This window comes from Mesoplodon bidens (genome assembly GCF_964165515.1).
Source record: "Mesoplodon bidens genome assembly, chromosome: 1".
Taxonomy (NCBI): Eukaryota; Metazoa; Chordata; class Mammalia; order Artiodactyla; family Ziphiidae; genus Mesoplodon; species Mesoplodon bidens.
In genome coordinates this window covers 122,208,551-122,352,269 of record NC_138176.1, presented here as the reverse complement: position 1 = coordinate 122,352,269, position 143,719 = coordinate 122,208,551, and the positions used below count along the sequence as shown (strand labels likewise).

Genomic DNA, 143,719 nt, shown 5'->3' with positions numbered 1-143,719 from the left:
TCTTAATGTTGAGTCATATGAGTTCTTTGTATATTTTGGATATTAACCCCTTATCAGATATATCATTTGCAAATATCTTCTGCCATTTAGTAGACTGCCTTTTTGTTTTGTTGATAGATTCTTTCACTGTGCAGAAGCCTTTTAGTTTGATGTAGTTCCATTTGTTTATTTTTGCTTTTGTTTCCTAGGCCTGAAGAGACATATCCAAAAAATTATTGTAAGACCAGTGTCAAAGAACATACTGCCTCTGTTTCCTTCTAAAAGTTTTATGGTTTAATGTCTTACATTTAAGTCTTTAATCCATTTTTTTTTTTTTTTTTTTTTTGCGGTACGCGGGCCTCTCACTGTTGTGGCCTCTCCCGTTGCGGAGCACAGGCTCCGGATGCGCAGGCTCAGCGGCCATGGCTCACGGGCCCAGCCGCTCCGTGGCATGTGGGATCTTCCCAGACTGGGGCACGAACCCATGTCCCCTGCATCGACAGGCGGACTCTCAACCACTGCGCCACCAGGGAAGCCCCTTTAATCCATTTTGAGTTAATTTTTGTATATGGTGTGAAAAAGTATTCCAGTTTGATACCTCTGCATGTAACTGTCCCATTTTCCCAATTCCATTTATTGAAGAGGTTTTCTTTTCCCCATTGTATATTTTTATCTCCTTTGTCATAGATTAACTGATCACATAAGTGCAAGTATGTTTCTGGGCTCTCTATTCTGTTCCATTGACCTATGTGTCTGTTTTTGTGGCAGTACAATACTGTTTTGATTATTGTAGCTTTGTAGTATAGTTTGAAATCAGGGAGCATGATACTTCCAACTTTGTTCTTTCTTGGGATTGTTTTGGCTATTCAGGGTCTTTTGTGTTTCCACACAAATTTTAGAATTATTTGTTCTAGTTCTTTGAAAAATACCATTGGTATTTTTATAGAAATTATATTGAATATATAGATTGCTTTGGGCAGTATGGTCGTTTTAACATTAATTCTTCCAATCCATGAGCACAGTATATCTTTCCATTTGTCTGTGTCATCTTCAATTTATTTCATCAATATCTTATGGTTTTCTGAGTACAAATGTTTTACCTCCTTGGTTGGGTTATTTCCTAGGTATTTTATTCTTTTTGATACGCTTGTAAATGAGATTGTTTACTTAATTTCTCTTTCTGGTAGTTTGTTATTAATGTATAGAAACAGAACAGATTTCTGTATATTAATTTTGTATCCTGTAACTTCACTGAATTCATTTATTAGTTCTAATACTTTTTGGTGGCACCTTTAGGATTTTCTACATATAGTATTATGTCATCTGCAAACTGTGACAGTTTTACTTCTTCCTTTCCAGTTAGAATGTCTTTTATTTCTTTGTCTTGTTGATTGCTATGGCTAGGACTTCCAATACTATGTTGAGTAAAAGTGGCAAGAGCATGCATTCTTGTCTTGTTCCTGATCTTTGAGGAAATGCTGTCAGCTCTTCATCATAGAGTATGATCTTGGCTGTTGGTTTGTCATATATGACTTTTATTATGTTGTGTTATTTCTCTCTGTACCCACTTTCTGGGGAGTTTTTATCATAAGTGGGTTTTGAATTTTGTCAAAAGCTTTTTCTGCATGTATTGAGATGATCATTCTTTAATTCATTAATGTGATATATCACATCGATTTGCAGATATGAACCATCCTTGCATCCATGGATTAAATCCCACTTAATCATGTTGAATTCGGTTTGCTAATATTTTGGTGAGGAGTTTTGCATCTATGTTCTTCAGTGATATTGGCCTATAATTTTCTTTTTTGGGGGGGGCGGAGTTTGTCTGGTTTAGTATCAGGGTGATGCTGGCCTCATAGAATGAGTTCAGAAGCGTTTTTCCTCTTCAAATTTTTTGGACTAACTTGAGAAGGATAGGTGTTAACTCTTCTTCAAATGTTTGGTAGAATTCATCTGTGAAGCCATCTGATCCTGGAATTTCATTTGTTGGGAGTTTTTAAATTACTGATTCAATTTCACTCCTAGTAATCAATCTGTTCATATTTTCTATTTCTTCCTCATTCAGTCTTGAGAGAGTGCATGTTTCTAAAGATGTATCCCTTTCTTCTGTGTTGTCCATTTTATTGGCATATAAGTGCTCGTAGTAAACTCTTATGATCTTTGTATTTCTGTGGTGTCAGTTGTAACTTCTCCTCTTTCATTTCTAATTTTATTTATTTGGGCCCTCTCTCTTTTTTTCTTGATGAGCCTGACTAAAGGTTTATCCATTGTTTTTTATCTTTTCAGAGAACCAGCTCTTGGTTTCATTGATTTTTCTTATTGTTTATTTAGTCTCTATTTCATTTATTTCTGCTCTGATCTTTATTATATTCTTTCTGCTATTAACTTTGAGTTTTGTTTGTTCTTCTTTTTCTAGTTCCTTTAGGTGTGAGTTTAGATTGTTTATTTGAAATTTTTCTTGTTTCCTGAGGTAGGCTTGTATTGCTATAAACTTCCCTCTTATAACCACTTTTGCTGCATTCTATAGATTTTGGATTGTTGTGTTTTCATTTTCATTTGTCTGTAGGTATTTTTTTGTTTCCCCTTTGATTTCTTCACTAACTATTGGTTGTTTAATAGGACATTGTTTAGCCTCCACGTGTTTGTGGTTTTTGAAGTTTATTTCTATTCTCATAGCTTTGTAGTTTATAATAAGTCTGTCTGGTCTAATGTGTCATTTAAGGCCAGTGTTTCCTTCTTGATTTTCTGTCTGGATGTCCTGTCCATTGATGTCAGTGGGGTATTAACGTCTCCAACTATGATTGTGTTACTGTCAATTTCTCCCTTTATGTTTATTTGCTCTATGTATTTTGGTGCTCCTATGGTGGGTACATATATATTTATAATTGTATCTTCTTATTGGATTGATCCCTTTACCATTATGTAATGCCCTTCTTTGTCTCTTGTTACAGTCATTGTTTTAAAGGCTATTTTTTCTGATATAAGTATTGCTACCCCAGCTTTCTTTTTGTTTCTATTTTCATGGAATACCTTTTCCATCCCCTCCATTTCAGTTTGTGTGTGTCTTTAGCTCTGAAGTGAGTTTCTTGTAGGCAGCGTATATATAGGTCTTTTAAAAAAATCCATTCATCCACCTATGTCTTTTAATTAGAGCATTTAGTCCATTTACATTTAAAGTAATTATTGATAGATATGTACTTATTGCTATTTTATTAATTGGTTTCTTGTTGTTTTTGTAGTGCTTTTTTCCCCTTTTGCTTTCTTCCCTGTGATTTGATGACTGACTATTTTTAGTGTTATGTTTAAATTTCTCTTTTATTTTTTCTATTTTGCGCCTGTATCTATTATAGATTTTTGGTTTGTGGCTACCACGAGGTTCATTTATAACAACCTATATAAATACATGCTTATTTTAAGTTGATGATCTCTTAAATTCAAATGCATTCTAACAATCCTGCATTTTTAGCACCCCCCCCAGATGCTTACTGTTTCTGACATCATAATTTACATATTTTTGTTTTGTATATCCTGTAACAGTCTATTGTGGATATAGATGATTTGACTACTTTTGCCTTTTAGCCTTCCCACTAGCTTTATAATTGGTTGATCTACTACCTTTACTGAATATTTGCCTTTACCAATGAGATTCTTCCTTTTGTAATTTTCATATTTCTAGTTGTGGTCTTTTCTTTTCCACTTAGAGAAGTCCTTTTAACATTTCTTATAAACCTGTTTTAGTGGTCCTGGTCTCTTTTAGCTTTTAATTGTCTGTAAAACTCCTTATCTCTCCTTCAAATCTGAATGCTAGCCTTGCCAGGTAGAGTATTCTTGGTTGTAGTTTTTTCTTTTCAGCACTTTGAATATATCTTGCCACTCCCCTCTGGCCTGCAGGATTTCTACTGAAAAGTCAGCTGAAAATCTTATGGGAGTTTCCTTCTATTTAACTAGTTGCTTTCCTCTTGCTGCTTTTAAGATTTGCTCTTTATCTTTATTTTTTGCCATTTTAATTACAGTGTGTCTTGGTATGGACCTCTTTAAGTTCATCTTGTTTGAGACTCTGCACTTCCTGGACCTGGATGTCCATTTCCATTTCCAGGTTAGGGAAGTTTTTGGCTATTATTTCATCAAAAAAGTTCTCTGCCCCTTTCTCTCTCTTTTCTCCTTCTGGGACCCCTATGATGTGAATGTTAGTATGACTGTTGTTGTCCCAGAGCTCTCTTAAACTCCTCATTTAAATTTTTTTTTCTTTTTTCTGTTCAGCTTGAGTGATTTCTACTACTCTGTCTTCCAGTTTGCTGATCTGTTCCTCTAATCTACCCTTGATTCCTTCTAGTGTATTTTTTATTTCAATTACTGTATTCTTCAGCTCCATTTGGTTCTTCTTTGTATTTTCTGACTCTGTTAAAATTCTCCCTGTGTTCATCCATTCTTCTGAGTTTGTTGAGCATTTTTACAATCATTATCTTAAACTGTTTATCAGGTTGATTGCTTATCTCCACTTCGTTTAGTTCTTTTTCTGAGGTTTTGCCTTGTTCCTTCATTTAGAACTTATTTCTCTGTCTCCTTATTTTGCCTAATTCTATGTTTTTTTCTGTGTATTAGGTAAGTTGGTTATGTTTCCTGATCTAGGAGAAGTGGCCTCATGTGGGAGACATCCTATGAAACACAGCAACATACTCCTCTATAGTAACCAGAGTTATATGCTCTAAGGGTGCCCCCTATGTGGGCTGCTTGGGCCCTCTGTTATGGTGGGACCAGCTACTGACCTGCTAGTGTGCAGGACTGGATCCTGGAATTTTGCTGCATAGCCTGGGATGTCCTGGGCTGGTTCTGGCCCACTGGTACACAGGTGCAGTCCCTGGCATGGCTGTCTTTGCAGCTCAAGAGGACCCAGGGCTGGTTCTGCCCACTGGTGAGAGGGCCAGGTCCCAGGGTGGCTGGCTGAAGGGCCCTTGGGGACTACTCAATTTTTTCTTAATGAGACTCAAGGAGAGTTTAATTTTATTATCTTTTGATTTTTTTTTGCTTTATATTTATTAATTTTTTTGTTTCCTATCTTTAAATTCCATCTTTCTAGTTCTTTTGGTATATTTTGTTGATCTTTTTCAATGTTCTTAAGATGTATACTAAGAATCCATCCTTTTTTTTCATTTCTTCTTTAGTGATGAAAGCATTTAAGGCTAACACTTTGTCTTTAGTATAGCTTTTGCAGCATAGGTTTCAATGTGAAGTGTATTTTTCCGCAATAAAAAAATTAAGTAAAAAATTAGTGTCTGGGTTCATTTTAGGTCATGGTTTCTTCATATAAAGTTTTAAATGGAGAATATCCTATCAATATCTTTGACATCTCCACATTACTGGATCTTTCAATCTTTTAATATAGTGTAAATCTCTAATTTGTCTTTACACCTTTTATTTAGTTTAAGTTTTTTCTCCTTAAAAGAGTTGCTTTTGGGGGGGTTAGTTTTCTGCCTAGGAACCTTATATTTTAGAATAATTTTTTGGTAAATTTTCATACATGTACAGAAAGGGTATATCATAAATTTATGGCTTGATGAATTTACACAAAGTGAATATACTCATGTAAATACTAACCAAATCAAGACTAGAACATTACCAGTCCCACCTCTTAAGAAGTTTCCTTTGCATTCCTTCTAAGTCACTAACTCTACCCTCTTCCCAAAAGAAACTACTCATTTAATTTGTCATTTTAATGTAGTTCAGTTTTACAATGCTTCCCTTATAATTAGTGCTTTTTGTTTCCAGTTTAAGAAATCTCCTTCCTAAGTTTATTAAGGTATTCTCCCTTGTTATACTCCAGATGCTTCCACTGTGACATCTTTGGCTCAGAAGTTATGTAACTGTATGTGATTGATCTCCGGCAGTTGAGGTTATTTTCTAATTTTCTTTTTATTATTGATTTCTAGTTTAATCCCAACACAATCAAAGAGCATATTTTGTATGTTTTCAGTCTTGTCAAATTTGTAGAGGCTTGCTTTATTGCCCAGCATGGGATTAATTAAGGTTTGTTCCATGTACACCTGGAAGAATGTGAATTCTTTCACTGTTGGGTAGAGCGTTCTACATATGTCATTTATGTCAAGTCTGTTAATCCTCTTATTCAAATCTTCTTTACCTTTAATGATATTTTCACTGTAAAAAAAATTTTTTTTTTTTGGTGAGAATGCTGAAGATCTACACTCTTAGCAAATTTCAAGTATATAGTACAGTGTTGTTAACTATAGTCACTATGCTGTGTATTAGATCCTCAGAAATTATTTATCTTATAACTGAACATTTGTACCCTTTGATTAACATCTCCTCATTTCCCCCACCCCCAGCTCCTGGCGACCACCATTCTACTCTCTGTCTCTGTAAGTTTGATTTTTTTAGATTCCACATATAAAGTGATACCATATATTATTTGTCTTCCTCTGTCTGGCTTATTTCACTTAGCAAAATGCTGTCCAGACTCATCCAGGTTGTCACAAATGGTAGGATTTCCTCCTTTCTCATGGATGAGTAATATTCTGTTGTATATATATATATATATATACATCTTCTTTATCCATTCATTTACTGATGGACACTTAGGTTGTTTTCATATCTTGGCTATTGTGAGAAATGCTGCAATGAACATGGAAGTGCAGGTATCTCTTGTGATTTCATTTCTTTTGAATATATACTCAAGAGTGGAATTGCTGGATCATTTGGTAGTTCTATTATTAATTCTTTGAGGAACTATTTTCCATCATGGCTGTAGAAATTTTTATTCCCACCAACAGTATCAAGGATGAATTTTTGACTGCTTGTTTTATCACCTAGTGAAAAAGTATGTAAATTCTCCCACTACTCTTATAGACTTGGATATTCCTATTTTTAGGTCTGTAAGTTTTGCTTTATATATTTAAGAGACTTAACTTATAGCCAAATATAATATGCAGAACTTGTTTGTAATGTGATTGAAAAATGTATTTTAAGACACCAGGGACATTTGAACATAGGCTGTGCATTGGATGATATTTAGGAATCATTGCTAAATTTGTTAGATGTGTTGATATCTACTAGAGATAGAGACTAAAAGGTTTATGGGTTAAATTTTACAACATTTTATAGAATTTGCTCACAGAGTAAATTGAAAAGATTAAGAAATATATTTCCTTTAATATTTTTATACCAAATGCCTCTTCCTACACACAAAGATATTATAGAGAAATGATTGATAAAGATATGATTTATCACATGCTAAATAAATAAAGCTGCCTCATTTCCCATGGAAAGCTGGCTTGGAATTTTGTCAGAGGCCTTGGTCAAACATAGACAAATGCTCCATTTTTTAAAACCACTAATAGATGATTCTTCTTTCTTTTTCTAAATGTGAACAAAAAATATTTTGGGAAAAAAATAATATAGTATATGCAATTGTGGATGGGTGGGAATATTTTCAGAGTGAAATCAGAAAACTCATGTGATTGTTAATTTTATATGTCAACCTGACTGGGCTAAGAGATGCCCACATAGCTGGTAAAACATTATCCTTGAGTGTGTCTGTGAAGGTGTTTCTGGAAGAGATTAGCATTTGATTCAGTAGACTGAGTAGAGAAGATCTACCCTCACCAACTGTGAATGAGCATCATCCAATCCATTGAGAGCATGACTAGAACAAAATGGAGGAGGATAAGTGAATTCCCTCTTTGTCTTCTTGAGCTTGGACATCCATATATCCTGCTCTTGCACATCAGAGCTCCTGGTTCTCTGGCCTTTGGAGTCTGGGACTTATACCAGTGGCCCTCTGGTTTTCAGGCCTTCAGCTTTGGACTGGGAGTTATACCATGGGCTCCCCTGGTTCTCAGGTTTTCTGACCTGGACTGAATTATACCTCCAACTTTTCTGGTTCTCCAGCTTGCAGGTGGCAGACTGTGGGGTGTCTTGGCCTCCATAACTGCATAAGCCAATTCCTATTACAAATTTCCTCATATATATCCATATGTATCCTATTGGCTCTGTTTCTCTAGAGGATCCTGACTAATAAAACCCATAAGAAAAAATTGTATTTAAAAAATTATCTCTTAAACATGATCTAAGGGGAGATTTTGAACTAAGATAAGTTAGCTAAGATGTACACTGTCATTAGTACCCAGATATGTGAGCCAGCAGTCTTCAACACAGGAATCAACTCACAAGGCTGTGAGCAACAAAATAAGGGAATACCATTGGGAAGGTATTCAACTAGAATGGTCTTTTGTAGGCTGATTATGAAGTGGATTTAATGGAAACTAATATTTTTTTCCTTTATTCTATGAGTTGGAAATCACCTGTAAGTAGCTCTTAGGAAATTTGTGCAGAGATATTAAAAATACAATTTGCTGATTGCCTGAGCTCATCCCTCTGTAGCCCATATAATGGGTACTAATTTTTCTTGTTTTCAGATGTAGAAACTGAAGTTGAGGCTTAGATCCAGACAGCTTGCATATAGTGTAACAACAGCAGCAACCCTTATTGAGCAAATACTATGGCACAGGCAGTATGCCATGTATTTTACCAACATAATTTTCCTTGTCAGGAAGGTATGATTATATTCATTTGATGAATGTGAAAACTGAGTTTCTAAAAGTGAAAGTCACCTTCCCAAAGCTCTACTCTAAGTACTGGGTAGCTGGAATTTAATCGTGGATCCGTCTGGCTCCAAACCCTATATTCTTTCTTGTGTATCATAAAAGTAGTGACCACCATGTGCTTCAGATTAAAATGATCATTTAACTACATTATATGGGATTGTTTTAGAACACATTACTTAAAATTTTTCTTTTTCCTTTTCCTTGCCAGTTATTTTATTTCTTCACCATTTAATTCGTTTTTAAAAGTTAGGAAAGTATGCTCGCTTGTGTTTTTTTTAAAGATCAAATAATAAGAAGGTATAGTTAATCCCCTATTTACATCCCATGCCCTTCCTATAGTTGACCAGTGTTAAATTACTTACATAGTCCTTTTCAGAAATTTTCTGTCTATTCAAACACATACACACACATTTTTTTACTTAGATGAATGTATATTTTATTTTGCATATTGTTCTGTACCTTTCTTTTTTCATATCTTGCACAGCTTTCCACAGAAATATATATAGAGAGTTCTACATTTTCATTTTAATGACTATGTATATTGGCATTCCATTGTATGGATGTACATCATCCAGGTAACCAGTTCCTATTAGGATTGCTTCCCTTTTTTTAATTGCAAACCATACTGCAATGATCAGTCCTATATGGATATCTTTGCATACTTATGTGAGTATCTGTCAGATTGAATTAGGTGCTTGAAAACCAAGGATTACCTTGTAAGCAAGTTCTAATTTTGGTTCTAATAAGTAATGGGGCGTAAATTTCAAGGGACCCAAGAGACCCAGAAGCCAGCTAAAAAGAGTTATTATATAGCACCTTTATTCTCTACTCAAAGCAACTTTATTCAATATTCAGATATTACCACATTGGCTTCATTCTGCTGCTAGTGAGCAGAATTCTTTCAAATATCTGAGCTGTCTGCACTCACTGTGTTTTACCAGGATGATCATGGAAGGTTCTGCCTACAGGTGAATGACATCTTCAAAGGGCAATTAAGTTTTGATTCTTTCAATTACCCTCCTTGAGGTAGAAATCCATTGGGACGTGCCAAGTCTCTCATCCTAATTGTTAAAGTAATATTACACAACATTCTGGATCAGTTTATTGAACAGACATTTTCCATAAACTCTGCAGTCTTTACACATCCAATTTGTGGCAATAATGTGAAGCTGTTTTAACTAAGAAAAGAGCATTCCCATCCTGATACATCTTACTTGTGAACAATTGTTATCTCTCAATTTGATATTTCTTTTTCTTCAAAAGACAAAAAGGTCATTAAATATATGGAGTGTGTTAAGAGAGGGATTTGACTAAGGACTTATTGGAATGAGGATAAATTCCTGTAAGTAGAAATGCTGACTTAAATGGCATGGTTTTTAAATTTTGATAAATATAGTTAAAATGCCATTCAAAATTGTTTAAATGTATATTCTCACAAGCTTACAGTACTCTGAACCCCTACCCATCTCCACACACACATTTTCATCCTGGAAATTACTAATGTTCTAATTATGGAAAATATTATTTGTAAAACATGTTATCTTGTTTTTCAATTGCATCTTTAAATTATGAATGCATTTTAGCATCACATATTTCTTTTACTTATGGCTGAACTGCCCAGCTAGAATTTATTTTAAGCATCTCAAAGAAAAGTGGGGAAATCATCTCATGATGGGTAAATATGAAGGGAGACACGTCCAAATTCCCTTGGGAAAACTGCTTGTCTTCTGCAGGCTTGCTGAGATTCTTTAGTACAGTCATGGACACTGTGATTCTCTAAGAGAAAGTGTGGAAGAGGGGTTTGAAGGAGAATCATTGCACACTCCTCCCCACCCCCAGCCTTTCTTACCACAGCAGTTCTGATGACGCCACCTCTGGCTCCTAAATGCTGTGGAAATTTTATGTACGAGTATATATTTCTGCATGTAAAAACTGTAAAGTAAAAGTTTATTTGTTGTTATTCATTATTCAGTTCTGTTATATACTTATCTTCAAGAATGTCTTATGTAATGATCAAAAAGGGGGTTACATAGTATAATAGATCGTCTGCAAAGATAACTGTGCCTCCCATCAAGCAGTGAAAACTGTTTCCCCTCCCTTTGACTCCAGTTGGTCTTGTGACTTGCTATGACCTATAGAACGTGATAGAAGCATTGTTGGGCAAGTTCTAGGCCCTACCCTTCAGAGGTCTGGCAGCTTCTGCTTTCACCTTAGAGTAAAACAAGAGTTGAACCATAATTGTAAGAGAGAGAATAAGAGACCAGCCAGCTCCCAGCCATTCCAGTCACCCTTGCAGAGATGCCTGGCATGTAGATGAAATCATCTTTGACATTCCAGGTTCATGTGAAGTTTCCAGCTGACTGCAGTCATGCAAGAGATTCTAGTGAAGAGAAAGAACCATGTGAAGAGGAAGAACCACCAGCTGAGCCTGGCTAACTCTCAGAATCATGAAAATAAAATAAATAACTGAAACACTAAGGTAGGTACTAAAATAGTACCTAGGGAGAAAATCTTGTGAAATATAAAATAAAAACCAATTGTCAAGACAAAGGAGCTCAGTGTAGATGGATAGAGAAGGCCTCAGACAAACAGGAGAGTACAAAATTCTTGTCTTGAGTTAGGGTTCAATGGCTGGGACAAGTATTCTAGACCTGTTTCCAGTATAACTTTTTTTGATGATGGAAATATTCACCTGTGACTATTGAGAACTTGAAATGTGACTAGTGCATATGTGGAGCTGAGTTTTAATTTTTATTGAATTTTAATTAATTATATTTAAATTTAAATAGCTCCATGTGGCTAGTGACCACCATATTGGACAGTGTAGCCACTATATCACATGTCAGACCTCATCCTGATGAAGGGATAAAAATCAACAACTCAACCCAAAATTGTGTCTTTTCACCTGTACTCCTCCTCAGAATTCTGAGAGGAACCTCATTATACTCAGACCTTCATCTGCTTTAGAGCCTCAGCTGAGAATGACCATATAATCCGTCAACTTCTGCATTTGGAGAACCAAGAATTAGAAGTGGGTTCCCCCTTGTTATGGTCTCTGAGTGAATAGAGAATAAATAGGGGCTGAGAATAACTTAAAAAAAAATCTGTCTTTGCCTTTTATTCTATATCTATAAATAGTCTTGAAGTAAAAGCACCTGTTATAAAGGAAATTGTTAGGAGCTTTAATTAGGGTATTGAAATGCAATAGGTATGTGGTGTTTCCCAAACTTCTTTCAATATAGAAATATTTTGTGTGTGACCTCTATTAATCTCTTACAGCAGCAATAGGACACATTTGGGGAATGCTCTCCTAGAAAACTGCAGAATTTTTATTAAACTGGGTTAAATGTCATAATGAAATATTGAACACTTCAACCATGAATACTACATGGTAACTTTCCAAAATCAATTCCATTTCCTTAATTAGAAAGTTAATCATTTGAGATTATTAAACAAATATGAGGCAAGATTAAAATGATGATTTTCATTTCCTTATGGGTTAATTTTTAAATATTTAACAAAAATAGGATAATACTTTTCTCAGAGAGGGCAAGATTATAGCTGAGATTTCATTATATGGTAACTAGACTCCAAAATTTTCAAACACTATTTTTAACATTCCTACCTCCTAAAGGCAATATTGACGTTCACATGAATAAAATCATTCCTCTTCTATACCCATCTGGCAGTAAACCATGATTTTCCAAAGAGCCAAGGAGAAATAATTATTCCAAGGACTCTTTTTTGCTGGAAAGACATTCTTACTTTCTTAGGAGAATATAATTCGTTCTGCTTCATTGTTGGATTTAACCCCAGTGAAATTGAAAATATATTATTCCTACTGCCTATGAGTCCTCAAAAGACTCTCCTACCCTCCAGAGTTTGTTCCAACTGGTTCGTCAAATTAAGGTAAACAAGCAAATTATTCCAGTCACTTAAAGATCTGGTTAAAATGTGAGAAAATATCTCTTCTCCCCAAATTCCTATTCATGGAATTTTATGGTTGATAGCAATCCTCAAAGGTCATCTTCCTCCACCTTCTCGTGTCGGTTGCATATTAGGATGAGGTAGGGGTGCTTTTAACACTGCAGATCCCTGGGCCCCACTCCAGACTATCTCAGCAGGGGAACGGGAAGCAGGCACAGACATCCTTAAAGCCACTTTGGAGATTCTAATGACAGTTACGTCTTTGAGCCAGTCCATCATGCTCACTTTACAGACGTGTAGACTGAGAATCAGCCGGCTAAGTGCGTCACCATTTTGTTTCTTATTTATGAGGCCATCAAAACTAGAACAGTCTGAACAAGTGGTGGTTTTCCAGCTTGTACACAAGTCACTAGGATTACAAGTTGTGTGTGTGTGTGTGTGTGTGTGTGTGTGTGTGGAGGGGGGTGTCTCTAGGACCACCTCAGGGTGAAAGGGGACAGTGAGGAAGGGAGAGACTCTAATCTCCCATCAGAACACCCCACCTAGCTGTTTGTATATCGAGGTACTTCATATTTCATTTGAAGAGAGGGTTCCACTGCTAAAAGTATGCCAAGTTTGAAGAATAACTCCTCTAAAAAGGTGAACATCACGTGTCGATTTCTGAGACGTTTATCAAAGTATCTCAGGAGCCAGACACTGGTTCAACTATTCATGAAATGTAAAAACATTCAAAAGAACAGAGGAGTGTTTATTCTTAAATCACATTTTTTTTCCAGGTGTTTGATGAGCTCCAAGGGACTATCTAAGCTCAAATATTTGCACCTATGAAAAGTATGTGTAGCAGGTAAGAATCTCAGGCCACAAGTGCAAGCTTTTAAAATGTATTTCATTTTTCTTCAACTGACTTAATTTCTATTTTTATGTTCTATTACCCCGATATCTGATGTACTTTGACCCTGCTCAGGGTAAGTAGGTAATTACAAGGCATCAGGGTGGGTCTCTGGTCCCTGATCCTGTCTGCCCTCAATGGCATCCTCTGAAATATCCTCTTTCCCACCTGGCCTCAGGTCATGGGTACATATGGATCCTGTTTACTCCTGACCACAAAGTCTCTTAAGTCCTATCTATTGGAGGTTTGTGCCCATCGCTTGGTCTCTGAGGAAAGCATTCAGCTGCTTCCAGCCCACCTGGGTTTGGGGGACCATGTGAGGGTGTCTCAGGCTCCCCTGGGCAGACAGTCCTCCACCATATCTATTGCTTCCCCACCATGCTGCTGAGGGGAGACCCATAAAGCTTGCTGTCTCTCCCAGTTCCACTCAGGAAGTGAAGCACAGCTCTTCTTTGTCACGGGAGCCCCAAAACTTTTCAAGGGCATGCCCCAGCAGTGGGCACCAAGGCAGAGGACCCTCTTCAGATAACAACAGTATCTAAGTGTGCTCTGATTCTTCTCTCTTATGGATATCATAGTTGAGAGGATGGGAAAACTGTCTTGAACTGAGAATATTTTCTTCGAAAACCATTATTCTGTTCTAAAGCCTTCAGAATCCAGGCTCTTGCAACTCAGAACACCTTTTATCTCAAGACAGTTGTTTCTGCTATCATTCCAAAGGCCTATTTTAATACTCAGAGAATTGCCTACTTGTCTTCCCAGAAGCCGCCCCAGTGGAGGTAAGGAGATGGATAAGAGACAAACGTGAACAGGGGGAAAAATGCGTCAGTTAATACATCAGTATCATATCTTTCTACACAAGCATAAGGGGGAAATACCGATCAGGTTCTGATCAATTTCTTGACATCTCTTCAATGCTCATCACTGTTTCATCCCTTTCTCCTTGTTATATATATTCTCTAACCAGGACCATCTACATAATTTGAGGAGCCCAGCACAAAATAAAAATGCAAGACCCATTGTTCAGAAATTACTGCTAATTTCAAGACAGCTATAGCAGAACATTAAATCAAGCACAGGGCTCTTTTGAACACAATGGCCTGGGTCACACCCATGAAGCCAGCCCTGTTTCTAACCCTTAAAGCACCTCTTTCCTTGATTTTTAGTGGAGTGTTGTTTGTATTGTCAAAAGAAAAGTCAGAGAACTTTACTTGATATGAATAATTTATTGAAAGAGAAACAAGAATGGGGAGATTTCAAACCCAAAACTGGTGTAAAGTTCAGAGGCATGGCATTACAGAATAGCTTCTAAAGTGAAAAGGAGGATGTTGTTTAGCCTTTACAATGATTAGTTATTACATTGGGGGTTTCCAGACTGCAGGAGGTTGGTGAAAAGTGATTATCTTATACCATTTGGGGAAGATGACTTAAGTTTTATGATTATCAAAGACATTGACAAGAAATAACCTAAATTACATTTCACTTATGTTCATGAAATGAACCACTTAGTTTTGCATAAGTGGCTTAAATGGTTTTTGTCAGCTTGAGGGATTTTTAAACCTGGCTTCATTTCATTTTATTTTAAAAGAATTATCAAAATAGCTTAAGACAATCTAAATGTCCAGTAATAGGAATTCATAATATAAATTACAGAATTTCCATATGATAGATGACTATGAAGTTATTTATAATCATGTGGGGATATTAAACAACATGGAAAAATGTTACCATGATTCTATATATTGGAAATGTTAACACACCTGCCCTGACCACACCCCATTGTGAGGGAAACAGCCCCACCCATTCCTCTTGCAACCAGGCAGGAGGGCCTTGCTTTACCATGTTTCCTCCTTCCCCTATTGTTGATTGGCTCAGGAGAGTAACAGATCCAAGGGCAGCCAATTAGTAGACTTGCCAGCAACCTATTGTGTGTATGCGCTGGATGAAACACAGCAGGGCAAAGTTTGAAATTTGTACTAAAAACCCAGAAATCATGAGACAATAAGAGTGAGAGTTCAGTTAAAAGGGAATAAGGTAGATTAAAGATTGAGAAACTGCTGTAAGAAGTAGTAAACTGAAACTATGAGGGAACAAAAATTAAGAATAGTAGACAGAGCAATTGAAGGCAGGGCAAACAGGCAGATGGAGGACAGCTAACCATGCTGTCAATGCAGCTCTGCAGCAGGGACTCCAGCTCCTGCTGTGGGGTTCTTGGCAGATGCCTGGGCTCCAGATCCAGACTCCAGCCCTTTGCACAGGAACCTGCCCTAACCTGGCCCCTGTTCTTAGATTTCCAAGACAATTTCCTTGTCATTCTTTGTAAATCCTTTCAGGACTGGCCTCAGTCTTGCAACTGTTACAAGGGTGTGTAGACAGCCCAATTTTATTTTTAATGTTTGCTTACATGTATCTATGGATATGAGGTAGAGTCGCCAACTTACTAACAAAGTTCTTAAATGTACCAAGATTACGTTGCTTCTTTACTTCTCCATTAACTAATCTGATCCCCTAAAAGATACTTCTCACTGGGTGCCTGGGACAATCAGACTTGGCAATGTTCCAATCTTCTGTGGCATAAATGTTTCCATCCACTTAACACATTTATTTAAATTTCAACTCGCTAGGCTTTTATTAAAGATATACCTGCATGTAGACAAAATAACATATTTGTAAAGCGATTCATTGCAGCATTGCTTATAATAGCAAAATTTTATCTATGTTCATCAATAAGGAAAGAGTTGAATAAATTATGAAGTATCCTTACACTACTCTCCAAAAAGCAAACAAAAGAATGGGTACACTATATACTGTCCTGATACAGAAATCCCAGTGATACTTTTTTTTTTTTGCGGTACGCGGGCCTCTCACCATTGTGGCCTCTCCCGTTGCGGAGCACAGGCTCCAGAAGCACAGGCTCAGCGGCCATGGCTCACAGGCCCAGCCGCTCCGCGGCATGTGGGATCTTCCCGGACCGGGGCACGAACCCGTGTCCCCTGCATCAGCAGGCGGACTCTCAACCACTGTGCCACCAGGGAAGCCCCCAGTGATACATTTTAAATGGGAAAAAGGGGCAAAAATTGTTATGCTACCTTTGCTTTAAGAAAATGAAAAAATAAGATTAAAAATGTTTATTAACATTTCTAGTAATAGCATAAAGAAACTCTGGAAAGATACACAAGAAGCCAATTAAAATTGTGTTCTTTGAGAGGAATGCTATTGGGGGATTAGGAAAGGGGTGGATGGGAAAGCAAGAGTTTTTTCTGTACATTGTATAAATCTATGGACCATGTCAATACTTTACTATAAAAATGAAGCATATTTTTAAAGCAATAACATTTAATCCATAGTTTCAAATAGTATCTTTTGTGCGACTGAGTAAAATGATCCATCCCTCAGACTTACCCTAATGCTCTACGAATAGCATCTGATTAGGGTAGATTAAGCCACCTAATGGTGGTAGAATGCAGTGGGAGGGACTTGGACCCTTGCTGGCCATCTCTCTTTTTTCCTGGTCATGCCTTCCCTCTGGCACTGCAGCTGAAGTTGGCAACTGGTGTCCTTTACCGTCTGGTCTTAATGTGGTCTGGCCCAGTGGTGCTACCAGGCTGACTTGGTCTTATCTTAGCACTTGATGGTGCTCAGGACCTCCCGGGTCTCTCCCGTAGCCCCCAGCCGCCTCTGCTTTGAGTCTGATCCCACAGCCTCTACTATAAGATCATCCTTCCCAGGCCTGCTGACTTCCACAGGGTAATCTTCTGATTTGATCCCCAGCCCCCCACCCCATTCCCCACCTCCTCTATCAGGAAACCCTGGACCCAATCAGTGGCATGCAGAAATTAGAAGAGCACTGGAAAGCTAAACCTTCTTCCTGCATATATCTCCCAGAGAGAGAACTTCCCAGTTCACACTGATATGGCCAACTTCCATGTTGGTGATGTGGGAAACTTACAAGGCTATCTTCCCAAGAGACCCAGGAAGAGATCCTGGGCAAAGGCCCCTGCCCTTAGCATCCTGTCCACTTTTCTCACACACTTGGCTTTGGTCTAGATGGGGATTTTGTTTTATAAGTTTTACTTTTAAATGGAGCAAGTATTTTTTAAATGTTAATTTTCTGTTGTAACTGGTGAGGACATGAGAGTTTGATGTATTGTCCTTTGTACTTTTCTGATTTTTTCTCAATTATTATTTTTTTAAATTTAAAGACAAAAATTCAATCAAGCTATTTTTGATTGGGCCATTTTTAGAACTATTTTGGGGGAACTATTTTGGGGGGCCTATTTTGATAGGGCCATTTTTAGAACTATTTTGGGGGAATGAGCTGGGATTTGATTCAGTATCATGATTGGTTTGTGAGCTGCACAAAAAGTGAGGTGGGGAGGGGTTTAGAAAATTAAAAATGGAAGACACCCCCCCACACACACATATACAAACACACAATACCCCAGTCAATGTTTATTTCTCTTACACTATCCAGATAGTTGTTGCAGATGACTAGTTTATTTGGCTAGTTCAGACTCAGACTAAGAAACAGATAAAGGGAGATAACTTATGTGGTTCTTCCATAACTCTCTTTTCTCAAGTGAGAAAATTTGGTCTTTGATGTCCATCCTATTTGATCAAGAGAATGCTGACCTTCTTCCTTAGTTATAGCAGATTTTATTCAAGGTAAAAATGTACTCAGAAAAATACTACCTCTTTGGAAATCTGCTTCCAGATTTCTCTTACGTAAAAAATAACTCTTGTATTTTTAAGCTACTGTAGTTGGGTTTCTTTTAATATCAACCTGACTTAATTCCTAACTGATGTAATCATGGGTGGGGAATTTATTCATTCATTCAACAGATGATTATTGAAAATCCAGGTCCCAGACACTGTGCTAAGTGTTGAGGATTCTGGTACTAGATATTGGAATAATGGGGAAAAAATAGTTATAATTATGGTTATGCTGAGTCCCTTTTCCATTTGCCCCTCCAAGCCCACTCTCCATGCACCCTGCTTTGTACCCCTGGGAGGCTGACCCATATGGATGTCATCAGTGAGCTCCCTTACTCTTTGGCTCCAGTTGGATTATTTATTCCCCCGGCTCCCTCCTGTGGGATTGCTACACACTGGCTTCATCCGTCTACTGAAAGTCCCAGCTCCTCTTGGGCATCCCTTTCCAACTGTTCTCTGTCTCCAGGTTCTGGTAAATACCCCCTTTTCTTATTTATTAAGGCCTCAGGTGAATAGTACAGCTGTACTAAGCTTGGGCTTTCACCACATCCTTCCCAGGCCTTTATAAAGAGTTCCTTTACAAAATGCTCCTCAGATTGGTCAGCTGGATGGGCTATCTGTTTCTAATGACACAACTATCATTTTATCAAGAACTCCTTTTGTATTAAGACACTGCCAGGTGTGTCATTTCATTGAATCTTTACAAGCTTGTTAACACTTTACCCAGTAAGGCTGAAGAATAGAGATTAAGTTAACCATAACCAAGTTGTTAACTAGGTTATTTTATATTCCTAACGAGGAAACTTACAGAGATAGGCACACCCTTATAAAAAACAGCACGATCAGCATTTTTCATGGATATACCTCTCCACCTTGCTCCTCACCCCAGCTTTCCTTTCTGTGCCTCTGGCTCACAGCATCCCAGTGCTGCCTCCAGAGGTGCAGCGTTCCCTTCCTGATGCCTCTCTCTGGTCAGCCATCCCAGCAGTTCTCCTGGCTGTAGCCACAGTTACTTTCTCCGTGCCTCAAGCTTTCAGAACACTGCCCTCCCTTCCCTTCAGTAATGGCAAGTTATCTAAATAATAATACTGCAGCACCTGCCAATAATTATTATTACCTCTCTGAGGGATAGCAAGAACTCTAGTTGACCCATTACCTTCATTTAAACAAAGGGCTTGACCTGTACTGTTAATTTTAGAGACAACTGTGATGATTAGGAGAGACATTTTGGTATTTATGTCCTTATCGACTGCAGATCCACTTGGTATAAAGCGGTCTTGTGCAAGACACTAAGAAAATCTCTCATATTTCTTGGTTCTTAAAACTAACTCTCTCATTAGTTTTGTGAAACAATTCTGTGGCAATTTTCCACCAATGTAATTTGACTCCTGAAATTATTTTCCATTATGTGTCTTTAAAAATTTTGAGTTATATATTCCACGTTAGGAGAAGAATTCTCCAGGCAACGTGTAGAGTTAACAGAGGTTAAAAAAAAAGATCATTTTTGATAGTGAAACAGTACTCCCTGTTACTTTTCATTTGTGTAGAAAAAGTCCAGCCAAGTCCATTTATCAGTATAAAGGAAAATAAGAAATTTAGCCTCCTAAACACTTTCACATTCTCTTTCCACGCTATAAGACATTTTTAAGAAAAGAGTTGTGTCCAAAGTGCATTCAGTATGTTTCCCCAGACAACATACATTCTATAGCTTCAACTTATTTGTTTCTAATATTACTGGGAGGCAGGAAAAAAATATCCAAGTGGTTCTAGTTGCATAACAAAACCTACATGCCAGGAACTCTTAGAATCACAATTCTAGAAGCAGCCCTCCAAATGTGCATGTCCTGTTTCCATTATCCAAACAATGGTTGAGTGGTTTAGTATGTCCTAACTAGAGAAGCCTTGTTTATAGTGAATGATACCAATGGCAAAGAATTCTGCCAAAACATTCTGTTGCACAGGTCTGAGGCTTGCCTGAAGCATGGAACTCAAGAAACCCAGTAGTCACTTGGCTTGGGTGGTACATTTAATTCCAACATGGAATTTTCAAGAAAGTATGGAATCCCTTGTAATATTCTTCTCCTAAGACTGTGGAGAGAAATATATTACTCACACCTACCAATTTTCCTTTACTTCTGCAGTAATAAGACAGAGACTGAAGAGTAGAATAACTCTGGTAGTTTTAAAACATGGCTGCAAACTCTTTGACACTCCTCCCACTGAGAGGTGGGGTCTTAGCCCCTCCCCTAGAATCTGACAAGCTTGTGACAGCTTTCAGACGTACAGTATTGGCACAGGGATGCTATGTGATTTCCAAAGCTGGGTCATAAAAAGCCACATAGCTTATGCCTTGTTTGCTGGCACATTCTTCTTAGAGCCTTGAGCATGTAAAAATCTGACTGCCTTGAATCTGCCATGCTGGGAAGGCCTGGAGTAGGCACTCTACTTGACAGTCCCAGCTGAGTCCAGGCTCCCAGCAATCCATTCCTGTCAAGGAAATAGAAATGTGAATGAAACTGACTTGGACCCTCCAGACCAGCCCAAATTTTCCAGCTGAATACCATCAAGCAAACAAAATTTGGGGAAGTTTGTTTTGTAGCAGTAGGTAACCAGAACAATTACCTCCTAGGTTTAACTGGTCATTGATCAGCACACCACCACTAAGCAGCATAGTCTGCTTGATAGAAAAGAAAATGAACCACGAAGTTACACAGTAATGCAGGGCTAGAGCTTGGTTTCAGCTATTACTGAAAACTGTGTGTTCTTTGTTCACTATGACATCTTTTCACGCTGGTCATAAAATTTTCAAACTAGAATATTAAAAATAACTAAGTCATTGGCTATTGGTTATTGAAATTCATTGATCAGACTGTATTCTCTGGAGCCTTAGGGTTCCAAAAAAGATGACTCAAGGCTCATCCTGGGAGAGGAAGCAATAGGGGTAGAATGGCCAAGCAGGGGAGGTTCTGGCCCTGTTTCAAACCAAATTTGTTCTGCATTTAGTAGCTGTATAAAGTGTGTTGATATTCTATTTACGTTATGTTTTTAAAAATATGTTTCATCACCAAAACAAAACTAACAAAAAAGTTTTCAGAGTAGTGATGTCGTCCAAAATCCTCATTTTAAAATTAAAAATCCATGTCCTGACAAACAAAGCATTGTTTCTTGCCCAGAGTTATATCTAGTTATTGGCCAATCAAGTTCCATGATTCCTATTACAGTGATTTTATCATGATTATACAATTAGCCTGTGTCATGCATATTAGCAACACCCAAGACAGAGATGAGTTTATTTATCCAATTAGTTTATTTATCCAATTAGTATCTACTGAACCTCTCTCAGGTACCAGCTCCCATACCAGGTCCTGGAGATGTGGTGTTGAACATGATGGGCAAGGTCATCACTCTTATCAGGGTCACGACTCAACAGGAAATCATTATCAACCAGTCATCCATGAGCTTCGTTTCCATAAATGGCTTTGTCTTCTGTCTCCATCTTATTCATAACGAGAGCTATCTATAAAGAAAATGTTAAAAAGTCATATCATTTAGTTTCTTGCTGAGGACAAAAGGGGAAAAGGAAGGAAGCAGGGAACTATAATGACCTAGAAACAGGAATAATTAGGTTCCAATTAAGCAGAGTAGGGCCATTATATAAAAAACAAGGCAGTCTAGAGTTTTAAAATTCCTATGAAGTTGCCAAAATGAATTTTCAAGAAGTCTTATCCACTTCTTTGTGTTGTTTATTCAGTTTTGTTGAGAACATCTCAATTATTCCAGGAAGGTTTTAAGTGCTACATGTTTCAGGTAGCATTTATATAACATATTTTATAAAGATCAAACTAAACACAGGTAGGAATGTGAGATACTTTTCAAAAAGAAGTAGGCTACTTAAGAGGGAATGTGGACGTGGGTGATTTCTGAGCCTCCTTCTGAGGACGTGGGTATAGAGCTAACAAATAAAGTATCTCATCAGTCCAGTCTTAAAATTCAATCTCTTCAGGTCAACCAGTTGTAGAACCTGCAAACCAAATATCTCTTAATGACTGAGTTAACACCCCGGACTCTTTATTTTTGAAGATTCAAAAGGGATAGTTAACACTTTCTATTTTAATTTAAAGTTAAATAGATAAGGCTCTGCTTGAACTCTTGAGAAAGTTTAGCTGTAGGAACAATCTTTCTAACTCATTCTCTCTTTAAAAGACTTCAGTTTTGGCACGATCATTTTCAATTCATCCACAAATCCTTTACTTTGCACAGTCCGTAATTTCAAGCCAAAAGCCTTTTTCTTTAATAGCGAAAGCTCATTTATCTGGCACTGTCATCATGAAGTAGTGTGTTATGGCAAGCTAAAATTCCAGAGAGAGACCATTTTTACGAATTACTAATTTTCACATCTATAAAAACAAACCAGAATATCACACACAACTCTGTACTGATGATTTAACTTTTGGTGGTTCAAATGGCACAACAAAGATTGAGCCTCAGCATCACATCTTAAACATTTAGTCCCACTGACTACAATAATAGATATAAATGATGACAAATATTTGGCTGTGTCTCCACTAATATGAGAACAAAACTTTGAAGTCTTTTAAAATGAAACTTTTATATGAGCTTTTACTTCCATTTGTCTAGAAAGCATCCTTAAAAAGAAAAAAAATGAACTTCATACACACACACAAATACACACATATAGTTACATATATTTATCTATCTCCCCACATTAGAGATGAAACCTGTGATTACAGCCTGTATCTTGAAGCTCTATATATCAAGCTCCTAGCACAGAAGCACAACCCAAAGGTGGTACTCAATGAATGTTTGTCAAGAGAATAGAAAATAAATAATATTTTATCACATTTCACTTACATCGATTAATTTTGTTTTGTTTTACAACAATCTTATGACTGAAAAAGGTTGACTACAAAAATGAGGCTTAGAATATTTGTCACTATTACAGCTATAGTATTATTATGTAGTGGGCCCAGAACTGGATTTCTCTGACCAAATCCTGAATGACACACTGGTCTAGAGTCTCATGATTCACCCTTAGGCCCGAAGTAGAAACCTATCTTTCCTAAGTCCAGGGATCTCCCCTCTTTAACTGAGCAAGTCTGTCCCCTAGCAAGGTGGAAAAGGCTGCTGAGTAGGTAACAGGGAGTATCTGCCACAATGTTCTTACGTAGGAAATTGAAAACCTTCTGTTGCTTCCACCCAGTTAAAAAAAAAAATTATAGTATCTAGAACCCTTCCTGGCCACCAGTATTATTACATTCCTACCTTTTCATCTTTGTCCCATCCATTCCACGGAGCTAATGAATTCAGTCCTCTCCCCTTCTGAGTTGGACAGCCCTTCTGGGTGCACCATCACTTCTTAGCTGTCCATCTTCTCTGCATTGACCCCTGACAGCTTCCACTTCCCAGGGCCGCCCTATGGGCAGCTCCTTTTTCACACTCCAGGCCCCCCTACTGTGGAAAATAGGACCCAAACAAATTAAACACTCTTCTATGTGTCTTAAATGTGAATTCCTAAGAAAAAAATCATCAGTAAGTCCTAATGACTACGTCAGTCAAAACTGAAACAAAATATATTAGATCCATTGAAACCAAGTATATTAGAAGGCACAATTTAGTAGTGAAATAATTTCAGAATTATTTAAGTAGAATTCCTAAGAGATAAATTCTCACTCTACTGACATGAATCAAGATTTCAATCCTTGGTCAGCAGTCACCACTGGACATGTAATTAGATTCAAAATAACACATTCTGGGCTTCCCTGGTGGCGCAGTGGTTAAGAATCTGCCTGCCAATGCAGCGGACGAGGATTCGTGCCCTGGTCCGGGAAGATCCCACATGCAGTGGAGTGGCTGGGCCCGTGAGCCATGGCCGCTGGACCTGCACGCCCGGAGCCTGTGCTCCGCAACGGGAGAGGCCACAATAGTGAGAGGCCCGCGTACCGCCAAAAAAAAAAAAAAACACACATTCTAAATTGGTCTCTTAACTCTCGCAAATTATTTTCTGCCCCTCAGCTTTACCCCTCAGCCTTACCCCTCAGCCTCTACTTCTCCCTGGATTGTTCCAGACTTGTATCAGGATTTCACCTCTATTATTAGCCTAAACTTGTTTTTTAGCAAAATGATGATCAAGTGTCAGGAAATTGGTAGAATGCTGCCTGATTCTGTGTTACGCAGTTTGGAGAGTGGGTGTGGCCACAGTGTGGAGAGCAGTCAGTGGGGCTGTAGGAGGGAGACAAGAGAAAGCAGGACAGATTCCCCTGTCCCTGGCGTGCATGGAACATCTGTTCCTGTATATTAAATGGAGAATCAGACTCACCACAGCGCTATAAACCAACTTCTGAGGCATAATTGGGTAGTTAACATTCAAAAGAAATTGTAGGCTCTGTAAAAACAAACAATTTTCTCTTGGCAAGTGGGAAATTACTATTGACATTTTGTATAACATTAAATAATCTCTTATCACCATTTCAACAGTGGATTTCAAAACAAACCTAAAAGTGTTCTGTCTTATTTCATTTGGTCTTACAATGATAAACAGATTGGTGGTCCTCTCCTCTCCACCTCCCTGCATGTAGGGACATGTGTGGTGTACATACATTCATTAAACAGACAGAAACTGACCGTCTATTATGGGCTGGACACTGTAGGTAGAGATGACAGTGTTCAAGACCAACAAAATGCCTGCTTTCAGGGAGGTTACATTCTGGTGGGATGTGACTATAAATAACCATCATACAATAAATGAATAAGCTATATATGTATACATATGTAGAGCATTCATACATATATATGAATGCTGTGTACTGTATTATATATGAAAACATATGATGGATGAAATGAAAAATATATACACATTAAAAATATATATATTATATATCTAATTAAAGCAGATTTGAGAGCTACTTTCTTTTTATTTATTTATTTATTTATTTATTTATTTATTTATTTATTTATTTATTTATTTTTTTGGTACGCGGGCCTCTCACTGTTGTGGCCTCGCCCGTTGCGGAGCACAGGCTCCGGGCACGCAGGCCCAGCGGCATGGCTCACGGGTCCAGCCGCTCCACAGCATGTGGGATCTTCCCGGACCGGGGCACGAACCCATGTTCCCTGCATCGGCAGGTGGACTCTCAACCACTGCACCACCAGGGAAGCCCCTGAGAGCTACTTTAGATTGGGTGGTAAGAAGCCATCTCTAAAGAGGTGTCATTTAAGATGAAATCTAAGAAGCAGCCAGCCAAAGAAAGGTCCGGAGATCTTCATTCCAGGAAGAGGGAACACCTAGGCCAAAGGCTCTAAGGGAGAATAAGTGACACACTTGAAGAACAGGAAGGTCAATGGCTAAAGCAAAAAGGAAGAGGGAGATGAAGGTGGTGAGGTGGGCAGGGCCAGGACCTTGTAAGCTGAGGTAAGGTGTCTAGGCTTTATTCTACTCCTTGCCATACAGGATTCATTTTATTTATCCATTTGATTGTTGATAAGCATTGAGGTGTTTCCAATGGTATGATAAAGGACTTTATAATGAAAGGGTATATCTACACCTTCCTATCTCCTTTGGAAACCCATACCCTGCTAACACCTAACACACGCTTTGTTTAGATAATAAGAAAGTATATCTAGGGCTTAATAGCACGTTTTTACATTTTAAAAGTAATATATGTTATTTCTTGAAATGTAGAGGAAAAAACTACAAAAAAAGAAAATCACCATCTCTAGTATCCTATCACCCTGATGTCCTAGATACCCTCCATTTGTCTCTGAAAATCCATTCTCCACCCTACTTTGAGCTCTGGAAGCCTGATCTGCATAGGCTGCATTAACCAGCCCCCTTTGGCTTCTGGACTTCTATTAGACTTGGCTAATGGGAAGCACCAGCCAGAGACTGGAAGAATGGAAAACAGAGAAACTGAGGTATTTATTCTCCTTTTTCACTTCCTGCTAGATCTCCATGGATTGACTGTATCTTTCTATAAAAGGCCTCAGCTTCTGTTAGATGTCACTCTCCACATAGCCACTCTCTGGGTTCTAACAAATATTCTCTTTAAATCCTTTCTACATCTTTGTAAACAGTCCCTTTATTAAATTCTCCTCAAAATACCTGGTCTGAGTGTGCCAATCGTAACTGTCAGGAACCTGACTGATAGACCAGAGACAATACTTTCTGTATTTCTTCCAATATATTTCCAATAACTAACACATAATTTGGATCATTCTTTTGTCTCTTAATATTTTCCCATATTATTAACTATTATTTGAAAATATTACTTGCATGGTAATATTTTTCCATTTATGATTTAAGCATTCAGTAATTATTGAACACTTAAATTATTTCCAATTTCTTGCTACCATGATATGATGAAAAATATCAGTATTCCCACCTTTCTGATTAAAAAGCTCTTTCCTGGGCTTCCCTGATGGTGCAGTGGTTAAGAATCTGCCTGCCAATGCAGGGGACATGAGTCCAGGAAGATCCCACATGCCTCGGAGCAAATAAACCCATGCACTACAACTACTGAGCCTGCGCTCTAGAGCCCACGAGCCACAACTACTGAGCCCACATGGCACAACTACTAAAGCCCGCATGCCTAGAGCCTGTGCTCTGCAACAAGAGAAGCCACTGCAATGAGAAGCCCGTGCACCGCAACAAAGAGTAGCCCCCGCTCGCCACAACTAGAGAAAGCCCAAGTGCAGCAACGAGGACCCAATGCAGCCAAAAATAAATAAATAAATAAATAAATAAATAATAATAAAAGCTCTTTCCTTACTCTGAGGTTATTAAAATATTCTCCTATATTATCATCTAAAGCTTTATTGTTTTGCCTCATATTTAGATCTACAATATAACTATAGCGGACTTTTCTTTCAGGACACCCAAGCTGTCCCAACACCATTGATTTGAGTGACCATCCTTTCTCCCTTGGATCTGCAGGGCCACCTTTTTCATAAGTTATATGTCCATATATACGTAGGTTTATTTCTAGGCTTTGGTCTGTTCCATTGGTTTATTTATTCTTGTGTCAATAATACTATATTGTTTGAATTAACATGACTTCATAATAAGTCTTAATATCTAGTACAGTAAGTCCTTGTACCTCTTCTTCTTCTAAATTGTCTTGGCTATTCTTTTATTTATTTTTTTTTAGGAAGATGAGAGGTGCTGAAGGATTTCCTGTTTTGTTTTTAATTTTATTTTTTAAATGAACATACAATAACGTTGAATTTTTTTAGGGATACAGTTTTATGAATGTTAACACAACTATAGATTCATTTATTACCACCCAAGTCCACATATAGACTTGGTGGTGCGCCAAAGATGGCTGAAGCAATAGTTGTGGTAAAAATTCCCTGATGGTCTCAGGGCGATGTGGTGCCCGGGGTGTCTGTGATGGTGGTTGTAGGGGTCAGAAAAGGAAGGCCTGTGTGACCTTAAGTGGTCACCATCACGGTCTTGCCCTCCAGGTGCAGCCCAAGCATGTGAATAGCAAGTAGTAGCAGCCAAGGTGGTGAGAGAAGAACAGATTAGAACAATACTGTCTGGGGTTTACGGAGTGACATCTTAACAGACTTCCCTTAATGGCATGGAATTCAGAGGAGGGGGAGGTCCCTTTTGTGCAGAGTGGTAAATTAAAATGAGTTCTTTGATCCCAACACATATTAAATGGTAGTAATTTCTCCTTTTCCTGTCCTGGGTGTTCCACTTCACCAGCTGCAGCAAGTTGACTATCCCATTAGCTTAGTACAACCTAAGAACACTCTGTCTTCCAAAATAATTACCTTGGGTTCATCTACAAAAGGCTGAAACTTTCCAATAAAAGCAAACACAAAGATGTGCTTTAAACAAGCTGTGTGCGCCCTCTCATAGTTTCCTATGTCAGATTCCCAGAGAAAGTCCATTATTCCTCCAGATGAGTTTTTTGATCACTTAAACAAATAGAGCATTCCGTTCCTCTCATGATTTGACATAATGAATATTTTCAAATTAATGTATCACACAGTTAATAAGTATGGCATTATTGTTTTCTTATAAATTTGCTATCAAACTTTGGAATAAACAGGCCCATGGCAGCAGAATAGATCTATACAGTTTCAAATATTTTCAAAGCTTATTTCTATTCCTACCATTCTAATTTCTGAAAGAATAACAGAAGCATAATAAATTCCTCCTTTCTTGAACATAATTTTTCGAAGCTAATGAGAAATATAGGACACTAAAAATGTTAAGCCTCAAAACTGAAATCTTTCAATATTTGTCCAACAAACATTAGCTTCTGTCCCATGTAATAGACAGTGGGATTTTCCATTGCTGTTGATGTTTTAGAGTAGTGAAAAGAAGGTGGGAAAGAGATGAGAATCTTCTTTATTTCTCTAGAGGAAGATGTTTTCTATGATGAATTTAAATTGTATATAAATATATAGGTCTATTCCAAGTTAATATTAACATTAAGACACATTTTAGAATAACATAAGTTTAAAAGGGGGGCTTGGGACTTCCCTGGAGGTCCAGTGGTTAAAGACTGTGCGCTTCCACTGCAGGGGGCACAGGTTCAAGGATCCCACATGCTGTGTGGTGTAGCCAAAAAAAAACGGGGGGAGGGTTATTTTGCAAAAGTCCTTCTTTGATAACATGGCCAAAGTCAATAGTCAAGATGAAGAATAAATCCGTATTTATTTTTTAATGATTTAAAAAAATTTTTTAATTTATTTTTTGGTTGCACTGGGTCTTCGTTGCTGCGTGCGTGCTTTCTCTAGTTGTGGTGAGTGGGGGCTACTCTTCGTTGGCAGTGCGCGGGCTTCTCATTGCGGTGGCTTCTCTTGTTGCAGAGCACGGGCTCCAGGCGCGCGGGCTTCAGTAGTTGTGGTGCGTGGGCTCAGTAGTTGTGGCTCACGGGCTCTAGAGTGCAGGCTCAGTAGTTGTGGCGCATGGGCTTAGTTGCTCCGCAGCATGTGGGATCTTCCTGGACTAGGGATTGAACCCGTGTCCCCTCTATGGCAGGAGAATTCCTAACCACTGCGCCACCAGGGAAGTTCCTAAATCCGTATTTATTAAACAAAAGGTATTAAGAAATGAAATGCTCTCTCTCTCTTTTCTCTCTTTCTTTTTAAAGAATAAATAGGTGATAAATTCAGGATGATCAGTAATCTGACTGAGGTATTCTTAACCTATCACCATAGGATCTGTCCCAGAAGAACTTTTCTTTCCTCAACTTTAACCTCCTTACATTATTTCTGCTTCCTTACTTTCTCCTCTTCACTTTCTGAACTTTACTGTACTGTGCAGTGGTGGTGCAATAGGGGCTTAGTAATTCAGCTTTTCACAGTAAGTATAGTAAACACGTTCCAGCATGTAGGTAAATGAGTGTGAATGGATCCTTGAAGCCTCAAAAGAAGGCCAAGAGAATTTCAGCTTTCAGATGTATTATCAAAACAAAACAACTCAGGAAAGCACCAAATGAACTTCTGGCTTTAACAACATAGCTTCTTGGAGAACTCACTTGAGAGAAAAACAGTAAAATGTATCCCTGGGAAATTAGTTGTTAACTATAAGGCAGTTAATTTTAGGGGAACATTTTCCAAATGTGGTCATTTTAATTATGTTATTCAGTGTTTAAGTCTTTTTTTCTGGCAATAATTAGAAAACTGGGTAAGTTGTCACTTCATTTCATGATTGATCAAAATCAGTAATTCTTTGTTTTTAGGTCTTTATTGTATCAATTGGAGATATTTGTAACAAGAAGTTATAATAATCAGATTCTAAATCTGTAAAGAACCTTGGAAAAGTCCTATCCACCCTTTCCCTACTTCCCAATCCACCCCCTGTTAATTTCCTGATGTGAATACAGAGAGGCTAGAACACTTGTCCAAGGCCACTGGCAGAGTTGGAAGTAGCCTAGAATTAGCCAAATGCATCAAGAGTTTACCTGCCCCTCTGACTTAGCTCATGGTGTTCTCATCATCTCAATTTTTAAAAACTTGGTTTTCATCTCACCCACTCTTGGAAAGTTTTTTGGCAGAAACTGATGCCTCTCCTTTGCCGTTCTCTTGTAAAACCATGACACGCAGTGCACATGGCATTTATCTTCTATGTTGTAATCATGGATTTCCCTTTATCTATCTCCCTCACTAGACTGGGATGACAGGTATTGTGTTCTGAAATTCTGTATCCTCAGCACCTATGTAATATCCTGGATTGTTCCAGGAAAGGATATAGAACTCAAGTCAGATTCATCTGACTAAATCCTAGGACTGCTTTCAGAACTCTTTTGAAGGAAGTTATCCTTAGGCTGAAACCATAGCAGTAAATATGATGTTAGTCTGAACCTGCCTGGGGCCACTACCTGGAGCCTGATAATGAAGCCAACACTGAGGAAAACAAAAGTTGTGAAAAGAACAGATAAATATTTGTTAATATCCCTCAAGCTTCTGAACATTGCTATGCTTGAAATCAGCAGTATCAATTAGGATGCTTTTGGCTATAAATAAAGCATTCCATTACAATGAGCATTTCTTTTCCTCATATAACAAAGAGTTCAGGGGTAGATTGTTCTAGCAATGACTCAATAGATCAAACTAGGGCTCTTGACCCACACATCTTGTCCAATCACTGCAGCATCACATCTTCACACAACCATGTCCAAAGATAAGAAGGAAAAGTGGATTCTCCTTAAGGACTTTCTCTTTTTATAAAGAAGGAAAGTTTTTTAAGGGCCCTAAGTTGACTTCTCCTTATGTCTCACTGGCCAGGATTGGGTCACATGCTCATATCTAGGTCAAGGGAGGCTGGGTAAGGGCAGATCTGTCATTTTTCACCTCCACAGTGAGAGACAGGCTCTTCCAGCAAGCAAAAAAAAATGGTAGTAGGGAGAGGTAGACCACTAGCAGGATCTACAACACTGACTTTCCACGGGTTTTTCAGGTACATGAGGAAAAATATTTGATTTATTTAAGACTCTTTGAATCAGTTTCTGTCCCTTACAATAAATCATGTATAAAACATATTTCATTTTACATATTTATCTTTTTATTATAAATTTTTTAATTTTTAAGATAAATTTCTTATAAATTATATACCATTTCCAAAGAAATAAAAAATTATAAAGATTATAAAGGCTATTTTTTTTTTGCTGTCCATATTTTCAGGAGACCCAAACATTCATGTATGTTAAGTAGAGCATTTATGCACTTACTGAGAAGATAATTGAGCTATTATCTCACAAATAGGGTTTTGGTACAATTTCAACATAAAATCAGTTAATATTTTATAGGATTATTCACTGTTATCTTGTTTTCGATCTCTGAGATTAGAATTTAAGATTAGTGTGCTCTTTTATCCACCACACATTCTGCAAATGCATGTCATTCCATTGCTCACTGTTTAAAAGAAATTCACAGAAGAACATAGAGTGTAAAGACATAAAAGCTGTACTCAGTTGACTGGCAGAATTGGGACTCAGAAGTTTTCTGTACTTCACAAGAAAAAAAAAAAAACTTGGCTACTTCCAGTAAAAAATGTATTTCTTTAGTGTATTTTTCAGTGACTAACTTTTAAAGACTTGAACCATTTGTAAATTAGATATTCTTTCCAATTTTTTTTCTTAATGATGTTGCTTTATTTTTTTCAAAAGCCAGGACAGATGGCTTTTTATTTTCAAATTTAATTATAGCTGTACATATGAGAAGCAAACTTGTCACTGCCTTTTGCATGAATTTTCTCAAAATTTTGCAGACAATTTTATACATACTAAATTTTCTCAGGTTTCATAATGGGTTCAGAAAATAGATATCAGCAGGACAGCTGGACAAATTTGGAATGAGTAGTATTAAAAAATGTGCCTTGTACCCCAATCACAATTATATTGAGATATCAAACTCTTATGAGTATAATTATATTTTAGTGAATAAAAATATAATCTGATCAGGGAAGCAAGGTGAATGCTAATCCTAATTGCAGTTTTTTTTTTCCAAGAAACTTAATTTAATGGATGGGCTATTTGTTTAGCTTCAAAACATGTTCATTTGGTTTGAGGCACACCCTGACAACAAAAAGAGTGGGTGATCATTTTTACCGAGAAGCTCTGAGAAATGGAAGAAAAAGAGACATCTAAAAGTCTATACACATAGACTTAATATAACTTGAAGCAGAATGACACTTCATGGGAAAAATCTGAGCTTTTTTTTTACCAGCTTCCATGAACCTCCAGGAGACCACAGCATGCAAATAATTGCAGTTTTTATTTTTTTTTAATAATTGCAGTTTTGAACTCTCTTTAAAGTCATTCAAAAATTTTAAAAATCTATGGTATATCTCAAATCATGTTAAAAATCATTAAAATTGATGTAATTAATGCCAACAATTACTGCCTAAAATGTGAAGATGATAAAAATATTTAGACAAACTGGAAAAAGTTGGGGAAAAAATCAAGCTTGAACTTGACTGGGCCTCTAGAGTTTCTCAACCTTGGCACTATTGGCACTTTGAGCTAGATAATTCCTATTGGGGCAGGGGGCCTTTCCCATGTATTGTAGAATAGTTAGTAGTATCCCAGGTCTCTTCCCACTAGGTGCCAATAGCACTCACTTCCAGTGTGACAACCAAAAATGTCTCCAGGCATTGACAAATGTCCCCTGGGGGCAAAATTGCCCCCCCTACCCCCCACTGAGAACCACTGCTCTGGATCCAACTACAAATTTACAAGAAATTCAGAGGACAGAGGAACAGGAGATGCAATCAACAAAATCTACTCTGTGGGAAATTCTACAGATCAAATGACCTTGTTTTTTCTACAACTAAATTGCAAGAAAGAAAGAAAAAGAGGTTAAAAGAGACTTAAGAGGCATCAGCCAATTGCAATGTATGGAATGTATTTTCACCCTGATTCCTACAAAGTATAAAAATATTGTGCAACAATAAGAGAACTAGGAACACACTGAATGGATATTTGATAATAGTATGGAATTATTGGAATTGTGAGATTGTGGCCATGTCCCTAAAAAAAGATTTTATCTTTTAGAGAGCCTACTGAAATACTTTCAGAAGACATGATATGGAATTTGGAATTTGCTTCAAGGTTGATCCAGGAGGGCTGGGGCTGGGAGGAGGGGGCAACTTAAGTAAAACAAGACTGATTATGAGTTGATAGCGTTGAAGTCAGGTGATGGGTTCATGAGAATTCACTTAATTAGTTTCCTTTACTTCGGATTTTGTTTAATATTTGCTATAATAAATAATTTAAAAATATTTAGACATGTCTTTTTGAATAGTTTTAGCCTCATACACTATCCCTATAGTAACAGCTTAATTTTTGTACTGAGTTATTAATTAATAAGTTAATTGGCCAGAGAAAAACACAATGCATTTGCTTTAATCTATATTGGTTGGCTCTATTGATCAACTTAAAATTATTGCTAAATCACTGTCTTATATTAGGTAGACAGAACAAAATCTGACACAATGCTCAGTATAATAGTTTTCAGGTAGTGCCCCCCTCAACCCTAGGGTCCCACAGAAGTACTTTCAGAAATGTTTGATTCAAACTTCACTTTTTAAACACTTTTTCCAATTATTTTTTAAAACTGTCATTTAAAATAATCCAACTTGGAGATTTACCTACCTGTTAGCATATAAGTAAAGTTAACTTGATTTTCCTGACACTGAAGAGTGAAGTTACTTCTGCCATCACTGTTTAATTGAGTAAAGAACATACTTCAATTGCAAGGTGAGTGGTTGAAAAGTAGTACAATTTCCATTACTAGTTTGTGTGAATTCAAAATTTCTCAGCGTTTTGTAACCCTCCCCAAATGCAAATATTTAAAGTACCTTATGACTGCAACTTGCAATACTAATATCCAAATATTAATTTTTTTATCCTTGATCATTGTATAATACTATAGAAGTGTTTCCAATTATACTAAAATAATTGTGTGCCAATCAAATGCTGTATCATTTACTTTATACATTTGAAAAAATAGTGCTAGAGCAAGAAGTTTGAATATCAATGTCCATGTGGAAAGAACATCAGGAGACCTAGTGAGGCCTGGACATCAGGTTTGAGCAAACATACCAGATGCATCTGAGGCAGAACCACATTTCAAGAAATGAGGCCGAACCACATTTCAAGAAATGAAGCCTTACATGTTAGAAATTTCATTCCAGTTAGAAGCCCCATAAGGTCAGGAATCACATCTGGGTTATTCACAACTGTATGCCCGAACCATTACCAACGAATGGCTTGTGAGAACTTTATTTCCCACCTGAATCTCCATTAGTTCCCATCAAGACACTCTAAATTCCAAATTAATTCTTATTTGCAAAGTCTTTAATTCATAGTTTATATAAGTTTCTCAAAATGATTAAGTTATTATCTAAGCAAACAGACTCCAATTCCATTTTTAAATGTAGTAAATATTTAGATAATGTAGAAAACACTTAGAAAAATGGCATGTTTTCCTAAGCATACCATTTATTCAGCATACTAAGGTCCATAGATACAATTTAAGAGTAGAAAAATAAGCCATGAAATCAAAGCCATTAGGAAAATATGTGCTACTTTTAAGTAATGTAGGTGAGAAAGGAATTGGCCCCAATTAAGTTAAATGATAAACTTAACATTAAGAATAATTGGTTGGGGGACTTTCCTGGTGGCATAGTGGTTAAGAATCTGCCTGCCAATGCAGGGAACTTGGTTCAAGCCGTGGTCCGGGAATATCCCACATGCCTCGGAGCAACTAAGCCCGAGCGCCACAACTACTGAGCCCGTGCTCTAGAGCCTGTGCTCCGCAATAAGAGAAGCCACTGCAGTGAGAAGCCCGTGCACTACAACCAAGAGTAGCCCCGGCTTGCCGCAGCTAGAGAAACCCCATGCCAGCAATGAAGACCCAATGCAGCCAAAAATAAATAAATTAATTAAAAAAAAAAGAATAATTGGTTGGTAGAATTTTCAAAACAGAATTGTGTTTTCAGGATAATGATTCTGCTTATCTTTATCCTGCAATTATTTTCACAATTTTTCCATTTTATTATTCATCTGTAACTTAGCAATTGCTAAATGAAGTGGTAAATTCTATAAATACATAAAGGGAATGACCTTTCTCAAATATAGAAACTATGGAAGAACTTAAGCCTCTGTCAAAAACCCAGCATCTCTTCAACATGCCTAAGATTCAAAGGTTTAATTCTCATTCAACATTTCAGATCTGTATTATTTACTATAGCTTGTTAGATAATATGACTCTTGCTAGTATTATATCCTCTGCTAAAAGAAAATTCAAAGAGTTTGATCCTTAATCTTTTGGACTCTAGCCTAAATTAATGACAGATTTGTGTACCAAACATGAAGTCATAAAAATCCAAACCAGAGTACAAAATAATTTAAAAATTAAGGATGTTAATGTCCCCTTTTATACTTTTAGCTAAACATCTTGAAAATAAGTTTCCCCTAATCAATAGTGTAATAATGAGAATGATGTTTGTACTCTGAAGTCAAATATGATTAATTTTAGAGTAAATCAATTTTACAAAATTTATTAGAAGTAGAACTAATAAAATTACTGTGGTGTTATCATATTAGTATATAATAATTAAAGAGAAAATGAGCATATCAAATTTAAAGGATCAAAACATGATTTATAATATACATAAGGATTAATAACTTACAAGAGAATCACTCATTTCTTTAAACAGCTTTGGTTTATTAAAAACTAAAAGTGTGAAATGACTAGCACTCATTTCATATTGACCTATTTTAGAAAAAAAGCAAGTTGATTATTAGGAAAGCAAATGAGAGCCAAGAGAAATAATCTATCCTAATTGATCATTAATTAATTTTGACTGGTTATTCTTGCTAGACATTTGTATGAAATTATTAACATTGAAAGTACTTCAATAATTTAGCCAAGTATTTGACACAAGTTATTTTAATGATACATGAAAGACATCTTGTTAACATTCTGGAGTGAATAATGTTATTCATACAATCATAAATATGATGATCATAATAATAGATTCAGATTTGTAGTCTCATTTTTTAAATTGATTACCATGGCATCACATCGACATTTTATCTAGTTTTGTATAACCTTTTTATATTAACCTTGTTAATTTGGGGTTTGTAGCCACAGAAATAAATAATAATGATCCTGAGGAATTATTTAATTCAACATACAGAATTTTATAAAGTATATGGGAGAATTGAGGCTGAGGGTGAAGGTGGCAAGGCTTTTTCTTATACTTTTCATCTGAAAAATCAAATACATAAAATTAAGCAGGTAAAATCCTATGTTGGTTATACTTCTAACAGAAACCTTTCTCTAATAAAACCTGAAAATGAATTCAACAACACTGAGGCTGACTCTTGACTTGAGAGAGAGAGAGATGTGACTACTGATCAAGAGCTCTATCTTAAAAGCTAGATTATGCTTTATTTTTGAAAAGAAAAATTGCTGCTACTGCTAGGAAGAAAAAAATTACTTAGTGGACAAATGAATATATTTGTTTTTTGGTTAGTGCAGCTGTACCATAGTGCAGTCAAGGAAGCATTTTATTTAAAAGACATTACAGCTGTCACGACCCCTGAGCTCCTGGTGATTAATGAGTCTTACATAAACTATGACAATTGGATATGGAAGACTGGAAAACAAGTGGCACAGCAGGATCTTCAATACTAGGCATCTTTTCCTTCTCACTCTTTTCTTTCCATTTAACTGTTTACGTGTCCAATAGGACGTGTAAACTTTTAGGCTCACAGCCTGAAAGAGAAACCATAGCAGGAGGCTTTCATATATTTCTGTTGATGTTGATGAACATGAGGAGATGGCCATTGGGGAAATCATAAATTGCTACCTGGGTGAAACCTTTACCAATACTGTAAGCAGTCACTTTAAAGTGATGGGAAAATATTGTGGTAGCCAACCATTAACAACCAATTCATGTCCTTCAGTAAATGTTATCATCAAAAAGGCCACATCAGAAAACCACTTTATGAAATGTTCTTTTGTCAGATATAGGAATTGCACCTTAAGATGCCTTATAGTATATATCAGTGTTTATACAAATACATAATAAATGAAAGCTAGCAATTTATCCTATTACTAAAGATCTTTAGGAAGAGATTGCCAGTATGCCTCAGTAGCATATTAAAGGTATTTAATAAGAAGTAAATTCTTTGTTATTTTTATAACATTTTACAATCATTACATTGTTTCTATCCTCTTTTATAAAATTGTGGAATAGAACTAGATAGATAATCTCTAAGGCTTGTTCTAATTTCTAAAATTCTGTGATTGAATCTTTTTTTCTCTGGAAGTCCTATAGTACATTTTAGTAATATTCACAAAAATTCTGACCTGATAAGCCATAAAGAATTGACATCAATCCAGATCTTTTTTTGCTAACATTGTTACACAATACATTTTATTCTATGCCTTAGAAAAACATAGTATAGCATCTATCTTGTTCATCTGGTGATAATTACTAAACCATTCTCATATTCAAAATATGTATTGTAAGATCTTCTATTTATTTAATAAATCTAATCTGCTATTCTATTAAGATGAATTTTCTGGGACAACCTACATTTTATCAGGGGGAAATATTTTGTTTGAATAATAAAAGGTGATTGACATTATCAGTTTGAATAAAAAAGGTGATTAACATGCTTAGTCAACAATTAGTTTGTTTCCCCGATTAATGAATTAAGGCATAGAAAAAAAAAGATACACTAAGGGCTTTTAAGAATTTTGAAAATTCTACAGACATCTTCAACTTATAAAACTTATATTTGTTAAAACTGCAGTATGTTAAAAAGTAACTTATAGTAATCCTGATTTTGTTAACCATTATTTTAATTTTTTAAATTTTATGAATTTGAAACAGTTAACAGAGGCAAATTTAGTTTCAGTAAATAAATATAGTGTTCAAAAGGGGAAACTAATTTCACATTAGGTAATAAAATACATATTATTTTGTATGTAATTTCTATAATTAGCTTGAACATAAGAAACTATTAAGCAAAGATGCGAAGTAGAACTCAAATAAAAACTATGCAGAAAAATAAGGTATTAGGCATTGGGAAAAAAATTCTTTCAACAGGGAAACTACCTCATCTTTTCTATTTAGTATAAATATCCTTTCTCAGTACAGCAACATTTAAGAGAATATTTTGGTTAGATATTTTTCAAGTATAAATCAAGTGTATGATTAGTACATAGAATTCTTCAAAGTATTTAGAGCTACACATTAAGGAAGCTACACACATTAAACCTGCATGTAAAATCTCGGGTTTTATTTATCCTATGCTAGGGAGAAAGAGTGACATTGTTATACTAACATCTACAAAGCAACAAAATGAAACTCCAAAAGATGAAGATATTGTTAGGACATAAAAAATACAGATGTACATCTAATGACTATATGCTTTGGCATGCACAAATGTCCTTTCAAGAACTCAGAGCCAAATTATTTGAGTTACAAGTGACAAGTTTCTTGTTGATGCTATACTATATACTATTCTATATTTTACTTATTTCAACTAAAGAGTTTAGTGCATGTTTTACAAAATGAATATTTTTCTGTAAGTAACAGAGAAATGATTTGAAGAAGTAACTCAGCGTTTCATGTATAATTATTCATCACACATCATCATCATTACTGTGATAGCACCAGTCAACCAAGCACTTTATAGAATTAGCATGGAGCCCCACCCTACCTGCCTGGCCATTCATAACACAGCAAATGGCAAGCCAAAAATAACATTCCCATAAGACCCAGAATTCTCTCTCACGGACAGCTATAGTGAACAGTTTACAGTCGTTGTCAACCAGTGAAGAACAGCTCAACAGGCTCACACACTTTGCAAAGTGGTCAAAGGATTCTCCTGCCTTTAGGTTTTCAGAGAACAATAGAAACGGCATTTTTACAAGACTCTGTGATTCATTCTTTCTAATGTGAGGATCTCAATGGAAGACAAGGGTCAAGCCCTTGGAACTCAGAATGCGGGGGTGAAGGAAAGGCAGATGGAGTTTGAAAACAGAACAGTTTAATAAGCTTGACTCTGCAGTTTGTGGTGAACAAGCCAACTCAGTGCTCACCTTGACATCACACAAAACAAAAATGTAATATTTTCTAAGGTCAAAATAAACTTTTTTCTTCTAAAATTACCTTTGGTTTTACTTTTGTTAGTCACAACTTTTTAACTTACAATAAAATTTCAAAAGCATTAAAGACTCTTTAAAGAAGTTTATGGTTGTAAAAGAAGGTGTGCATAGTTATTTAGCTACTTTAGATGGAAACATTACTACTTCATGCTGAAATTATCGAGTCATTCATTCCACTGTTATCTGATTTAAATCTAGAGTTTTCATAACTCCCCTAATGTTTTCTTCTTGGGATTAGGATTATATAGGGGAGAATAAACCAATTCAGTGTTGTTAATGATACTACTGGCATATATTTGCACATGCTTTACATTTTTCAAACACTTTCACAAATACTGGTTACCAAAAAAAAAAAAAAATCCCGTGACAAGGGAAGAATGATTAATCCTATATCACAAGTGATGAAACTTACATTTACAGATGTCAAGTGACTTGGTGCATAGATATTCGGTGGCAGGGCTAAGACTATAGTTTAAATACCATCTCTTAGTTTGGTACTTGTATCAATCAGGATGGGCTAGGTAATGCTGTAGTGACAAACAATCCCCAGATCCAGAGGCTCAAAGCAACAAAGATGTATTTCTTGCTCCTAATATATGTCCATCAATAGATGTCTGTGGGCTCTCCAGTTCTCTCACTCTGAAACCCAGGATTTTGTACCATCCACTATCTGTAAGGTTGCCTGTCACTGGGACAGGGGGAAAGAAAATTACAGCAAATCACATACTTGCTCTTAAAGCTGCTGCACAGACACTTCTGCTCATGGTTCATCAGCCAAAGCATGGCTCATAGGCACAGTTAACTGCAAACAGGCAAACTTAGGAGCAAGGGAACCAAACCAAAAATATTTTGTGAATGTCACTGATTACAAAAGTTAGTCCTATTAGGCACTAAACATTCAATTCACTCTTCTTCCTATAGGCAATATGTACTCACCTGTCCCTGAAGGAGAAAACCCAGAAGTGCCTTTCAATGAGAACATCAAGTTCAAAGAGCAGAATCTATGGGTGATACAGTGTAGTCCCTACATCAGGAAGAAACATGCTTCATGTCTGAGTGTGGCTCTGCTTGATCCAAAAAACTTACGAACTAAAAAGGCAAGTCATCAGTTCCCTAAACATCCAGTTTACACTGGTAAACTTGTGTTCAGGGTAACCTCAATAACTATTCCCTGGAGAAAAATAGGAGACACAGCAGTTGCTGGTGTGTAGCAGGTGTGAAATCCCAGTAGGCAGATATTGTAAGGATCCTTTATCCCAAGATGAGAGAAATGTTCCTTGATTGGACCCAGAAGGGGCTTCCCAGTCCATTTATTCTCCATGGCTCTCTGTTCTAACCTTTGAAAAATGCTGTCTTTTCCATTTTCCTTTTTTGGACACATTCAAAGTGAGCATCAGAATATGACCTTGTTAGGACACAGAGCAGCTTCTTCAGGTGGCTACATGTGCAGAAGGAGAAAAGCAAATATAATATGGTGAGTTTTCCTTAAAATCAAATATGTGCAATTTGACTGCTTTTTATTCTGTAATTATTTACTTCTTATATTCGTGGTGTTCAAATACCCTTTCTTGTGGACTTCTATATCAGCAGCATGGTGGACTTCATGAATAATGGTTCCTCTCACTACTGAGTAATTTTGCATAAAACATAAATTTTGCATAAAATATAACTTTTGTAGCATTGCTGAGATCTCCAGAAAGAAGAAAAATCTCTAAGGGACTAAGATTAGAATAACAACAAAAATAACCAACCAAACAAAAAAACCTTGAGTTGAAACCTGCACACATGCATATGCACACACACACAAAGGGTTTTGCTTTGTCACTGGCAAGTAGAAGGACCTGTACCTGAGAACCTTATATTAAACTTAAGAATCTGGCCTGACTGGTCTTAGGTACCTAGAGCCTTTTGCCTCCAAGCAGAAGCATAGGCAAATCCTCTCTGGAAAAAAGTCGAGATTAGCTGAATTTGAACACAATAAATAAGACAATAGAATAAGGTTTAACCTCTGTCTAATTGTAGTCCCTGAATGACAGAATAGAGAGAACAGAGGAAAGGCAATTTCTGAAGAGTTAATGCTTGAGAATGGAGAAAATAAACCCAAAGCTACAAGGTGAACAGTGTATACTTAGTGAGATAAAGAGTCAAACATTAGAAACATTTCCTTTAAAATCGTGAAGAAAACAAATATGCTCACTATCACCACATCATTTAACACTGTAATGGCTGCCTGTCTCAGCCACTGCACTAAGATAAAAAGAATAAGGAAAATTAGAAAAGAAAGAAACAAAATTGTTATTATTCACACTGAGTCATTTACATTCACACTGAGTCATTTACATTTACAAAACCTACAGACAATTTATTGGAAATAATAAGAATTTAGCAAGGCATCTGGATATAAAACCAGCAGATGAAAATCGGTTTTATTTCTATATACTAACCACAAATCGAAGACATATTTTTAAAGCATTATTTCCAATAGCAAGAAGAGATACATGGAATCCAAAAATGGAACAAAAGATATGCGAGGCCTGTGTGGAAAAAACTGTAAAACTTTAGTGAAAGACATTAAAGAATCTAAATTTGCAACATATGTGATGTTCACGGATAGGAACGCCCAATAACCTAAATATATCATTTCCTTCTAAATTCAGTGCAATTCTAATAAAAATTCCAGTAGGCTTCTTTTTTATTTCTTTGGAACTTGAAAAGCTGATTCAAAATGTTATGTGAGAGTGCACAGGCCTAGTATGTTGGCTGGATACTCTTGAGACAAAGAAAACAATGGTGCATATCCATAAAGAGAACCTTAAAAGAACCAAAGCAGGAAGAGAAGGGTTTGTCTTTAGCCTAACTGATGGCATTAATGCGCCTAAAGAAAAAAGTTACCTAGAGAAGGAGCTGGGTTTGTCCTGGAAACCAGGGGTGCATATGAGAGACTGTGAGGGAAGGTGGGGAGTGGAAGAAGCAGAATTAGAAAAATTTGAGGAAGTGAGTCTGCAGGTATGCCCTCTGTTAAACATAGATGGGTCTGAGTATTGTAGCTTGATGCTATTAGATATGTAAGTCAGCGGTTTTCAAACATTTTCATGCAAAACACCTAAAAGAATTTTTTAAACTTTTTACCCCTTACATATTTTTCAAGGCGGCATCTGTTATGTTTTAGCATACATCTAAATAGTTACAAAGGATGTAATTGCTGATGTATTGAAAAAATATAATTTAAAATTTAAAACATATTTATTTAGTGTATCCAATGGAATCCAAAATGTCAAAGACCCAGCCACCATTTAAATATATGAACAACTTAATCTATAAGTTGGAAATTTTAGTGTTCCTTTTCCTACTTGAACTTGTATTTTTATTCCACTTCCTCCACAGAATTTTATGCTCATATAAAATATTTTTATGCTTGAGGGGTCTTTATTGCTCATCCTATCATGTTTCTCTGCAGCAAACATATGCATGTTAATTGGAATTTTATATTTAACTGTCAAGAGGTTTTTTTTTGGTTGCATTATTAAAATTATTAGTAGTACACAATTGATAAAAACAAAATAAGTATATTACAAATTATAATGGATCAATATTAAACATCAAAAGTGAAATTTTCCTGGCAATGAACCTCATAATGAGATGGATGAGCCTCTTCTTCCCTCCAATTAGTTTATGTATCCATGGGTGAATATTAAATAATGCTAGAATGAGCCAGCTTTCAACATCAAGTCCACATCTGGTTTTCATTTTTATAAATGTAAGCCCTAAGCTTGTGGTTCATTGCTCATAGAAACATCAATACCAATAAATTTAATTGTCCCTTTGGCTCCCAGATGGCTTTTATACCCTGGGGCATGCAGTAGGAATGGGTAAAAGTGATGCCTTTCTTTTGTCAAGTGGGAACAGGTGGCTGTGAAAAGGGGCCATATGTGAAGCCTAGAGAGCAGGCAGGTCGTTAGGATGGGGAACATAAGTTGAAGATCATGATGATGATTCCTTTAAAACTGCCCAAGCCTATATATACCCTGAAAAGGTCTTTGTGTGCTATAGTTTGTGGTTCATTGATTCAAGTCCTAAAACCAATTCCTCTGGCTGATTTGCTTTCTCAGTATGGAGCCCTCTGATTTTAACGCCATTCGAATGTCCTTAGGCCTGTGTGTAATATGCATGTCACGTTAACAGTAATAACTCAAATTGCACTTAATTTCGTCCCCACCTGCTGACAGAACCTCTCCTCCTTTGCAGATTCCACCCACCCAACCCCCCACCCAAGCTCCTAAACAGCGGCTCTTAAGTGTTCACAGATAAATCCACATGGCCAGTTTTTGTCTCTCACTGGGCATGGGCACCAATGCATTATGGTTGTACTTCTAACTTTCACATAGTATAAAATGTACTGGAAATGAATTAAATGTAAATTAAATTTTGTAAGCCAAAAAATGTATTATTATTTTGTCAAGTAAGTATCTTTTAAAATACCATACATTATCACCATTGTTTAACTTGTACAAGAATATTTTAAATGTTTTAGAAATATTTCTTATTATGAAATGTTTAAGACACACAAAAGAATATATGTAATATTTAGGTAAGTTACCAGGTAAACATTAAAATGAATGCATGTGAACCCATCACCCAACATAAGAATTAAAGCATTACCATTACTAAAGCATGCTCTGTTTCCATCCCATCCCACTGCCTTTCTCCCAGAGACAGTCACTATCCTGAGTTTTGTTTTTAGCACTCTCTTCCTTTTTAAATATAAACTTTTAAATACATATATAAGTATATGTATGTATTCCTAAACAATGTATTGTTTAGATTCTCTTATTCATCTTTATAAAAATTATATGTTTTATGTACTCTTCTTCAACTTGCTTTCTTCATTCAGTATTTCTAAGATTCAGCCATGATGTTACATGTATCTATGGTTCATTCATTTTTGTTGATATATAATATTCCATTGGGTAAATCACCACAATTTTTTTACCCATTCTCCTGAAATGAACATTCGGATTGTCTTAATATTTTTGTTATTACAAGCAGTGTTGCTGGTGCACATTTGCAAGAGTTTATCTAAGGATATATAGATCTAAGGGTGGAATTGCTGGGTATTCACATTTTCAACTCTGTAAGATAGTTCTGAATTTTTTCCAAAGTGATTGAACAAAGTTACATCCCCTCTGCCAGTATATAATATCGTCTTGATTTTCATTTTCACCAATCCTTAGTATTATCAAACTTATTATTACTAATCTAGTGACTATAAAATATTACCTCAATTTTACAGGTTAAAAGTAATGATAAAGTTGAGCAACTTTTCACATTTTATTTGCCATTTGGATTTACTGTCCTGTAATATATGCCTATCATAACTTTTGATCATTTTCCACTTGGACTTTTTTTGATTTGTAGGAATTCTCCCTATATAATCTAGGTATTATTTTTCAGTGGTGGGTAATATATCTTGAATATATCCAACCCTATTCACATAAGCTTTCCTCATTCAGTTCTCAGTGTTCCTCAGGTCCTGTACATTTGCTCATAGGTACTGATGTTTTCTTCCTGCAGTAGCAATGCCTCATGTTTATGTGGGATAACCAGTTTACAAAGCACTCTCACAAATCTTATCTCATTTGAGTCTCTCAACAACTTCTAAAAGAGAAGTTGGGTATTATTATACTTGTTTTATAGATAAGGACACTGAGTGGCTTGCCCAAGGTCGTAGGGCTAATAAGTCCTGAGACTCTATACTCCATATCCTCCTTATGATTATATGATGCTTCAGCTGTTTATAGATTTTGGCTTATTCATTTAAGCAAATGCTGCACTTTTGCTTAGCATCTTTACTTCAGTTCCTTCTTTTTTATGTTTATAATTCAAGATACAGCTCTAGTCTATGAAGTTCATTCTAAGTTCATTACCTACAAGATAATGTAGGTATCCAGATGAGTAAAGGAAGCACCAAGATGATTTTTTAATAGGGTTTTAAAAAAAGAACGTCCAGGAGGATACTAGAAACCACAACAGTTACCTGTTCTGGGGCAAATCACATTTTTGAAAGTAATGGGTCTATTATGTAAGAAAGCTGATTTCAAATTCAATATTTTTCTTTCTTTCAGCCTTTTAGAGAGTTAAAAAGAGGAATACAGTGAATAAAGAGAAGAAAAATATACTTTAATATTTATTCATATTATCTAAATTGGCTGTTCTATTTATGTCAAATACTGATTTTCTATTTATTTATTAATTATGAAATATTATTTATTTGTTGTATTAGCTATAATTTATAATTAGTATTACATGTTGAACTTATAATGGGAAGTGATATTGATAGGACAGTAATTCCATCACTCAACCTCTGGCTGAAGCTCCTACACCTGGGCAGTTGAGTGAGAAACCACCTACTGTGGGAGCCCAAGAGGGTGGGATGTTAGCTCTCAAATGAGAGATGCCCAAGTGTTACCTGTCAAGCATTTGAGACAGTGAAATGTAGTACTTCTTACTTTCTGGGAGTTGTTAAATTCGTTCATTCATTCACCCTCAAGCTGATCAAACTACTGCATGTGAAACCTTTAATCATTTGGTAGTTTTCATAGATTATTCAATTTTTATGTACATCACATACACCAGAGAAAACTATGTTTGATGAAATTAGCAGTAATAAGAAAGGACCTGAGTATAAATAAAGAAATAGCATTCCTACTCTGAGGTATTTTAATCACCATATAATAGTTGTATCTTAAGCACTTCCTGGGTACATCCCTTGATGAATAATAAAGAGATAGAACCTCACTGTATCTTCTTCTCCAAAGAGAAAAGTTTTAATAGCAACTGTCTGTTCTACAGATAATTACTAAATATGACCTTTCCTAGGTCTCTTTTTTCTAATATAAATGCATCTCCAATTATATACCTAGTATTTACTCATCAAATATTCCTACATCAGTGTCCAATTTAAAATTTGTTGGCTTGCTATTTTATTTTTGATTAGTGGCATTTTTGCTACTTTAATTAGGGTACTGAACATCACTGTCAGTACTAAGGTTTTTGTTTTTGTTTTTCTTGGGTCTTGCTTTTTTGGTACATGTGAATTTTGTTTTGTATAAAACAAAATGACTTTCTCATGGTCTCTGATGATGGTCTCCTTTAAAATTAAATGAGCATCTGGTTTTGGTGTGGGGATGATCCACCATTACGTTGTGACTGATCTATATTAGTTACTTGTACATTCTTTTTTTTTTTTTTGGAATTTCACAAGGGGAAAACTACAAGTAACGAGTTTTATATAATTAAATTTGTTACAGGTTTTCATGTTCAGGATAAACGATTTTTCAACCTTGGGTGAAAAAACTTGCATCAGTTTAAGGTGACTGTGTTTTACCTTAGGACAACTGTTGCATGCCAATTTGCACGCACGCACACGCCTGTGTGTGTGTGTGTGTAAACAGTTAAAACTGAGATAAAAGATGTAAATTTAAAATTGGTTGTGTATCTAATCTGCCCCAGGTTCAGTAAATAAACAATTCTTTAAAAACAAACAAACAAAAAAATGGTTGGCTTGATCCTGTTTCCATGAAGTGATGGTTTCTCTAAGTATTTTGTTCTGAGTCTGAGAGCTGTGTATATGAGAAATAATATATGGCTGATAACGAGTACCCTGTGTGTATTTCTGAGTCAGGTACTATACTAGGCTCATAAGGCTCACTTTGAATAGGGGATAATTATACCACAAAGTGGTAAGCATGAGAGAGAGGTGTGCATAAGGGGAGAAGGGTACCTAATGACTCTAGAATTCAGATCTCTGTTTGGAGAGAATGAGTTGAACTCTGTATTGGTAGTTTTGAACTCTACATATTTTGTAGTTGTGTGTAAGGATATAGGTCATCCCTAATGACCCATACATTCCTAATGTAAGGGGAGAGCCATTCTTAGATGGGCAGCTTCTAGTGTCACTTGGTCCAGGGCCTTGAAGAGGCAAACTACCCTTTTGAGAGAAAGGGCATTCTTTACATTTTCACAAATTCATCTCCAAACTAACTGGTTTAAAAAAGCCTTGTGGATAATGTGACCACATAACTTAATATCCACTTTGCCTAGGACAAGACAAGATTTGTGGGACATTGGGACGACAGACTCAAACAAGGACTGTCTCAGGCAAATAAAGTCACTTTATATATGGAATGAAAAGTGACCTAGGCCTTTATGAGGTGAGCTGGCAGGGTTGATTTGATAGATTCTACCCTCAGGAGAAAAAAATGTCAGAAGCCAGAGACTTCTGTTGCCTTTTCAAGGGAAGGACTGTGGATTTTTTTGCTGTTGTTTTTAATAAATTTGTTTATTTATTTATTTTTGGCTGTGTTGGGTCTTTGTTGCTGTGCACAGGTTTTTTCTAGTTGCAGTGAGCGGGGGCTACTCTTCGTTGTGGTGCGTGGTCTTCTCATTGCAGTGGCTTGTCTTGCGGAGCACAGGCTCCAGGCGTGTGGGCTTCAGTAGTTGTGGTACATGGGCTCGGTAGTTGTGGCTCATGGGCTCTAGGGCACAGGCTCAGCAGTTGTGGCGCACGGGTGTAGTTTCTCTGCAGCATGTGGGATCTTCCCCAACCAGGGCTCGAACCCGTGTCCCCTGCATTGGCAGGCAGATTCTTAACCACTGCGCCACCAGGGAAGTCCAGGACTGTGGAATTTTTAAAGAGTTTACAAAGGCCCAAAATCTTTGGCACTTCAATTTTGATTTTTAAAGATTCCATGCTTTGCCATTATATTTAATTCCCAATAATTAGTTTCCCAATATGATTAAAGGGGTCTTAATAATGGTCTTTAGTGACAGCAAGAAATGGGACTCTGGGGAAATGATACCTCATTCAGCTGTCACTTTGGATGTTGGTGGGGAAAGACTGAAAGAGGTTTTTTGCAAGAAATAACAGACTACTGGGCTGGGGGGAGGGGCATCTGGAATTACAAAGAAACACTGTGGACAAAAGAAAAGGGCTTGTGAAATGCCTGACACGGTGTCTCACCAGCCTGATTAATAAGGCCATGATCTCTAAGTGACCCCGGGTGACAATCTGCGCTGTGTGTGAGAGTGATCGCTGAGGGCAATGTCATTTGGTTCTCTGGGAGTGAGACCACGGGTTGTCTGTGGGAGTCCAGGGACTGCAGCCTGGGTCACCCCACCCCGAGGGCTTTGGAGGGCCTGCGGTGGGATGCAGGCGAAAGCTCCCTGCGCAAAACGCTGGCCTTGAAAACCAGCAGCCGAAATCGTGCACCAGGTCAGGTGCGCTCAGTGACCAGTGCTTTCCCCACGACCCCACCCACTCCTGTCCCAGGCCCGCCCACACCCCAAGCGTTGCCTTAAGTCGGCCCGCAGCTCCCAATTGTCCAGCGGGCACTGAAAACTCGGGTCTTTGCAACCTTCAGGCGTGGGCGGCGCGGGGCGCGCCCACTGCGCGTGCGCGCGCCGGCTCGCAGGCCCCATCGCCCCCTCCCCTGCGCCGGGACTTGGTACGGCCGGGACGTCCCGGCGGTTGGCGTCCTCCGCTGCTCCAGCCAGGGGCGGGCTTTTCAAATCTTACCTTTGGAAAAGTGGCGGCGGCCCTGGCTGTGACGCTGGTGATGGAGGGGCAGATCCTGAGGGGACCCGAGCTCCGCCCGGCGGGGCTTCCCGCTCAGCAGGTGAGTGAGGAAGGGAGCCGGCTTCAGGTCCTCAAGCGGTCGTTTTGCTTAGACGATAGGACCCCCCCCCCCCCCCCCGCTCGCGTCTCGTATTCCGCCGTGGCCAGGAACAAAGGACTAGGTGACTGCACTTTTTGAGGCCCTAATGGAGCTTGGAAATCTCCCCGTTTCCGTCTCCCCACCCCGCCCCCAATTTTCTGAGGGAGGAAACAGGCCTGGAATGGGGAAGCGACGCCGGAGTCTCGCAGCGCCTTTTGGGACGCACCTGTCCGCCGCCCCTCCTCCCAGGATTGGGACGCTTGTCTTTTTGCAAGGGTGGGTGACGCAGGGGGAATGGGAGCCCCGGGATTTCCCGGAAGCCCACCCGAGGCCCGTGGAGGACACTTGGCTTATTACTAGATTTGATGCAAAGCACAATCACTGTAGGAGCTTTGTCTACACACAGTATAAGCTTGGTGGAGAGGGGTGGAGAAGTAAACTGCAGCCTCTGAACTTGAGAAAAAGTTGGTCTGATAGTGGATTCTTTTTGAATTGGATAGGAGAGAAGTTTGGTGTTTGGTATTTATCCATGTAAAATGTGTGTTAGGAACCCTTCTACTTAATATAGTCCAACATTATTTCTTGGCAGTTATTAAAAGTTTATACTTTCCACTCTTAACCTTTAAAGAAAACTTAAAAGATGGGACTTAGAACTCTGATGTCTTTGAGCTGGATCTCCACTTCCAGTTTACTCTCCACCGTGTTTTCCCTATTTTTAAAGTAGATTAAACCATATGAAATTCCGAGTTTTGTAGGTCAAAATTCGTAGAATATTAGCAATTTTGTATGGTCCCACCTATTACCTTTGCTTAGCAACCCATTTTCTTTTCTGTAAACCTTAGAACCCTCAGCAGATACAAAATTGTTAGAAAGTCTCCATAATGCTGTGAAAAGGAAAACAAGACCTTGAGTCGTTATGCAAAGAGGGTAGTAACTTTATCAGTAATTTATGCTGTGTTATGCCAGCATTTTCAAAAATTTCAAACATTTCGATGCAGAGTGTTTCTTTTCTGTTCTATCGTGTTATGTACTTTTGTTACCGAAATTGGGGCCCGGCTGCTGGCTGCTCAAAAGCCAATAAAGAGGCAAGATTGGTGGAAAGGAAAGTTTGCTTTGTTTTGGATGCCGGCAAAGGCCTGGGTGGGGTGGTGGGGTGCGGTGGTGGACGCCTGTCCAAAGGCTGACTCTCTCCCGCTGCCAACCGCTGGACATGAGCTTCTGTAGACAGAGGGAGGGACCACATGTGGAAACGGCACAGCCAGCTCTGACAGCCGCCTTGAAATTGGTCTTGCAGTGGTCTGACCAGCGTCGTCGTGATTATTTTAAACACAGTTAACCTTCAGTTCCAGGGTTGGTTTGTTCCCATTTCTTTGAGGCCAGTTCTCGGATTCTGGCAGCTTACGTCACGGCGCAGTTTGGTCGCCATGTAGTTAATGTCCACCTGCTGGGGGTTTCAGTACCTATCAGACAGCTCCCAGGATGTGGCTCAGAATATTACCTATAGCCCTTGAGAAGGAACTGAAGGCCCTCGACTTGGCTTACTGACTAAATTATTATTGTTTTGTCCCGTTTGACTGCTTTTCTTTGCTTCTGCATATTCTCACTTCTCTGATTAAACTTATCGTTTGACTCAAGTTTTTCCACGGGCAAAAAGGCAGGCTGAGGACATGGCAGGCAAGGACCACAGGGTCCTGCTCCGTTTCCCTTTGATTGTACTAATTATTTTTTTTTAATTTGATTTCTAGTGAATTGGTGATCTTGAGGTTCTTGCACTTACCATGTAGGTGTTGGTGAGGCCGATCAAGTATATTTCTTGAGCTGTGTGCACCAGTAAATGTTTTTGTATGGTACAAAAGAGATAAGAGGATAAGGTCATAAAAGAAGTTTAGCTACATGGAATGAAAAGAAATATTTAAATATACATAACGACTGGATTATTTACATGTAGGAAAGTACATTACTTAAAGATTCTTAGGCAGCAACAAATTAAAATAATTGAGTTGTGGAATTCCTTCTGTTTGGATCTTGGAGAAAAATTGCAAAATAATAATAGGTTTTAACCTAACAGGAATACTGAGGGTCAGTAAGAGAATTTTATACTTGACTAACACTGACTTTTTATTTGTGTTTCCTTTGATCCTAATGAACCTGCCATCAGATAGGGATAGCACCAAAGATTTTGAGATGGTCGCTCTCTAGTGTAACACCTCTACTCAAACCTTAGAGTCATCTGTGACTACTCACAGCATAGAATATTGGCTTTGGAGTCAGATTAAGGTAAAATCCAACTCTGTTTGTTGTGCAGCCTTGAATAAGTTACCTGTCTTTTCTAAGTTGCAGTTTCTGCAGTTGTAAAATGGTAAACTGCTTATCACAGAAATTTGTTGGAATTTGAGAACCTCTTTAAAGTACTTACCACAGTACCTAGCACTCATACATGCTTGAGAGATGACTATTTTTGTTATTATCTTTTGTCCCATTCATCTGAATAGTTGGGGCAGCCACCTACCTTTTCTTACAAATGTTTAAGCTTTTGAAATCTTTATAAAAATAAAATTCGAGAAATAATATTTTCTCATTGCAGAAAAGTAAACATAGACAGAAACATGAATTTAAGAATTCTTTCTCCAATTCCGTTCCCCAGAATGAGCACTGTTAACAACTTCTAGACTTTTCTCTGTATGTAAACAATTCTTAAAATACACAAAATTTCTTTTGGAAAGAATGTATACTGTATATACTCTTCTGCAATCTTTTTCATCTTGGTCTCTTAGCTAACATGGTTTAACTATACCCATTAGGTGGGTGATAGTTTCTATCTGGATTACTACAGTTTTCTTACCAGCAGACCAACTTCTTTTGTTTTGTTTTTTTTCTTTTTTTTAGTCGGTGCTTAATTCCAACACTAAAGCCATTTTCTTTGTACTTCCTTTGTGCCCTTCTAGCTCTTAAAATCTAGTATATTTCCATTTTCTACATTATCTAAGTTTGCACATTTAAGTCATCTGTTTCATTCTTAGCCTTGCCGTATCCACTTATTTTTACCAGCCTGACTTTAAATACCTGCGAGATAAGGGTTCTGTTTTACCTGATAGCAAGCCCTTATTTAGAAAATTGAAGAAGAAATAACAAAAGGAAGGCTCTCTCCCCATTCTCCGCTCTTCTTGGAGGCTTGAATTCACACACTTCTAAGAGGGATGCATACAGGGAAACATGCTTTTGTCACGGGCCCTAGTCAGTCTTGACTCTGCCATTATGGTTGAGGCAGTGATGATTTTCGCTCCCTACTCTTCCTCTTTGAGGTCAGTAAGCATCACCATTGAATGCCATCCTCATTACATGATCTTTGTTCTCACTGTGGTTCGCACTAGACATCACTCCTAGCCTAGGAGCACTTTGTACCCTTTTTTAACTTAAGACAAGTCCTTTGACTCCATTATGTTTTTCTTGGCTAGAGTAGTTTCCTTGACCAGAGATGTTTTCTTTGCATGTAAAGTATAGATGTGTACTATATATTATAGTATATACTATACTAAAAGAACTTGTATGGAGAACACAAAACTGGCTAATACAATGGTCCTTTTTTTCACCCTGAATGTGTTAAAAAAAAGAAACTAGCACAACATTTTAAATCAACTATACTCCAATAAAAAAAAAGCATACACTTAATTTATCCCTCTTCTGTCAGCCCTCCCAGATCCACATCCACTCACTGTAGAGCAGGGGAGGTAAGGTCATAGTTTGCTAAGTATGTTCATTTGGCTGGGTTAGGGATCAGCAAACCACTTCTGTAAAAGGACAAATAGTAAATATTTGCAGCTTTATGGGCCACACAGTCTCTTTTGAAATTATTCAGCTCTGCCTTTGTAGCTTGAAAGTAGCCATAGACAACACAAATGGGTGTGACTGTGCTCCAGTACAACTTTATTTACAAAAACAGGTACTGGCCAGGCTATAGTTTGCTGCCCTCTGCTCTAAAGGACAGAATTCTAATATAATATCTGCTAGCTATATCTCATTTCCTTACTGAATATTTAATCTTAAAAATACTGTAATTTTTTTAAACCCTGACTTTACATTTCCTTTCTCCACTATATCCCATGCCTCTCTACTTTTATGAAGTCTTTATCAATAAGTGATGAAGAAAGACAATCTTCATTTACCAGATGGAAACCTTAGAAGTCCAAACTGATTCCTTAATGTTGTCTCTGGCCACCTACTGGTTTCTAAAGGTTGTTGCAACTTTCCAGATGGCTGGGGAATTTCAAGTAGTGTAGCCCTGGTCCTCTGCGGTGGCTGTGCACTGAACCACCAGAGGAACTTTAAAAAAAAGAGCAGGTTCCACCTCCAGAGATCCTAATTGTTTTGGGGTAGGTCATAAGCTTAGGTACTTTTGTAAGGCCCTTCCTCTCTGCCTGAGGTGATTCTAATGTGCAGCCAGCTTTAAGAAGGACTGTGCTAGTCCTTCAACTGGCTGCCTGACTGTAGTATTTAAAAAGCAAACTTGAATTTAATGGCACCAGATGGTATTCGTTTATATTTGAGTTGTGGGGTAAAGTTATTCATCCCACTTTCAAGTTTCTCCCTAAGTAGACTCTCCAATACTAACCCGCCTGCCAGAGTTTATTTCTATAGACATATGGGTCACATAGATATTTCTTATAATTGATTACTAATTACATTAAAGAAGAATTTACTTTGGGACTGACAAGTCATAAAAAGATGAGATGGAGTTGTTGAAATTCAGTCATGTGTAAAGAAGGAAAAGCAGCAAATGACTACATTTATATAGTACATCAGTTTTGAGTTATACTACAAAAGAAGGTTTTTATGTGGCGATTACATGATGTAATTACAGAAGGTAATTAAACAGATCTGTTTTCTGCATGTGAATAGTACATTTGATTGATTTGGATAACCAAGTTAAATCATCTGCAGTTTTTCTTTGTGGGTAGTCATAGACTATTGCTCTAACTTTCAGCTTTTCTTTTTGAAAAGATTGTCCTTTCAATATCTGGAAATTTTGTTATTAGATTCATTCAGATTTTTAATATAAATTTTATTCCAGTTAAAAGGTAAACTATAGCATTCATTTTTTTAACTACAGAAGCTAGGATGATCTCTTCATTTTTAGAAATAGACATACTGAAGCATTATTACATGTTTGTAGTATATTAAAGAGTATCTAGTGATTTCTAATTTTTAAAAAGTCACTGAATTTAAATCAGAGCAGTACATATCAGTTTATAGAATTTTGATGTTACATATGAATCTTGTTTATAGAGCCAGGCCATTTTAAGATCATTGTACAGAATGAAAGACTTTCAGAACTAAAATGATTTAGTAGTTTCATGATGACTCTTAAAACTAAAATAAATATATCCAAAACTGTGTTCTAAATCTCTGTTCCAGGTAGCTAAAGCTTCTGACATTTTCTTAGCATAGTTCTTTCACTCTCTTGCTTCTGAGATTTTATTTACATTGCTTACCCTAACAAATAGCCTCTTACCTCTCTGCTGTTAACCTTAGTTCCTTTATTCAACATCTGTTCTTTTATTTATTTGTTTGTTTATTTATTTATTTTTGGCTGTGTTGGGTCTTCATTTCTGTGCGTGGGGTTTCTCTAGTTGCGGCGAGTGGGGGCCACTCTTCATTGCAGTGCGTGGGCCTCTCACTGTCGTGGCCTCTCTTGTTTGGAGCACAAGCTCCAGACGTGCAGGCTCAGTAGTTGTGGCTCACGGGCCTAGTTGCTCCGCGGCATGTGGGATCTTCCCAGACCAGGGCTTGAACCCATGTCCCCTGCATTGGCAGGCAGATTCTCAACCACTGAGCCACAGGGAAGCCCCCAGCATCTGTTCTTTTAGAAAATTTTTTCTTGGTTAATTTAGTGTCATCAGTTACATCTTGCCATCTCACAGTGCAACTTGCATAATACATGCACGTGCTGTATTGTTCACATTGGTTATTATATTCTTGTATTAGTTTCCTGAGGCTGCCATAACAAATTACCAAAACGGAGTGGCTTAAAACAACAGAAATTTGTTCTCTCAGAGTTTTGGAGTCCAGAAGTCTGAAATCAGGGTACCCGCAGGGCCATGTTCCTGCTGAGGGGACTAGAGAAGAATCTGTCCTTGCCTTTTCCAGCTTCTGGTGGTTGCTAGCAATACTTGGTGTTCCGTGGCTTGTAGACTCATTACTCCAGTCTCTGCCTCCATCTTCACATGGAGTTCTCTGTGTGTCCCTCTCTGTCTTCACTTGGCTTTCCTATGAGGCCAACAGTCATTGGATTTAGAGCCCACACTAATCCAGTATGACCTCATCTTAACTAATTACATCTGCAAAGCTATGTCCAAATAAGGTTACATTCTAAGGTTCTGGGAGGACAGGAATATGTGGGGGACACTATTCAACCTTGTACAGTTACAGTAAGAATATGTATTATTTCTCACCTTTGTTTCTGTTCTGTTAATCCAGTAGATTGTAAAGACTTCCTAATAAAGCAAGAAATTAAGATTTTGCACAGAGCCTTTAAAAGATTTTATACTATCATACATTAAAACTTTGTTACTTTCCCAATATATTATAAAATTATAATACTAGATAGTACATTTTCCATCTATTAGGGGTAAAAAGAAATATTATAATTTTGGGTTTTGCTACCTTTTAAAAATGCTTTTTCTCTCTCTTTTTTTTTAAAGGACTGCAGCATTCAAGGAAAAATAGATTTAGAAGTTCGAATACGAGAAGGGGTATGGAAACTCCTTTCTCTGAGCACTCAGAAAGACCAGATTTTGCATGCAGTTAAGAATCTCATGGTGTGCAATGCTCGAATAATGGCTTACACATTGGAGCTGCAGAAATTAGAAGAGCAGATTGCAAATCAAATTGGAAGATGGTTAGTGACATTGCTTACCTATGGCTTTTAATGTACTTAAATATTTGCATTAAAAACACCATATAGGGCTTCCCTGGTGGCACAGTGGTTGAGAGTCCGCCTGCCGATGCAGGGGACACGGGTTCGTGCCCCGGTCCGGGAAGATCCCCACATGCCGCGGAGTGGCTGGACCCGTGAGCCATGGCCGCTGAGCCTGCACGTCCGGAGCCTGTGCTCCGCAACGGGAGAGGCCACAACAGTGAGAGGCCCGCGTATCGCAAAAAAAAAAAAAAAAAAAACCATATAATTTAACCTGAAATGTCAAATCACCAAAGCTTTTAAAAAATACACTGAAGTAGCCTCTGATATCATAAACATTTTGACAGTAGGGCTCAGAGTAAACTTACTATTAAGGCAGCAGTTTTTACTGGCCAGTTTTGTTGTGTTCAGTACTTCCAGATTGTAAAATGAAGTGGTTAAGAAGCAAGGAGTGAGGAAATATTTTAAGAAGAAGGACCAAGACTGATATCTGAGTGTATAGAAATGTAAATTTTTAAAAAAACTAATTGCTTAAAAATAAACTGATAAAAAGGTACTAGCTGAGAGTAATGGAAACTTAGAAATTGAAATGAGTGGGCAGCAAAATTAAAGATATAAATGGAATTAAAGCTATGAATGGGATTAAAGCTATGAATAGAATTAAAGATATGAATGGAAGGGAACTTAAAAATCTGCTAACACATTCCTTTCATATGTTGAGTGTAAGTTCCAGAGAGGCAAGTGACTTACTCGAGGACACTTGAGTGACACTAGTGATGCTAGAACACTAGTGAGTGTTCTAACTAGTGACAGAAGCTAATGAGAGGTTACTTACCATTTGCTAAGTAACTTCTGGTCCTTGTTCTCTCTGTCACTACATGCTGCCTTTTTGGATCAGGTCTAGATTTTGTGTATGAAATTTACATCCTATCCTATTTACAATGCTAAGTCTTATTTGGACCTTAAGATTGACTCAATTTAGTGGCTAGATATTGGTTTCCTTTTTAATATAAATGGTTTCACATTATCCATTGTTGATCAGTCTTAAAGCTGTAACACTAATTAAAAGTTTCTTTTTAGACATTAGTGGCCATTGATTGGGCTGTTCATGGTACACCTCCATGAAATTCTTGAAAAGTAAGGTAAAAACACAGGTCAGAGAAAGAGAGTTTTGTAAAAATAGAATATTGATGAAATCGTATAACAAACACTTATGTACGAAGTGGCTAATATTTATTAGCTTTATTCCCTTGGGATAGCTATTTAATCTCTTTGTGCCTTATTTCCTTCATTACAGTTAACATAATAATTTTTACATTTTGAAAATTAAGATGATATATATTAAAAACCTAATAATACCTTTTATGTAATTAGTACTCAACGTATGTCAAACAATTTTCACTATTATTTATCCCTGGCATTATAAAATGAAATTATTCCAGTATCATAATCCAGGAAAATATTTTTCAGATATACATACACTGGATTAAGTCAGTGCTTCACCAACTGTGTCAAATATATTACTTAAGAGTAGATGATTTTGTATCACAAGATATGCAAAGCCAAAGAATAAATATGGCATATCTTTTTATAGCATGAATTTTTAAGATAAAGCATGAGAAATTTAGAATTGTGGCATGGTTTTGGATTATGCTACTCATTGGGATACATGTTCCTTCTCCCCAGCCTTTATAACAATATTTTGTCAAGGGGTGGGACTGTTTAAGTGGAAGAATTTGAGAAGCACTGGTTTAAGTACAGTGTGGGACTAAACACTCAATATCACATCATTTCTCACAGTTATATGGAATGTTCCTCTGGGAATCATGTCTACCCTTCATATTCATGTTCTTTAAGTATTTATAATGAATTGTGAATGGGCCATTTTCTTTAACAACTTTCCTGAAGTTGCTGATTTGGAAAAATGTTAAATAAGCTTAATTCCTGTTGGATTTATATAACAAAGATAAGAAAAATTATCTGGGACTCTCAACTGAAGATGTGTACAATTTTCAGTTTCTTTACTGATTATCTTTGATAGATGAAAATAGCTTTGATGCTATATTTGTTTTGTATTTGAACATTTATATTTGTTCACTCATTGCCTCCATTAATTATTGAATTATTTCTTTAAAAAATCTGAATATTCTATATGAATTATTTTGTTTACAACTTCATTTTGTTATGTGCAGATATAACCTGAGGTTACTGATCAAACGTAACTGGAAATTATAGTACTTTCCTTCTTACTACATAAAAATGATCTAAAGATAAAAGAGAATCCCATGATAGTTTTTTTTAGTTCCTTGAAGAAAGTTATGTAAATTATGCCATTTGATTAGTCAATCCAATATTTATTGAATATCTACTACTTGTAGAACACTTATTTATTATTGTGCTATTGTATCCAAATTCAAAGAACAGAATTTGTCGAAATGTGAGTATATTTGTATATTCAGCAGTCAAATACCTTACGTCTAGAGACTCAGTAGTCTGTTCCTTAGCTTGGTTTTGATGGTCTTTAACATAGAAAAGTGCTCCATTTTTACTTTGCTACCAGAATTAAAATAACATTTTAACGAGTCTACTGCCTACCACTAGTCTACCTTCTCTAAAATTTTATGATAAAATGTAAAAAAAATTAATACAGACAATACATCTAGACTCTTTCAAAGAAAAATCAAATCAGTATGAAATGGTAGAATTGAGGAAGGTCTAATGGAAGAATTGGGTCTGAATCTTCCAGATCATAAAGGATGGGTAGAGTTTGGTTTGTTGAGTAGAAAGAAAGCAGATTAAAAGTAAGAAAAATAGCAAAATAAAAGCTTAGGGTGAAAAATGAGCATGAATTCAAGAACATTGAAGAGATGTGTTTGGTTGAGACTGAAGATCAAGCCAAAGTTGAAAAGGAAGTGGGTAGCAAAATTCAAGAAAGTTTACAATGACATCAGGTTAACTGGTATTAACTGACAGCCTTTCCAGGTGCCAGATACTGTGCTAGGGTTTCACAAATACCACATCACAAACTGAGAGAGGCATAAACCTCTTTATTAAAGATTTGGGAACAGGAACTTAGAAAATATTAGATAACTGTTTCAGAGGGCACACAGTGACTCTGTGGCTAGGATGTGAACCCAAATGACTTAAAAGCCTGAGCCTCGCTTAACCCTCCCCAAAGAAGCCCATGTATTTTGTACTACCCCAAGCTGCCCTGTTAAGTTGTTATAGGACTTTACATTTATTTCATTGTTTATCTTTTACCATTTTATTTTCAGTAAGAAAGAGGCATGATAAATTGGGTGTTTAGGAAGGTTATCTGGCAGTAGAGTATTGAAAAGGATGGTGAGACAAAATAATTGAAATAATAAATTTTTAGGGAAAATATTTAAGAACAGGCAGATAGAGAAGTGATCAGATAAGTAACTTTTGATGAGATAAATGAGATAAAAACTAGTGCATGAGTTTTGGGTTTTTTAAATAGATGTTTACTCAAGGTCCTCTTGATACAGTAACAACCATTCTGCAAACAGTTTCACTTATTTCTCAATTTATTATGAGTTTATTAAAGTAAGCAAATAGTCTTACTTCATTTTACAGCCTGTTTAAACTGGGGTTCCAGGAAAGAGTTAAGCCCTAATGCCCCAAGACATGCATTGTATACAATGACTTAACTTCCGTGTGTTTAGAATAGTGCTAGTTTGGTACCATTCTTGGGAGAATTGAGAAAATAGTCATTCTCTGGTTTAGTTGAGGAACCCCACTTGAGAAATCAGTGATATAGTCATATCATTTATTCTTTTTTTAACCACCTATCTGAGAATATTGGTAATTGGTTAAATGTTCCATTACCATAATGTTCTAATAATGTAACAGAAGCTTTGTTCTCCTTAAATGTATGTAATTATGAAACACCTTCTGGTATACTATCTATTTTTTACATCTAAATATGCGAAAGATACCCAGGTTTGTGTAAAATTCATAATAGAGTTGTGTAAAATTCATAATTATGAAACACCTTCTGGTATACTATTTTTTACATCTAAATATGCGAAAGATACCCAGGTTTGTGTAAAATTCATAATAGACTCAGGGTGACTCAAAAAAAAAGTGGAATATGGAAAGTTTTCTAGGTTGAGTAGACAGTAGCTAGTGAGGGTACGGAGTGGAGCACGGACAGCTGACTGCCTTATTAGTTCAAAGGGTAGGATTGCTTGGTTACGCTGTCTGTCAATATGCTAGTCTTTTAACGGGTAAACGAGACTATCTCCCTACCTTTTCCCTGCATGTTATAGCCATATATACCTACTTAAAAGACTTGCTTATATTGGTCCACTTCTTAAAACACAGCTAATGGTTTCTGTTTACTAAAATTCCTTAGGTAGGCATCGCATTCCAGGATCTTCGTGGTCTGATCTCAAACTACTTTCATAGTAGTTTACAAATTAGTTCTTAACTTTCTACTTTACAGATTTATTTCAGCCAAATGCTTGATCTGTATCCCCAAAACAGTTCTTGAATTTTTCTGTCTCCAGTGCTTTTGCTTATACTGAAGTGCCCTATCTTCCATTCCCATTTCATAAGACCTCTTTTGTTCTGCAATACACTACTTGCATCATCAAAGTTTCCTTTGAAATTGTATTCAGAAAAAGATCATTTCTTCCTTTATGCTCATAGTAAGGACTCAAAAAATGATTATTTGCCTCCTTTTAGTTCTAGTAGCATCTAAACCATGAATATCTCACTGTAGTATACTATATTCTAATATTCTATATTCCATTTATGAATATGTATTATCAATTAAATTATAAACTTTTAGTGGCAGGGACAGTGTTGGTTATTACTTATTAGATGAAGAAATAGAGATGATATCACCACTCATTTCATAGGGTCATTTTTGAGGATTTAGTGCCTGGAGCTTGGAGGCAACTCAACTAATGTTGATTCTTTTCTCTTTCTTCTTTGTATCCCCAGAACACCTAACAGTGCTGTATAACTATTTAAGAATAATTTAATTTGTGCTTCATAACGTTTTGCCTCATCCTCCCTTCCATGTGTATGATGAGCAAATAGGACTTATAATTTAATAACAGTTAATTATATGGCAGTTACTCATTTTTCTTCTTGTTACTTTTTTCCATGTTCTTAGGTTCTTCCTGTTTTTGTTGGCCTCTGTGCTTGACATGTTCCAGATTATCATTCACTTTTTTCTACTTCATTCACTTTTTTAAAACCAACTTTTTATTATGAAATTTCATATGTAAGAAGTTTAAGAATAGTATAGACATCATGTATATTCTCCACCTGGAAGGGCCAGTTAATAGTTTGCCATATATGTTCATCCACTCTCCTTCTCTATCTTGGTATTCATACACAAGACACATGCTCACATATGCATGCATGCATGTACACACATACACACTTTTCTTTTTCTGTGTTGAACCATTTGAAAATAAGTTACAGACAACATGGCATGTATATCTCAGTAGTTCAGCGTATATCTTCTAAAAACAAGAACATTCTCTTACATAACCAAAATATGGTTATCATATATAAAATATTGACAGTAATTGCATAATAATCCACTAATATTCAGTCCATATTCAATTTTACCTAGTTGTCAAAAGAAAATTCTTTATAGTTGCTTTTCCAAAACCAGAATTCAGTTAAGATTCATTTGGTTATGTTTCTTTAGTTTCTTTAATCATTTAACCTTTTTCTAAAAACCCCTTGCCATTGATGCTTTGAAGAGTCTAGACGTTAAAAAATATCCTTTAAAAATATTCTGCACTGTATATTTGTCTATTTAGGGGAGGGAAGAATTTCTGCTCTACCCCTTTTGGTTCTTTTGACTGGTCTAATAATTAAATAGATACAAGACAGATGAATAGGAGAAAAACAAATTTAATTTTGTACATATAGTGGTCCCATAGGTATAAGACTCAAGAGGTGACCAAAGCATGTTGTTTATACACCTTTTTAGACAAAGAGTAAGTTATTTGTGAAGATTTGACAAAACAAAAGGGTTTGGGCTTGGAGTAGCAAATTAATGAAGAAGTAATGAAGTTTGTTTATACAGCTTCCTCTGCCCCAAACTCTGTATCTCTGGTAATAAGGATGCCCTCCATCCTCCAGCATAGGGAGGATATCTTCCCATGGGAGCTTTGTTTCCTGCTTTCAGGGGAACAAAGGAGGGTTAGGGTGTTCTTCTTGCATGGACTGTTTCTCAAGTGACTTTATTTCATTTTATTTTTAATATATTTATTTATTTTTGGCTGCGTTCGGTCTTTGTTGCTGCACGTGGGCTTTCTCTAGTTGCGGCGAGCAGGGGCTATTCTTCATTGTGGTGCACAGGCTTCTCATTGCGGTGGCTTCTCTTGTTGTGGAGCACAGGCTGCAGGCACGTGGGCTTCAGTAGTTGTGGCACGCAGGCTCAGTAGTTGTGGCTCACGGGCTTAGTTGCACTGTAGCATGTGGGATCTTCCCGGACCAGGGCTCGAACCTGTGTCCCCTGCATCGGCAGATGGATTCTTAACCACTGCGCCACCAGGGAAGCCCAGTCTGTTTTCTTTATTTAATTTAAGAAGAGTGTTATTTGTCGTAGAAGTTACTAGAACTTTATATTTAAAAACTGTATACTGATAACTTTATAATGACCTTAGTTCTTTTTTTCTTAGGCTTCTCCTATTTTGTTTTTCTGCTTTAAATGACATCATTTTGTTTCCACTTACTATTTTCTGTGTAGAAATCAATGAACTTATTCTATTTTCCCATTTCTTCCTTCTCTACCTTTCTTTTTTTTTTTTTTAGGGTTGTATTTCTCCTTTGGTAGGTGGATAGTGTTTACATACTAATCTTGTGCTTGTAACTTCACCTTTGTTTTAGTCTTTGATCTGCAATTAAATATATATAATGTTCACTACCTGTCCTTTTGTTGTACTTTCCAAAATTATCTCTTGTTTAGAGGAAACTCATGAGCTAGTAGATTCCACAACCTGAGTGCAGTTTTCTTCACATTCTTGCATGTTTAAAGTGCTTTTCTTTAGTGTTGGTACCTAAATTGCAGCTTGGCTGGATACAGAATCCTTGGCCAACACTTTCTTTCCTTGAGCTTCTTGAATACCTTGCTCCATTGTTGTCGTGTTATCAACAAATCTAATGTCTAATTGTTTTTTCCTTTGTGGACTGATTTTTTTCCCTGTAAATGACTTGGTTTTTTTATCTGGAAGCTGAAAGATGTTTTGTTTATCTTAAAGGCTGGTAATTTTACTGGAATGTGACTACGGCTGAGCATTTTAGCTCATTTAGTACCTTTTAAATATGTAGATTCAGTTCTTTTATTTTCAGGTTTTCCTGGAGTTAAAGCCTTCAGAAAACATTAATTCTGTCCTATCTCATTATTTTATTTTTCTTATTTAAGGACTCCAGTTGCACACAAGTTGGATCTTCTTTGCCTGTCTTCTATGTCTTTCACTTTTTCTTTGATGTTTTTAAACTCTTTATTTTATTTTGGTTCTTTTGGTTCTTTTGGTTCTCATCCACTGTGTCCCTTAGTGTACTTTCAGTTTTATATTTTTGTCCTTGGGCACCTTGTATTTACTCTTCATTTTAGAGATGATTTTATTTTTTTCAGCTTCTTTCCTTGTTCTCTTATTTTTTTTCTTCTTTTTGCATTATTTACCTGCTGTTTATCCTTTACTAATGTGAGGTGTTAGATTTCAGATTCATGGTTTCTCTCATATTTGCAATAGGTTACTTAGCTACACTTAATTTATTTTGGAGTATCGTGTTACCTTTTTTGTTATTCTATATTTTTTGGAAAGTTTTTTTTTTTTTTTGCGATACGCGGGCCTCTCACCGATGCGGCCTCTCCCACTGTGGAGCACAGGCCCCGGACGCGCAGGCTCAGCGGCCATGGCTCACAGGCCCAGCCGCTCCGTGGCATGTGGGATCCTCCCAGACCGGGGCACGAACCCACATCCCCTGCATCGGCAGGCGGACTCTCAACCACTGAGCCACCAGGGAAGCCCTGGAAAGTTTTTGGTGGGGTATTTTTATCAGGTGAAGCATTCTGATTCTACTTTCACTTTATAATAGCTTTCTATGGGTGTTTGGATCCTTTTTTTTTTTGTTCCTAATGAAACAAAATGAAATATATAGGATGTAGCATTTTCCTGGGCCAAGTGATGGTGGTGGGGAGGGGGTTGGGTAAAAAGGCTTACTTGGTTTCTTAGTTCAAGAGTGTTTTCTATTATTGGAACTATGAAAAGTAGTTTCTTTAATAAATGGTTCCTTTTGGGATGTTGGTTGGTTGGTTTTCTGATACTTTGATACTGTTTTGTTTCTTAGGGTTTTTAACTTCAGCTGCTTTCTCCTTCTTCTCCTCTTCCTCCTACCCCTCCCCATCCCTCTCCCCTTTTCCTCCTCCCTCCCTTTTTTTTTTCATGGCCAAGCCTTGAAAGGATACCTCCCCTATTGCATGTCTGTCTTCTCCACAAGACTAACAACTTCTGAACCAGAATTATTTTGGAGCCCCTACCAGTGCTGTGGTAGCACTGGTTTTATATCCATTCTCTTTTCTTATGATCTTCTAGAGGAGATCATACGTTGATCTTATTTGCGTTTTGCAATACCAGACTCTTTACTTGGGTAAGGCCTCCAGGAACTGGTTTTGATGTTTTCAGTTGTCAATTTCCTCTCTTACATGTAAATTGAAGTTTGTGATAGTCTCTTTTCTAGTTATGCTGTCGGTGTGGGCTGTAGATGATTTTGCTTTCCTTGTTTTTTTTGTTTGTTTGTTTTTTTGTTTTTTGCTTTCCTTGTTGACATGAAACCTTTTGTAGGATTTCCTGAAGAGATTCCAGTTTAGGCGGCTACCATTATTTTACACAAACTGGAAAGTCATACTCTGATCACTTTAACAAATGATTTAGTGCCTCTTCCACATAAGCTCCAAATTAATACTGAAGCCAAAAATACAGACACTCACAAAGTAATCCTAGTATTTGTGTAGCATTTCTAGGAATGATGCAGAATACATTAAAAATATTATTTCATTCAGTAGCTGTGAGGTAAGTAGATACTTCCCACGTTTTACAGATGAGGTTGCTGAGGCTAAGAGGTTAACAGCAACTCGTTAACTAGTTATTGATGGATAAGAGTCACACCTAAGACTTTAGTCTAAATCTACTGCTTGCTCCACCAAAAAGACCATATCCTATTTTACTTCATTTAGTATTCACTAAGTCTTTACTGAGTGCCTTAGAATGTACTGAGCTGTATACCAGGCACTGGTGATATGAGCAGTGAACAGAATAGACCAAAAAATCCCTATTCTTGCAGAGCTTACATTTTAGCAATAATATTCTCCTCTGCCCCAACCCACTAGTCTGTCTCTTGCCTTAACTTCTTAAAACTGTATTTGGCTTTGTGAAAATAATACTAGTCAAAGACATTTATAGTACCTAATTTTAGGTATCATTCAACATAATTCTGATTTTAATAACGCCACAAAAACTAGTTTCTCATACTCCAATTGCCTAGTTTAATTGCTTATATACTATAACATAAACAAAAATAAAAATGTAGATTGCCAGTGAAAATTATGTACTCCTGGTATTTCTACAATAAAACATGGTATAGTTAAGACATTATTGATTTTATTTCTTTAAACTTTATATTGTTTGGTGTCTGTTGAAAAGAGGTTGTTGTCTCAAGGTTTGAAGTAGAAAACTCATCTTCCCAGCTTAACATAGTTATGAAGGTATTAATTTTATACCACATAGTTTTAGGATGGTTTAAAAGTCTACATTAGGGTTTCCCTGGTGGCGCAGTGGTTGAGAGTCTGCCTGCCGATGCAGGGGACGCGGGTTCATGCCCCAGTCCGGGAAAATCCCACATGCTGCGGAGCAGCTAGGCCTGTGAGCCATGGCTGCTGAGCCTGCGTGTCTGGAGCCTGTGCTCCGCAACGGGGGAGGCCACAACAGTGAGAGGCCCGCATACCGCAAAAAAAAAAAAAAAAAAAAAAAAAGTCCACATTAAGCATTTCTGTGTGTTTTAGTTTTCACTTATTTGCACAAGAGGTGAAGAATTTTATAACCTGCTTTCAAATAATAGAATAGTATTTAGAGTTCTTCTAAATGCTTTGTTAAGATAATATAAAATACTTTCATCATTGTGTTATTTCTCATTGTATCTTGTTAATTCTGGAAAAGAAATGCTGTTTTAAATTACCATATGGAACAATATAAAATAGGATAATCTGTATATACTTGGCCAATTTTAATACAGATTTTTGAGCAACAAAGTGGCTGATTGGCACCCTCTGTTGGTCATTTTATTTACCTACAGGCAGAAATATAAGTTAATAAAACAAAGTTAAAAGTTTGTCTTATATATTTTTATCTCTATCTTTTAAATTACAAGTCTTACCAAAATAATGCTCTAAACTGGGTTCATAAGAATAAGGTACAAAAAAAAAAGAATAAGGTACACTGTTATTTAGCTGTGCTTTTGTTTGAATGATTTTGTGGTTATTTGCTTTTTCCTCAGACTGGCTCTCTAACTGTAGCATTTAGAACTGACATTAACATTGCAGATTTTAAAACAACTATTGATTTAACTGTAGCAAACTATTAGCTACAGTAGCACATTATTAAACAGATAATGTTTAACAATTTGTTGTCAATTTGGATTAATTAGAAAAACATCACATTTTAGCACCCTAAATAGCAGTTGAGGAGTTATTTGAATTGAAAATAATTCAAGCTTCTGAAACATGAGTCTGGATTTTTTAAAGACAGAATCATTCTGTAAGATTATGTGGTTAATTGGATTTATATTATAATTTGATAATATTTGTATATAATAAGTTTGTTGACAGGTCCTGAAAATGCCTATGCAAGTAATTTTATACTTATAGGGAAGAAAGCTGTACTCTGCCAGGTGGTTGAATAGTTTGGAGGGGAAAATTTTTTTTGGTAAATATTCAGCAAGTTTGCTTTTGGTGATTTTAGTATTTTAGAATTTCACTTGTCTGCCAAAGCCTCAAGTTTAATCCAATTTAATAATGCCTAATGGGTTTCAATTTTAACATAATTTATGACCTATTCCATAATACTCAAGTTACTCACTGTATTAGAGCTTCCTTGTATTTTTTCACTGAAATAAATATTTTAAGAATTTATATTATGCATTGCTCATATAGAACGTGTTTTTAGAAGTATTACAAATGCCAACCAACTGTATTTATATTGTATTTCTTGTACCAATTTGAGGAAATTGAGATTTGTGTTTGGTTTCTAGTGGGCCTTTCAGTATATTATTTTCACCACAACATAGTAGACTATTCAATTGAATTTTTCACTCTGATGAACTAATAAGCCAACTAAAATTTTCCAACGCGACAAACTGAACTTTAGTATAAAATACTGAACTTGACTCTTTTTAAAATTTATGATTCAACAAAACATTATTTTGAAATAATGAGTACTTTTATTTTTCACTGAGTGAATTTCCTATTTTAACTTAAATACCAGTGTGACCATAATGTAATTAGATAGGATCCTGAAAATTTATGGCTTTAAGTCTACTACATTACTTTAGTTACACCTAGTGCTTGATTCTGTAAATGCCATATAAATGTCCCATATAAGCTTATTGACTTCAATACATCAGTAAATTCTTTTTTCTCCTTTGGAATATATTTCACCTGTAATACTTATGTGCTTAATCCACTAAGAGAGTAAAAAAAGATGGGATGATGTATTTTGTTTTCAAATTTGGATGCATGATAATGAATATATATGCAATCTTTTTAACAAGCCTACTGAAATGTGTTAAGGTGTGTCATACTCTCCTGAAACTTAGATACACTTCAAACTCCCACCCAATCTTTCTCCAAAAGCCCTTTTAGAATTAAAACAGTATTCAAATGAAAAGTTTCTATCTTACCACTTATTTGAAGTACCTAGTTAAATTAACTGGCAGTTAATTGACTAACCAAATTAAATAGAGGCCAAAAAAGAGTGCAAAGAAGAATACTCCTGGATACATTGCTCTAGAAACGGAATGTTAATCTCTAAATTCAGGTTATTAGGAAATAGGATATTGGATAACTATTCAGAGATGGGATTGATTTGGTCTAATAGAAGATAACTATTTTGAAAAAAATTTTTTTTAATATTTAAGTATTTATTTATTTATTTGGTTGTGTTGGGTCTTAGTTGCAGCTCGTGGGCTCCTTAGTTGCAGCTCATGGGCTCCTTAGTTGCGGCTCGCCAGCTTCTTAGTTGTGGTACGTGGCCTCCTTAGTTGTGGCATGCAAACTCTTAGTTGTGGCATGCACGTGGGATCCAGTTCCCATATCAGGGGTCGAACCCAGGCCCCCTGCATTGGGAGCATGGAGTGTTAACCACTGCAGCACCAGGGAAGTCCCTGAAAAAAATTTTTATGATAATAGTATAGTCTACAGTCAGAACTGGAAGTGTCTTATATCCCAAGAATTTCCTTTGAGACCTTTTCTATTGTCATGATAATGTTTTCCTCTCCACATCTTATTCTCTCTAGAGGGCTACGCCCTTCCTTTGCCAACTTAGTTCATTTATTGTTTCAGTGTATGCTTAGCTTTTTAAAACTTCAAGGAAATGAAATATGATATTACCACACATGAATATGTAGCAGAGAGTAATTTTTTAAGTATTTGTTAGATTTTATAAGGATAAGATACTCTTGGGCAGCATGTTCATGGTTGGGAAGTTCATTAACTTTTTCAGGCAACTGTAATCTGGTAAGCTAGAAATATAATTTATGAAATGGTGACACAAGGTATTATACTTCCTAGGACTTATACAAATATTGCACATCTTGTTTTTAAATGTAAGGGGTCACAAAAGCCTTTCATTGTAGAGTAAGCCATTATATAATCATCAGGGAATGTAAAGCTTGTATGAAAAAATCAAAGATAATGACTCTATATATTTCTTTTAAAGCCAGCTAACTGTTGACTAAACATCATAAAGTTTGAGTCAAATAATTTATGTTAACTGGAAGTCATTATTATTCAAGGATGTGTTTATTTTTAATATTCAGGCATTTGTGAAAGTTCGTTAAAACAATTGCTTATTAGAAAAGATCTTTTTTTTCATTAGAGTTTTTTTTCTTTTGACAGTGATGTGAATTTTGAAAGTAAAGCACGAACAGCATGTAAGGGAAAGATCGCCATATCAGGTAGGCTATAATGGTTCATTTTTCTATTGCTGAATAAATTCTATAAAGTAACTTCCTAGAGTTAGTGGGGCTTTTTAATTCCCTATGTCCATTTTCTTTTTTCATTTTATTTTGCATACCTCTATCAGAATATTTGTTCTAAAACACTGTTTTCATCATTATGCTCTACATTTGTGTAGAATTTTACAATTTGAAAAAACTGTTTCATGTATATTACATATATTATGAAGTTTTCTCCTCACTGCTACACTGTGTAATAGGTAGGGTAGTTCCCTTTTTCTATAGACTCAGAGGTTAAAAGACTTTGGTTGAGCTGGGCTGCAAACTCAAGTCTTTTGACTCCCCATTCCTTTTTTGCTCAGAAGTTTCAATACTGTGTTTAACGTTTGTCTACTCCAGAATTTCCATAAGGGTTGGGACCCTGTTTGCTTTGTTCATCACTGTATACCCAGGAGCTAACACAGTGCTTGTACGTAGTTATTACTCAGTGAATATTGATTGGAAGGATGACTACACTCCATTGCCCATAGGATAGAGACTAGACTTCCCCCTAGAGTTTTCTATTCTGACCCAAATATTTTTCTAGTCATATCTTCCACTACTCCTATACATAAGCTGTCTGCTTTAGCCAGACATTTCTCTCCCTGTTCTGTCAACACACCCCATGTTCCTAATACTCAGTTAGCTCTTGAAATAACTATATTATCTTCAGGATCTATTTGCTCATCAATAAAGCCTTCCCTGTTCCCTGCTAGAAATGTTTTTCCTTTCTCTAATTCTTAATGCAGTTAGGAGACACTTTACCACTAGATGGCACTTATGCTGTGTTGTCTCAGTTTCTCCAAAGTGTTAAGGAAGCTAAAGACAATGGCTTGGAGATGCCACAGATTGAAGTGAATAAATACATGGCTGACTCATGTGTATGCTAGTTAGATAATGTACCTTTTATAAATATTATCTCATTTGGTACGTTTTGGAAACAACAGACCTCCAGCGGTCCTTAAGTAATAACTAGTTTGTTTCATTGGCTAAAAGCCTTGTTCTCTTAGCTCCAGGGAGCCTGCTGCTGTATTTCAGGCCCTCTTACCCGAGGAACTGTTCGTTTGTGTGTTTTTTTTTTCCCAAGGAACTGTTTTTAAAAATGTCTTCATGTTAAAAATTCTCCTACAGGAAGGATATACCTGAATTTTATGTATGACATAATTGTCCTAAATCAGAGGAATTACCCTCAGCAAAAATTCTTCAGAAAAATAACTGAGCTATATATAAAAATCCATTGATTGTTTTATAGTTATTTATATTTATGTTTTCATCTTTCCAGTTATGAATGGAATAAAACATGTTTTATATCTTATTTATCCTTTTGATGCCAAACATAGCACTTTTACATATTAGTTGTTCACTATGTTCAATACATTTTAACATGAAAAAACAAAATATTATAGATCTTTAAAGGGGGTTTTCTAAAAATACTTAAACATAATCCTCCATTCCTCGCTTCTGATGTAGTGCCACTCAGTACACAAATGAGATGTGTTAAATTGCTGTTGAAGACTGAATGCCATGATAAAGTTAGCCTCTACTGTCATTTCATAATAGTTTGACTGCAGCAATCATGAAATTAGCATTAACTCTCCATTTAGAAGAGTGTTTAAATAAAAGCATTTAAAGTAGAGGAGAAAACTTTTCTTGACCATGAATACTCGAGTATAGAAATTAAACTTATTTCTGCATGTGTTTCTTCTTCTTAAAAGATACTTTTAAATTAAATTACGGAGCCAAAAGTCTCAGAAAATGGGATACATATGTAATTTCTTTACATCTTTGCTTAGACTTAGTTATATCTTGTCTGTATATTTGTGAAAGATAAAAACAAAGGACATTAAAAACTGATTCACCTTTATAAATCCATTTTCTTTTGACATGGGAATGAAAATGTGACTTTTGTTTTGATCAAAATGAATATTTGCAACAAAGTTTCATAATGTTTCTGAGATTACATTGATTTCCAGGAGATACCTGGGATTTCTATTTCTAGCTTCACCACTCACTGGCCAGATCTTTATAAAAGTAAAAAGAATAATTGAGGTTTATCCCGATTGTTTCTGCTCAACACCAAATAATTGCATATGGTAATTGTCCCAGCCTATTCACTAACTACTAATTTGATGACTAAAGCCAAATCAGTTCACAAAGTACCTCGGTTTTCACTTTTGAAAACGATAGACTTCTAGGACCTAATAACATCAAGTTAGCTATCCTATTATGGCTCTTTCACTTTACCATTAAAGTGTCAATTAAGACATTAAAAAAAAGACAAAGGTAAGAATACTGTAAATTAAAACTGAGTCAACCATTTGCAAGAAGCTGGAAGGAATTTCTACTCTTTGAGGCTGAATTTTAAAATGTAGCTAATGAGTTACACATCTTTTGCCATCTGAACAGTACATGACCACCTGGGAAATAGATAAGAAATGTCCACCTTCTCCTCTTGAGGATTTGACATAGCTAGGCATAGGAAAGGGCAAGACTGACCAATAGGCCATGGTTGTACAGCAAAGGAAGTAAGGGTCCATGTTCCTTCCAAGATAGTGTAAATAGTTAATACCACCCTACTAGAAAAAGAATAGCTGTGAAAAAGAACAGTTGTGAAATGCAGTGAGTCAGCAATTCTGGTCAAGCAAGAAGCAGGCCCTTTGACAGGACATCAGCCAAGTCATAATTATAAAACAATAAAGGTGATCCCATTAAAATCAAGAACAAAATAGCAATGTCTATTATATTAATATTACAACAGAGTTTTAGAAATTTTAGCTAAAATAGTAAGAATAAAAGATGAAACTACTGAAAAGAAATAGATAAATTGAGTACTATTTGAAGATAATAGATTACAGACCTAGAAAATGTAAGGAAATTTACTGAAACATTGTTTGAATTCATAAAGAATTCAGTAAAAGTGGCTAGATTCAAGATATATACATAAAAAGTTGTAGCTGCTCTCAACACCAGCAAGAACTAGTTACAATAAAAGCAGCAAAAAACAAAAACATTAAATACCCCATGAATAACCTTAGTAAATATATAAGGGTAACTGTATTATGCTACTCTCTGTAAATAGTGTATTGTAAAGTTAACAGTTCCCAAGTTACTTTGGATACTAGAATTCTAATAAAACATTGGAGGGGGAATTTTGACACATTATTTCTAAGATTTACTTAAAGAAATTAGCAAGAGAGAATAAGATGTTTTTGGAAGGATATATTTCTGACAGATGGTAAAGTATATTATAAAGTTTCAATGGTTATGATGGTATGGTATTGGTATCAGGATAGATAACAATTCAATTAGATCTATAAAGCATATAGCCAAGGAAAGGACACTTACTCAGAACGGCATATATGATAAATATGGCATCATTCAATCAGTGAAGAAGAGGAGGCCTATTAAATATATAAATGGAGCTGGAACTGTTTTTATAAGAAGAATATTTATATGTTTACCTCACATACTCAAAAATCTTACAAATATTAAATAATTAATTTTTTAAGATACATTCATTCATTCATTTATTCATTTATTCATTTACTTGGGCTGCATTGGGTCTTCATTGCCACGTGCGCTTTCTTTAGTTGTGGCGAGCGGTGGTTATTTGTTGTTGCCGTGCATGGGCTTCTCATTGTGGTGGCTTCTCTTGTTGTGGAGCATGGGCTCCAGGCTCACGGGCTTCAGTAGTTGTGGCACACAGGTTCAGTAGTTGTGGCTCACAGGCTCTAGAGCACGGGCTCAGTAGTTGTGGCTTGCAGGCTCTAGAGCACAGGCTCAGTAGTTGTGGCGCCTGGGCTTAGTTGCTCTGCAGCATGTGGGATCTTCCTAGACCAGGGCTCGAACCTGTGTCCCCTGCCTCGGCAGGCAGATTCTTAATCACTGCACCACCAGGCAAGTCCCTAAATAATTAATTTTTTAAAGTACAAACCATAAATATATTTTTTAAAAGAAAAAGAAAAATGGGCCATGGATACAAACATATTTACTGAACTGGCCAGTAAGTTTATTAACATTTTTCTTAGTCAAGAAAATGCAAATGTCCAGTGGCTAAGACTCCATGTTCCCAATACAGGGGGCCTGCCTTCGATTCCTGGTCAGGGAACTAGATCCCACATGCCACAACTAAAGATCCCACATGCAGCAATGAAGATCCCGTGTGCTGCAACTAAGATCTGGTGCAGCCAAATAAATAAATAAATATTTTAAAAAAGAAAAGAAAATGTAAACAATTAAATCCTGTCACTTGACTATTAAATTAGTAAATATATGTATATTTAATTGAAGTACAGTCAGTTTACAATGTTGTGGCATACAACAAAGTGATTCAGTTATACATATATGTGTGTGTATATATATATTCTATTTCATATTCTTCTCTATTATAGGTTATTACAAGATATGAATATAGTTCCCTGTGTTAAACAGTAGGACCTGTTGTTTATTTTATATATAGTAGTTTGTATCTGCTAATCCCAAACTCCTAATTTATCCCTCGCCCACCCCCTTTCCCCTTTGGTAACTGTAAGTTTGTTCTCTATGTCTGTGAGTCTATTTCTGTTTTGTAAATAAGTTCGTGTCATATTTTAGTTCCCAAATATAAATGATACCATATGGTGTTTGTCTTTCTCTTTCTGACTTGCCTCACAGTGTGATAATATCTAAGTCCATTCATATTGCTGCAAATGGCATTATTTCATTTTTTTTTATGGCTGAGTAGTATTCCATTGTATTTATGTACCACATCTTTTTTATTCATTCATCTCTCAATGGACATTTAGGTTGCTTCCATGTCTTGGCTATTGTAAATAGTGCTGCTATGGACATTGGTGTGCATGCATCTTTTCAAATTATAGTTTTGTCCGGATATATGCCCAGGGTGGGATTGCTGGATCACATGGCAACTCTATTTTTAGTTTTTTGAGGAACTTCCATACTGTTCTCCATAGTGTCTGCACCAATTTACATTCCCACCAACAGTGTAGGAGGGTTCCCTTTTTTCCATACCCGCTCCAGCATTTGTTATTTGTAGACTTTTTAATGATGGCCATCCTGACCAGCATGAGATGGTACCTCACTGGTCAGGTAATTTTTGTAGTTTTGATTTGCATTTCTCTAAAAAATAGTGATGTTGAGCATCTTTATGTGCCTGTTGGCCATCTGTATGTCTTCTTTGGAGAAATGTCTATTTAGGATTTCTGCCCATTTTTTGATTGACTTGTTTGTTTTTTTTGTTACTGAGTGGTATGAGCTGTTTATATGTTTTGGAAATTAAGGCGTCGTGGATCGCATCATTTACAAATATCAATACTTTCTCCCAGTCCATAGATTGTCTTTTCGCTTCGTTTATGATTTCCTTTACTGTGCAAAAGCTTTTAAGTTTGATTAGGTCCCATTTGTTTGTTTTTGCTTTTATTTCTATTGCCTTGGGAGACTGACCTAAGAAAACATTGGTATGATTTATGTCAGAGAATGTTTTGCTTATGGTCTCTTCTAGGAGTTTTATGGTATCCTGTTTTATATTTAAGTCTTTAAGCCATTTTGAGTTTTTGTATATGGTGTTGAGGGAGTGTTCTAACTTCATTGATTTACATGTAGCTGTCCAGCTTTCCCAACATCACTTGCCAAAGAGATTGTCTTTTTTCCATTTATATTCTTGCCTCCTTTGTTGAAAATTAATTGACCATTGGTGTGTGGGTTTATTTCTGGGCTCTCTTTTCTGTTTTGTTGATCCATATGTCTGTTTTTGTGCCAGTCCATGCTGTTTTGATTACTGTAGCTTTGAGGTATTATCTGAAGTCTGGGAGAATTATGGCTCTAGCTTTGTTCTTTTTCCTCAGGATCGCTTTGACAATTCTGGGTCTTTTATGGTTCTGTATAAATTTTGGGATTATTCAAGTTTGGTATAAAGTGACAAGGGTTAATGTGACAGGGATCGCATTAATTCTGTAGATTGCTTTGGGTAATATGGCCATTTTAACAATATTAATTCTTCCAATCCAAGAGCATGGTATATCTTTCCATTTCCTTAAATCATCTTTAATTTCCCTTATCAGTGTTTTTATAGTTCTCAGCATATGTCACCTCCTTGGTCAGGTTTATTCCTAAACATTTTATTTTTTTGATGTGATTTTAAAAGTGATTTTTTAAAACTTTCCCTTTCTGGTATTTCATTGTTATCATAAATAAATGCAACAGATTTCTGTATGTTAATCTTGTATCCTGCTACCTTGCTGAATTTGTTTATCAGTTCTAGTAGTTTTTGTGTGGAGTCTTTAGGGTTCTTTCTATATACTATCATGTCATCTGCATATAATGACAATGTAACCTATTGCCTTCCAATCTGGATACATTTTATTTCTTTTTTTCTTGTCTGATTGCTGTGGCTAGACTTCCAATGCTACATTGAATAGAAGTGGTGAAGGAATTCCCTGGCGGTCCAGTGGTTAAGACTTTGTGCTTTCACTGCTGTGGGCCCGGGTTCAGTCCCTGGTTGGGGAACTAAGATCCCACAAACTATGAGGTGCGACCAAAAAATAAAAATAAAAGTGGTTAGATTGGACATTCTTGTCTTGTTCCTGAATTTAGTGAGAAGGCTTTCAACTTCTCACCATTGAGTATTATGTCAGCTGTAGGTTTGCCATAAATATCTTTTATTATGTTGAGATATGTTCCCTCTATACTCACTTTGGTAAGAGTTTTTATCATGAATGGATGTTGAATTTTATCAAGTGCTGTTTTTGCATCTATTGAGATAATCATGTGGTTTTTGTCCTTTCTTTTGTTGATGTGGTGTATCACATTGATTGATTTGCATTTGTTGAACCATCCTTGTGACCCTGGGATAAATCCAACTTGATCATGGCATATGGTCTTTTTTATGTGTTGTTGGATCTGGTTTGCTAATATTTTGTTGAGAATTTTTGCATCTGTATTCATCAAAGATATTGGCCTGTAATTTTCTTTTTTGGTAGTGCTTTTGTCTGATTTTGGTATCAGGGTGATGGTGGCTTCATAGAATGACTTTGGGAGTGTTCCCTCCTCTTCAGTGTTTTGAAATAGTTTGAGAAGGATTGGTCTGAGTTCTTTGTATGTTTGGTGGAATGCCACAGTGAAGCCATCCAGTCCTGGACTTTGTTTTGCAGGGAGTTTTTGGGTTTTTTTTTTTGTTTGTTTGTTTAATTAATTATTTTTTTGTTATATTTTTGCCCGTGTTGGGTCTTCGTTGCTGGGCGCGTGCTTTCTCTAGTTGAGGCAAGTGGGAGCTACTCTCCATTGCGGTGCGCGGGTTTCTCATCGTTGTGGCTTCTCTTGTCACGGAACACTGGCTCTAGGCATGTGGGCTTCAGTAGTTGTGGCACATGGGCTCAGTAGTTGTGGCTTGTGGGCTCTAGAGCATAGGTTCAGTAGTTTTGACGCATGGGCTTAGTTGCTCCGCAGCATGTTGGATCTTCTCGGACCAAGGCTTGAACCCATGTCCCCTGCATTGGCAGGTGGATTCACAACCACTGCACCACCAGGGAAGCCCCTGGAGTTTTTGGTTTTGGTTTTGGTTTTGGGTTTTTTTGGAGATTCTATTTCACTTCTAGTGATTGGTCTGTTCAAATTATCCATTTCTTCTTGATTCTTGATTCAATTTTGGTGGGCTATATGTTTTTAGAAACTTGTCCATTTCTTCTAGGTTGTTTGGTTTGTTGGCATATAATTGCTCATAGTGTTCTCTTATGGTTTTTTGTATTTCTGCAGTATCCATTCTTACTTCTCCTCTTTCATTTCTTATTTTGTTTATTTGGGTCCTCTCTCATGGTGAGCCTGACTAGAGGTTTGTCCATTTTGTTTACCCTTTCAAAAAACCAGCTCTTATTTTTATTGGTTTTTTAAAAATAGTTTTTAAATCTCTATTTATTTCCTCTTTGATCTTTATTGTTTTCTTCCTTCTGCTGACTTTAGGTTTAGTTTGTTCTTTTTTTTTTCTAATTCTTTCAGGTGGTAGGTTAGGTTATTTATTTGAGATTTTTCTTGTTTTTTGAGGAAGGCCTGTATTGCTATGAACTTCCCTCTCAGGACTGCCTTTGCTGCATGCCACAGATTTTGAATGGTTGTGTTTTTACAGTCATTTAAACTTAATTGATATTTTCAGGACATTATATCCAAAAAATCCAGAATATACATTCTTTTCAAGTGCACATGGAACACTCTCTAGGATAGGCCCACATACTAGGGCACAAAACAAGCCTCAGCAAATTTAAGAGGATAGAAAGGTTTTCAAGCATCTTTTCCATGTACAACGGCATGAAACTGAAAATAAACCACACAGAGAAACAAGAAAAAGCAATTACATGGAGACTAAATAACATGGTACTAAAAAACCAATGGGTCAGTGATGAAATCGAAGAGGGAATTTAAAAATACTTTGAGACAAATGACAATGAAAACACAACCATAAATTAGTAAATATATTTTAAAAATTATTGTTGGACGAAATGTATGTAAAGTGTTTAGCTTGGCACATGCGGAGAGCTCAATAAGTCATATTTTTATCAAAAGTGCTGAGGCAGCAGTGGGAAGAGCACTCATACATTTCTACCTGGTTGGGCAGGGTAGGGATGGAGTAATACAAAGATGTTCTAGAAAGGAAATTGGAAATAGGCACTAAGAACCTTAGAATTCTAAACAAATAAAAATGTAGACAAAAGATCATGGGATCTAAAAGTGAAGCACATCATAAAGGTAGCCAAATAGCTTATGTTCAGAAAGATTTATAATTATTTGAAAGTGGCATAATTAATAGGTATGAAAAATATGCAAATAAACTTCCTAAGTGTAATAAAGAAATGTCTTAAACAGAAATTTTCCAGAAAGGTTCAATATCATTTTTATACTGAGTACAACATTAAAAATTAAAACTAACTTCACTTTATCATTGAGATTTCTACTGTGCTGTGTTATGCTGTAATCACACATCTTAGTCTATTTGGTAATACCTTAATTCTCTAACTTTGAAACTATGCAGATAGCATAAGAATGTCAGAGGAAAATTGTTACTACATAATGTTAACCTAGTATTAAAAGTAAAGGGAAGAATGGAGAAAACTAGGAAGGCAAAATTTTGACTGTGTCAAAGCTCTAGATTAATTTCTGGAATAAAGATTGTTAACACAGTCACTTTGGAGTTTGAAGAATGTGTGAATGAGAGAAATATGTTTAGCTCACTTTTAGAAAGTACGCCCTTTTCTTGGCCTGAAAGAAGTAATACATTCCTCTTTCTAGTTTTCTTAAGGAAAATGCTACAGTTTGTAACATGAATATACAAAGATCTGCAAATTCTTTTGTAGACAAGTTAAATCTTCTTAATGGAGAGATCTTGGATTTGTTTGTCAAGAGCTGGGTCTCTACCAGAAACCAATGATCTTAGACAAGTCAATCTTAGACAACTTAATTTTCTTCATCTTTAAAGTTTGCATAGTGGACAAAAGTTCTAAAGTCATTTCTACCTCTACTATTCTATGATTTTGAAATGTATTTAACTACATTTGCTGCTACTGCTTACCCAAAATAGAAATTGAACACTAGGTTACCCAAATTTCACCTATTTCAAAAACATAAATCATGAAAAGAAAATTTTATGGCATAAGCTTATTACAGACCTTTCTTAATCAATTAATTTCTTGAGTAGTAGTTGGTGGGGTTTTTTAGTAAAATAAATATAACAGATTTTATATTCCTAGTCTAAGCTGCTTTTAAGAGAAAACATTGTGTTTGGATATTTAAATAATAAATAAATATTGGCTTTAATGGTCAGAATCCATTATGAAATTCAGAGGTTTATTTCACTCTAAGAAATGAAATTTACCAAAATTATTACTTGGCATTTCTTTTCCCCCTCCTCTATAGATATTCGTATACCACTAATGTGGAAAGACTCTGATCACTTCAGCAATAAAGAACGTATGTATGATTTTAATTGTAATTGAAATATTTTCTGTAATATGTAGTAAATTTGAGATTATTAGGAGAAAAAACTGCTTCCCCACTGAAATAAATGGATGGCATTTGACAGAATAAGCAGAATCTTGTTGATAGGAACCTGTGCAAGGATGGTGAGTAACAGGTAGTAGAGAAGGGAATTGTGCAATAAAAGGAAATGTTTAAGGAGTCATGGTAAAGGCAACATTATTTGACCAGAGATCTTGGAGATCTTTCTGCCTTGTTTTCTTACTTCAGATTATTTAACAGGATGTAAGAGGAAAAGATTTTTAGCTTGATCTGATTGTTTTCCCCTTCAGCATTTTATGGCTTCATATAGTCTTAACAAATCCATGCATTGTGGGTCAACCTCAAATGATTTCTAGCTGTTAGAGGCAAAGCAGAAAAGATATGATAATCCTTTATCTTTCTTGTCTATTGTGATAGCTTTGTTCCTCATACTTTAAAAACTGAATCACATTGAGCACAATTAGTTTTATATGAAAAATCCAAAATCAGGTTAGTATATTTGTTATTCAATTAGGAAATATAAATTACTTTACAAAGGAATACATGCAGTTATTAAGTACATCTTTCTGATTACAGTAGAGAGTTAAGTTTTTCTGAAGAGGTACATTTTCTCAGTAATGAGGTTTCAGTCCTTTAATCACCTAATACTTTTTAAAAACATCATCAAATTAGAAGGCCCAGCAGCTATGGTTTTTGTGTTCACATGTCTACTTTTTATTGTTTTTGTGGTTTCCTCCCTTTCAGTTTGATGGAAAATGTTTTGCTGTTAATGTGCTTGCTCCTAACCTCTCATAATAGAAAACTTATTTTTCTTAAAATATACTTGGAAACCAAATGACAGGGGTAATAGTATATACATAACATAATAAATTTGCTATTAATTAAAGCTTAAAGAGTTTTCTAGGAATAAAATTTGTGAGTTTGGTGGTTACTTTAGGCTGCTGAGAGGCCTATATTTTTAACTTTATTTTTTGATACTCCCTACTTTAATTGTTGTGCTTTAGTTGGGCAAGCTATTAATATATATTGGCAAAACAGTCTCTATAAAAAGTTAAATGATTACAGTGTACAATGTATGAAAATAAGAATCTATTAGCAAATATTTAGACTAATTATTTTCATTTTCAAGAAGATTTTAACATAATATAGGCATGATTCATCACATGAATCATTGTGTTATGTTGTTTTTCTTCTCTAGGATCACAGCACTATGCCATTTTTTGTTTATTCAAAATGGGAGCTGAAGTTTTTGATACTGACATGGTGATTGTGGATAAAACAATCACAGATATATGTTTTGAAAATATGACCATATTGTAAGTATTTTTTAATCTTCATTGAATGAAAAGAATCTAAAATTCTCCCTTTTTCAAAGGAAGGCAAATTTATTGGATTATTTTTGAAGCATTAAAATCTTTAAATGTTTAAATTGATTTTGAACACTGCATTATTCAAAATAAGCCCATTTCTGCATTTGAGATTTTTCCAGTGTAAAATAAAGTGGAAATCATGTAATATTAGTAGTAACACTATGAATACAATGGAATCTCATTATAACATTATTTTATGTAAAGTGAATTTGTACATAAAAGAGGTTCTTACATCTCATATAGGAGATTTGGTTACAGAAATACCAAAATAGTATAACAACTTTATAAGATAGTTCTGAAATATGTACCATAGGCAAAGTACTTTGGTAAAATTTTGAGATGTTCTTTTTCTTATGGTGCACTTCTTTCATGTTTTCACTCCAAAACAATAAAAAATTGGGTGATCCTCAGGGCTGTTTTTATTGCCCCTGCTCTTTTACAGGCTCATTTTATTGTGGTCATAATATAGAACCAGAAAGAACTCCTCAGGTAGCCATAGAAATCATTTTTAACTAACATAAGTTTTTCCTGGCCTTTTTTTCTATTGGCCTAAATCAGTATGTGATTTGTATTTCTTACAGGGTTTCAAAGACAGTATCTTTGCATCCAAATATTAATAACTACTTAACTATTAAAATCAATATACATGTTTTTTCCATCTTTAGCTATGGAGCTATATACAGTTGAGATTGAAAGTACTAGTTTTGCCACTCATGTAGCATTAAAAAAACGATCGCAAACCATGTTTTGTGGCTTTGGTTCAGTGTCCCATAAGTAATCGTACAGCACAGAAAAATATAATACATTTTTCTGAGTTATCAGCAGTAGTGCAGGCCATCTTATAAGCTCTATTGAACCAAAGGAATTTATTTAGGATGCCTCAGATATTGCCAAATGTTTACATAATTGAGACTTAAAAATAAATATTTATTATTTATCTAAATATACTTATTTCCATTATCAACTATTACTAGTACATCTTTTCCTGCCAAAATCATCCTGTTAATGGACTCTTTTCTTCACATCACTTTGCTATTGTTTGTTTTTACCACAAAGACAAAAATCATAATTTTTTTCACAGAAAGAACAATGCAAGTTACTTGGGAAGACAACTCATGATTTATAATTTTTTTTTAATTCTGTAAATATTTTAAATTGTTCTAAAAATAACTGCTCACAGATGTTCTAAATGTTATTTTAAAATGTGCTTTTTGTTATGATTGTTTTAATAAGTATTCAATATTTATGAATCTCTGGTTTTTCTCTAAATATTGACATTTGTTAGTCATTACCAGGAATACTGTATGTTTCAGAGTTGCCAAATAATAAACTATAAAAATATTTGGAAGTTATTCCTTGGATTTATTCAAACTATAGTTTGGCTATTTAAATCTTAAAAAGTCTATGCTGCGTTTTTAAAATCTCTGAGGCTGATGGATTGTCCTCTACAGACAGCATATACTGCTGATGGACCTCCTTTGCGATTTGAAGTATATTTTACTGTTAGTAACATCACCACAATCATTTATAGTAAAGATAGTTCACTGTGTCTGAGAAAGAGCAAAGCCAATCTTGGCATTGCAGATTTTCTGCATATTGGTTTAATAAATACATACTGAATATCTTTTATGCTAGATTAAGAATACAAAGATTACCAAGACATCACTCCCCCTCAAGGAGTTCATGCCTTGAAATATATCTCTTTATATTCATTTTGTTTGTTTGTTTTCTCCTGTACAACTAAATAGTGAAATGTTATTTTAGAGCTATTAGGTACAAAGGTGGAGCAGGGAGGAGGGGCACAGTGTTGAGTGGACTGTGACTCTTTATGAAAAAGACATGAAAACTAAAGGTTTCAGCAGAAGAAAGCTTTTGTTTCTTTTAATTTTCTTTGTGTTTTTTTTTTTGCCGTACACAGGCCTCTCACTGCTGTGGCCTCTCCCGTTGCGGAGCACAGGCTCCGGACGCGCAGGCTCAGCGGCCATGGCTCATGGGCCTAGCCGCTCCGCGGCATGTGGGATCCTCCCAGACCGGGGCATGAACCTGTGTCCCCTGCATAGGCAGGCGGGCTTTCAACCACTGCGCCACCAGGGAAGCCCTTCTTTGTGTTTTTTGTTTTCAAATCTTTTTCCTTTGGAGGAATCGTGATTTCAGGAAATCATAATATAATGTAAATACCTTAAAAACAGCTATATTATAGGAATGAAAAGGAGAAATATCATTGGCAACAAAATGACCAGGGCATTTTATTCTTTTCCTTTAAATAATTTGCCTGTAAATATTGGTTACATTGAGTTAAGATTGCCCTACTTTAGAAGCCGGTAGCTCTAGAAGTTGCAGTGACTCTCTCAGGTCATTTAGATACTAAATAAACACACGGATATTCTATCTCATTAACATATATTAACATAAACCTGTTCCAAATGCTGCTTTTAAATGTTATGAAAACATCACAGGATGTTATTTTATTTTGTACTGAGTTAAATTTCTAACATTATGATTGTCCTTGTTTTTAGTAATGAAGCAGGGCCAGACTTTCAGATAAAGGTGGAAGTATATAGTTGCTGTACAGAAGACTCTTCTATAACCAACACACCAAAAAAATTAGCTAAGAAACTGAAGACATCTATAAGCAAAGCTACAGGGAAGAAAATAAGTTCAGTGCTTCAAGAAGATCATGAAATGTGCTTGTCCTTCAGTTCTGCTATTCAGTAAGTTTTCTAATACAACATTTACAGCGATACAGTATAATTATGTATTTGTGACATTTTAAAGTATTTTATATGGAGAATATCTTTACATTTTAAATAGGAAAAAACATCCTGAGGCAGGAATATAACTTGGTTGTCTGACATTTACCCAGCTGAGTTATTCTTAATACCTTCCTTTGAAAGTAGAAAGTTGGGGCTTCCCTGGTGGCGCAGTGGTTAAGAATCTGCCTGCCAATGCCGGAGACACGGGTTCGAGCTCTGGTCCCGGGAAGATCCCGCATGCCGCGGAGCAACTAAGCCCGTGTGCCATAACTACTGAGCCTGCGCTTTAGAGCCCACAAGCCAAAACTACTGAAGCCCGCACACCTAGAACCTGTGCTCTGAAGCAAGAGAAGCCACCGCAATGAGAAGCCTGCGCACCGCAACAAAGAGTAACCCCTGCTTGCCGCAACTAGAGAAAGCCCGCATGCAGCAACGAAGGCCCAATGCAGTCAAAAATAAATAAATTAATTAATTAAAAAAAAGAAAGTAGAAAGTTGGGTGACAGTGTGCTTTTAGTGATTTGGAATTCCAGTATCTAGCAGAAAGATGAATTATTTTTCTTGAAAAGGGACTATCTACATGTTAAGTTGTTTGCTACATATCTGTCTACTAATTGGATTTCTGCATATGTCATGCATTAGTCTTAAAGATTTTTTAAAATATTTTTTTCTTTATAACAAAACCACAATACCATTATCACATCTAACAAAATAAAAAATAAGTTCTGAATATCATCTGATGTCCAGTCTGTGTTCAAATTGCCCCAATTCTGAGGAAGTTCTCTTCTGATCTGTGCAAGTCAAGATGCAAACAAGGTCTACAACATAGCATTTAGGTGAGTCTTTTAAGTTTCTTTTAATCTTTAACAATTTCCCATCTACTTTTTTCCTTACCATTATTTATTGAAGAAGCCAGATCTTATACATTTCCCATATTTTGAATTTATCTGATTACGTCTTTGTGGTCTTTTTAAACATCTTTTTCTATCCCCTGTGTTTCCTACAACTTGTAGTCAGATCTAGAGGACTGATTAGTTTCAGGTTCTCTTTTAGGACAATGTACTTTCTACTGTATCCCATTTGGAGGTCTTGTCTCACTCTTACTCATGTTAAAACTGACCAGTGGGTTCAGGTGTTGTCAGCCTGATCCATCCATTATAAAGTTCCCTATCAATCTTCTGTGTAATGGTGTTAGCAGCTATTGCAGGTCATTCATTATTTCATTAGGGGTTATAATTTGGTGACTTTCTAAATTTGTCCTTTATTTATTTATATTTTATCTTGATTCTTTTCTCTCTTTTTAAAAAAAAAAAATTATTTATTTATTTTTGGTTGCGCTGGGTCTTTGTTGTTGTGCACGGGCTTTCTCTAGTTGCAGAGAGCAGGGGCTACTCTTCATTGCGGTGCACAGGCTTCTCATTGCGGTGGCTTGTCTTGTTGTGGAGCACGGGCTCTAGGCACTCACGCTTCAGTAGTTGTGGCTTGTGGGCTCTAGAGCACAGGCTCAGTAGTTGTGGCGCGTGAGCTTAGTTGCTCCATGGCATGTGAGATCTTCCCGGACCAGGGCTCTAACCCATATCTCCTACATTGGCAGGCGGATTCTTAACCACTGGGCCACCAGGGAAGTTCTGCATTTATTTTTAAACCTAGAATTCTCTCAAAGAAGAACTTTCTTTCATTAACTCTCTGGATATAAATGCAAAAATATTGGTGGAGGAGAAGGAGGAAAAAAATACTTGGTTCCTTCATTTTAGAATAATAAGTTGATGTTCTAGCATGGAGGTGGTCAATGTTTTGTTTTATTTCAACTCTCATATTTTTATATATTTGTGTTTCAATCTATTACAGTTATTCTCTTTGAAGCCAATTTGTCCCATCTTTGATCAGTGGGAAACCTTTAAGCTGACTCTGCGTCCTTTGACACAACCTAATCTCTGATGAGCTTCTTTGCTTTCTGGCCAGAGAACGTGTTCCATGTTCATCTTTTGTTTTTCTGCCCACAGTTGGAATCACCATCTCTTCAAGGAGCCCTGGTTTCTTTCAGATACTTTCTTTAAACATTATGTTTGTTTCTTTACAAGTATTTTTATCTTTATGTTTCTTGGGAAAACTGTTGTACAGGCTGCATTCCTAGAATTCCTTTGCATGTCTTGGTAGGGTTGGCTCTTCAGCATGTAAGTAATTTTACTGTAATTACAAAAAGCAAAATATTTTAGGTGTAGATCCTGGAAATATCAATCATCAAAATGTAACTAAATAACTCTTTTCATATCAGATATATTACATGTGAAAGTGACTTGGGACTCTAGCATTGTGGCTTTCAGTTTATTTTGATTGAGATCCACAGTAAGAAATACATTTTACATTATTACTGAATGCACAGTAACATAAGCAGACAGATTTCGTGAAGCAATACTTAGCCCTTGCTATTTATAGTATAGTCACTTGACTTTTTTAATTCTAGTTATTTTCAGTTTCTTTTAATTACATTTATGAATCATTAAATTGATTTCATGATTGTTGAATGGGTCCCATCCACCGAAAAAAAGAAGGCATAGAAGATGTAAATCTTTGCTAATATAAATGTCGTTAAAAAGGAGGAAGGGAGGCCCTTTAATTTTCTTCCTTTAGAATTAAGGCCATCTTAAAACTTTTCTAGATTAAGATGATATCAAGTATTTGCTGGAAAATGCTTTAATTCAACTATAAGGTAATGGAACTCTGTCTTTTTGATGATTGAACAATTGTATTTCTAGTTTGAAGCATAGATTTTAGAACTGAAAGAGATAATCACCAAGTTAGTAGTTTTAAAACGTTTTTAAGCAGCAAAATTCTTTATTAAAAAAAAAAAACCAGGACCAACTTAGGCAGAACACTCTATGACATAAATCACAGCAAGATCCTTTTTGACCCACCTCCTAGAGAAATGGAAACAAAACCAAAAATAAACAAATGGGACCTAATGAAACTTAAAAGCTTTTGCACAGCAAAGGAAAACATAAATAAGACGAAAAGATAACCCTCAGAATGGGAGAAAATATTTGCAAATGAAGCAACTGACAAAGGATTAATCTCCAGAATTTACAAGCAGCTCATGCAGCTCAATATCAAAAAAAAACAAACAACCCAATCCAAAAATGGGCAGAAGACCTAAATGGACATTTCTCCAAAGAAGATATACAGATTGCCAACAAACACATGAAAGGATGCTCAACATTGCTAATCATTAGAGAAATGCCAATCAAAACTACAATGATGTATCACTTCACACTGATCATCAAAATATCTACAAACAATAAATGCTGGAGAGGGTGTGGAGAAAAGGGAACCCTCTTGCACTGTTGGTGGGAATGTAAATTGATACAGCCACTATGGAGAACAGTATGGAGGTTCCTTAAAAAACTACAAGTAGAACTACCATATGACCCAGCAATCCCACTACTGGGCATATACCCTGAGAAAACCATAATTCAAAAAGAGTCATGTACCACAATGTTCATTGCAGCACTATTTACAATTGCCAGTACATGGAAGCAACCTAAGTGTCCATTGACAGATGAACGGATAAAGAAGATGTGGCACGTATATACAATGGAATATTACTCAGCCATAAAAAGAAATGAAATTGAGTTATTTGTAGTGAGGTGGATGGACCTAGAGTCTGTCATACAGAGTGAAGTAAGTCAGAAAGAGAAAAACAAATACCGTATGCTAACACATATATATGGAATCTAAAAAAAAAAAAAAAGTCCTGAAGAACCTAGGGGCAGAACAGGAATAAAGATGCAGATGTAGAGAATGGACTTGAGGACACGGGGAGGGGGAAGGGTAAGCTGGGACGAAGTGAGAGAGTGGCACGGACATTTATACGCTACCAAATGTAAAATAGCTAGTGGGAAGCAGCCACATAGCACAGGGAGATCAGCTTGGTGCTTTGTGACCAGCTAGAGGGGTGGGATAGGGAGGGTGGCAGGGAGACGCAAGAGGGAGGGGATATGGGGATATATGTATATGTATAGCTGATTCACTTTGTTATAAAGCAGAAACTAACACACCATTGTAAAACAATTATACTCCAATAAAGATGTTAAAAAAAAAAAAAAACAGGACCAGTAGTGTCCTGAACAAGTTACATTATTTCCTGGGCCTCAGTTTTCTCATGAAAGGTAAAGATGCTTAGACATAATTATCTATTTTTAGAAGGCTCCTTAGAGACGTTTTAGGGTTTCATATACCTTTCAAGCATGTAAAAACAATGACTGGGCTTCTCAAACAGTTTAAAATTTCATTGTTTGGCAGGGAATACTTGGTTTTTTTATCCTGTCATTTATTATTTGTGTGACCCAAGACAGATTAATTTACTCTGGGTTTTTATTTTTCCCTCTGTAAAATGGGAATAATAATAATGTAATAATATCTAACTCCATTGGATTATTATGAGATTCAAAAAGGTAATTCATGAGCTTGGTATGTAGTAAGCATTTAATAAATGTAGCTGTTACTATTATTGTTACTATTTTTACTGTTCTGAGACCAGTGCTTTTTCTGAATTATTTTTTCAAATTCATGCTGAAGCACTTCAGTTTAAAAACCTTCATAGGATTATAAAATGTAGACAGATATTTTAAAATTGAAAAAACAATGTTTATCATTTCATAGAAGATACTCTAAGTGATGTTGGAACTTGTGTTTAACCTATACTCCTCTTCAAAGCCTAGAGGTGTTTTTGAGAATAACATTATTGCTATTAAGCTCTTTGTAATAGGGACTGACATATTTGTCTTGAAGTGTTCATTCTCCTGTTCAGATTTGTCATTTTATTTGGTTTATTCCTGAATCCAAACACCAGTTTTCCTTATCAACATTTCCCGTGAAACTGGCATGCCATTTGCTTATTTATACCATTAAAGCTGATCAAAAGATAGGGTAAAACCTTTTATAACACTTCACCAAATTATATTCCTCTAAGACCAGCATTCTTCTGAGCTTCTGGTGTGAATACCAAGTATACTAGGTTAAACTCATAGCCCAGGACTACTCTTACCTGATACTTCCTTAAGTGACCACTTCAGCACCCTGATAGGAGTTTGAGAATAACATTAGTAATCAGAATGCATAAGAGGATCAATTTTTGTTTCTTTAATAGTGATCTAGTTCAATGAGAAGATTCCTAATATAGCTTTTAATTTTTAACCAAAATGGGCAAACTATATCTTCTCTAATAATATGGCATGTGCTCAAATATAGCTGTTCTTCCTGACAAAAGAGTGCATTTTTTTCAGACTACCGTTTAAGGTAGTCATTTATTTTTTCATAACATTTTTGGAACCCCCGCTCCATCAAATGTTACAACAATTGGCCTATTTGTTTTTTAAAAAAAATGTAGCTGATTAAACTTTTGGGAACTCAATATTAGGGTTGGCTAAAAAGAATGAGAGTAATGTTTTAGTAAGAAAACGTTATCCTGACAAGAATGTTTTAAAACTGAGATCATTGTTGATTTTGGAAGCATTGGCATTGTAATTAGTCATGGTTTAAAAATGAAGTAACTTGAAATATCATCATAAAGTATTGTTTGATCTGAAAGAAGACAGTGAACATTTTTGGTAATTTTTAGCATGCTCCCTGGTGTGATTCATTTACTCATTTTATTTGTGGAATTTAGCTTACTGAAATTCCTGTAGCTAGATTTTCCCAGTGTTTCTAATAGCTGAATTAACTATTTTATGCTCCTTGAGAACCATTTAGTACATTATTCTTCATTGTATAAATTGTAATTTTAAACAATTGTGAAAACTAGTAAAATTGAGAGTGATTATTTACTGGACAAAAATGTGTATTAAAAAAAATAAGCCAGTATACCACATTTTAAATTAGATTGAAGTTACAAAACAAATATCCTTGTGCAGAATAAGTGGATTATTTATGTTTTGAGGAACAGTGGTGTTAATGGTTTGGTAGTGTGAAAAATAATGCAGTGTTCAAAAATAACTAAGGAATTACTCACCTATTGGGTATAATTTTGTTTATTCATTCATTTAATCATCCTAGAAATTATAATTCAGCAGTTATATCACGTGGTACTTTGGATTTAAACGTTAGTAAGTCATGTTTCCTGCACTCAAAATTCTTAAGGAAGTATGAAGGTAGTAAGTAAAGTATAGTGGGATTCTGTTTCCAGTGTACCACTTGCTAGTTATAGGCAAGTCAATTACATTCTCTGAACTTCAGTTTCATCATTTGAAAATATGGACCAAAATATCTGCCCTGCCTACCTTAAGTAGTTATTGTGAACTGTTAAAGATATTGCGTGTTAAAGTGCCTTAAACTGCACATAGGTAGATGTAGTATTACGAAGCTTTGCATGTCTCTGATTTTGGGGGGAGGTTTTCATCCTACTACCACTTCACAAATCCTACAGCATTTATTATTTCATCACAAAAGTAATATTAACTTGAGAAATAGAATCTAGAGGAGAAAAAAATGTGCTCATAGTTCACCCTAACTCAAATACTTTTTATAATTTTGAATTGATATTTTTCCTCCAGGTTTTAAAATTCCTAGCCTTGGGGGATAGATATTCATAATTATACTATACATTCATATACATGCATGTATATACACATACACATTTTCTTCTTGAGTTATTACAGAGTCTTCACATGATCATTTTAATGACCACTATCTATCAACTGTCTCTCTCATAGCTTATTCTTAGGGGAGGTTATCAATAACTTTTTTTGTATTGTTATTTTAAGATGTGTAATTCATTGGAAATAGAGGCAAATGTATTACATGTTTACCTGAAAGTAGTTGAGGAAAAGGTGTCTTAGTTACAATTACTTTTTAAGGCCTGAGAAAAAAATTAAACATATACTTGGGTCATCACATAATTTTAGCCTCTTCTGTCACACAGGTTGTCACCTCTCCAGCGCACTCAGTGCAAATGCACAGCCTATAACATAGCTACTTCCTGTGCGCACTAAAAGCAGTATTTTGTACTGCACTGTGTATGGAAATGATGCTATTCCTGAAGTGACGCATACTCTGATGTTTTTAGTGGTCAGCGAGAATAAATTACATCACTCCTAAAAATAAAACACAAAGTATCTTCATTCTCTTTCTCTCCCAGTCTCTGCCTCTCACTATTTCAGGTACTTTTCTTCTTGGATTTAAAATACATATCGACTGTCCATCTAATACCTTGACCTCTAAGTTTGATGACCTCTTTGTCTCCAGTGATCTTGTTCTCGTGCCTATTTTAGCCATCCACCCCACAGTTGTACCCTAGATCTTATCTGGTCTCTGTAGTAGTGTCCCACACTATCTACCACCTCCCACATTTCCAGCTTTCTCCTTTCAGTACTCTGACTCCAACTTAGCTAAAGTTCTATGATTTACCATTTTGTTCTTTCCTAGCATTTCTCTCCTTTTGTCATACTTACCTTGGAAAAACTTCAACCTTGGTTAAATCCTGCCTTTAGCTCTTCTGCACCTGCACTCACGAGGAATAGATGAGGAACCTGGAGAAAACAGTCATACTGACTGGTCTCACTTTAGAGGGATCACTAACCTTAAGTGAGTTCCAGTATGTGCAATCCTACTAAGTGTCCGTAGCCCTCCACTTTACCTCTCGTCAGAGTATTTCACATTGTGTCACTCTCTCTTATGAAACCTCCACTACCCACTCCTCTCCACTCCTTATTCAAAGCTGATGACTTCATTTCCTATATCATTGTTGCTGCTGAAGTAATCAGAAGAGAACTTGCATATCCTCCATCAACCGAATCTATCAGCCTACCTGCAACTGTATCTTTATTTGCTGCTTTCCTTCCTTGTAACTGCCTTTGCTCCATCTGAGACCACCTACCTGTACACTAGATCCCATCTTCTCAAGTACGCAGAAGTAGGCTCCTGCACATGTCCCCCACTTCTACTACATCTTCAGTTTTTCTTCTCCTGCATCATTTCCAAAAACATACAAACATGCTGAAATGCCTCACATTTCCTCTGCCCCATTTAACAGCTATTCTTTACAGAAAAGTTTTTTATATTCTCTATCTCCACTTTTTGTCCTCCCATTCTCTCTTGAACCATTTCAGTCAAGTTTCATCCATCGTTCAGAAGCTGCTCTTGTCAAGGTCAGCAGTGATCTACGTGTTGCCAAGTACCATGGTCATTTATCATTATTCCTCCTCCTGGACCTTTCAGCATTATTCAACACAACTGCTCACTCTCCTGAAACACTTTTTGAACTTGGCTTCCAGGATACCACTTTCGGGGTTTCTCTTCCGCCTCAGTGACTGTCCCTTGCCTCTCTCCTTTGTTCATTGCTCTTCAACTTAATCTGAAATGATGGAGTACTTGTGTCCCAATATTCAGTTTGCACATTTTATTTAACTAACTTTCATTGAATTTTATCTATATACTGGTAACTCCCAAATTTAATTTCTTGAATAGTTTTTCCTCTCCTAACTGCAGATTCATATATCCACCTGCCTACCCTACAACCCATTCTCAAACTTAATCTGTTCAAAACTAAACTCTTACTTCCCATATCCATTCTCTCAGCCAGCCTCCTTGCAGTTAATGACAGTTCGCTTTTTCTAGTTGCTCAGGCCAAAAGCCTTGGAGTTGTCCTTGACTCTGTCCTTTCTTTTACATCCCATGACCACATTGGGTCAACTTTAAGACTATATCAGGAATCTTAGCACTTCTCACCACCCCATCAACTACCACCCTGTTCCAGACCTGCATCAGCTCTGGACTGGTGAGGTGCAGTAGCTTTCTAGTTGGCATTACCATTTTCACTCTTAGCCTCTGTGGTCTGTTCTCAACATGGCAGCCAGAGGGATCATTTAAAAATACAAGTCATATCATAGCATATGCCTCTGCTCCAAATCTACCACTTGCTTCCCTTCTCACTCAGAATAAAATCCGGGGTCCTTATCATGCCCTACAGGGCATGCCCTACTGCAGTGTAGAGTGTCTGCCCCTTCTTACCTTTTAGACATCTTGTCTCACTCTCCCTCACTGTACTCCAGCCACACGGCTGTCTTGTTTGTCAGATACACGTAGCATCACTTATCCACTTACTGTCAATAATCTGTTCCTGAAAGTAACATATTTTGCACTAAAATGCTGATAGGGAGTCTATTTACCATTATTTTAAGTAGGAACAATTGTAATGTTGCATAAAACCTATGTATCAGTGACAAATTATCATGTTGAGATCATGTTTAACACATTGTGCCCTGATCACCAAACAACTCATATGATGGTTAATAGTTTTGTGTGTAGTAATATTTACTCTTCCATTCAAATTGCTGTTCTCAATTGCTCCTATTCTTTCTCCACAGTTTTTAAAAATACTTCCTCCACTTTGCGGGGGCACTTTTTATGTAACAGTAGGGAAAAATAAGAGCTAATTATGGAAACACTATAGAAATTTGTTCAGGATAAGTGAAAATAGCAGAGAATGGCCCACACTGAGAATGAGGCTAGTGCCTCTTAGCTCTAGCAACAGTGGAGATTTGTTGATACTTAGTGGACTTTCCCAGTAGTCTACATAGGAGTCTGAATTATACCAATCGTATTCAGAATGTAACTTAAAATTCTACTCATGCATTGTTTTGTTAAAATTTTTTTGTCGAGTTTTGGAGAAAGAAACATAAATTTTCCTGTGTAAACACTGACAAAAAACATTGGCTGATGAGAGATATCTCTGGTCTATGTTGGTTGTATATTAAAAACCAAGATAAATCAAACCAATAAATCAAATACTTTAAGCCTTAAACTTATACAGTAATGTATGGCAATTATTTCTCAATAAAACTGAAAAAAATACCCAAAACCCAGAGGCATTCTCCCAGGGAACAACATTCCATGCAGTATGCCATTGTTTATTAAAGAAGTGCCTGCATGCATTGCATTCTTGCTACATGTATATATATTTTTTGTGATAGAGATTTTTACATATTTAGTAAGAGACAAAGAAGGTTTATGAAACATATCACCTGGCCCAATTAATAAAAATTCTCATCAGACTTTACATGGTAATTCTATTTTTAATTTTTTGAAGAATGACCACACTGTTTTCCATAGTGGTTGTACCATTTTACGTTTCCATCAGCAGTGCACAATGATTCCAGTTTGTCCACATCCTGGCCAACACTCGTTGCTTTGTTTCTTTTTATTTATTTATTTTAATAATGGCCATCCTAATGGGTGTGAAGTGCTTTCTCATTGTGGTTTTGATTTGTGTTTTCCTACGGATTAATGATCTTGAGTATCTCTTCATGTTTTTATTGGCCATTTGTATATTTTCTTTGGAGAAATGTCTGTTTAAGACCTTTGCCCGTTTTTTAATCGGGTTGTTTATTTTGTTGTTGTTGAACATCTAAATATTTTATGTAGTGGAAAATATACTAAAGTACTTAAAACATGTCTTTTTTCTCACTATTAGTGGTGCAAAGTACAGTTTGCTAGCTCATACTACCCTGAGCTTGGAAAGTGCTGAGAATAGCTTCAAGACCCATAATCTGTCTATTAATGGGGATGGTAAGTACAGTCTATATTTTACTTATTATACATGTTATGTCAATATATATGTGGTGACAGTAATAATTTCTAATTTTAATATGTTCCCCTGAAGTGGTTATTGGCTTAAATAATGTAGGCACGAGTGACTCTGTGGATTCTTGAAAATATGTCTGTCCCTTTTCCCCAAAAGCAGAAAGTTTATTTTTCTCTTTCTACTGTTTGCTAGAGGTTTGTTTGTGAGGCTTGCTTGGTGAGAACAGAAAGGTTTTGCATATTCTGAATCCTTGTCTTTGACTTGAAATTGGTGACTTTACCACTCTTCTAGTTGTCAAAGATGTATCTTATTTTCAAATTTGAAATTGAGGAAGCCAGTAAAAGCATGAATAGGTACTCAAGATCATTAATCCTTAGGAAAACACAAATCAAAACCACAATGAGAAAGCACTTCACACCCATTAGGATGGCCATTATTAAAAATAAATAAATAAAAAGAAATAGAAAATAACGAGTATTGGCCAGGATGTGGACAAACTGGAATCATTGTGCACTGCTGATGGAAACGTAAAATGGTACAACCACTATGGAAAACAGTGTGGTCATTCTTCAAAAAATTAAAAATAGAATTACCATGTAAAGTCTGATGAGAATTTTTATTAATTGGGCCAGGTGATATGTTTCATAAACCTTCTTTGTCTCTTACTAAATATGTAATAAAATCTCTATCACAAAAAATATATATACATGTAGCAAGAATGCAATGCATGCAGGCACTTCTTTAATAAACAATGGCATACTGCATGGAATGTTGTTCCCTGGGAGAATGCCTCTGGGTTTTGGGTATTTTTTTCAGTTTTATTGAGAAATAATTGCCATACATTACTGTATAAGTTTAAGGCTTAAAGCATTTGATTTATTGGTTTGATTTATCTTGGTTTTTAATATACAACCAACATAGACCAGAGAGATCTCTCACTAGCCAATATTTTTGTCAGTGTTTACACAGGAAAATTTATGTTTTTCTCCAAAACTTGACAAAAAAATTTTAACATACATAAAAAAATTTTGATGATGAGCAAAAAGTCACTAAGAAGACATAATATGATTCCATCTACATCAAGTTCAAACCAGTAAGAGCTAAATTATATTTTTTAGGGAAGCACACATAGGTGGTAAAACCATAAAGAACACAAGGAAGTGAATACCATACAAGTTAGGTCATAGTTACACCTAGGTAACTGAGGAGAAGTAGTGTTGCCAATGTTTTATTTCTTGACACAGAGATGGTTATGCACATATTCATCTCATAGTTATTTGTTAAACCGTACATTTATATTTTATGAACTTTTCTCTATTTTGAATGTAATTTTTTAGTGCGAAACTTAAAAAATGTACAGAGCCATCTATCTTTACAACAAAAGGTATAAGGAAGGTAGTATATAATTTTATATATTATACTTCAAAAAATGAAAAAGAATAAGTAACCCAAATCATATTTCCAAACGACTTTATCAACACTACTCTATATTTTTCATCATAGGTAAAAATAATCTTGGAGCGTGGAGAGTGCTCCTGCTGTTTTACAAATCTTCTAATCACTTACCTCCCTTCTTCACCTTGCTATATATTTCTTTTTAATAAATTATAGCTACAAATTATCATCTAGAGAAAAAGGTTTAAGATTAATTTAGCCCTACCTTCCTGTATATCCTCTGCTTGCTACCAACAGAAGGTAGGCATGAGTGATTCTGTGGATCACTAGTTACGTCAGTATATGTTATGTCAGTATATGTGTAAACACTGACAAAAGCATTGGCTAGTGAGAGATATCTCTGGTCTATGATGGTTGTATATTAAAAACCAAGATAAACCAGTATTTTGCATTCAGTATCAAATAGTTTATAACCCATATTATATGATACTAAGTAGTTGAGTTTAAATCTACCATCATATTCTGTGTTTTCTGTTTGTCTTACTTATTCCATGGTGGTTTTCTCTTTCTTGTGTCTTTAAGGATTGATAGTTTTATCATTTCAGTTTTTCCTTGCTGTAATTAAAGTTATAATTCTTTTTCTCATCTTTTAGACATTACCTCTAGAAATTTTATTAATCATACTTAAGTCTAAAATTAAAAGATAATTTTACCTTTTTCTCAGATCCTGCAAGGACTTTAGAATAAACTCCATTTCTTTGACCTATGTGCTGTTGTTATATAATTCTGTTTGGTTTTTAAATTTCACAAGATGTTTTATACACTTAATATTTGTTTAGATTTGCCTGCATGTTTCCATGTACTGCTTGTGTCTTATACCTTACATCTGGTATTATTTTCCTGCTGCTTGAAGTGTAATCCTTAGAATTTATTTTAGTATGTTCTGCTAATATCATACTTCTTAGTTCTTCTTTGTGTATGTCTGAAGATGACTTTGTTTAGCTTCATTCTTGAAAGATTTTTTTACATGATGTAGAAGTTCAGCACTTTAATATTTTACTTTGTGAATATTAAAGATATAATTCCAGTACCTTCTGGCATCTTGTACTGTCTGTCGAAAATCATTTGTCAGTGTGTTGCTTCTGTGAAGGTAACTTTTAATTTTCTCTTTGTCTTTGGTTTTCTGAAGCTTCACCATGCTATAGGTGTAGAATTTAATTTTATTTTTGCTGCTTTTGGAAATCCTTGAACTTCTTTAAATTGATGGATGTCTTTTATTATTTCTGGACAAAATCTTACTTGTCTATTCAGGCAGCCTCTGATCCATTTTATTGCCTTTCTCCCTGTAGCATTCCTAGTACACCTATGTTAGTCTTTCTGACTGTATCCTCTATATTTAATACCCTTTATGATGTATTCCTCATCTTTTTATCTGTCTTTGCTGCTTTTCTGGATCTTTAATGCACTATCTTCTATTTCCTTTATTCTCTTTGCAGCTCTGTCTGATCTGCTGATAAATCTGTATACCAAGTTCTTCATTTCACTTATTGTACTTCTTATTTCTAGAAGTTCTGTTTGGCTTTTTCAAATCTGCTATGCCACTTTTCACTTTTTATTCTCTGCATATATTGTTAATATTATCTTTTAGGTTTTTATTAAAAGAGTAGGCATAGCTGTTTTATAGTCTATGGCTAATGATTCAGATATATAAAGTCTTTCTTGATCAGTTTCTCTCTTTTTTTTAACTGGTTCTCACTCATGATGTCTCAATTCCTTGCATGTCTAGTTATCTTCATGTGCTTGTCATTGTAATTGAAAGTCTACATAGAGGAATAAATTAATGCTCGGTGTCTCTGTTTGCATCTCGCAGGCACCTGGTGAGACTATCATTCTGGGCTCACTTTATCCAAAGACCATGTCTGAGTTTCTCTGCATCCCTACCTCCAGGCAATGGGAATCCTGGGCAGTTCGGTTGGTTTACTTATGGTTCACCACTACCCTGTTGGTGATTCCTTTGGGATATCAGTTTAATATGAGGAGAATCCTCCCATTAATCTGCCTACATTGTTCAGGTCCTAGACTGTGATTTCTGTTCTGCTTCCCTCGTCTTGCAGGATCATTAAGTCATAAATTGAGATTTTCTGGGATTGGCAAATGCTCTCAGGACAAACACAGCTTCTGTGCTCATTTAACTCACTGGTTCTCACATCAGATTTGTACTGGTAGTTTATTATAGTTTTGTTACCTCTTTGTTGCTCTGGGGAAAAGTTTTAAAATATATTTGGTTCAGCATTTTTAGTAGTTTTCAGTGGGAAGATAGGTCTGAACAATCGAATCAAGCCTTCTATCATCCAAAACTTGAAGTTTGCAATAGTATTAGCATTGTCAATTTTATCAGAAAACTTGGCAAATTAAGTTTGTTTAATTCTATTTGTGTTATTTCTCTAGAATTAACAATATTATCACCATATGTTGAGTGCCTATTATGTGCCAGACATTGTTCATTGAAATATTATTCAGCCTTGAAAAAGGAAATTCTGCAATATGTGACAACATGAATGATCCTTGAGGACATTATGCTAACTGAAACAGCCAGTCACAGAAGGACAAATACTACCTGATTCCACTTATATGAGGTATCTAAAATAGACAAACTATTAGAAGAAGAGAGTCGAATGGCAGTTCCTGGGGCTAGGAGAAGGAGAAAGGAGGAGCTGCTAATAAACAGATCTAAAGCTTCAGTTATACAAGATGAATAAGTTCTAGAGATCTGCTGTACAACATTATAACATTTGTTAACTATACTGTATTGTACACTAAAAATCTGTTAAGAGAGTACATCTCCTATTACATGTTCATACCACAATAAAATATAAATAAATAAATGAACACTGTTAAAGCAGTTTTTATTCTTAGTCTCTGTGAGACGTAGTTATAAGGGAGCATCACAGTGAAGTGATTAACAGTGGAGACTGTGGAGCCATCAGCCTTAGATTCGTATTCTAGTTCTAACACTGGCTAGCTCTGTGCTTTCACAAGTTCCTCATTTTGTTATCATTTATATTTTACAAATGAGTAAAATACAGCTTAGAGAATGTAACATACCAGATTATGTAGCTAGCCAGTGGTCGAGCCAGACTTTAAGTAATCCAGGAAAGGCTGGGCTCTTTCTGCTATGCATTCCGGTTAGGCATGATTACTGATAAAGCACCTAAAGACTCAAAATACTATCGATGTGTGAATAATGGAATTGATGATGAAAGGTCCCATTCTTTCAACCAAGTCACCTGAAAGGTTGTGGAAAGGAATAAAATTCACAAAGAAATCATTGATTTTAGCAGTGTCACTTGTCTTCAGTGTTCTATAAGATATTACTAGATTCTCCTTTAATAAAATGCTCCTGAGCAAATAAGCATGGGAACTATGTGGTATACTTCTTTCTTTGAGAAACACAATAAAGACTAGCATGTTAAAGACTGTGAAAAGACCTGTGCTTACAGCAATAATACCCAAAAACTGTTGACACTGGAACTTGTAGATTCCACAGAAAAAAATTTTAAGAACACTAACCTATATGCCTAACCCTTTTGATGTGATAGGTATATCTCTAGAAATGTGTATAAATTAAAATCTCGTAAATCAATTATATTTTGAAAAAAAAGGAAAGCTTGTAATTAAAAAGAAACAAAATTTTATACAGAAAAAAGCCACCCTCTGATTTATTCATTAATAAATCTTTGTTTAATAGGGTTTCCTAAATAAATTTATATCAATGTCTACCAAATACTATAAAATAAAGAGGAAATACAAGATTTTTGAAATTTATAACTCAACTTTATTACTTGTACTAGTTTAAGGAAAAAGCCAAAATGATATCTTAAGGCTTATATTTGTCATCAAGAAATTTTTATACTTTTTATAAAACAATGAAACCACATTGTAAAGATTGACTCACACGGAACTGAGATGTTATCGATTCTTTCTCTTGCCTGTGTTTTGTTTTTGTTGTTGCTGTCATTTTTAAACTCCATTTTGCTCCCCATCTGAAACTACAGATGAATTAGATAAAATCTTTAAGTAATGAAAAGTCAAACTGCTCTTTCACTTCCTGTTTCATTTCATCTTGTCCTAATACCACCTTTGATTAGAAAAGAAGAATTAAGTATTTTGATTAAATGTGTTGCACAAGGGCAGAAAGACAGCATTGAGAAATGGAAAGGATATGGTTTGGGGAGTGAGAGTGCCCTGGATATGAAATTATGAGAAACATCTTTTACATGCCAGACACAGCAATAAATGTCATGCACACATTATCTTATGTGATTTCACAGCAACCCTAGTACTTAATAGGTAGTATTTTAAGAATGAGAAATTGATACTCGGGCAAGTTAAGTAAATAGCCTAGATGCTGTATTTCTTGTCAGAAGTAGGGAGAAGAAGCTGTGACTCTGCGTTATTCTACAGTGGTCATGAGCTGTAGAGAAACCTATGTAGGAAGTAAAAGTTGATTGCAGTGTATGTGGCACGTGATCTGTAGAGCAAAGAATTTTACATCCAGTGTCCCTTTTCAAGGTCTGCAATGAGGAAGGAATTATTTTTCTTGGTGTGCCATGAAATCTGAACTTATTTTACTAGAGAAGCACACTGTTACATGTGGTACTTAGGTTCCAGATACATTATTGATTGTGACTGGTCTGAAAAACTAATCATTTATGATTCTGTTTCTTTAGGAGGTGGATCCTAACTTAAAAACAAGCCATTCATAAATCTGGGTTTGCTATGTAAAGAAATTCGCTTTCAAACTTTAAACTCATAAATCACAAGGGTGATTTCAATTGTATTATGTAGATGCATGCTTTTATAGAATTTTTATTTCATTTCCTGCCTATTTTAGAAAAGGAGATTCTCATTTATTTATTTATGTCTGCCTTTTTTTTTTTTTTTTTTTTTTGCAGTACGCGGGCCTCTCACTGTTGTGGCCTCTCCCGTTGCGGAGCACAGTCTCCGGACGCGCAGGCTCAGCGGCCATGGCTCACGGGCCTAGCCGCTCCATGGCATGTGGGATCTTCCCAGACCGGGGCACGAACCCGTGTCCCCTGCATCAGCAGGCGGACTCTCAACCACTGCGCCACCAGGGAAGCCCGTGTCTGCATTTTTAAATCATTGACTGTATTGTATTTATACACTTATTTATCTCAGATCAAACCCTTTGTTTCTAAAAGATAGCAGCTTTAACAAAGAGTTGAATAGTCCCAGACAATTTGTGGTATGCTATTCTTTAGTAGAATGTTGAGCAGGTAAATTGTTAAAAAACTGTTTTTGCTTTAACTTTGTGCTCTTCACTTATGCTGGCCTTTTTCATTTAACTGATGTGTCAAGCCTTGGCTACACTGCTTCTATATATTAAATAATTCTTTTTTTACAAAAAATGTTTTATTTTCTGGACTTACTAAGACCTTTTGGTCAATGATAGTAATAGCCAATGGTTATAGTCATTTAACAGGCACTTACCAACATGGGTGCAGTGAAAACTTTACAGATATTTTTTGTGTGGTCCAGTGTGAACATAGGACCGTATGTTGCATTTTTATTTATACCCCAATACACAGAATAAATTATGCAGTGCTTTCCTTCCATACAGTTATAAAGGTTGTATAACTACCTGCACACTACATTAAAGGACTATCTTAATGTTTTTTGGTTTTTTGGGGTTTTTTTTGCGGTACGTGGGCCTTTCACTGTTGTGGCCTCTCCCGTTGCGGAGCACAGGCTCCGGACGCGCAGGCTCAGTGGCCATGGCCCACGGGCCCAGCTGCTCCGCGGCACGTGGGATCCTCCCTGACCAGGGCACGAACCCGTGTCCCCTGCATCGGCAGGTGGACTCTCAACCACTGTGCCACCAGGGAAGCCCCTATCTTAATGTTTTTTGAAAGAACTTTTTAAAACAATTGCAGACTTACAGAACAGTTAAAAGTTGAATATCAAGATTTTTTCCCCCAAAAAAATACATGAGAACAAGTCGTTTACCTGATGCTTCATTACTCCCAAATATGTTAATACCTGTTCCTACTAAAAGACATCTGGCTACATCACTACAGCTATTCAAGTCAGCATGAATACATTACTATTATTTCTACTAATACAGACACCATTCAAATGTTACTCCACTAATGTCCCTTATGACAAAAGGATCCAGTGCAGATTCACGCATTGCATTTAATCATCATGCTTCTTTAGTTTCTTTCAATTTAGATCAGTTCTCCAGTCATTCCTTGGCTTTCATAACCTTGACATTTTTAAATTTCATAGTTATTTTGTAGAAGTTCCCTCAGTTTGGGTTGGTCTGATGTTTTCTTGGGCTGAGACTCAGGATATGCATCTTCGGCAGAAATATCACAGAGATGATGATGCTGCGTTCTCATTGCATTCTATCAGGTGGCATCTTTTGATTCATCCCATTACTGATGATGTTCACTTGATTAGGGCGGTGTCTGTTAAGCTTCTCTACTGTTAAGTTACTCTTTTTGTTTTCCTCTTTGTACTTAATACATATTTTGTGTGTGGGAGGGGGATACTTTAAAACTAAGTATATTTATTAGACTTTCAACTTATTCATTGATTTATTTATATCAACATGGACTCATGTTTTACAGTTTTATTCAGTACATTATAATCTGCTAATATCTTGTTTAAGATTCAGATTGTCTCCATTTTGGCCAATGGGAACACATTCAAGATGGCTTCTGTGTCTTTTTACATGTCCTCCTCATTCATTGAGTACTTCCTTGCTTAAGGCATAACAAGATATTTCAGGCTCATCATGTGCTTTCCCTGCCACAGTCCTGGAGTTATCCATTTCTCCAAGGAAGACTGGTTCTTTTTAATAGAAATAATATTTAGAAGACATGATCTGAGCTATAGGTGTATTCATTGCTATTAGACTGTCACTATTAGGTGTCACTTTTCCTAGGCCCTCTCAGTGGACATACATGTATATATATTTTGTCATGCATTTTTTAAAAAATTATTTATTTATTTATTTATTTATTTTTGGGTGTGTTGGGTCTTCGCTGCAGTGCGTGGACTTCTCATTGTGGTGGCTTCTCTTGTTGCAGAACACGGGCTCTAGGTGCGTGGGCTTCAGTAGCTGTGGCATGCAGTCTCAGTAGTTGCGGCTTATAGGCTCCAGAGCTCAGGCTCAGTAGTTGTGGTGCACGGGCTTAGTTGCTCCACGGCATGTGGGATCTTCCCGGACCAGGGCTCGAACCCATGTCCCCTGCATTGGCAGGCAGATTCTTAACCACTGCACCCCCAGGGAAGTCCTGTCATGCATTTGTTCTTTTTTTTTTTTAACATCTTTATTGGAGTATAATTGCTTTACAATGGTGTGTTAGTTTCTGCTGTAAAAGAAAGTGAATCAGCTATACATATACATATATCCCCATATCCCCTCCTTCTTGCGTCTCCCTCCCACCCTCCCTATCCCACCCCTCTAGCTGGTCACAAAGCACCAAGCTGATCTCCCTGTGCTATGTGGCTGCTTCCCACTATCTATCTAGTTTACATTTGGTAGTGTATAAATGTCCATGCCACTCTCTCACTTCGTCCCAGCTTACCCTTCCCCGCTCCCTGTGTCCTCAAGTCCATTCTCTATGTCTGCGTCTTTATTCCTGTCCTGCCCCTAGGTTCTTCAGAACCATCTTTTTTTTTTTTTTTAGATTCCATATATGTATGTTAGCATACGGTATTTTTTTTCTCTTTCTGACTCACTTCACTCTGTATGTCATGCATTTCTTAATCTCTGTATGTTGAAAACCATGAGTTCACACCAGTATGTCTAGTTCTAATCCAATACCAAAGAGTTCATTCCGCACATTCGTAATTCCTTTCTCTGACAGTGAGAAACCTGTCTTCTATTATCTTTAATGCTTTTTATTCTTTGGTCAGTCACCTTAAAAGCAACCATTTTTCCATCTTTCTCACATAACTGCTTTTCTCTCCTTGCTGGGGCTCTGACTCCCCTCTGGGCTGCCCCATGCCCCACGTGGATACTCCTTACGTTGCTCAGGCTCATACAGCCCACCCAGGGCTACCCTCCTCAGCCCATGTGAACACCGTCCTCAGCCTGCCTGTGCTCTGACACCCCATACCCGGCTGTCCCTCTGCTTGCATTTGCATCTCCCCGGGCTCTGACACACTGTTCTGGGTCACCAAATGTGTGAATGGTCCCCTCGCTACTCTCAAACTGACTCCCGTGGCTGGACTGCCCCCCGCACTCTTCTTAATTTCCCTGGATTCTGACACCTCACTTGGGCATCACTGCACACAGATACCCTCCTTACTCTACCTGGGCCCCTCCTCCCCATGCCAGGCCGGCCACTGAGCAGAGACCCCTTTTGGGTTCTATATTCCCCATGTGATCCGTCCTCCTCAGCCCCTTCAGGCTCTGATTCCTCATGCCAGGCAGCTCTCCCACTCACCTCCTTATCCTGACTGGCCCCAGCACCCAGCTCTGGCACACTACTGCTTCCCACCCACCCCCTGCCCAACTCCTGGCACAAATGCCCATTGTGGTGGACTCCACATGATGGCTTACACCTGAGTTGTTCAGTGAGGGAAGGGACAAGGGGAAAGGTCAAAAGGGTTATTATGAAATTTTTATCATAAAGTTGTGCCCTGAAGTGTTTTATTCAGAGCATCACTTTGCTAATTATTATAGTGAAAATCAGAGCAAAAAGTAGAATTTGACAAACAAAAATCACTTTATTAGGATGTTTTTTAAATTACATGAGTTTACTTATATGCCCTGAACTACCTCCATTGATTAATTACTTTAAGATCAAACGAGATCAAGAGACTAAAAGTTCCATGTCTACTCCAGGTGATAGCATGCTGTGAACTATTAGTTTAATATCATCCTGTCCTAACTGCTTTCTTTTATTTGATTTTGTCATTGAATACAGTAATTTGAGCAGGATGAACCTTTACATATGTTCTTATATAAAGCAAAAAAAATTGTGAAAATAATCAAAATGTATAATGACCTTAAATAAACATATTTATAACTTGATTTTTTTCTCACTTAAATAGAAGAGTCTTCGTTTTGGCTTCCCTTATATGGTAACATGTGCTGCCGATTAGTCGCCCAACCAGCTTGTATGAATGAGGATGCGTTTGCAGGATTTCTTAATCAGCAGGTTAGAGAACTTTAAATATCCTGCAACAATTATAGCTCTAATTTTGATCTTAATATCCTGGCAGTTGTTTGGCATTCTGATATTGTGAAGTATTTTTTTTTTAATAAAGTCTTCTCCTAAATGACAGTTTTCTCCTTGTTAGACATCAAATGTGGAGGGAGGGTGCAGCTGGGAGTGAGAAGGTAGGGAAGGGGAGGGGTCTGATGCAGTTTTGGTGGCTAAGGGGCTACCTCCTCCAGGTTCCTCTGCTTCATTAATAGCAGTAACAGGATAATCAGTACCAGAGGACTCCTTGTGGAAACTGATGAGGACTGCTCAACACCTTTCACATGAAGGCCTTTCTGGCAGACAGCTTTTGGCACAGTTTAGGCCTCTGGGCTTCCAAAGCTGCCTCTGTGCCACCTACTCCTAATTTATTTATAACCATAGTTATTTGTATTCAGTAAATAATTAATTGTGGGCTTCAATGAATCAGTAGCTTTTTAAAAAAATTCCATTAAGAGGAAAGAAAATTTGCATTCTTACAGGGAAGTCAACATTTTCCAGTGTTCTGAGAACAGTAAGGGAATATTTTGAATATTCAATTATTTTGAATATTCAGTTATTTTTATACTTCTCTTGAGTCATTACGTGAATTGCTGTGGAATTCCAATCACTAATTTTTAATAGACTAGCTTCTCTAAAACTGCATTGATTTATGATTTTATGTATATAAAAGTTATGTGATAATTATTACCTCTATTTTGCTTAATCCTTTTGAGAATTCCACACCTTTCTTCTCTGATACGTACGTACTTTTTTACTTTGGGCTATTGACTTATTGTATAGTAAATCAATGGGTAACTATCACATTAAAACATTTCAAAAAACTAACTTTGCTAATTCAAGTATTTTGTTGAATTTAGAGTTAAGATGATAAATAATGATTTAAAGTTGAGAGTTTCTTGATTTTTCTTTTTCAGCAAATGGTAGAAGGTCTGATTTGTTGGAGAAGATTGTATTGTGTTTTAAGAGGGGGTAAACTCTATTGTTTTTACACTCCAGAAGAAATCGAAGGTAAAGTGGAACCAGCTTTGGTAGTGTCCATTAACAAGGTAAATAAAATGCTATTTTGAAAATAAAAGTATAACATTTTATGAAGTTTGTTCTTTTCTATTACAATTCACACTGTTGTCATCTTATTTACAAAAAACGAAAGACTGCTAAAACTAGGTTAGTTTGTAAAGATATTCTTATTTTTCTTTCCATTTATAAAGCTTATCTGGTAAAGGAAATACTATATATTTCCTACGAAAACGTAGTAATAGGAATCTATACTAGCAAACAGATTTTAAAGCAGAGAATGTAACTCCACATTAACAGGGTATTTAAATTTTTTAAGAATTTATTTGATTAAGAGATTATAAAAACATAAATTGTTAGCTCATGTTACAATGACGCTCTTTCTAGTTAATACTTAAATGAACCCATAAAAAGAAATTCCTGAGTATACTTTCTGATTTCTTATGGGGCTAATGGGCAGTTGTTCAACCTTCTGCCAGAACAAGAAAGCCTCACATTCTGTTTAGAATACCACATACACATAAATATACTGGTTTGATACAAAGGAGATTATAAAATTTTAGTTAGAAAGTTTTCACCCAAAAATCTGTAGGAAAAGTTTTCAGTCTAAGGCAGGCTTATTTTCTTTATCTCACAATCTTAAATTTGTTTTCATCTATCGCCCAAGTCTAGTGTTTATTAGAGGGGTTTTTCCCCTCTTTTTATAGCATTCCTACTCTAGAGTTAAAATGGCATTTCTAGAGTAGAATGTCATGTTTTCTGCCTATGGACTGTAATTAATCGTTTTAGTTTTTTTACTTTGCTTGCCTTCAGAATGGTTGAAGTGAAGTATATAATAAAATATGAGCCATCACATCTGTTAACTGTAAGATACATGTTCTACTTGCCTTTAAGTTAGTTTTTGAGGAAAAATGTTAAGTTATATGTCCTGAAAAAACATGTAGATACTGGTCTGCTAGTGTATAAGGATTTAGTTAATTTCTATGATCTTTGCAATAGTAACATTTGATCTGTTTCTATCCTACTTTTAGAAATGACACTACTTTTTACTCAAAGGAAATCCTTCAGTGAGACCTTTTTACTATGTAATTAAGTCCACTTAATTTATCTGTTTTGTGTACAAGAAAGATTAATGTTGCTCTTAAATAATATACCTCAATATTATAACATAGTGAATTTATTTTCATTTAGAAAATTAGGTTAATGAAAGTATAATTTTATTATTGGAAAACTGATACAATTTTTTCATTGTTTTGTTTTGTTTATGCAGTGTTCACTCCACCCCATAGTCTTTTGAAAATTTCAAATGTACAGAAAAGTTGAAAGAATAGAAAAGTAAAACCTGATACTACCCATCACCTAGATTCTTCAGCTATTAACATTTTGCCACATTTGTTTTCTCTCTTGATAGTTTAAAAAAATTTGTTTCCGAACCACTTGAAAGTAAGCAGCATACAGCATAACATTTCTTTCCTAGAATATGTCAGCATGTTTCTCCTGAAAACAAGGACATTTCTTCCATAACCATAATATTATTATCACAATCAATAAATTTATTGTTGATAAAATAATATTATCTAAGATACAGAGCGAATTGCCCCAGTTATTCCCAAAATATTCTTTCTGATTTTTATTTTTTGTTTCATCCAAGACCCCATCAAGGGTCACAGATTGCATCTGATCACTTTTGTTTCCCTTTTACCTAAATTGTGCCCTTCTCTTGCCTTTTTTTTTTTTTTTGGTTTTTATTACACTGACATTTTTGAAAAGTCCAGGCAAGTCCCCAAATCTGTTTTTGACTAATTGTTTCGCTAGATTCATGTTAAGTATTTTTGGCTGGAGTTCTACATAGATGATTTTGTCTAACCTTATTTTCACTAGGTAGTAAAAATGGAATCCTACCAATTTTTTTCTTGCATGATGTACAATGGAATATGGATAGCTATAAACCAAATTAAAACATAATCTAAGCAAATGATATTTTAAAAGTTTGATTTGAAAACAGTCTTCAAAGTGTTCATTTTACCTATCTCAGCCCTTTAAGGGAGGCAGAGCATGTAGGTCAGCCCTGATTTACAGGTATCTTATTTCTGTTTTACAAGTGACAAAACATACTCAGAGATCAGATAGAACTTGTTTAGCTAGTAAGTAAAATTATATGGCTTACTCTTTCCTAATGGGTAGAAAAAAATAGAAAAAATTCATGGATTGTTTTTCTGTTTCTTCATAGACATACTGCAAGACTAGATTTGGAAGGCAAAATTAGACTTTTCCCTATCTCCATATCCACTTTGAATCAGTTTTGAAAGTAAAAAGTAACTCTGAAATGAAGTTCTGAGTCCAAAGCCAAGTTACCAGTAGGCAATGACTTAGGCATGTATTGAATCTTTACCATTTAAATTTAAGAGGACAGTTATAATAGAACTCCTCTGTTATTGTAGTCAGTGCATCTTTATTTTCTTATTTGATGACAAGAGTCTAATTCCAGAAAAGTAGTTAACAGGATCTACATGGCCTGACTAAATTGACCTTTTTCAGTTGACTCATTTTTCCTTGTGGTAATAAAGGCCGATGGCCTGGCAACCGATGGGATTCTGTAGTCAATCAACTCCATTATTAAGATGACTGAAATCAGTGTACCTAGAAATCCCAGTGGTGGCTCCACTATTGAGCTTTACAAATTCACAGGAAAATGGTTTGTCTAGTAATTTGTATAGACTTGACCTTAGACTTGGGGGGGACAGCGTGGGCTGTATTTGACCCTGAGGACTGATGACATAAATAACTCTTCCATCTAATATGACTTTTGTCTAAACTACCAAAAAGAATTTTAACATTAAACCATGAGGTAAGGTTAAGGTTGGGAAGAATAATATAATTTAGTTGCTTATCTCAAAGATTAAACTGATGACAAAGTGTTACATTCTGTAGCTTTGCAATATTTCCATCTTAATTTTCTCCAGTGCCGATTCCAGCACTGATTCCTGCCCCTTCTCTTTAGAAACTTTTCCCTTTGCATTTCCTACTTCTTTTTTTTAAAATTTTTATTGGAGTATAGTTGATTCACAATGTTGTGTTAGTTTCTGCTGTACAGCAAAGTGAGTCAGTTATACATATACATATATCCACTCTTTTTAGATTCTTTTCCCATATAGGTCATTACAGAGTATTGAGTAGAGTCACCTGTGCTATACAGTAGGTCCTTATTAGTTATCTGTTTTATATATAGTAGTGTGTATATGTCAATCCCAATCTCTCAATTTATTCCTCCCCCTCTTTCGTCCCTGGTAACCATAAAATTGTTTTCTACCTCTGTGACTATTTCTGTTTTGTAAATAAGTTCATTTGTACCATTTTTTAAGATTCCACATATAAGCGGTATCATATGATATTTGTCTTTTTCTGTCTGACTTACTTCACTTAGTATGATAACCTCTAGGTCCATCCATGTTGCTGCAAATAGCATTATTTCATTCTTTTTTATGGCTGAGTAATATTCCATCGTATATATGTATCACATCTTCTTTATCCATTCAAATGTCAGTGGACATTTAGGTTGCTTCTGTGTCCTGGCTATTGTAAATAGTGCTGCAGTGAACATTGGGGTGCATGTATCTTTTCGAATTATGGTTTCCTCTGGGTATATGCCCAGGAGTGGGATTGCTGGATCATATGGTAGCTCTGTTTTTAGTTTTCTTAAGGAACCTCCATACCATTCTGCATAGTGGTTGTACCAATTTATATTCCCACCAACACTGTAGAAGGGTTCCCTTTTCTCCACACCCTCTCCAGCATTTACTGTTAGTAAATGTTTTTGATGTTGGCCATTCTTACCATTGTGAGATGATACCTCATTGTAGTTTTGATGTACATTTCTCTAATAGTGATGTTGAGCATCTTTTCATCTTTTTTGGCCATCTTTGTCTTTGGAGAAATGTCTATTTAGATCTTCTTCCCGTTTTTTGATTGGGTTTTTTTTTTTTTTTTTTTTGTGGTACGCAGGCCTCTCACCGTTGTGGCCTCTCCCGCTGCGGAGCACAGGCTCCGGACACACAGGCCTATCGGCCATGGCTCACGGGCCCAGCCTCTCCGCGGCATGTGGGATCTTCCCGGACCGGGGCATGAACCCGTGTCCCCTGCATCGGCAGGCGGACTCTCAACCACTGCGCCACCAGGGAAGCCCTGTTTTTTTATTATTGAGCTGCATGAGCTATTTGTATATTTTGGAGATTAATACTTTGTCAGTCAGTTGTTTGCAAATATTTTCTCCCATTCTGTAGGTTGTCTTTTTGTTTATGGTTTCCTTTGCTGTGCAAAAGCTTTTAAGTTTCATTAAGTCCCATTCATTTATTTTTATTTTTATTTTCATTACTCTAGGAGGTTGTTCAAAAAAGATCTTGCTTTGATTTATGTCAGAGAGTGTTCTGTCTATGTTTTCCTCTAAGAGTTTTATAGTATCTAGCCTTACATTTAGGTCTTTAATCAGTTTTGAGTTTATTTTTGTATATGGTTTAGGGAGTGTTCTAATTTCATTCTTTTACATGTAGCTGTCCAGTTTTCCCAGCACAACTTACTGTCCAGTTTTCCCAGCACAACTTACTGAAGAGACTGTCCTTTCACCATTGTATATCCTTGCCTGCTTTGTCATAGATTAGTTGACCATAGGTGTGTGGGTTTATCTCTGGACTTTCTATCCTGTTCCATTGCTGTATATTTCTGGTTTGGGGCCAGTACCATGCTGTTTTGATGACTGTAGCTTTGTCGTATAGTCTGAAGTCAGGGAACCTGATTCCTCCAGCTCCATTTTTATTTCTCAAGATTTCTTTGGCTAATCAAGGCCTTTTGTGTTTCCATACAAATTGTACAATTTTTTTGTTCTAATTCTGTGAAAAATGCCATTGGTAATTTGATAGGGGTTATACTGAATCTGTAGATTGCTTTGGGTAGTATAGTCATTTTGATAATGTTGATTCTTCCAATCCAAGAACACGGTATATCGTCCATCTGTTTGTGTCATCTTTGATTTCTTTCATCAGTATCTTACAGTTTTCTGAGTATAGGTCTTTTGCCTCCTTGGGTAGGTTTATTCCTAGGTATTTTATTCTTTTTGATGCAATGGTCATTGGGATTGTTTCCTTATTTCTCTTTCTGATCTTTCGTTGTTAGTGTATAGGAATGTAAGAGATTTCCGTGTGTTAATTTTATATCCTGCAACTTTACCACATTCATTGATTAGCTCTAGTAGTTTTCTGGTAGCATCTTTAGGATTTTCTATGTAGAGTATCATGTCATCTGCTAACTGTGACAGTTTTAACTCTTCTTTTCCAATTTGGATTCCTTTTATTTCTTTTTCTTCTCTTATTGCTGTGGCTAGAACTTCCAAAACTGTGTTGGATAAAAGTGGCGAGTGTGGACATCCTTGTCTTGTTTGTGATCTTAGAGGAAATGCTTTCAGTTTTTCACTGTTGAGGGTGATGTTTCCTGTGGGTTTGTCATATATGGCCCTTATTATGTTGAGGTAGGTTCCCTCTATGCCCACTTTCTGGAGAGCTTTTTTTAATCATAAATGGGTGTTGAATTTTGTCAAAAGCTTTTTCCACATCTATTGAGATGATCATATGGTATTCTTCAATTTGTTAATGTGGTGTATCACATTGATTGATTTGTGTATATTGAAGAATCCTTGCATCCCTCAGATAAATCCCACTTGCTCATAGGGTATGATCCTTTTAATGTGTGGTTGGAGCATTTCCTACTTTTATCTCAGGTTTCCTTTGAGCCCTTCCATTCACCTGAAAACTTCACTCTTACTAGTAAATGCCACTGGTCTCGTTATTTAACTATGTCAAACACCATCTCAGTCAAGAAATCTATTTGTTACTTCTAAAAACATGACTGTTATCTAATTATATCTTCTATTAAAGTAATTTTTACTTATTTTTCTCAGCTTATAAAATTATTCAAATTTATAGAAAAGTTGCAAAAAATACTACAGTGAACATTTGTATACCACCCAGATTCAACCGTTAACATTTTGTCATATTTGCTTTATCTATTTTTCTTTTTTTGGGGAGAGGTTTAAGCACTTTATATTTTATTTAATTTTTTAATCGGCTGTTATGGTGGTATGGTTTACATAAAATAAAATTCACCAGTTTTAAGGGTACAGTTTGATAACTTTGACAAATAATATACAGTTGTGTAATCATTACTATAATCATTATTAGATTATAGTTTTTAAAATCTTTTTTATGAGAACATTAAGTCTACTTTCTTAGAAAATGTCAGTTATTCAATAGTGTTATCAACTATAGTCACCATGTTTTACGTTAGATCTTTGGACCTTATTTATCTTATAGCTGAAAGTTTTGTTTTGTTTAGCTGAAAGTTTATAAAGTCTCTTCTCTATATTTTTTGCTGAACCATTTGAACATAAGTCTCCAACATTGATAATTCATCCCTGAATACTTCAACATCTACCTTTTAAAAATAGGAGCCTCTCAAATTATGTAAATTTATATATATATAAAATTATGTATATGTGTGTATATATATATATATATATATATATAATTAAAATACCATTATCACAGCTAAGCAAATTAACAGTAATTCTCTTATATCATCTAATATCCAGTCCATAGTCAAGTTTCCCCATTGTCTCCAAAATGTCCTTTTAGCTCTTGTTTTCAATCTAGGACTATTCAAAGCTTGTGCATCCTTTGTACGTCTTCTAAACTGTAAATTAGGTCTAGGGGCTTGATTAAATTCATTTTAAACATTATTTTGAGAATATTTCATGGATAATAACAAGTACTTTATGAAGAATTCTGTTCAGAGGCATATGATGTCAAGTGTCTTACTATTGGCAATGCCAGGTTTAATGACTTGGTTAAGGTGGTTACCACTAGCTCTCTCCACTATAAAGGCAAATTTTTGTCTTTACAATTAACGAGTAGTCAATGAGGTGATGCTTAGACACAGTGTGACTATCTTTATTGTCCAACAATCTTTCACATAATGGTTTTACTGAACTGATTGCCCTTACCTGAATCGGTCATTACATTGGAGATTGCACATGTTTTTCTACTACTGTCCTTCCTTCTGTATGTGTTAGCTGGCATTCTTTTGTAAAGGACTTTTTCTTATCAACTAGGAATGAATTACAGTCTTTCCTGAAAAGGCTGGGTAAATGTTTAATGTTAATGACCAATTTTCAGAGTAAGGAGTTGTGTTATTACATGTTGACATTGTATTGTTATTGGCAAGATGTATTGGAGTGGAGTTACCCCCTGTGGAAGTAGCACATGAGTGTCGTTTCTGTTGTCCCACACCACCTCCAGTATTATGATAAACTCATAGATTTTAATCTATTCAATCTACTCAGTGTTTTAAATTACTTGGTTTTTAAATATAAGGTAGATGTTTTAATTATTTTGCTTACTTTGTAAATTTCTAAGGGACATATACTCTTAGAGTATTCTTAAATAAAGGGGATCATTGATAAATGCCAACTTGGTTGGATAGTGTTTTTGTTTCAGTTTTTAGTGTATTTCCAGTGCTGGGTCTCTGAGATCTTTTTATGCTTAATAATGTTAAATATTAAATACAAAGTTTCTTTCTTTTGGTTGTATTTCTCCTCTCATGATTTAGAAAATAATAATTTTGCTTAATGCTGCTTTAAAAATTATGTGAAAACATGAATTTTACAGTTGCTAAGGTATGTAAATAATAGTTCTGCTATTTTGATCATAGGATCTGTTCTCTGACTATAATTCTTGTCCTTCTAAATGGCATTTCCTGTAAGGCTAAGTCAGTTCATTAATTTTCAGAGGGAGCCATCTGTGGAAATAGTCACATTAAGGAAAGAAAAGCCTAAAAGCTATCCCCCTCCTCTTTTCAATCCAAATTTGAAAGGATGATTTACTTCAAAGTGATTGCTTCAACTTCAAAAAACTTCCCTATGAATGTTATTGAGCTAGACATTCTCAATAAGGGGTACTTAACTGGAGCCACTGAATCTCCTATACATTGTAGAAAGCATTTTATTAGCCAAAGTTATATCCATTGCCAGTGGGGTGGGGAGTGGAATGGAAAAGAAATGTGAGTCTTTGAGATCAATAGTCTTTTCTTGATCTAAATAGTATGCATCACTTCATTTTAATGAATAATAAAATCTGTACCAAACAAGTCAATAACACTAGTTGGTGTGATAGTCCTTTGTTAAATTGTCTTGAAATTGTTTTTAACCATTACATTTATCATGGACCCTAGCAAGTAAAATTACCATGAAGTACATGGGATTTTCTTCATATTATGTTAGTCCTCTTAATGCATGTATCACCTATTCAGATTGTCCCTTATTAAATACAGCAAAAAGAATTTTTTAAGCAGTCTTTTCCTTTAAGAGTTTACATCTGATTTCATTGACATAAATTGAAAATAATTATATCACTAATACTAATCAGACCTAATGCTTGGTTTAATTTATGGTCATGCTTTATATACTTCAAACATTCCTTGTCATATATTGTAGAAGGTATGCTTTCTTTGTCATTAGAATACATATAAGGTCTAAAGCTTGTTTTTAGCCATCAACAATTTTGTCTTCATCCCTGATTAACAAGACTTTAGACCAGACACCTTTCAAAGAACTCATTTATCTTTACAACATGTTTGAGAGAAAGGTGTGAGTGAAATATTAGTGAAATATTATCTCTGCATTATAGATAAGAAAGCAGGCTCTTAGTTTTTTGTACTTGTATTTTATTTTTTAATTGTTTTTTGAAAAATTTCAAGATAATCTATAGAAAGAATAGTATAAATGAACCCATCTGTACCCTCACACATTTCCTCCACCGTCAGATTATTTTGAAGCAGATCCTAGCAATCATATCATTTTACTTGTAAATATTACAACTGCTGTACTTAAAATTTATAGCTATGCATAAAGTCAATATATCATCAAAAATCCAGACAGTGTTCAAATGTCTCAGTCTTGTAATTTTTTAAACAACTTTTTGAATCAGGATCCAAATAGGACCATACATTGCATTGATTGATCAGTTCTCTTAAATCTCTTAGTCTGTTGGCTTTTATTCTACCCCCCTCTTTCTCTCGCTCTCTCTTTCCCCTACACATATACACACACAATTACACACAATTTGTTTGTTGAAGAAATTTGGTCATTTATCCTACAGAGTTTTTCGGAGTCTAGAATTTGCTGATTGCATCTTCAAGTTGTCTTTTTTCTTCTATTTCTGAATCAGATTTAGGTTGTTTGTTGGTTGGTTAGTAAGAATATGTCTTAGTACTTTTTTCAGGAGGTGTATAATAACGTCTGGGTCTCCCACTCATGTTAACATCCACTGATGAACATTGCTTAGATTCTTTATTTCATTAGGGATTGCAAACTGCTGCTATTTTAACATTCTTTCTTCATTTATTAGCTGGGACACCTCTACTTCATCAGCTGTTAGGTTGGAGGACAGTTTTTACAAGAAACCCAGGATAAAGGCTTGATTTTTTGCATTTATATACTAGTTACCAAAACTATGAGGCAGTTCCCTAGCATCCTTCAGAGGTGACCAATGAGTTAGTTTTTAAATATCATTATGAATTTGTGGATTTAAAGACTTGTCATGCATCAGTCCATTACCATTGTAATTCTCATTGATGTTCAGATTGTCCCATCCTTGGCTACTGGAAGCCTCTTCAAGTTTACTTTTGAGTCCTTTTGGTACAACCCTAGTAATCTTTGATTTCTGGTAGGACAAGATGTTCCAGGCTCATCCTATATATTTCCTGGCCCAGGCTGGGGATAAGCCATTTCTCTAAAGAGTCTGATTCCTTTTAGTAGGAAAGAGTATTTAGAAACTATAATCTGGGTATGTAGTAGACATTTTTAAAGTCATATAGTCAAAAGTAAAGTAGGAAACAATTTATAAATCTAGTTCTGATCTGGTAATTTTCCATTACTACAGAAATGGAGAGGTTGAAATACAGTTTTAATTCAAAAATAATGAAAAACCTAAAAGAAACTTTCCTTTGACTTCAGAGTTAATTATATTTTGTTACAAAATTAACTTCTCAGATTGTACTTTTCTTGACTTCACTTGGCCTTCTCAGGGTAACCATCGTCTCATGCAGTGGAAAGTTGTAGTTCAATATGTGCCGATTGACAAAAGTAGAGCCAGCCAAGGATGAAAATTTCATCGTGAATAATCTCAAATCTATCTACATATCAATAGGAGTTGATTTTAAAGCCTCCCAAATCAACTAAAAAGGTTTGGAATTAGCAAAAGCAAAACAAGAAACTGACCTTGGAGAGAAGGCTTATCTCAGAACATGTTTTCTCATCTATAAATTAAAGAGTGGGTGGTGGATTATCTCTAGGATCTGAGTTTATCAATGTAAAACTTTTTATCATTATCTGAGTTATTCTTTTGTTATTCATTTATTCATCAAATGTTTTTCAATCACTTAGTGGGTACCAGGCAGTATTTTAGTTGGTGTAAATAAGGGGGCAAGAATACCAAGTTGCTTGCTTTCATACCCTGCTGAGAGGAGATACTTATCTATACATTGTGTGAGCCCATAATGATAACAGTCCTAAAATTCATCTTGTGTTTTCTAATCCATTCCTTGTTTGGGAAGTGAAGACCTGAGCACTATTATTGATACTTTGCCCACAGTGAAAAAAAAAATTGCACTAACTTTCTGACATTATCAGAAACTTTGTTTACTCACTTTTTCTTTGACATGCAGTTTTTTTGGTTGAAAAAATTTCCCATTAGTTAAACTATTTTGGATGATAAAATATAGAGGTTAATTCAGATGATCTGTGTTTCATTTGCACCTTTTAAAAACCTCTCGTGTTGTAAAACTTTAGCGGTATTTATGGTTACCAGAGGTAACGGAGTGTACAGTGTTTATATACTATTGTATTCTTTTCTTTTTTTTTTTTTAATGGCTGAGTGATATTCCACACATATACATACACATGTTCCACATCTTCTTAACCCAGTAGTCTGTTGCTTGGGCACTTGGGTTGCTTCCATGTCCTGGCTGTTGTAAATAGTGCTTCTGTGAACACTGGGATGCACATATCTTTTCAAATTAGTGTTTTTGTTTTTTCTGGGTATATCCCAGGAGTGGAATTGGTGGATCATATGGTAGTTCTGTGTTTAGTTTTTTAAGGAACTTCCATACTGTTTTCCATAGTGGCTACACCAATTTACATTCCCACCAACAGTGTATGAGGGTTCCCTTTTCTCCACATTCTCTCCAACATTATTTGTAGATTTTTTGATGATAGCAATTCTGACAGGTGTGAGGTGATACCTCATTGTGGTTTTGATTTACATTTCTCTAATAATTAGTGATGTTGAACATCTTTTCATGTGCCTGTTAGCCATCTGTATGTCTTTGGAAAAATGTCTATTTAGGTCTTCTGCTCATTTTTTGCTTGGGTTGTTTGGTCTTTTTTTTTTTTTTTTTTTTGATTTTTTATTTATTTATTTAAAAAAATTTTTTTTGCTTTATAACAAATTTAATCACTTATACATATACATATCCCCACCCTTTTGTGTCTCCCTCCCATCCTCCCTATCCCACCCCTCCAGGCGGTCACAAAGCACCGAGCTTATCTCCCTGTGCTATGCGGCTGCTTCCCACTAGCTATCTACCTTACGTTTGGTAGTGTATATATGTCGATGCCGCTCTTTCGCTTTGTCACAGCTTATCCTTCCCCTTCCCCATATCCTCAAGTCCATTCTCTAGTAGGTCTGTGTCTTTATTCCTGTCTTACCCCTATGTTCTTCATGACATTTTTTTTTAATTCCATATATATGTGTTAGCATACGGTATTTGTCTTTCTCTTTCTGGCTTACTTCACTCTGTATGACAGACTCTAGGTCTATCCACCTCATTACAAATAGCTCAGTTTCGTTTCTTTTTATGGCTGAGTAATATTCCATTGTATATATGTGCCACATCTTCTTTATCCATTCATCCGATGATGGACACTTAGGTTGTTTCCAGCTCCGGGCTGTTGTAAATAGGGCTGCTATGAACATCTTGGTACATTTCTCTTTTTGAATTATGGTTTTCTCAGGGTATATGCCCAGTAGTGGGATTACTGGGTCATATGGTAGTTCTGTTTTTAGTTTTTTAAGGAACCTCCATACTGTTCTCCATAGTGGCTGTACCAATTCACATTCCCACCAGCAGTGCAAGAGTGTTCCCTTTTCTCCACACCCTCTCCAGCATTTATTGTTTCTAGATTTCTTGATGATGGCCATTCTGACTGGTGTGAGATGATATCTCATTGTAGTTTTGATTTGCATTTCTCTAATGAGTAAAGATATTGAGCATCCTTTCATGTGTTTGTTGGCAGTCTGTATATCTTCTGTGGAGAAATGTCTATTTAGGTCTTCTGCCCATTTTTGGATTGTGTTGTTTGTTTTTTTGTTATTGAGCTGCATGAGCTGCTTATAAATTTTGGAGATTAATCCTTTGTCAGTTGCTTCATTTGCAAATATTTTCTCCCATTCTGAGGGCTGTCTTTTGGTCTTGTTTATGGTTTCCTTTGCTGTGCAAAAGCTTTTAAGTTTCATTAGGTCCCATGTGTTTATTTTTGTCTTTATTTCCATTTCTCTAGGAGGTGGGTCAAAAAGGATCTTGCTGTGATTTATGTCATAGAGTGTTCTGCCTATGTTTTCCTCTAAGAGTTTGATAGTTTCTGGCCTTACATTTAGGTCTTTAATCCATTTTGAGCTTATTTTTGTGTATGGTGTTAGGGGGTGATCTAATCTCATACTTTTACATGTCCCTGTCCAGTTTTCCCAGCACCACTTATTGAAGAGACTGTCCTTTCTCCACTGTACATTCCTGCCTCCTTTATCAAAGATAAGGTGACCATATGTCCGTGGGTTTATCTCTGGGCTTTCTATCCTGTTCCATTGATCTATCTTTCTGTTTTTGTGCCAGTACCATACTGCCTTGATTACTGTATCTTTGTAGTATAGTCTGAAGTCAGGGAGCCTGATTCCTCCAGCTCCATTTTTCGTTCTCAAGATTGCTTTGGCTATTCGGGGTCTTTTGTGTTTCCATACAAATTGTGAAATTTTTTGTTCTAGTTCTGTGAAAAATGCCAGTGGTAGTTTGATAGGGATTGCATTGAATCTGTAGATTGCTTTGGGTAGTAGAGTCATTTTCACAATGTTGATTCTTCCAATCCAGGAACATGGTACATCTCTCCATCTATTTGTATCATCTTTAATTTCTTTCATCAGTGTCTTATAATTTTCTGCATACAGGTCTTTTGTCTCCTTAGGTAGGTTTATTCCTAGATATTTTATTCTTTTTGTTGCAATGGTAAATGGGAGTGTTTCCTTGATTTCACTTTCAGATTTTTCATCATTAGTATATAGGAATGCCAGAGATTTCTGTGCATTAATTTTGTATCCTGCAACTTTACCAAATTCATTGATTAGCTCTAGTAGTTTTCTGGTAGCATCTTTAGGATTCTCTATGTATAGTATCATGTCATCTGCAAACAGTGACAGCTTTACTTCTTCTTTTCCGATTTGGATTCCTTTTATTTCCTTTTCTTCTCTGATTGCTGTGGCTAAAACTTCCAAAACTATGTTGAATAAGAGTGGTGAGAGTGGGCAACCTTGTCTTGTTCCTGATCTTAATGGAAATGGTTTCAGTTTTTCACCATTGAGGACGATGCTGGCTGTGGGTTTGTCATATATGGCCTTTATTATGTTGAGGAAAGTTCCCTCTATGCCTACTTTCTGCAGGGTTTTTATCATAAATGGGTGTTGAATTTTGTCGAAAGCTTTCTCTGCATCTATTGAGATGATCATATGGTTTTTCTCCTTCAAGTTGTTAATATGGTGTATCACGTTGATTGATTTGCGTATATTGAAGAATCCTTGCATTCCTGGAATAAACCCCACTTGATCATGGTGTATGATCCTTTTGATGTGCTGTTGGATTCTGTTTGCTAGTATTTTGTTGAGGATTTTTGCATCTATGCTCATCAGTGATATTGGCCTGCAGTTTTCTTTCTTTGTGACATCCTTGTCTGGTTTTGGTATCAAGGTGATGGTGGCCTCGTAGAATGAGTTTGGGAGTGTTCCTCCCTCTGCTATATTTTGGAAGAGTTTGAGAAGGATAGGTGTTAGCTCTTCTCTAAATGCTTGATAGAATTCGCCTGTGAAGCCATCTGGTCCTGGGCTTTTGTTTGTTGGAAGATTTTTTATCACAGTTTCAATTTCAGTTCTTGTGATTGGTCTGTTCATATTTTCTATTTCTTCCTGATTCAGTCTTGGCAGGTTGTGCATTTCTAAGAATTTGTCCATTTCTTCCAGGTTGTCCATTTTATTGGCATAGATTTGCTTATAGTAATCTCTCATGATCTTTTGTATTTCTGCAGTGTCAGTTGTTACTTCTCCTTTTTCATTTCTAATTCTATTGATTTGAGTCTTCTCCCTTTTTTTCTTGATGAGTCTGGCTAATGGTTTATCAATTTTGTTTATCTTCTCAAAGAACCAGCTTTTAGTTTTATTGATCTTTGCTATCGTTTCTTTCATTTCTTTTTCATTTATTTCTGATCTGATTTTTATGATTTCTTTCCTTCTGCTAACTTTGGGATGTTTTTGTTCTTCTTTCTCTAATTGCTTTAGGTGCAAGGTTAGGTTGTTTATTCGAGATGTTTCCTGTTTCTTAAGGTGGGATTGTATTGCTATAAACTTCCCTCTTAGAACTGCTTTTGCTGCATCCCATAGGTTTTGGGTCGTCGTGTCTCCATTGTCATTTGTTTCTAGGTATTTTTTAATTTCCTCTTTGATTTCTTCAGTGATCACTTCGTTATTAAGTAGTGTATTGTTTAGCCTCCATGTGTTTGTATTTTTTACAGCTCTTTTCCTGTAATTGATATCTAGTCTCATAGCATTGTGGTCGGAAATGATACTTGATACAATTTCAATTTTCTTAAATTTACCAAGGCTTGATTTGTGACCCAAGATATGATCTATCCTGGAGAATGTTCCATGAGCACTTGAGAAAAATGTGTATTCTGTTGTTTTTGGATGGAATGTCCTATAAATATCAATTAAGTCCATCTTGTTTAATGTATCATTTAAAGCTTGTGTTTCCTTATTTATTTTCATTTTGGATGATCTGTCCATTAGTGAAAGTGGGGTGTTAAAGTCCCCTACTATGATTGTGTTACTGTTGATTTCTCCTTTTATGGCTGTTAATATTTGCCTTATGTATTGAGGTGCTCCTATGTTGGGTGCATAAATATTTACAATTGTTATATCTTCTTCTTGGATCGATCCCTTGATCATTATGTAGTGTCCTTCTTTGTCTCTTCTAGTAGTCTTTATTTTAAAGTCTATTTTGTCTGATATGAGAATTGCTACTTCAGCTTTCTTTTGGTTTCCATTTGCATGGAATATCTTTTTCCATCCCCTTACTTTCAGTCTGTATGTGTCTCTAGGTCTGAAGTGGGTCTCTTGTAGACAGCATATATATGGGTCTTGTTTTTGTATCCATTCAGCCACTCTGTGTCTTTTGGTGGGAGCATTTAATCCATTTACATTTAAGGTAATTATTGATATGTATGTTCCTATTCCCATTTTCTTAATTGTTTTGGGTTCGTTATTGTAGGTCTTTTCCTTCTGTTGTGTTTCTTGCCTAGAGAAATTCCTTTAACATTTGTTGTAAAGCTGGTTTGGTGGTGCTGAACTCTCTCAGCTTTTGCTTGTCTGTAAACGGTTTAATTTCTCCATCAAATCTGAATGAGATCCTTGCTGGGTAGAGTAATCTTGGTTGCAGGTTTTTCTCCTTCATCACTTTAATTATGTCCTGCCACTCCCTTCTGGCTTGTAGAGTTTCTGCTGAGAGATCAGCTGTTATCCTGATGGGGATTCCCTTGTGTGTTATTTGTTGTTTTTGCCTTGCTGCTTTTAATATGATTTCTTTGTGTTTAATTTTTGACAGTTTGATTAATATGTGTCTTGGCGTATTTCTCCTTGGATTTATTCTGTATGGGACTCTCTGTGCCTCCTGGACTTGATTAACTATTTCCTTTCCCATATTAGGGAAGTTTTCAACTATAATCTCTTCAAATATTTTCTCAGTCCCTTTCTTTTTCTCTTCTTCTTCTGGAACCCCTATAATTCGAATGTTGGTGCGTTTAATGTTGTCCCAGAGGTCTCTGTGACTGTCCTCTGTTCTTTCCATTCTTTTTTCTTTAGTTTGCTCTGCATCAGTTATTTCCACTATTTTATCTTCCACCTCACTTATCCGTTCTTCTGCCTCAGTTATTCTGCTATTGATCCCATCTAGAGTATTTTTTATTTCATTTATTGTGTTTTTAATCGATGCTTGATTCATCTTTAGTTCTTCTAGGTCCTTGTTAACTGTTTCTTGCATTTTGTCTATTCTATTTCCAAGATTTTGGATCTTGGAAATAGAATCTTAGATCATCTTTACCATCATTATTCTGAATTCTTTTTCAGGTAGACTGCCTATTACCTCTTCATTTGTTAGGTCTGGTGGGCTTTTATCTTGCTCCTTCTCCTGCTGTGTGTTTTTTTGTCTTCTCATTTTGCTTATGTTACTGTGTTTGGGGTCTCCTTTTTGCAGGCTGCAGGTTCGTAGTTCCCGTTGTTTTTGGTGTCTCTCCCCAGTGGCTAAGGTTGGTTTAGTGGGTTGTGTAGGCTTCCTGGTGGAAGGGACTAGTGCCTGTGTTCTGGTGGATGAGGCTGGATCTTGTCTTTCTGGTGGGCAGGTCCACATCTGGTGGTGTGTTTTGGGGTATCTGCAGACTTTTTATGATTTTAGGCCGCCTCTCTGCTAATGGGTGGCGTTGTGTTCCTGTCTTGCTAGTTGTTTGGCATAGGGTGTCCAGCACTGTAGCTTGCTGGTCGTTGAATGAAGCTGGGTGCTGGTGTTGAGATGGAGATCTCTGGGAGATTTTCGCCGTTTGATATTATGTGGAGCTGGGAGGTCTCTTGTGGACCAGTGTCCTGAAGTTGGCTCTCCCACCTCAGAGGCACAGCACTGACTCCTGGCTCCTCAATTTGGGATGATTTGTTGTCTATTCATGTCTTCCACAGATGCAGGGTACATCAAGTTGATTGTGGAGCTTTAATCCGCTGCTTCTGAGGCTGCTGGGAGAGGTTTCCCTTTCTCTTCTTTGTTCTCACAGCTCCTGGGTCTCACCTTTGGATTTGGCCCCGCCTCTGCATGTAGGTCGCCGGAGGGCGTTGTCTGTTCTTCGCTCAGACAGGACAGGGTTAAAGGAGCAGCCTCTTCGGGGACTCTGGCTCACTCAGGCCGGGCGGGAGGGAGGGGCACGGAGTGCGGGGCGAGCCTGCAGCGGCAGAGGTCGGCGTGACGTTGCACCAGCCCGAGGCGCGCCGTGCGTTCTCCCAGGGAAGCCGCCCCTGGATCCCGGGACCCCGGCAGTGGCGGACTGCACAGGCTCCCGGAAGGGCGGTGTGGACAGTGACCTGTGCTCGCACACAGGCTTCTTGGCGGCGGCAGCAGCAGCCCCAGCGTCCCACGCCCGTCTCTGGGCTCCGCGCTTTCAGCCGCGACTCGCGCCCGTCTGTGGAGCCCCTTTAAGCAGTGCTCTTAATCCCCTCTCCTCGCGCACCAGGAAACCAAGAGGGAAGAAATAGTCTCTTGCCTCTTCGGTAGCTCCAGAGTTTTCCCGGACTCCCTCCCGGCTAGCTGTGGCACATTAGCCCCCTTCAGGCTGAGTTCTCGCCGCCAGCCCCAGTCCTCTCCCTGCGCTCTGACCGAAGCCCGAGCCTCAGCTTCCAGCGCCGCCCGCCCCGGCGGGCGAGCAGACAAGCCTCTCGGGCTGGTGAGTGCCGCTCGGCACCGCTCCTCTGTGCGGGAATCTCTCCGCTTTCCCCTACCCAGGTATGTGGGGAGTTTCTTGCCTTTTGGGAGGTCTGGGGTCTTCTGCCAGCGTTCAGTAGGTGTTCTGTAGGAGTTGTTCCACGTGTAGCTGTATTTCTGGTGTATCCGTTGTATTATTTCCTATTAGAAGGATATAAATGACCCAGTTTGTCAGATTTTCTACATAGCTATTTTTGTTTGAAATGGTATCCTGGTATTATTAATAATTGTACCTATTCATCTGTAAAAATTTCAGCTTATTTAAAAGTTGAATCCATTCTAATTCTATATACAAAAGGTAGTCAGAAATATATATTAAAATGGATTTGGGTGGAGGGAATCACAATTTCAGCAACAAGAATACTTCATATTTTATCATTCAGGTTTTTTTTTTTAATACAGCAATAGAGGGTTGTCCCCCCAGCCCTCCATCTCTGAGTCAGCTTTCATTTAGTCTGAAAGAAGCATATCAAAGATTCTTCTGAGAGCTTAAGTCATTCTCTGCTAGTGATAATAAACTTTATATTTAAAGAGGTTGATTACATGTTATCAGGCTCCAAAGATGCCATTTAGGCAGCATTTTTTTTTTTTTTTTTTTTTTTTCTTTTTGCGGTATGCGGGCCTCTCACTGTTGTGGCCTCTCCCGTTGCGGAGCACAGGCTCCGGATGCGCAGGCCCAGCGGCCATGGCTCACGGGCCCAGCCGCTCCGCGGCATATGGGATCCTCCCAGACCGGGGCACGAACCCGTATCCCCTGCATCGGCAGGCGGACTCTCAACCACTGCGCCACCAGGGAGGCCCTAGGCAGCATTTTTAAATACTGAATAAGTAATTACTTTAAAAAGTTAATTCACAAAGTTTATTACCAAGGAGTATAAAGTATAAAGGAGTATAAAAAGACCCTATTATGATAAAATTACAGTGTTGGCCATTAGTGTTAACAATCCTCTGAAGACACTCGCATTCCTGCTTTTTAAAAAATGACAGGATAGACTGTCTGTAAGTTATCAATCCTTATATTTGGGAATACTTGAAAATTTCAAAGTTATGTTGCTACTTTATATAGCATACATTTTTTCTCAAGTGAGTTTTGAATAGGAGTTCCTTCCTTTAGAAAAGAACTTCTTATGTAGCCTGTATGGTGTTCACCTGCCCATATTTACCTGTTTTTCAGGGAATGAACAGCTTTTCTTCCAAACTTTTTCCTACTTCTATAGTGTCCACATAAACATCATTAAATGTGTATTTTGGTGTGTGACTCTGCACACAGACTTTCTTCACTCTAAACTCAATGAAGTGAAGAATTTCTTCCCACTCTGAATCAGCTTTTGTAACTGCTAGCCAAGTATTCTTCTACATGCATTACAGTAAGCTTAACCATACTGCTCTAGAGCTGCTCTACCCGATACAGTAGCCACTAGCTACCAGTGGCTGTTAGGCACTTAGGATGTGGCCAGTCCAAGTTGAGATATGTTGTAAGTATAAAATACAGCCTGGATTTTGGCAGTGTAGTGTGAAAAAAGAATGTAAAATATCTCAAATTTTTCTTATCAATTACATGGTGAAATAATACTTTAAATATATGGGTTACAAAAAATACATTATTTTAAAATAATATATTAATTAATAATTACATAATTATTTTCACCAGTTTCATTTTACCTTTTTTAATGTGGTTACTAGAAAATCTTAAGTTACTTACATGGCTCACATTATATTTCTAACAAACAGCATTGCTGTAGAAAATGTCATGTCAATCATTATCCAGGCAGCCAAATCACTATCTTTGCTTAATAGATAGGTCTATTCCAGACTTTCTTTTCCACGATTCCTTGGAAACTACATGTAGTTGCTCGCTTATCATGTGACTTAGCAGTGCCTGTGTGTGACTTGGGAATAGTCTCTTCTGCACATAGACACAAGAAGGATCACACAGTGTCATACCTAGTACCACTCAGAAAAAAGGTTTAGACTATCAACGTGTATGAAACCATTGCCTTTGTTGTAAAATGTTGCATTTATCATTTTAAAAAATAATTTTTACCATTATAAAGGTTATATTACTTTATGGATCTTTACCTATGAGCTTTGTAGATGAATGTTACATATGAAATAAGTGTTAATGATGAAAGCCTGTTTGCTGTAGTAAACATTAATTTATGGTTTTACTGCTTTAACTGATAACACTGTATACTATGCATGAGTATTAGAATAAGAAACATACTTTACTGATTCTTCTATTTTATTACTGTTGAAAATACAGTTAACATAACTCAGAGTTATAACATACTGTACTTGTTTTATTGCAAATTTTAAGACATATATAAAAGACAGCAAACTCCTACTTAAACTAAGAGATAGACACAGATTATGTTTTAATCTCATGTAATTTAACATAAGTGCTATATGTAGTATACTTTGAAATATTACTCAGTATTTTTAATATCAAGCATTTAAAAAATAACCTTCTAGATATGAGCTTGAATATTGAAAATTCTCAAAATTACATATTTTAAATTTCAGACGATCAGCAATAAGATTGTAATTGCATCTGGTATAAATATGGTAGCTAAGCAATAAAACATTTATTCGATCATTACAGAAATAGTCTCTTGTAAAACAACAGCTTTGTCTTAATATTTAGGAAACCAGAATTCGGGCAATGGATAAGGATAAAAAGAAAAGGATCCATAATTTCTCTGTCATCAACCCTGTTGCTGGACAGGCTACAACTCATATTTTTGCAGCTGACAACAGAGAAGATCTTCAGAAGTGGATAGAAGCCTTCTGGCAGCATCTCTTTGATCTTAGTAAGTTGACATTTGGATTTTCTAGTAGTATATTCATGTAGCATGAAAGGATGTACATAGCAATCTAAATATTAAGATTATATTATAATTGTATAGTTTGTATCAAGAATTTGTTATGCTCTTGAATGAAGTGGTAGTATATCATCAATGCATTGACGCTTTTTTCTCTCAATCTTTCCCCAGTGCATGACTGATTATAGTATAGTATACCTTTGAATTCCTAGTATACTTACCTGTTACTTTTAAGTTCTTCTGGTCCCTAAAACAACTAGACCACATTTTTTCAAAATATTCGGTCAAACTACTTAAGGCAGTGTGTTTGATCAAAGGGATAATAAACTACATGAGGAGTAAAAAACTTCTCTAGGGTAGTGATGATCATAAAATATTGAAATGTTCAAAAGGAGATTCATTTTTATGTAGGCTTCTGTTAACTCTCAATTCATTATTATATCATTTTGGACATCATCCAAAGAGATTTTTTTTTAACTGCACATATGGTTTTTCCGTTTCAATAATACAGTTCAATGGCATGGATTATAAAAACAATGTGATAGTAACGTAATAGAGTCCTAGTATGTAAAATATGTGAAGTTCTAATATTCGCAATTTAAGGAGGAATTTTACCAACAGGAAAATATTGAAATTGTATATTGAAGGTGTAGACTATTGATAATGGCTGTTTCTAAGCAAACTAAGCTTACTGTAGATTCAATCAGGATTTTATGTCTTAAGAATACTTTTCTACAGAACTGAAAAGTAGAGCCATTTCCAAACAATAGAAAGTTATTTCTGCAACTCCTAGAAATAATCCTGGAGATATTTTAGGACATCTTAGGAGCTGTTACCGAGAACTCTAAAAACAGTTAATATCTGCAGTCCTCAGATTAATTTTTATAAGCCTTCTCTGATCCATGGCCTGGTCAGTTATTACACTGATGGTTGAGGAGGGGGAAGAAAAGGGATCTAAATTTATTGATTACCTTCCACATACCGTATGGCTTCATTTATTTTTCATAACAACCCAGTGAGGTAGAAATTTTTTCCCACTGCTCTAAAGATGAGAAAATTGAGGCCTGAAAAGATTACAGGTTTATTGCAGGGAACCAGAGGACTCTCTCCATGGCTTTCTTGGATTCTTTAGAACTTGTTTTCCTTAAGTACTGTCCTTTGGCACTCAGTAGATATTTAAATATTTTTTCCAGGCTTATTAGCATGCACTACATTTCTTTATTTTAAAATTTCAGCTGATCTTAGGTGTGTAACTTAAAAGACAACAACTTCCTTTCATTTGCTGATCACAGCTAAAATTTTAACCGCTCTCCTAAATGCTCTGATTTAGAGAGTCTGTCTTATAAAAGACTGTGTTACTTTTAGAAATGATTCTGGCATTTTATAATTTTTATGTAGACAAAAACAGGAAGGAGGAGTAAAGGAAGATAAAAATGCCAGAATATTATAGTCTGGATATCAACTACTACTAGATGATCTCATGTTTTCATTCCCCAAATTATGTAAAATAATTTATCATGCTAAAAGAGGGACTTAGAGGGATAAGAATCTCATGACATTTTTATACTGTCAAAGTAATAAGAAAGTGATGACGACTAGGTTCTCAGGTCTGGCTACTTTTTTAGTGTTTAATTCTTTGGGGATAAAATCTGCCAATCTATCTAATTTTTAAAATATAAGTTCTATTACATTTGCTGTTTAGAATTCATTTTGTAAGATATGAAGGTATGAAGCAAAGATGGAAGGGTTTATACTCTCCTGAAGATTGACTTGTACTTAAAAATTTTTACCCTCCTAGTGATAAGTGTAGCCTCTTGTGATCTTAGGTGAAATATGTGTAGAACAAAGTAGAGGATAGATATCCAGGGCAGAATAAAGTAACAGTAATTTAATACTTAGAACAAATTTCAATTACTTGACTTAGCTTAAGAGTATAAAATCGTGAGGGTGAGATAACTGGAAATCATGAGAAAACACTAATGGAACTCGGTGTGTTTAGCCTGTGGAAGAACAGCCTAAGGAGTGAAGGTTGGGAGGCAAGGGGGAGGTAATAGCTAATTTTTAATATTTGAGAGCTAACAAACATGTAAAAGAGGAATGACACTTGCTTTGGACGATCAAATAGAGTAGAGCTAGGAATGGTGAGTCAAAGATAGATTTTTTTTCAAATATTTAATAATATAAATACTGAGTTAAATAAGCAGCTTGACTGGGAACATTGTAACAATAAATATGGTGGGAAACATCTTCAATATACAGATTTTATGTGAACAAAATGTATCCATTTAATATTTCATATTGGGCCTTTATTTTTATGTTAGCATATTAGTATTACATTTACCTGTGCATGGTAAAATTTATTTACTGGTAAAATAAATGTTTAATTGTAACATCTTGACCAGTGAACATACCACATTTATACCTATGACTCTGTAATACATGGGATAATGTGGCTTTATATTCCAGTTTTCAACATGGTTAGTATTCTGCTATCAGTTTAACAATGAGAAGCTTTCATCTATCAATAGAGAAAAAAATACTGCACTACATAACTTGTCTAAGGTTTGACAGAGAATTGTTTGCTGGTTTAAAGTGTTTCATTACTTTCCCAGTAGATAAGGCCTTTTTTTCCTGCCCCCAAGAAGGAAAGGCTGGCTTTTACATATTCATCTAAAAAAGTAGAAAGGAGGAATAAGTTATCAGATCTCAGATCCTACTAGATTTAAATTCTACAGAGCAACCTCTGAAGCCTCAAACTCAAGATTTTATTCCCTTTATAAATTGCTGTGTGAGTTATTTTGAAATTTTTACCATATTCTATACTTAGCATTGTAATAAAACATACTGAAAGTTTTTTTTTCATGTTTCTTAACTATTTTTTATGTTTCTAAGCATACTGAAAGTTTTTTTTTATGTTTCTTAACTATTAGGTGGTGGATTTAAAATGTATGCATATATTACCTTATTAACATGACAGTAAATTAGACTTAAAACAACAAAAATAGATAATTTGACTAAACATGAAGTGTCTTTAATTTTTAAGCCACGGAAAATAAGTTGGATATTGAATATGGAGGTTGAGAATTAATAAGAGAGAAATATAGATCATAAATCAGTATAAAAGGCACCTGTATATTACATTTACTTTTCTGCTAATGTAAGATAGAATATAAGAATGGTAAACCTCCATAACTTACTTTTATAATGAATATATAGACACAGAGTTTCTAGCACAGCTGTTACCCAGCATGCAGGTCCACAATAAAGACGGAAAGGTTCAATTTTTTTTACACCCACTCAGGAGAAATAAATCTGAGAATTTTATTTTGAGATGAACATAGTAAAACATAATTACAAGAAAAATTAATGTTGTACACACTTTTAAAATTTAACTTAATTGAAACAACTTATTCAAGAGTATTTTTATTATTATTCTGAATGCCTAATGGCTTTATTTAAAGTGTCCTTCCTAAAACAGATTAGATCCAGTTAGAATTTTGAGTGATCTGTCTTTATAGTAACAGGTTTTTATATACCCTAACTAAAATGAAAATACAGCATTTTTCTAGTTTCCTGATTTTTGAAAGGGCATGATAATCATCTTAAGAGGTCATTTTTATATAAGCAACTCTTATTTCTTAATTAAAATTTTCAAAGTTAAAATCATTTTTGAGAACCACTACTCCTTACGTTTTTTTCTACTTCCTTCTAGGTAACTATATTTCAGTTAATTTTTACCTTTCAACTGTCTTAAATACTGGATGTTTTTATTTAATATTTAAAATGAGAGAATTTATACCAACCTTTGCTGTAAAGAGACATTTTAGTTATTGACCATCTAGTGGAGTAGTATAGTATTTAATAGCCTACAGATCTTAGCTTAATATCTGTTCATAGAGATTTATATTTAAAATAGAGTACTTTTATGCCTAGACTTAGACTTTGAAATCATGGGAAGTACTAGGATTTTATAGCTTCTTTAAGATAATGCTTTATAAATTCACTTACTTTTCAAAGCAAAAAATATGTTAATGTCTGTTGAAAATTAAATATACATCTTCACATTTATGTTTTAAACTAGCGTGCCTTTTTCTGTCTTTCTTAGGCCAATGGAAGCATTGTTGTGAAGAACTTATGAAAATTGAGAGTATGTCACCACGGAAACCACCTTTGTTCTTGACAAAAGAGGCAACCTCAGTCTACCATGATATGAGTAAGTGGGGTTTGTCTTTTCTAAGCTGCAGGGTAACAAAAACAACATTGTCCTTACTCAAGCAGCTTATTCTGTTGACATTAAAATGCTAAAATTTTCAGGGCACAGTCAAAATGAATGAAAAAAGACTATGATTATAGTCTAAGGAACTCATGTTTAATAGATGAATTAATACAAAATTAATGAATACACATTTTTCATAGTTTGAATGCTTAAGATCAAACAAAAATGTTAAGGCTTCAAAATGAATAAGGGTGCACTGAAAATAAATATTAGCTGAGTAGCTGATGAAAATTCTGAAATGTAAACTTGAGATTCTAAAATATAATTATGTTCAGTAATTTTTTTCCATATTTTATTAAATTTATTTTAAAGTAGCATTGATAAATTAATATTAATAAATGGACCCTTTCATCTCAGGCCAAAAAATTGGTTAAGTTTAATACTTTGGAAAATTTTAAATTTCTAGACTCATTAATATTCCATTTTCCCACACTTTGAAGGGTATTTGTCTTGGTGGGATTGCCTCAGTGAATAGTGTTGTGAACAAGCACAGTCAGAGCTAAATTCTCGTGTATTTTTCCACCAGTGTCCCTGCACTTACATATACCTTAAAATGTTGGATTTAAAATGAAACATTTGAGTTTACACATTTGAATATATCATGTAATAGACGTTTATATGTGTTCTATTTTTCCCAAGGATCATAACCAAAGTGGTATTAGGACTTCACTCCGTTTCCATGGGTTTTTTGTTTTGGATTTTTCCCCTATTACAGAGACTGCTGGTCTACAGGAAAGAATACTAATCCAGTTACATTTTCCCAGTTTACATATCAGAGTTTTATAAAAGGGAATCCACTCTTACCTAGAAGTCAGAATAGATTTTAAATCCAACAAAAGATATTTTATAAATACTTAACCTGTAGAATTCAAAAAAATTCTGATGTAGCTCCACTCCTTTGAAAGCTGGATTTTACACATTTGTTTAGGATTATCTTTAAGTGTGTGTGTGTGTGTGTGTGTGTGTGTGCAGTGCACAGTACATGATCTCCTTATTTTTATTTTATTTTATTTTTTAAATTAATTAATTTATTTTTGCGGTACACGGGCCTCTCACTGTTGCGGCCTCTCCTGTTGCGGAGCACAGGCTCCGGATGCGCAGGCTCAGCGGCCATGGCTCACGGGCCCAGCCGCTCCGCGGCATGTGGGATCTTCCCAGACCGGGGCACAAACCCGTGTCCCCTGCATCGGCAGGCGGACTCTCAACCACTGTGCCACCAGGGAAGCCCGGTCTTATTTTTTGGTTCCATTAGTTCGGTTATTTTTACAAGTAAACACATTAAAAAAAAAAAAAAAGCACTTGCTTATTCTAGTCTGTTTTTGATAACTATTTTAGATAACATTGTAATAACTTTCTTGGGCAAAGCATATACTGCTTTTGAATTTTTTCCCATGTATTTTTTCTTAAAATTATTACAGGCATTGATTCACCTATAAAACTTGAAAGTTTAACTGATATAATACAAAAAAAATTTGAACAGACAAATGGAGAGTCCCTTATTGGTCAGCATGAAGAATCCTCACCACCTCCTTGGGCCACACTCTTTGATGGTAATCACCAAGTTGTCATCAAGAAAAAGGTATTATCTCCTGCAAGCAAGCAGTTACATGATGGGAAAGGGAAAAAGAGACGAGCTCCCCTTCCTCCTTCTGGTAAAGCTGCCTTCGGCTTAAAAACACAGAGCAACACAGATCAATTGGTTAAGGACAACCGGGAAAAAACAAGCGTATCTCAGACCTCGCCTTTGGATACCAAATTATCAACCCTAATGCATCACTTACAGAAACCAATGGCTGCTCCTCGAAAACTTCTTCCTCCCAGGAAAAATAGTTTCACTGATGGTGAGCACACAGACACTAAAACCAGTTTTGAAGCCAAGCCAGTGCCAGCTCCACGGCAGAAATCTATCAAACACATTTTGGACCCTAGATCATGGTTGCAGGCACATGTGTAGAAAACCCTTAATGTCTAAGACATTTTACAAAATCTGTAACTGTGAGGCTTAATTCAGAAGCACTATAGATGTAGTAATATGTAATTATGTAGGTAAATATGACAGTGATTTACATCAATAATTAATAAGCTATTAGTTGTAAAAAATGTTTTATAATGAAGAAATGGATTTCTCTAACAGAGTGCAGGAGGCAGTTTCTAGACAATATCCCAATTGTTGGAAGGGTTAATTTCTTCCTAAGTTAGTACCAGGCAATGAACAAGCACTAGGCAGAAGAAAGCATTAAAATTTCTTTGGGGAGGGACTGTCTAGTAATTTAAAATGTGTTAAATAAGTGCCATATTCTCATTGTGAGAATTTTAATACTAATGGAATGTTTCAAAAGTTTTATTCAAACCACAAATTATAGAATCCACCCAAGAAAATTTCTTCTTAGCATTCTGGAATTCTCATCTAATGGTCCACTGGCTCTCATCTATTGTTTAACTCACTAGTTAACTCAGTGACCTTTCAGATTCCTGAGATAAATTTTGGAATATTAAATTCTTCATTTTTAAAGGGAATATGTATTGTGCTGTTCAAAGTTGTTTCCTTGATGAGCCCTGAAATCCTATTGACATTAACTCTCATAAGTAAAGCAAAACATTTTTTAGTTTAAGGAACAGGTAGATGAAATGTACTTTACTCCCACTTTTCTATGCATGGTACTAATTTCTATTGTGACTTTGGCATTTGGGGAAGTGAGTAGCTGATTAACACCTTAAGATTCATTCAGTACTTATTTAAAAAGCAGATGGCCAATTCAAAATATCAGAAAAGTTGGCCATGATAATAATTTTCAGAATTAATCCATCTAAAAAATTTTAATTAGATTTCCTTTTTCTAGTAAGGGTTCATGTCTGCTACTGATATTTGTCATTAAAAGTCATACTCTTACAATAATAACATTGGAATCATTTCCATAGGAGGTAATTTCCATAGCAACTAATCATAGTGACACAAACAAGATTATGAAATCAAGTGATGAATAAATAGCAACAGAATGAATACCTCAAAGGAAGAAAAAAATCAATTTTCTTAATAATTATGCTTCTTATAAGCAACAGCTAGACAATTTTAAAAATCTAATCAGAATTTCCAAGTAAAATGAAACAGTTTCCATAAGGTGTCAGCAACAGCACTAAAAATCTCAAATCACACTGAACCCTAAATGTCATTGCAACAAATGAAAATATAAGAATTAAATTACTGCCCTGTGTATAATCTCTAGAGATCTTTTTAAAGCTTGTAAGAACTCTATTTGGATCAGAACTACATTATTTCAAAGTAAAATGAACACTTGACAAAAAATAACATTAATTTAAATGGAGCCTTTCATTATTTTTAGATAGCGGAGTCTTTTTTCATTTATGTAGAATGATGTAACTGCCAGGTTACTTTTGTGTTTACCCAGGACTCCTAGTAAGAATTGGGACTCAAGGGAGTAATGATACAAAAGGTCTCTTGTGACTGTCGACACCAGGATAGACGTAGCGTTTGATGAGAAGGAAATCCTATATGCTTGCCTGATAGAATTTAGAGACAATCAAGTGTATGAAAACCTAAAAAGGTAGGATTAATTTGTTTTTTCTAACTAGAAGGCTCTCGTAAATCTCAGTTGTGATTGCCAATTCAGTAAATGACATTAAAAATCTAATGGGTATTATTTTTGTTTATTTTTTAAACCTCACTGCTGTTTTTGACAGCATTTTGACTGTCGTTGCCATTAAATTATTGAGCTAGAAGATGCTGCAGGAAAAATTGTTTCTGAAACTAGCATCTAAGCATTCTTGGTTTTTTGTTTTTTGTTTATTTTTTAGTTAAAGCCTTTCTTAGAACAAACCAGTGTTAAAACTTCCAAATTATATTCTTGTCATTTCTCCTTATGCGTATTATATCAAGAAGGATTTAAGTTGTACAGGAAACAGAATTTGTTCTTAGAGAAATTACCTAGCAGTTGTGCCCTTAGTGGGCACTTTGAAACAAGCCTGAAGCCCATCTTCCTAGAAACATTTAGGCGAAGCCTGACCAGGGACCACCTCCCCACAAAATTATTTAGGCTGTTTCTGGGGTCCCATCTTACTGTATGTTACAAAGCCTTTAAAATCCGACTGTAGTCTTCAGCTGTACTTCTTTTGACATGGTACTCATTAGATGTTAGTTCTCCCCACTCTCCACTCCCCTCGAAAGGTATAATAAAAAGTTAAGGATCTTTCCCTCCTTCCCTCCCTCCCTCTCTCCCTTCCTTCCACAGTTAAACAAAAATCTAAAAATACTGAGTTAAACACTTTGTCAAGGATCTTGTCAAAAGAACTATTTGTTTTCTCATTTCCTAAACCGGAAGTTTATGACAGAGAAAAATATACCATGTAATAAAAACATTTCAGCTTTTTATGAGCTGGCTTTTTACATTCCTTGTTTGTCCTTTTCATTTGTTTCTTGATATATGAAGACTATATACTTGAAACAAGGAGTTAGCTGTCAGATCTTGATAATAATGTTATAATTGGAGATACATAATAGAGAGAATAGGTATTTTATTATAATTCAGATGATCTGATAATAATATCTTAGAAAATTACATTTCAAGCTCTGGGATATAAATTACTTAAAACATCATTAAGATAGTATTTTAATTGCTACAAAGTAATGAGCTTTTTATTTAAACATCTTGCAAGGACAAAGAAAGCATTTTGTTATTATAAATGCACACCTCCTAAGGTAAACAGTCTTTAAAAATATCAGGCATGCCAACTCTTGGTTAGTTTTGTTAAATCCTCCCTAACTGTCTGCAGTGCCCCCCTGACTTCTTTTAAATGGATGTGCATGTATGTGGAAAACTAAATCCATTTATTATAAATGCCTTATCTTTACCCTTTAGGTTCCTACTAAATGTATTTTACCGGGTACTGTTTATTAAAATGGAAGCTGCCTTGATTTAAAGACAGTTCATGTAAGGTAGGTTAAGCAGTCAAGTATTTCTTTAGGCTTATGTTCAGCTCCTCAGCCACCTACTGAGAAGTTAATTAATTCAGTACAAAATGAAATTATAGGGCAGTTTGGTGCAGCTTATGTTAAATGCCATTTGAATGTAATCACCTGTGTTACCTTGAACGAGGAACAACCATACTAGATAGAGATAGAATGCTGCACCATGAGCAAGAGAAGTGCTTTGGCAGGAAAAATATCTGTCCCTGTGGTTAGAATTTATCAAAACTCATTGTCTTTTTAAAGAGTGAATTATTGAACAGTACTTAAACTTTACCTGATGACCATTTATATTCTCATAGTTGTCTTTGGTGTTCTATTAGTCTTAAACTACAATGTAGATAGAGTTGACTTTTTGCATTTACATTTCAAAGACATTACTATTTGTAAATGTTTACATGTTTATGTGTAACTGCTTCATTGCTAATAATAGTTATAATAAAAATGGTTTATTCTGTATCATGCATATTCTAAGTTAATACTAGAAAATTGTTACCTTTGAATTTTTAAGAGACGAGATTTCAGTTGAAAATATGGTCAGATATGTTATTTTCTATGACATACTTGTATCATTGGCATTGTTTATAATTTTTATTTTTTAATTAAATGTGGGTCAAGCTTCTGGATTAAAAAGTATTATATCATGGATACATATATATATATATATTTTTTTAAGTATTAGAGATTGAAAAGGAAGCCAAGGTCATGTGATTAAAACTTCTATATTTTAGAAGAAGTGATTCATGAAAACATTTTCTAGATTTTTCCTTTAGGTACCCCCTAAAGGAAAACAGACTGGGCTATAGACTGATAGAAGTAAACAGTGTTGTGAAATCAGGTTAAACAGAGAAAGACATACTACCCAGCAGCTGGTGCTAATTATTGTAAGACTAATATTCAATAGCCTTGGTATAACTTACATTTATTACAATGTTGTATATAATCCTCTTACACTGTATTCTTCTGAAAATCCATTGATGTAACCTTAGTTTTTAGGTTAGTGGTGCATAATTTCCCCAGAGCTTAAGTTACTCTGATAATAAATTAGGGACTTAGGATACTCAGTTGCTGTTAGCCACAAGGAGACTCATTTTAATGCACCTCCTTCAGTACTTAATTTATTCCCATGGAGCACCTCAGGGAAGAGGGAGAGAAATGAGCAATCCTGGTTCAAATATATTATTTCAGCATTTTACTTCTAAATCTGTAGTGTGACCAGAAATATTTAACATTCCTTTTTAGAAGAAATGTCCCTTTCTCTAGGGAGAGAGGACTGCTAATTAATGTGCTCAGATAAACAAAATACCTTAAGGTTCAAATAACGTAAATTTAACTATTAAAGAAATATTAACATTTTGATTTATCTCAAGAAAGGAAAAAATACCAATCCTGGCATGTTCGATAGGCAAAGTCATTCCAAATCTTGCTAAAATTGTGTTTTAAATTGCAGCAATTTGCTTTGAGAGATGTGGCCATCTCTTAATGTAACTACTAAAGGAGAGATAGATTGAAAAGATCTTATATGTACATAATTATGCTGTATCATAAACATGTTGCAAGATATCAAAATAGATCATTTTGCTGAAAATGAATACTTTTCTGAGTGTTGTATCAAGATATATTTTATTTTTGTTTACTCAAAAGGAGACAGATTTTTTTTTTGTGAATGGATATATTTTTGTTGAATTTAGCCAACTGAGAAACATATTTTCAACTTAATTAGTTGCAGCAATTTTAATTTTACCTTAAAGGGGAGAAAAAGTATCAAGAGTTATCCATCTATTCACCTTAAGTATTAAAACATGTTTTATATTTATTACATATAAAAGTAGAAGTGTATACATACATATACGTACATGTACCCTGTCAAATCTTCAATCCAGATATTTTCAGTTAATTTTAAAAGATTCTTTTAAAATGTGCTGCCAGTGCTAGCAGAGTCAAAGTCCAAACCTCTTTCCACAGTTCACAGGAAACATCACAACCCAGCTTCGACTGCCATACCCTTGTAGGCGCTTTCCTCTTATGGCTCTCATCTTTTGGACATTGCCTCAACAATCTGTGCTGTTTCTACTTGCTCTTCATTTCTTATGCTGTCCTCTCTTTGCCTAGAGTATCTTTTCTGCTCCTCTTCTTCATGCATTCTCCTCTCAACCCACAGTCAGCAAATTTTATTCATTCTTCAAAATGGTAGCACCACTAAATTCACAAAGACTTTGTACCCTCCTCAACTTCTCCATCTAGGTGGAGTTATACTCCTTCCTTGTGCTTTGTATGTACCTCTATAGCCTAAGTCCTTGTTTGTATTTTTGTATTCCCCTATGTATTAATTTTATGAATTTGTTGCTCCTGCATAACAAATTACCATCAACTTAGAACAACACCCTTTCATTATCTCTCATTTCTTTGGAATAGAAGTCTGGATGGCTTCAATGGGTTCTCTGCTTAGGATCCCACAAGGCTTATATCATGGTGTCAGCCAGGCTAGGCTCTAATCTGGAGGCTCTGGGAAGATCCGCTTCCAGTCTCTTTTAGGTTGTCAGCAAAATTCAGTTTCTCATGCTTGTTGATTGGCCAAGGGTCACTCTCCTAGAGACCACCCTCCAGTCATTGTACATGGCCCCCTCAATCTTCAAAGCCAGTAACAGCTCATTAAACCTGACACATCCAAATTCTCCTTAAGGAGAATTTGAATCTGTCTGACTTTCCTATCCACAATCAACTGGAGAAAACTGCCTTTTAAGGGCTCATGTGATTAGATGTAGCCCACCAGGATAATCTCCCTTTTGATTAATTCAGGGTCCACTGATTAGTAACCTTAATTACATCTGGAAAAATCTCTTTTGACTATAATGTAACATAGTCGTAGGCATGATATCATATTCATAGGGCAGGGAATCTTGGGGGCCATTTAAAAATTCTGCCACCTACCGCTAGTTAGATTTTTCAAGGGCAGGGAGCATGTCTTATTTGACTTTTAACCCTGTCATAATAGTAATGAGGGAGGATTATTGTGTATTTATTATGTGTAAGGTATTGTGCTAAGCACATGAATTAACTCATTTAATCCTTAAAATAGTCCTCCTAGTAACCCCACTAAACAAATGTAATGTAGGAGACTTGCCCTGGATCACATTGCATAGTAGTTAAGAGTGTGATTTCTGGAATTAGACCTTGATTAAATTCTAGCTCTGCCATGTGATGGGGCTGGGTTTTTTTTAACCTCATCTAAGTTTGGGTTTTTTTTGGTTTTTTAAAAAAATCTTTAAGTTAGAACTAGTACTTACCTCATAGGATAGTTGTGATTACTCAAAAAGATAATGCATGTAACACATAGCCCAGGGCCTTCAATTGTTTTTACGACCTGACATGTAGCATGAAACAAATGTAGAAAGGAAGGAATGAGAAGATACAGCTGATATATATGTGTGTGATATGTGTATATACATACATATATATTCTTAAAAGAAATTATAACCCTTGTCCCATTTTTATTTTTTGCTTGATGAGAACATACTGGAATTACAGTACATAAGAATTTAAGAGATACCTAAAATATGTCCATATACTCACTGTCCTAATATAAGAACCCTATGTTATGCACTCTTGGGGTTTATAAGATTAAGAAGAATACTTATTCCAGAGAAGTTCACATATCGATACGGATTACTGCTTAAACTTGCCTCCTGTATATATAACATAAATAGATCTGTATACAGACATTTAAAACAATCCCTACCTACCATCAGTGAACTTAAAAAATTAGTTGAAAAGATTAAATAATACATAAAATAACAGTGAGCAATATAAAAGAACAGTCAGTGTAACACAATTAAGCATATGATTTTAAGTGCTATGAGAGATCCATGAGGGGTATGAGAACTTTTACACAGCAATTTTTCGACAAGAGCAAAAGGCCTTGTATCTTTTTACTACTAAAATGATGAATTAAGCAGTGCAAAATTATATACTATGAATATCTTTGCTGTGAGAACAAGTCATAATAGGAAGATTTTTCAAATCTAGAGGAAATAAGTGAAATAGAAGTCAATTTATCCAACAGGCTCCTGGAGGAGTTTAATTTTATACCATTCAGATTTAAGGGAGATTAGTTGTCATGGAAGTCTGTGGAAAGGAATGGATTGGATAGGCAGTTAGCCTATTGTTAAGAATCAACAAGCAGATTAGCATGGCTGAAGTAAAAGTGGCAGTAGGGGAAAGGTAGGGTATGTTGGACCACATGCAGGACCTTAATGCCAGTTCAAAAACATAAGTTAAACTAAGTAGGAGTAGTTGACAACAGGACTAGAGTTGGCAGAGTTAGTGGAAAGAGCACGCAGCTTATGAATTGGGAGAATTGGATTCTAGTCCCTGGTTTACAATTAACTAGCCATCTTGCCTTGGGTAAGCTGTTATTTACCAGTTCAACTTCATTATCAGTAGAACCACTGAAATGGCTGTTGGTGTTTGTCTGAAGCTCATCTAGAGAGCCCTAGGTTCCTGAGTTGATGCCCTTAGAGGCTGCAACCAGTGGGGGTGATGCCAAGTGAGTGAGTCTCTGGGGCTCCCTCTCCTAAACCTCCTGAATCAGCTAGAGCAGCTCCAAGTTGATCTGTTTAATTTTAAACCCCATGAGGTAGTGTTATAATAGCCACCGTTTTACAGATGAGCAATTTGAGGCACAGAACAGTTAAGTAACTTGCCCAAGGTCTCATGGTGAATGAGACAGGATTTGAAAGTAATCAGTCATCATCCAAAGTGAGTGATCAACCTCCTCATTGTACTACAACCTCTAATAAACATGAAATAACAAAAAAAAATGAGAGCAGGTTTTGCCAGCCTAGCCTGAAAACTCTTTCCCTAGTGATGTGATCACTTGGAGTATCTCTTTGTATTAAAGTCCTCCATGAAAATCGGTTTCATTCACAGTTACATCCAGCCTGTACTATTCTGGGCATCATGTCTGGCCCTGGGAGCCATTTGGTGGGGGAGGTTTGGGTATATGTAAACCTGACTCTACTAGCAGGCTGTGGAGAGCATTATAATAGAAATATGAAAGGGAGGAAAAGATAAGTTCCATCCAGGAACATCTGGGAGGATGGGTATTTGAGCCAGGCTTGAAGTATGAGTTGGTTTTCATTAATTACATATCTTTTTGGTAAAAAAGCAACAGGTGATAACTTAAGCAAAAGCAACAACAGCAAAACTGGTGGGGGACTTTATTGAAAGGCTATTAGAATCATCCAGAGGAATGAAGGGGGCCTAAAGAAGGTTGGGCAGGACAAGTCAGGGTCCTCAGCAACATAAAGATTGAAAGAATAAAGTTTTATTCTCCTAAAGTAGTGACTACATCAACATGTTAAAACTTTTTAATATCAGGGTGAAAAAATGAATCACAGAACTTAACATCTAGAACTGTGGTTCTAAATCAGGAGTAATTTGTGTTCACCATGGAATACTTGGCAGTGTCTGGAGACATTTTTTTTTTTTTTTTTTTTGCGGTACATGGGCCTCTCACTGTTGTGGCCTCTCCCGTTGCGGAGCACAGGCTCTGGACGCGCAGGCTCAGCGGCCATGGCTCACGGGCCCAGCCGCTCCACGGCATGTGGGATCTTCCCGCACTGGGGCACGAACCCGTGTCCCCTGCATCGGCAGGCAGACTCTCAACCACTGCGCCACCAGGGAAGCCCTGGAGACATTTTTGATTGCCCCGATGGAGGTTCAGAGCGCTGCTTGAATCTGGCAGGAAGAGACCAGGGATGCTGCTAAGTCTTGTAGGATTGGGCTCTGCAGATATGGGAAAGGGCATTACGAACAGGGAACAGAAAGAACAATGGGGCAGGAGGATCATCGTGGTTTAAAATATGTCCACAGATTCTTTCACACTTCTTCAGATGTAGAACGTAATTCTCCTCCCGTTGAATTTGGACTTAGGGATTCACTTCTAATGAAGAGAGTATGGTGTAAGTGATGCTGTGTGACTTGTGAGGCTAGGATATGAAAGAGAGTTTATACCTAAGCACTCTGTCTTGGATCACTTTGAGGGAAGCCAGCAACTACACTCCATCAGTCCTGGAAGAGATCCATGTGGAGAGAAACTGAGACCTCTGCCCCACAACCAGCACCAACTTTCGAATGAGCACTCAGAAGCGGATCCACAAACCTAGGCATGATGGCAGCCTCCGGAGAAATTCCAAGCCAGAACCACCCAGCTAAGCACCTCCTAAATTCTTGACCTGCAGAAATTGATAAAAAGATAATAAATATTTATTATTATTATTTTTTAACATCTTTATTGGAGTATAATTGCTTTACAATGGTGTTAGTTTCTGCTTTATAACAAAGTGAATCGGCTATACATACGCATACATCCCAATATCTCCTCCCTCTTGTGTCTCCCCCCCACCCTCCCTATCCCACCCCTCTAGGTGGTCACAAAGCACCAAGCTGATCTCCCTGTGCTATGCGGCTGCTTCCCACTAGCTATCTATTTTACGTTTGGTAGTGTATATATGTCCATGCCACGCTCTCACTTTGTCACAGCTTACCCTTCCCCCTCCTCATATCCTCAAGTCCATTCTCTAGTAGGTCTGTGGCTTTATCCCCATCTTACCCCTAGGTTCTTCATGACCTTTTTTTTTTTCTTTTTCTTAGATTCCATATATATGTGTTAGTATACTGTATTTGTTTTTCTCTTTCTGACTTACTTCACTCTGTATGACACACACTAGGACCATCCACCTCACTACAAATAACTCAATTTCTTTTCCTTTTATGGCTGAGTAATATTCCATTGTATATATGTGCCACATCTTCTTTATCCATTCATCTGTTGATGGACACTTCGGTTGCTTCCATGTCCTGGCTATTGTAAATAGAGCTGCAATGAACATTTTGATACATGACTCTTTTTGAATTATGGTTTTCTCAGGGTATATGCCCAGTAGTGGAATTGCTGGGTCGTATGGTAGTTCTATTTTTAGTTTTTTAACGCACCTCCATACTGTTCTACATAGTGGCTGTATCAATTTACATTCCCACCAACAGTGCAAGAGGGTTCCCTTTTCTCCACACCCTCTCCAGCATTTATTGTTTGTAGATTTTTGGTGATGGCCATTCTGATGGGTGTGAGGTGATACCTCATTGTAGTTTTGATTTGCATTTCTCTAATGATTAGCGACGTTGAGCATCCTTTCATGTGTTTGTTGCCCATCTGTATATCTTCTTTGGAGAAATGTCTATTTAGGTCTTCTGCCCATTTTTGGTTTGGGTTGTTTGTTTTTTTGATATTGAGCTGCACGAGCTGCTTGTAAATTTTGGAGATTAATCCTTTGTCAGTTGCTTCATTTGCTAATATTTTCTCCCACTCTGAGGGTTGTCTTTTCGTCTTGTTTATGTTTTTCTTTGCTGTGCAAAAGCTTTTAAGTTTCATTAGGTCCCATTTGTTTTTATTTCCATTTCTCTAGGAGGTGAGTCAAAAAGGAGCTTGCTGTGATTTATGTCATAGAGTGTTCTTCCTATGTTTTCCTCTAAGAGTTTTATAGTGTCTGGCTTTACATTTAGCTCTTTAATCCATTTTGAGTTTATTTTTGTGTATGGTGTTAGGGACTGTTCTAATTTCATTCTTTTACATGTAGCTGTCCAGTTTTCCCAGCACCACTTATTGAAGAGGGTGTCTTTTCTCAGTTGTGTATTCTCTCCTTCTTTATCAAAAATAAGGTGACCATAGGTGCATGAGTTTACCTCTGGGCTTTCTATCCTGATCCATTGATCTATATTTCTGTTTTTGTACCATACAATCTGGCTTACTGTACCTTTGTAGTATAGTCTGAAGTCTGGGAGCCTGATTCCTCCATCTCCGTTTTTCTTTCTCAAGACTGCTTTGGCTATTTGAGGTCTTTTGTGTTTCCATACAAATTGTGAAATTTTTTGTTCTAGTTCTGTGAAAAATGCCATTGTTGGTTTGATAGGGATTGCATTGAATCTGTAGATTGCTTTGGGTAGTATAGTCATTTTCACAATGTTGATTCTTCCAATCCAAGAACATGGTATATCTCTCCATCTGTTTGTATCATCTTTAATTTCTTTCATCAGTGTCTCACAGTTTTCTACATACAGGTCTTTTGTCTCCTTAGGTAGGTTTATTCCTAGGTATTTGATTCTTTTTGTTGC

General features: G+C 36.0%; 1 protein-coding gene across 4 annotated transcripts; it reads left to right on the top strand.

Annotated features, from left to right (window-relative positions):
* Positions 1 to 48,692: 48,692 nt before the first annotated feature.
* On the top strand, positions 48,693 to 135,777 carry RTKN2 (rhotekin 2). Of its 4 annotated transcripts, none has more exons than XM_081234682.1 (13): positions 48,693 to 48,971; positions 55,709 to 55,905; positions 69,089 to 69,147; positions 79,084 to 79,137; positions 80,384 to 80,501; positions 83,072 to 83,266; positions 93,773 to 93,867; positions 104,369 to 104,475; positions 105,438 to 105,569; positions 126,113 to 126,278; positions 130,396 to 130,503; positions 131,985 to 132,407; positions 135,441 to 135,503. In XM_081234682.1, the coding sequence occupies exons 1-13, from the start codon at positions 48,912 to 48,914 to the stop codon at positions 135,449 to 135,451; spliced, it is 1,725 nt and encodes a 574-aa protein (XP_081090808.1). In that variant the 5' UTR covers positions 48,693 to 48,911; the 3' UTR covers positions 135,452 to 135,503. The 4 variants fall into 4 exon arrangements, with proteins under 4 accessions (XP_081090808.1, XP_081090807.1, XP_081090806.1 ...); XM_081234681.1 differs by having other exon boundaries at positions 131,985 to 134,129; positions 135,441 to 135,500; XM_081234683.1 differs by having other exon boundaries at positions 48,801 to 48,971; positions 131,985 to 132,145; positions 135,441 to 135,777.
* The last annotated feature ends 7,942 nt before the right edge of the window (positions 135,778 to 143,719 follow it).

Bases quoted from the DNA above. Each gene is read 5' to 3' on its own strand.
- RTKN2 (XM_081234680.1), top strand. From the start codon at position 48,912: ATGGAGGGGCAGATCCTGAGGGGACCCGAGCTCCGCCCGGCGGGGCTT. The intron at 69,148-79,083 runs GTAGGCTATAAT...CCTCCTCTATAG, and splicing joins GGGAAAGATCGCCATATCAG to ATATTCGTATACCACTAATG. The intron at 83,267-93,772 runs GTAAGTTTTCTA...TCTCACTATTAG, and splicing joins TCCTTCAGTTCTGCTATTCA to TGGTGCAAAGTACAGTTTGC.